This window comes from Homo sapiens, chromosome 7 (genome assembly GCF_000001405.40).
Source record: "Homo sapiens chromosome 7, GRCh38.p14 Primary Assembly".
Classification (NCBI taxonomy): Eukaryota; Metazoa; Chordata; class Mammalia; order Primates; family Hominidae; genus Homo; species Homo sapiens.
The window spans coordinates 21264590-21402705 of record NC_000007.14 but is presented as its reverse complement, the minus strand read 5'-3'; the positions used below and the strand labels follow the sequence as shown (position 1 = coordinate 21402705).

At 38.5% G+C, this 138116-nt stretch overlaps 1 pseudogene, besides 9 other annotated features; it reads right to left on the bottom strand.

The window, feature by feature from the left end:
* Positions 18670–18739: an enhancer, noted in NCBI's record as "active region_25699". NCBI's record gives its function as "activates an Ori minimal core promoter by ATAC-STARR-seq in GM12878 lymphoblastoid cells {active_cell/tissue: GM12878}" and the evidence as "EXISTENCE:reporter gene assay evidence [ECO:0000049][PMID:35858748]".
* RNU1-15P (RNA, U1 small nuclear 15, pseudogene) lies at positions 21212–21343 on the bottom strand (annotated as a pseudogene).
* Positions 34108–34308: a silencer, noted in NCBI's record as "peak6425 fragment used in MPRA reporter construct". NCBI's record gives its function as "represses an SCP1 promoter by STARR-seq MPRAs in K562 erythroleukemia cells {active_cell/tissue: K562}" and the evidence as "EXISTENCE:reporter gene assay evidence [ECO:0000049][PMID:32103011]".
* Positions 37367–37456: an enhancer, noted in NCBI's record as "active region_25698". NCBI's record gives its function as "activates an Ori minimal core promoter by ATAC-STARR-seq in GM12878 lymphoblastoid cells {active_cell/tissue: GM12878}" and the evidence as "EXISTENCE:reporter gene assay evidence [ECO:0000049][PMID:35858748]".
* Positions 47301–47350: an enhancer, noted in NCBI's record as "active region_25697". NCBI's record gives its function as "activates an Ori minimal core promoter by ATAC-STARR-seq in GM12878 lymphoblastoid cells {active_cell/tissue: GM12878}" and the evidence as "EXISTENCE:reporter gene assay evidence [ECO:0000049][PMID:35858748]".
* Positions 49415–49624: an enhancer, noted in NCBI's record as "active region_25696". NCBI's record gives its function as "activates an Ori minimal core promoter by ATAC-STARR-seq in GM12878 lymphoblastoid cells {active_cell/tissue: GM12878}" and the evidence as "EXISTENCE:reporter gene assay evidence [ECO:0000049][PMID:35858748]".
* Positions 57119–57288: an enhancer, noted in NCBI's record as "active region_25695". NCBI's record gives its function as "activates an Ori minimal core promoter by ATAC-STARR-seq in GM12878 lymphoblastoid cells {active_cell/tissue: GM12878}" and the evidence as "EXISTENCE:reporter gene assay evidence [ECO:0000049][PMID:35858748]".
* Positions 63528–63728: a silencer, noted in NCBI's record as "peak6424 fragment used in MPRA reporter construct". NCBI's record gives its function as "represses an SCP1 promoter by STARR-seq MPRAs in K562 erythroleukemia cells {active_cell/tissue: K562}" and the evidence as "EXISTENCE:reporter gene assay evidence [ECO:0000049][PMID:32103011]".
* Positions 63748–63948: a silencer, noted in NCBI's record as "peak6423 fragment used in MPRA reporter construct". NCBI's record gives its function as "represses an SCP1 promoter by STARR-seq MPRAs in K562 erythroleukemia cells {active_cell/tissue: K562}" and the evidence as "EXISTENCE:reporter gene assay evidence [ECO:0000049][PMID:32103011]".
* Positions 121092–121593: an enhancer, noted in NCBI's record as "NANOG hESC enhancer chr7:21320731-21321232 (GRCh37/hg19 assembly coordinates)". NCBI's record gives its function as "activates a minimal SCP1, AML or CMV promoter by ChIP-STARR-seq in naive H9 embryonic stem cells {active_cell/tissue: H9 hESC(naive)}" and the evidence as "EXISTENCE:reporter gene assay evidence [ECO:0000049][PMID:30033119]".

Here is a 138116-nt window from a genome sequence, read left to right as displayed (position 1 = left end):
TCACTTGGCACCACCCAGATTGATAAACTGGCTCATCTGATCTTGTGGCCCTCACCTAAGAATTGACTCAGTACCAGAGGACAACTTCAACTTCCCATGATTTCCTCTCTGACCCAACAAATCAGCGCTCTCAAATCACTGTCCTTCCCCCACCCACCAAATTATCTTTAAAAACTTTGATTCCCAAATGCTTCGGGAGACTGATTTGAGTAATAATAAAACTCTGGTCTCCTGCATAGCTGGCTTTGTGTGTATTACTCTTTCTCTATCTGTCTTGATAAATTGAGTCTGTCTAGGCAGTGGGCAAGGTGAACCCATTGGGTGGTTACAATATGAATAATGCTGCTATGAACATTTGTGCACTAGTGTTTTAGTGGACATATATTTTCTTTCTCTTGAGTTTATACCTAGGAGTGGGATTGCCAGGTTATATGGTATATTAGTCCATTTTCATGCTGCTGATAAAGACATACCCAAGACTGGGAAGAAAAAAGGGGTTTAATTGGACTTACAGTTTCACATAACTGGGGAGGCCTCAGAATCATGGCGGGAGGTGAAAGGCACTACTTACATGGAGGCGGCAAGAGAAAATGAGGAAGACGCAAAAGCGAAAACCCCTGATAAAACCATCAGATCTTGTGAGACATACTCACTACCATGAGAACAGTATGGGGGAAACTGCCCCCATGATTCCCTCCCCAAACACGTGGGAATTGTGGGAGTAAAATTCAAGATGAGATTTGGGTGGGGACACAGACCCAAACCATATCATATGGTGACTCTATGTTAAATTGTTTGAAGAACTAATTGCCACACTATTTTCCAAAGTGGCTGCCCCATTTTAAATTCCCATCAGCAGTATATGAGGGTTCCAATGCCTCCACATCCTTACCAATACTTGTTTTCTGTCTTTGATTTTAGCCGTTCTAGTAGGTGTGAAGTGATATCTCATTGCGGTTTTGATTTGCTTTTCTTTGATGACTAATGATATTGAGCATCTTTTCATGTGTTTGTTGGCCATTTGTATACTTTTTATGGATAAATGTCTCTTCAGAATCTTTGCCCTCTCCTTTCCAATGTGTGCCCAGCAGAATGGCTCCCACACAGAAAGGTGGCAACAAGAAAGGCCATTCTTCCATCAATGACATGGTAACCTGAGAATACACCATCAACATTCACAAGGGCATCCATGGAGTGGGCTTCAAGAAGCCTACCTCTCAGACACTCAAAGAGATATAGAAATTTGCCATACTGGGTGCTGTGGCTGATGCCTGGAATCCCAGCACTTTGGGAGGTTGAGGCACATGGATCACTTAAGGTCAAGAATTTGAGACCAGCCTGGCCAGCATGACGAAACCCTGTCTCTACTGAAAATACAAAAATTAGCTGGGTGTGGTGGTGTGTACCTGTAATCCCAGCTACTTGGGAGGCTGAGGAAGGAGGATCACTTGAACACAGGAGGTGGAGGTTGCAGTGAGCTAAGATTGTGCCACTGCAGTCCAGCCTGCTGGGTGACAGAGGGAGACTCTGTCTGAAAAAGAAAAAGAAAAAGAAAAAGAAAAAGAAATTTGCCATGAAGGAGATGGAGATTCCAGATGAGGGGATTGATACCAGGCTAAACAAAGCTTTCTGGGCCAAAGGAATAAGGAATGTTCCATACTGTATCCATAAGCAGTTGTCCAGAAAACGTAATGAGGATGAAGAATCACCAAGCAAGCTCTATACTTTGGTTACCTATGTACTAGTTACCACTTTCAAAAAAAGTGCCACTGCAAATGAGAACTAACCACTGGTTGTCAAATCAAGTTATAAAACGGCACACACACACTCTCTCTTTCTCTCTCTCTCTCTCACACACACACACACACACACACACACACAATCTCTTTTTTTAAGAGATGATATCTCACTATGTTTGCTCAGGCTGGCTTGCAGTGGCTATTCACAGGCATAATCATAGCATACTACAGTCCTGACCTCTTGGACTCAAGCAATCCTCCTGCCTCAGACTCTTGAGTAGCTGGGACTGCAGGCATACGCCACCGTACCCAGCTACTGCCCAGTTCTTAAGTGGGTTATTAATCTTTTCATTATTGAGTTGTAAGAGTTCTTTATATATTCTAAATACAAGACTCTTATCAGATAAATGTTTTCTCCCATTACATAGCTGTAATCCCAGCTACTCGGGAGGGATTACAAAATGGTGTCCTTTGTAGCACAGGAGTTTTAAATTTTGTCCAATTTAGCTATTATTTCTTTAATTGGCTGTGCTTCTGACATATTTAAGAAATCATTGCTTAGTCCAAGATCATGATTACCCACTACATTTTCTTCAAAGAGTTGTTCTAAGTCTGTTTCCTCTTCAAAGTGGAGCAAGTTAATAAAAATACTTACCTTATAGTAATGTTTTAATGCTCCACTGAGTTAATGTTTGTCTAAGCTCATAACACATCTGGCACATATAAGTGCTCTATAAATGTTAGTTCTTAGAGACCACCAAGAGTAGCTTCCCAATACTTCTTATTTTTATTTTTATTTTTTGAGATGGAGTCTCGCTCTGTCACCCAGACTGGAGTGCAGTGGCCCAATCTCGGCTCACTGCAAGCTCCGCCTCCCAGGTTCACGCCATTCTCCTGCCGAGTAGCTGGGACTACAGGCGCCCACCACCACGCCCGGCTAATTTTTTATATTTTTAGTAGAGACAGGGTTTCACCGTGTTAGCCAGGATGGTCTCGATCTCGTGACCTCTTGATCCGCCTGCCTCGGCCTCCCAGAATGCCTGGATTACAGGCGTGAGCCACCGCGCCTGGCTCCAACACTTCTTTACCAACTTCAACATCTCAATTTTAACTTTACTTCTCTATCAGAGCAAGGGTGTAATTGACTTTTTACATTTATTACAAATAATACATAATCACAATTACATTGTTTAATGTACATTCTGTTATCTAAAACTGCGATGGTTACTATCCAAGCTCTAACTTTTGGGTGCATTCCTATATTTGTGTTATGCAGGATATTACATGATATTGATCATTTTAGCATTACCATACAAGCTGTGTTTTTAATGAAATGGAATTATGGCAATTTTACTTTGCATTATATAAATCAGAATGTATTACAGCTGTTAAACTGGATCGTAAAAATAGTCTCTTTATACAAAATAGATGAAAAAGGGAAAAACCCACCAAAACACTTTGTTTCCATATAATTATATATTCCATTTATTTATGGAATAAATGACCAGCTAACAGTATAATCTACATTAAAGCCATTATCATTCTTCATGAAGTTGGTTGGGAGTTATCTAAAGCTCTAGTTAGTCCACTTTCTTCTAGTGGATAAATAATGTGAACTACTACCAAGGATGTTTTAAGAATCTGGCTGGTAAGCTTCATTTCCAATCTACTTCTAGGTCAGTGGTTCTCAAATTTTAGTTGCATTAGAATCACCTGGAGGGTTAGCTAAAACACAGATGCTAGGCCCCACCTGTACAGTTTTTTGTTTGTTTGTTTGTTTTTGAAACAGCGTCTCACTCTGTCACCCAGACTGGAATGCAGTGGTGTGATCATGTCTCACTGCAGCCTTTGCCTCCCAGGCACAGGTGATCCTCCTACCTCAGCCTCCTGAGTAGCTGGGACTACAGGCACATGCCACCACACCCTGCTAATTTTTGTATATTTGGTAGAGGTGAGGTCTCACCAGGTTGCCCAGGCTAGTCTCAAACTCCTGGGCTCAAATGATCTGCCGTCCTCGGCCTCCCAAAGTGCTAGAATTACAGGTGTGAGCCATCGTGCTGGCTGAGGGCCTAGAGTTTCAGTAGAATTGGAGTACAGGCCTGAGAATTTAGATTTCTAAAGACTTCCCAGGTGTTATTGACACTGGTGGTTGGGGCCCACATTTTAAGAACCACTGCTGTAGTGCAGTTAACAAACATTGAGGATATCTAGTCTACAGTTTTAAGTTGGCCAACATCCAGAAAATTCCATGGTTCTTCAAGATTCCATCAGATATACTGAATCTCCCTAGAGGATCTGTGGAACTCCAAACATCTCACAAATCTTATAGCCTTCTAGATAAAGATGGGAATATTTGAAAAATTAGGGGGATGGTACTCCTCAAATTTCTAGGAAAGCTTAAGACCCCTGGAGACTCCACTGACTCTTGAGTGCAGACAATAGAGTTAATCATGTAGCCTAACTATGTGCTTGGTCTAGTGATTTTGTTTTGATTTATGTTCCGCAGCAGAGCAGGCCCTGTGACAAACTGGCTTCTAGCACCCAACCCTTGCTCAATGAATCCTTTGTAAAAACAGGTCCATTTTATACACTCCTAAATTTGTAGCCATTTCAGTGAGTTTTATGATGATTATAATTTGCTTTCTAGTCTCTCTCAGAGCTGATACTTTTGTTTGACTAATAAGCTTTCCTTCCTTTTTCCTTCTTCTGGTTTTGTTTTCTCTGCCAACAGCAGTAGGCTTATGACTTGAGTAATGTCCTTGGTCTTGCTTTAGAATTGGAGTATAACCCATCCCAAGCAAAAAATTAATGGGGTAAGTTCGTCTTTAATGTGAACTCACAATGCTGGAAAGATATACTCTGGGGCCACCATTAACCATGATCTCTGCAACAAAGAGAAAGACTCTCTTTAGCATGATACCAAAGTTTGGGCTCAGGAAATGATACCCCGAAATATGGAGATTTGACACACCGAACCAAAGAAGCAGTCTCAGGTCTCTCTGACTTTCCCCACTTCTTAATCCTCTATCTCTCCGAAAGCACAGGGTGAGGCTGTTCTCTGGATTTCTTTTCTACCTAGAAACTGGACCCACCAAAGAGGAACATAATTGCCATTGATCCTTTCCTCCAAATTTCATTAACCAGAGAAGATTATTATATCACAGAGGAAGAGCCCACATTGGGCTATGTCACACCCAGAGCCCGCATAGTGTTCTCTGGTCCCATTCAATTCTTAGAGACCTATTTACTAAACATTTTCTGTGCAATGGACCCATTCATTCCCCCTAAAAATAATTATGCCTCAAAATGGCCACATTTTCCACATCTTCTTTTCTTCTATGAAGAAGGGTATATAAGCATCTGAACCTCATTGGGTTGTTGGATAATCATGTTCTTGCAATACCTCCGTGCATAAGCATGTTACATAAATTTGCATCTATTTTTCTATGAATCTACCTGTTGTCAGTTCATTTTCAGCAAATCTTTAGAGGGCAGAGGGGAAACTTTCCCTTGGCCCTTACACCAACATACAAAGAGAAATAGAGTCAAGAAAAGAGAACTTGATGACATTGTTTGAACCTGGATTAATAGCAATAGCTTTGTCATTCTGAATTATTTGAGCCAATACATTTCCATTTTAAGTTAGCTAGTTTAAGTTGGGTTTCTGAGCTGAGTGTGATGGGGCACACCTGTAGTCCCAGCTACTCAGGAGGCTGAGGTGGGATAATGGCTTGAGGCCAGAAATATGAAGCTGCAGTGTGTTATGACCATGCCTGTGAATAGCCACTAGAGCTACTGCACTCCAGCCTGGGCAACATAGCAGTACCTCATCTCTTAAAAAAAAAAAAAAAAAGGTAAATGACAACTCATCTGCATGTCTCTTTCTTCATTAGTAAAGTGGTTGAGCCTATTATCTCCGATCCATGGCCTATGCCTCAACAGATAATTACCCCTGATTTTAAAGCCAAGGAGAATTTGTGATTTTAAGAATTATACTTGCAGATTCCCCAGAAAGGAGCTAAATAAAATGATGCTTCAAGCTTGGAATATTGAGCATTTTTTCTCTCCTCCTACTCTCAAAAAATGTTTCATTTGTAAAGACATTGTACTGGCTGGAGTGGCAGTGAAGGGCTCTGCTTCAACTACTGTGGAGGAGAGTTTTCTTTTTTCCTCTTTATAGGGCAGGGGCAGAAAAGCCTCAGGAGGCTGGGCGTGGTGGCTCACACCTGCAATCCCAGCACTTTGGGAGGCTAACGTGGGAGGATTGCTTGAGCCCAGGAGTTTAAGACCAGCCTGGGCAACCCTGTCTCTACAAAGATACAAAAGTGAGCCAGGTGTGGTGGCATGCCCCTGTATACCAACTACTCAGGAGGCTGAGGCAGGAGGATCACTTGAACCCAGGAAGTGGAGGTTGCAGTGAACCATGATCTCGCCACTGCACTCCAGCCTGGGTGACAGAGTGGGACTCTGTCTCAAAAAGAAAAAAAAGTCTCACTAAACTCAATCAACAAGAATTTATACTAGGGAGGGCAAAATGACAAAACAGCGAATAAGTTTTGTTCATTCCCTAGTGCTAATATGGATAATTTTTCCTGGTTCCAGTTAATTGGGCATTGAATATTTTGAAATAAGGTGTCATTGAACTACCCAGGACAATGAGTGGACAGAGGATGTTTTACCATGAAATTCTGATTTTGAACATACCTTTCCAGAAATAGATGAGTAACACAAGGTACTTCATTTTTGTAGCAGAGACATAGTCCACTGCTACAATTCAAACATAGTTGGTTGAATTACAGAAGAAAGACTTAAAAAAGGTATGACTCATTTAAAATAAGATATGGGGAACTCTCCATTTCTCTCTCTCTCTCTTTTCTCTTTCTCTTTTTCTTTGTTTTTGACAGTGTCTCACTCTAAAGCCCAGCTGGAGTGGTATAGTGGCATGATCATGGCTCACTGCAGCCTTGACTTGCCAGGCTCAAATGATCCTTCCACCTCCGTCACCCAAGTAGCTGGGACTCCAGGTGTGCACCACCACACCTGGCTAATTTTTTATATTTTCTGTAGAGATGGAGTCTTATCTTATTCCCCAGGCTGGTCTTGAACTCCTGGGCTCAAGTGATCTGCCTTGCCTTGATCTCCCCAAGTGCTGGGATTACAGGCATATGAGCCTCCACACCCAGCCAACTCTCCTTCGAATATGTATCTTAAATTATTTTTTTGCAAGGGAAAATTTCATGGTGGATTTTTTTGTCAAGGTAAAAAGAGCAAAGAGAGTATTTAAACTGAAGAGCAACCTCTTTACAAGCATTGTGTGATTCTTGAAAAGGGACACTGCCGACAGTCCCTGGACCTGTCTAAAACAGCGTGTATACTGGACTGTGCATTACCTAGCATAGAGGAAAAATTGAATACTTCTATATGATAATTGAGATTTTTGAGCTACATTTTGCCATAAGGATGGTACACAAGGGTAGCAAAATGTGGTGTTTGGCTATTGTTTTTGTTATTGTGTGGTTTTAAAGAATTAGTAAGATGTTAGTGAAGTTCTCCAGTAAATGAAAAGTGGGGATTGTAATTTCTACAAGGAATCTTCATGGATATGCCACAGATATAGTCCCACAAGACTGAATTCCTTCTTTTATTAAATTTTTAAACAGAGTCCACTGAGTGGATTATTCTTTCTTACAAATATCTCTTTCTGTATGTATTTGTTTATTTATATTTTTGAAACATAGTCTCGGCTTACTCTGTTGCCCAGGCTGGAATACCTACAATGGCGTGTGTGATCATAGCTCACTGTAACCTTGAACTCCCGGACTCAAGTGCATCCTCCCACCTCAGCCTCCAGAGTAGCTGGAACTACAGGTATGCACCAACATACCCAGCTAATTTTTTAAATTTTTTTGTAGAGACAGCGTCTCAATATGCTGCCCAGTATGGTCTCCAATTCCTGGCCTCAAGTGATCCTTCACCTCAGCCTCCCAAAGTACTGGGATAACAGGGATAAGCCCGTGTCCAGCAACAAATAATGTATTTAAATAAATATTTTCAATAATGGGAAACAATTCATTATATGAACTACTACCAGAGGGCTTATCACAAATGCATTCATTTCCTAAACTGGATTTTGTAGTATTTTATAAATATAATATTGATGGTATTTAATTATTTTAAGTAGCCCTGCAAAATATTTTAGAACTTAATACTATTTGCTGTTTTATCATATGGTCACTTCCTACATGATTTCTTTCTTGTTCTATTTACTAAGACTGGGCTGCTAACTATAAATTTGGCCTCATAATTTTTTTATTAATTTTTTATTTATATTAGACACGTAATAATTGTATATGCGTATAAGGTACATGACATTGCAGTGCATGTATACATTGTATAATTATTACAATTATTTTAAATCCATAATATGTGTCCAGGTGGCTATTGTTTTCTTGAAAACAGCTGCGATTTTCCCATGTGTCCTATTCCTAATACCTAAGGTTTTGGTCACAAAACAGGAATAATTAGTAAGATTATCAATGAGAAGAGGAAAATGTAATAATTTTAATAATTTAAATTTCTGGCCATCTAATTAATACACTGCTAATCTGGTATTCTAAGCATTGTATCTAGCTGTCAATAATACCATCATCTAACCTATTTCTTTTTGCTTCACATTGATGATTTGTTTAATTCAACTGAATTTTCCAAACTAGTTTGTGTATTATTTGCTTATGGGTGAGTTAAAGGTCACACGAACCAAGCAATCTACTCACTCTCTCATAAGTACAATAAAACCATAAAATCATTAAGATAAGTAAAGTAGGTCTAATGCAAGTAACAACCTAGGTGGCCAAGGAATAATTATGTGCTAGGAAACCTAATCTAAGAGAAAGTAAACTGAGTGCTAAACTTAACTCTGAACTTTGAGGACATAGAAGATAAAATGGAATTGTGATATGTTACAGATCATACGTGTGTATCAATGAACAAACTTTTTCTTACCATATACTTTAAGAGGTATATATCCTCCAGGGATCTTGAGTGGTATAGTGAAATGCATTCAAAATAATTTTTAAAGGTCAGGGAGGGGGTAATTTGTGTTTTAGTTCTACGAAAGGAGAGTGTAATATGTTAGCTCATAGTCCGTGAAGTCATTTCTATGAGGGAGCTAGAGGGTTATCCAGGTTTACAGGTTACTGATGAATTAATTTGATAAAGGCAGAAAGCTTAGAGGATCTAGGGCATTGATCTTCAAACATTTTTATTTCTATACATCCTAAAATAATTTAAAAAATCTCCCCCTTAAATGTTTTAAAATTAATATCTAAAACATTTCATAAGAAGTTAAAAAAGCTAAAAACGATATAATTTTTAATATTTTAACTATGTTTTTTAAATGGTAACCTTTACAGTACATTTAAAGGCATAAAAGATCATTTAAATACCATGTAGACTTGATAACACCATTATCAGTTTAAAATACAATAACAACATTTAGTAGTCAGGAATTTTACATTGTTCCTTATTATCTTTGTACGCAGATTTTCATTCTGCTTCTACTATAGAACTGTCTTTGGAGATGAATTATTATTGGCATTCTATTGCTCAAAACAATCTAATTGTATAATTTTATAGAAATTATTTTAAGTATAATTGGTTAATATTGCTGTTTCTTTCCATTCAGATTTCTGCTCTTCATATTTCCCTTTGGATTAGATATTGTGGGAGTGGCTGTGGGGATTTTTGGGGAACCAGGTAAAAAGAAGTTGAGATGGGAACATGTTTAGTGTGTATTTAATGGGTTATGTATATATGAGGTTGACATTCTCTTCCATCTGTAGTTAGGTAGCAGCAATTAGAGAAGGAGTAAAACCTATACTATTTTGTCAACTCACTTGGAGTCTTAATACATAGGTTCAGGGCTAGAGATTGAACGATGATATGAATGCAGAGACTTGCACTACAAGCATATAGGTGGTGGAGAAGAAACAAACCTGAAATTAATGGAGACAGAAGCTAGTTTATGAAAAACTGTCAGCAAAAGACTTGGTTTCCATAAACACTTGGTCAAAATAGAAGTTTTCACTTATTAGGTATGTACTTGGTAATGCAACATGTGCAATTAGTAAATGTACCATACAGTTTCCTCCTTTTTGTTAAAAATCACAGAAAATAAGGCCGGGCGCAGTGGCTCATGCCTGTAATCCCAGAACTATGGGAGGCCGAGGCGGGCAGATCACGAGGTCAGGAGATCAAGACCATCCTGGCTAACACGGTGAAACCTTGTCTCTACTAAAAATACAAAAATTAACTGGGCGTGGTGGTGGGTGCCTGTAGTCCCAGCTACTCAGGAGGCTGAGGCAGGGGAATGGTGTGAACCCAGGAGGCAGAGCTTGCAGTGAGCCCAGATCGCGCCACTGCACTCCAGCCTGGGCGACAGAGCGAGACTCCATCTAAAAATAAATAAATAAATAAATAAATAAATAAATAAATAAATAAATAAATAAATATAAAAATCACAGAAAATAGAATTTCTTTGCCAGTCACAACTCTTTAGCAATATTACAAACAGCATTTATGTCTGTGAGTAAAGTCACATGTTTTTGCATCCAAATGATCAATAATTTTTTAAAATTGTTGAAGCCTGTTGTTAAAGAGAATACTGACTCACATTCCTATTCTTTCCATAAAAATAAAATATTAAAATCATTATTATATGAAGAGGCTATGGACATATGCAAACAAAGTAATGTAAAAAATAAGTTAGAGATGTATCGAGTACTTACTGAAAATGTTGTAATATTTCTAGATTTAGAAATATTTGTGTTGTCTCTTAGCATCACAAAATTTGTAGTGTTTTATTTCTTTTTTCATTCTAAATGTTAACATTTATACCTAAATTTATGTACTTTTTCTTAAAAAGCCCTCCTCTCACCCCAAATAATAAAAGCCTCAAGCCCCATAAAAGTTGCTTACACTTTCTTTGCTTTGATTTTGTGGGCCTTTGCCTCAGTGGTGATCTACAGTTATACAGCACACGGACTGCAGTACAAGAGGATCCTACCCTGTCCTATAGCACATGTCAATCCAGAACATCTCAAAGTTCCCCAAAACAGCCTGTTCTACTGTGTGTTTTGTTGTTGTTGTTGTTGTTTTTTGAGATGGAGTCTGGCTCTTGTCACCCAGGCTGGAGTGCAATGGCGCGATCTGGGCTCACTGCAACCTCTGCCTCCAGGGTTCAGGCGATTCTCCTGCCTCAGCCTCCCAAGTTGCTGGGATTACAGGCGTGCACCACCATGCCTGGCTAATTTTTTGTATTTTTGGTAGAGACGGGGTTTCGGCATGTTGGCCAGGCTGGTCTTGAACTCCTGACCTTAGGTGATCCACCCACCTTGGCCTCCCAAAGTGCTGGGATTACAGGCATGAGCCACCGCTTCCAGCTCTTCTGGTGTTATAATTTGCCCTTAATGGAAATATGATTAAGTCAAGGAATAAAACGTCATAGATATTGTATTGGGGATGTTTCACAGATACCAGTTGTTTGGGGCTCCTGAATTTTTTTCTCCCAACTTTTAATTTTGGAAAATGTCAAATGTATGGGAAAGTTGCAAGTGTAATATGATGAATGCCCATTTGTCTTTCACCTAGACTTAGCAATTGTTAATGTCTTATGTTTGCTTTCTCTTTCTAAATAAAATAATAATTCTAGTAATAATAGCAAGTACATATTATTATTGTTGAACCATTCGAGAGTAAGTTGCAGACATCCTGATCCTTTATCCCTAAATCAGTAACTACTCTCTAAGAGCAAAGTTATTCTCTCAGGTAAACAGATCCCTCTTCAAGGAAGAGTCTGCTGCCCAGATGCAGTAAGTGCCAAGCTCCTTTAGGTCAACCCATCTCAGCTGCAAGGAACTGCCTCTTCAGTATAATGTCACCCTGTTCCCAAAGCAGCTTTCATCAAGTAACTAAAGCAGGTGATGGCAAAAATAAACAGTTATTTCAATGGACTTGGGATGATTCAGGTAGGCAACAGTCACTCCAGAACTCCCTTGACCTACTCCTTAAATGCTGGTGATTTTCCAGGATCTCTGCCTCAATTTTCTTCTTTTCTGACTCCAGATTAGTGTTTTTCTAAAATTTTTTGCATCTAATGACTACATTGTTCAGGAGAAGAAGCCCAATTCAAGATACTTTAAAAAAATTAATCATAGATATCCACATACAAAAAAATTAATCTAGACACATACCTTTCACAAAAATTAACTCAAAATGAATCATATACCTAAATGTAAAGTGCAAAACTATAAATAAAAGATAACATACAAGAAAACCTAGATATCCTTGGGTATGGTGATGACATTTTAGGTATAGCACAAAGGGATGACCCATGAAAGAAATAATTGATAAGCTGGACTTTGTGGAAATTAAACACTTAGGGTGGGTGCAGTGGCTCGTGTCGGTAATCTCAGCACTTTGGGCGGCCAAAGCAGGTGAATTGCTTGAACTCAGGGGTTCGAGACCAGGGTGGGCAACATGGTAAAACCACGTCTCCAGAAAAAACACAAAAATTGGCTGTGCATAGTGGCATGCTCTTGCAGTCCCAGCTACTCAGGAGGCTGAGGTGGGAGAATCACCAGAGCCCAGGAGGTTGAGGCTACAGTGAGCCATGATCTGCCCACTGCATTCCAGCCTAGGCAACAGAATGAGAACTTGTCTCAAAAAAAAAAGAGAGAGAGAGAGAGAGAGAGAAATTAAATACTTCTACTCTGACAGACACTGTCAAGAGAATGAGAAGACAAGTCATAGACTGAAAAAAGTATTTGTAAAAGACATATCCATTACACTGTTACCAGTAGTGAATCCACACAGGTCTGCAGCAACCTCCATTTTTGCCTCCTCAGAAGACAGAATTTGACTGAGGAGCATAAGGCAGAAGAAGAGACAGAGGCAAGTTTTACAGCAGGAATGAAAATTTATTAAAAAGCTTTAGAGCAGGAACAAAAAGGAAGTAAAGTACACTTGGAAGACAACCAAGCAGGCATCTTGGAGGACAAATGCGCTGTTTGACCTTGGACTTAGGGTTTTACATGCTGGCATACGTCTAGTATTTTGTGTCCCTTTTCCCTTGATTCTTCCCTTGGGGTGAGCTGCTGGCATGTGTGGTGCCCAGCTAGCATTTAGAAGTTGAGCATGCTCAGTGTGTTTACTGGAGTTGTATGCATGCTCACCTGAGCTGTGTGCAATGCCCCCGTAGTTCATACACCAATTAAACTCTGCCATTTTGCCTCTTAACGCACACGCTTGAGCCCACTTGCTCAACTCCTGAGATCTTATTGGAAAGCTGATGACCACCAGTTTCAGGTGTTTTTTGTTTCGTTTTGTTTTGTTTTTTGTTTGTTTGTTTGTTTTTGAGATGGAGTCTCACTCTGTAGCCCAGGCTGGAGTGCAGTGGTGCGATCTCGGCTCATTGCAATCTCTGCCTCCCGGGTTCAAGCAATTCTCTGCCTCAGCCTCCGGAGTAGCTGGGATTACAGGCGCCCGCCACCATGCCCGGCCTCAGGCTGGTCTTGAATTCCTGACCTTGTGATCCACCCGCCTCGGCCTCCCAAAGTGCTGGGATTACAGGCGTGAGCCACTATGCCCGGCCTCAGGTGTTTTATATCTATTGGAAAACTGCCTTTCCTGGTGCCGGCTGTGACCAATTATTATTTTAGAGTAGCAGTGTGACAGCTCCCTGACCATCACTTGATGATCACCAGACATTCCTGATGGGGGTGGAGACCCTCTCCTGCCCTGTTTATGTCTGACTAGCTATCTACTCTAACAAAACAATTGCTAATCCAAAATATTCAAAGAACTCTTAAAACACAACAGCAAGAAAATAAACAACCTAATTAAAAAATGGGCCAAAGACTAAACTGACTTGTCACTGAAGAAGATATACAGATAACAAATAAGCATATGAAAAGATGTTAAGCATCACATATCATTAAGGAATTGCAAATTAAGACAACAATGGGTTACTGCTACACAACTACTGGAATGGCCACAATCCAAAACAATGACAACCCCAACTGCTGGAGAGGATGTGGAATAATACGAATTCTCATTCATTGCTGGTGGAAATGCAAAATGGTTACAGCCACTTTGGAAGACAGTTTGGCCGCTTCTTACACAATTAAACCTACCTTTATCATATGCTCCAGCAATCGAGCTCCTTGGCATTTACCTAAATGAACTGAAATGTGTCTGCACAAAAGCCTACACATTAATAGTTACAGCAGTGTTATTCATAATGGTTTAAACTTGGAAGCAACCAAAATTCCTACAGTAAGTGAATGGATAAACTGTGGTATATTTAGACAATGGAATATTATTCAGCACTAAAAGGAAACAAGCTATCAAGACATGAGTAGACGTGGAGGAATCTGAAATGCACATTACTATGTGAAATAAGCCAATCTGAAAAGGCTACCTAAAGTATGATTCCAACCATATCACGTTCCAGAAAAGGCAAAACCATGGAAACAATAAAAAGATCAGTGGTTGCCAGAGATTGTGGGGAGGAAGGAATGAATAGGTGGAGCATGGGAGATTTTGAGAGTGATGAAGATACTGTTCTGACATTCTTCGATCTGTATGACACTATAATGGTGAATACATGTCATTACACGTTTATCACTAATTCCCTTAGTGACAAATGAACCCTAATGTAAACTATGAACTTTGAGTGATAACGATTTGTGAACTTAGGCCTATCAGTTGTAACAAATGTATTAATACCACTCTGGTGGGATAATGATAGTGGGGAAAGCAGTGCATCCTTTGGGGGCAGGAGGTATGTGGGAACTCTCTATACTGTCTGCTCAATTTTGTTGTCAATTTGAAAGCACCCTAAAAAAATTATCATTATTAAAAAATTAATCATAATTTTATATAAAAGGTAATCATGGTTTTACTTAAGCATAACTTTTAAAATTAATCATAGTTTTGAATTAGTAAAAATAAAACTACAAACTTTTGTGACTATTATTATTTTTATTATTTATTAAGGTTGTTTCATATTTATGAGAAGAATAGTATGGTTTCCATTCTTCCATCAAGGTATCTCTATTTGAGTTTCAAATCAGACACCACATCCAGGCAGTTTCTTTTTTTTAATTGAAATTTAAAATTTTTAATTATTATGGATAGATAATTTATTATCTATACAATATTTCTTGGGTATATGTGATATTTTGATACAAGTATACGATGTGTAATGATCAAATCAGGGTGATTGTGGTATCCATCACCTTAAGCATTTATCATTTCTTTGTGGTAGCAACATTCTTTCAGTTATTTTGAAATGCAGAGTAAATTATTGTCAGTTATACTCACCCTATTGTGCTACCAAACGCTACATCTTACTCTTTCTAATTGTATTTTTGTACCCATTAACCTATCCTTCTTTATCTCCCCGCTCCAGGCAGTTTCTTTCATTACTTTTTATTTCTATTTTATAAAAACTTATAGGTTGTTGAGAATGGCATGTAAGAATTGTTAGCTCACTCAAGTAGTTCTGGATATTTGAATCAAACATGGATTCAGAAATTATGCAACTTTGTAATTACTTTCCGCATTTTTCAGTTACTCAAAAGTCAAATATTAGAATTTGGGAGATAATTGCAAAATAATTATTAATGTACCTCTTAGGTATGTTTTTGGCTCTGAAACTTATATCTTTATGTTTTAGTTGTAGCATGTGAATATGTTTTAAAATATATGCCTAAATATGTTGTTTATCCCCACCTTTTTTTGTTTTTTTGACAGAGTCTCGCTCTGTCACCCAGGCTGGAGTGCAGTGGTATGATCTCAGCTCACTGAAGTCTTGACTGACTGCCCAGGCTGAGGTGATCTTCCTACCTCAGCCTCCAAAGTAGCTGAGATCACAGGTGCATGCCACCATTCCTAGCTAATTTTTGTATTATTTGTAGAGGTGAGGTCTCACTATGTTGCCCAGTCTGTTCTTGAACTCCTGGACTCAAGCAATCCTCTTGCCTCAGCCTCCCAAAGTACTGGAATTGCAGACATAAGCCACCATGCCTGGCCCTGTTTATCCCCTTTACATAGGGAAAAAAATCCCCAAGTGTTAGAAAAGAATAAACTCTTGCCGAAACCAAAGAACTGTAGTTTGGTTTTTCCTGAGAAACTGAAATCTTAAATATTAACATTAAGGTGTTTCAGGCCTGAAGTTAAAATACTGAATGCATTTCAAAGATTTACCACTTCAACAAGATTTTAAAATCACACAAATGTGCTTTATTGGCTATGCCATGTCATAAAGAGATGTTATTATCTTATCTCATCTCTCATTTCCATTCAAGAGGTATTGTTTTTAAATGTAAAAAGCATGACCTGGAACCTACTGCCCATTTCTTTGCACAGCACGCTGAGAAGATGCTAAACTTTGACTTCATTCACAATTTTTCATAATCTACTTCTTCAGTTCTGAATTAAGATCTGGAGACATATTTTTACCTTCCTGCTATTCGTTATGGAGAAAGCAGCCTAGGGATGGACACTTGGACAAAACTCCTATTTATTTATGTATTTATGTATTTAAGTATGTATGTATGTGTGTATTTATTTATTTATTTATTTTTGAGACGGAGCCTTGCTCTGTCACTAGGCTGGAGTGCAGTGGTGGGATCTCAGCTCACTACAAACTCTGCCTCCCGGGTTCAAGTGATTCTCCTGCCTCAGCCTCCCGAGTAGCTGGGACGACAGGCGTGCACCAACACACCCAGCTAATTTTTGTATTTTGGTAGAGATTGGGTTTCACCATGTTGGCCAGGATGGTCTCAATCTCTTGACCTCATGGTCCGCCCACCTCAGCCTCCCAAAGTGCTAGGATTACAGGTGTAAGCCATCGCGCCCGGCCTCCCATTTATTAATGTATTAGTAACAACATCTTCTGGCTGCACATGTTGCAGGTGCCCTATCAATACTGATCCCATCAACCCTTTCCAGCCCAGAAATAAATTGTTAACTAAACAACAAAAACTCTTCTCCAATAGCATAGTGAGCCAGGAGATCTTTAGACAATTCTACTTTGCAATGACCACTTGCTTTCCTTTATTGCAAAAAGATGAACTTGACAAACATACCAGGAGATGGTAGCACCATAAGGCTTGAGTCATTTCCGTACTAAGATAGAATTTACGTAAATTACAAGAGGATGGAGCAAATGTATGTGTTATTCAGGCTTTATATCTTCTTCTATATCACAAGAAATTTTGCATATTAACTACTTTGTAATATTTCTTTTCAATAACTTACGGAGGCTGGGTGCTGTGGCATGCACCTATAGTCCCAGGTACTCAGGAGGCTGAGGAGGGAGGATTACTTGAGCTCAGGAGATTAAGGCTGCAGTGTGCTATAATCACACCTGTGAATAGCCATTGCACTCCAGCCTGGGCAACATAGCAAGACTGTGTCTCTTAAACAAACAAACAAAGAAACAAAAAAAACAGAAAAAAAGAACTTAGGAGTCCTGTCTCTCAGTGCCCCAAATGAGAAAGAAAACATTGTGATTGGTTGTCAAGCATTACAGGTATAACAGAGGGAGGCAGGTCACCAAACCCAGAGGAAAATACCTAACTGAGACGATGAGGCTTGGCTTAGGCAATTTTATTTCCTGCTTTCTCCTACTAAAACAGGACAACTCTACTGGTGGGAACACTAGCAGCTCAAACAAAGAGACTGTGAAATGATAAGAAATATATTTGGTTTTTGTCCCTGGATCCAGGCACTAAAACCCTTGGAATTTGCTTAGTGGTAGGAGTTTTTCATTATTCATAATAAACTCCCTTTGATCTCACCTGAGTTCATGCTAATGAAATGACTTAGGATGAAGACCCTCGATAGTCTCAGGACAGGTCTAGTCACTAGAAACCAAATGATTAGAGGCTTGGAACTTTCAGCTTCCACCCTCCCCCAACTCTGCAAAGTTGGGGATGGGGGCTAGAGATTAAGCCCCATAAAAACTCCTGAACAGTGAGATTTCTGGATTGGTGAATGCATCCACCTGCTGGAAGTTAGCATACCCTAACTCCACAGGAACAGAAGTTTCTGCACTAGGGACCCTTCCTGACATGGCCTTATATACCTCTTCATCTGGCTGTTCATTTGTATGCTTTATAATAAACCAGTAAACATAAATAAATAACATGGCTTCGTGAGTTCTGCGTGTGTGAGCCATTCTAACAAATTACTGAACCCGAGGAGGGGGTCCTGGGAGCCTCAATTTATACATTGTGTAAGTCAGAAGTATGCTATGAGAAACCTGATACTCGGAACTGGCCTCTGAAGTTAGGGCAATCTTGTGGGTCTGAGCCCTAAAACCAATGGAACATCACATCCTAAGTAGTTAGTGTCAGAACTGAACTGGATTGTTGGACACCTAGTTGGTATCTGAACAGAATCAGATAGCTTCTTGGTGTGCAAAATGCCCACACATTTGGTGTCAGAAGGGTTGTGTGAGTGTAGAAACAGAGTTTTCTACTGGGGACACCATAGCAGGCAGCTGAGAAACTAGGGTGGATAATAGCTGATTAATAATTTAAAATTGGTCAGCATGGTGACTCGCATCTGTAATCCCAGCACTTTAGGAGGCCAAGACAGGATGGCAGGAGGATCACTTGAGCTCAAGAGTTTGAGAACAGCCTAAGCAACATAGTGAGACCCTGTCTCTACTGAAAAAAAAAAAAAAAAAAAAAAAAAAAAATTAGACAGTCCTGGTGGAGTGCACTTGTAGTTACAGCTACTTGAGAGGCTGAGGTGGAAGGACAGCTTAAGTCCAGTAGCTTAAGGCTGCAGTAAGCTGTGATTATGCCACTGCACTCCAGTCTAGGTGACAGAGTGAGATCCTGTCTCTAAAACAAAACAAAAACAAAAGCAAAAGCAAAAACAAATTAACCTTACAATTATTGAAATAGAAACTAAAGAGTACTTTGAAAAACCGTTTGGCCAATGTCTGTCTCTTAAAGTTCTGAACCTTTCACCTAGCTATTGATTAATTACAGCTGTCAAAGAGAAGAGCATCTGGATTAACTTTGGGTCAAAAATTCCCCTAAATCGAACACTAAGACTTTTAATGATAAACAAAAAACATTGTCAAGCACTTCATATATGTATTAGGCAATTGCCAAGAAATTATTCATACTCTACACAGTTGTAAAGCAAAATATCTGCTGATAGGCAAGCTAACACATACCAGTAGTCCTATACCATTTGCTTGCAGTTGGCATCTGTTATGATTGGTTGCTCTCTATGCCTTATCAGTTGTTAAATATTTTGAATATCCCACCTGGTCATTTCCCCAAAGACAGTGATTGCTCTTTAACTTTGCAGGCTATTTATATTGGGCAACATTCACTAGAGTCATTTGCTAAAAGATTTTTGCCAAAACTTAATCTGTTTTGTTGCTAAGCAAAATAGATAGTATTCACTTTTGTGGCTGGTTTTATCAGCTGAGCAAAATACATAGTATTCACTTTTGTGGCTGATTTTATCAGCTTGTTAGCAACAGTGTGACTTTTGCCTGTTTTGGCTGTGAAATGTACAATGTTGAAGGATGCCTCTATAGTTTTGGTTTAAGTGATACAATTAATCAGCTTTATACTAGAAAATAGTATATTTGCTTGTTCTAGAAAAATTAAATTGGTTTACTTGATTGAAACTGGGCTTTCTTTGAAAATGGAGCAAAGGCATATATACTTCATGTTATCATTTGACAAAACTTCACTATTTGACAAGGATGGTGTAAACGGACACCACCACATAATGCAATACTCAGATATTCATAATGGCAGTTCCCATTTGCATTTTTCTTTCTCAGGTCCTTGTGTAAAACCACCCCACTCTACATTTCACTGGAGGGCTATACTATTTATCTTTTTAAAATTAAATTATTTGGCATTGTAGTGTTTGTTCCCATCTTTTATGCTTCAGTGGGTCACTGTTGGTCCATTTTTGTGACTTGGGGATAAAGTACAATAGTATTAATTAAAATGCAAAATCATAGATGTAAAAAATAACATAAAATATTTTCCAAGATAAACTTACCAATGCAGTTTTTACAGAGCATGCAAACCAACACTCATTAAACATGTAATTGGATTTCTGCGAGAATAATGACGAGCTTTTTAAAAAAGTTTTTAATAATGAATAATCTTATACTCAATTTTGTGAGATGTGTGTGAATAGAGTTTTATTCTATTTTTTCCTTTCATACAGACACTCTCTGCAAACCACTGTGGGTCAACTGGAGGTCTCAGGATCACATTTAAAGATGCACTGTTTGGCCAGGCCCAGTGGCTCACGTCTGTAATCCCAGCACTTTGGGAGGTTGAGGTGGGTGGATCACTTGAGTCCAGAAGACTAGCCTGGCTAACTCAGTGAAACACTGTCTCTACTAAAAATACACACACACACACACACAAAATTAGCTGGGCAAGGTGGCGCGTGCTACTGCCACCTACTCGGGAGACTGAGACATGAGAATTGCTTGAACCCAGGAGGCAGAGTTTGCAGTGAGCCAAGATCCCACCACTGCACTCCAGCCTGGGTGACAGAGTGAGACTGTCTAAAAAAAATAATAATAATAAAATAAAAAATAAAAACTCACTCTTCTAGAGAAAATCTCATCCATAATTTTCAATTCTACCCATGGGCCACAATTCCCAAATATCTATCTCAATCTTGCCTTTGATGACAGACAATGTATCTTTTTGTATGTCTCCTTTTGAACATTAATATGTCCATTAATCTCAATATGTCAAAGATCTCAATATGTCCCAAAGATGCTCACCCAATTTATTTTTGGCAACTATTTAGAAAATTTTGAATCATTAGAAATTCTTCCATTTACTTCATGTCTCACTTACAATTAGCCACCAAACCTACTCAATTGTATCTTCTAAACGTATTGAACCTTACCTTTTATTTCAATTCTGCTCATACTGCTTTTCTTCAGAATTGTGTAATTTCCTGCCTGTTTTGCTGCCATTTCTTCCATATTGGTCAAGCTCTCCTGTTCTTCTCTAATTTATATTCCATGATTCCAAGGTGATCCTTTAAAAAAATGCAAATTTTAAGTATTAGCCCAAAAGTTATCCATACTTTTTTCAGGATAAAAATAGAAACCTTTAGTATCACATGTAAGTTTCTTCATAATCTGATCTTGGCTCACTTATCTGTCACTTCCTCAATATTACCATACATAACTTTTTACATTTATGTAAATATATCTTGGTATTCATTGCTGTGTTTTGCACATACTATTCCTGACAGCACCTTCCCATGTTTCTCCCAAGTCAGCTTTGCCTTGGTTGATCACATTCTACAAGATATAGTTCAAAACTAATACAACATCTGAATAGCCTTCCCTTATTAGCCTACTATTTTTCTTTTTAACCAAGGAAGAACACAAATTATGCAGCCAAGTTTCCCACTTTCGGGGAAATTGCAGGGGTCTGCACACCCAGAGTGCAATAAATAAATCTCACCCTGGGAAAGCCACCTTCATGATCATTTTATCTTCCCTGCCAGACGAGTATGCTCCAACATTTTTGAAGTAAATGCTCTCCTCTACATTCAGTAATTCTCTACATAACTCTTTTATAACACTTGAAGTGGTTGTTTTAGTATCTAAACATTTATCAATCTTATCTTTTTGCACTTCTTGATTTTGTTACTCTAGTTATGTTTTAAGATTATGGAAAGATAAATCAATTGGTTTATATTTATATTTTTATTTAACATATTTTAGCATGTAATCTTTTTTTTTAAGTAATTAAATAAGAGAACTAAATAAACTTGTAATATTTTTCCCTAAACCTAAGACTCTCACACCGGGGCCTTTGTTAAAATATTTATAAGAATTTTATGTCCTATAATGTAAAGTTTTTAACATTTTTTTTAGAAAAGGTTTTGCTCTGCTGTCCAGACTGGAGTACAGTGACAAGGTCATGGCTCACTGCAGCCTTGACCTCCTGGGCTCAAGTGATCCCCCCACCTCAGCCTCCCAAGTAGCTGGGATTACAGGCGTGCGCCACCTAACCCGGCTCAAGTGATCTGTCCACCTTGGCCTCCCAAAGTGTTGGGATTACAGGTGTAAGCCACCTTACCTGGTGTAAAGTTGTTAAACAGAAATTGTACCTGCCAAATTATTCTTTGTTACATTAAATTACTTATCCTAAAACGTAGCCAGGTTTCAAATCTAAATTTTAAACATCTTGATATATAGTTTGAGGGCAGAAGATAATAAAAAATAAATTGCTGTTTCTTGTGGGTTGAGATTTCCTAAGAAGAGAGGTGACTTAGTTTTTATATGTTAGAAAGGATTATCACACAAACCTATATTATATGCACTACCTTGATACTAGAGAATCAAAGTATTTTGAAAATTATTTTTGTGGCCGGGCATGGTGGCTCACGCCTGTAATCCCAGCACTTTGGGAGGCCAAGGAAGGCAGATCACCTGAGGTCAGGAGTTCAAGACCAGCCTGACAACATGGTGAAACCCTGTCTCTACTAAAAATACAAAAAAATTAGCCAGGCATAGTGGCACATGCCTGTAATCCCAGCTACGTGGGAGGCTAAAGCTGGAAAATTGCTTGAACCCGGGAAGTGAAGGTTGCGGTGAGCTGAGATCGCACCACTGCACTCCAGCTTGGGCAACAAGAGCAAAAACTCCATCTCAAAAAAAAATTATTTTTATGTTATTGATTACTGAATCAGTATATTTTATATATATATATGTACAGAAGAAAGCTTGTGGACTGACAAGTAGACCATTCATTAGGAAGTTTCTGTTCCACAAGAAGGATTAAGAGGGGGAAAGATTATAAGAACTTACAAAAGTATAATCTGGAAACAATAAAATTGTAAAAGTAGAAAGAAGAACATAGAAATTTAACAATAAATAGTGAACACACTCTGTTTTGTGGAGTCTTGTTTAATAAATGCATACATTTACATTAGTACAGGAAAGTCACAAAGTCATTTATTTCTATTTTGATGAAAGTACTTATGACACCTCAAACAATCCAGTCCAGAGATAAATGTGGATCCAATTGTCACTAGAAGACTGCTGAGGTATTAGCTTTGATTCTCTTTTGAAGTATTAGCTGTGTCATGAACACAAAGGTTAAGAGAATGCTTTGGAAATAGCCTTGGAAAAAAGCCACAGGTTTAGGGAGAATGTTTATTTCTTGATTTAAATATAGATAAATCACATTTCGTTGTTATTTATATGTTATATATCATATACGTTATATACGATATCAAATACTGTTTACAACTAGGGTGTCAACATTTATTTAAATACGCAAAATATTTTGATTAGTGTTTGAATGTTATATTTTTAAACTAGAAGTCTTTATATTTAAAATTAGTTTCTTATAGACAGCATATACTTGAGTCTTGCTTTTTTATCCAATCTGACAATCAGTACTTAGAGTGTTTAGACCCTTTACATTAAAATAATTTTGGTGTGATTAAATTAAAACCTACCACTTTGGTAATTGCTTTTTATTTGTCCCACCCACTCTTGGATTTTTTTTCTTCTTTTTTCTTGTTTGTATTTACATTAATATAATACATTTTATGATTCTATATTATTTCCACTATTGGCATTTTATTTTTTAAGTTTTTTAGAGACAAGGTCACACTCTGTCACCCAGATTGAAGCGTAATGGCATGATCATAGCTCACTGTAGCCTGGGACTACTGGACTCAAGCAGTCCTCCTGCTTCAGCCTCCTGAGTAGCTAGGACTACCAGTGCATGTCACTATGTCTGGCTAATTTTATTTTATTTTCAAATTTTTTTGTAGTGACCAGATCTCACTATGTTGCCCAGTCTGGTCTGAAACTCCTGGCCTTAAGTAATCCTCCTCCCTTGGCATCCCAGAGTCCTGGGATTATAGATGTGAGCAACTTCACCTGGCCTGGCTTATTATTTATACCTCTTTAATACATGTTTTAATGTTTGCCCTAGAGTTTATAATGTACATCTTTAATTAAGTATAGTCTACCTTCAAATATTAATAATATAATACTGCTTCATGTGTAGTATACAAACTTTGCAACAGTAAACTCCAAATTTCTCCATCATCTGTGATATTGTGAGACATTTTACTTTTATATAAGCTATAAAATCCCAATACATTGGTGCTACTATATTTGCTTTAAGCCATTACCTTTTAGATTGATTAAAAATAAGCAAAATATTACTTTTACGTTTAGTTTCATTTAAAGTGTTTCAGGAGGTCTTTATTTCTTTATGTAGATACAAGTTTCTGTCTGGTGTCATATTTTTTCTGCCTTAAGTACTTTTTAAATACATTTATTACAGTGTATGTCTGTGGGTAATGAATGCTCTAAAAATATATCTACATTCTTCTGTGGTAGAATAAGAAATGTGTTTGGTCTTTATCCCTAGTTTCTGTCACAGAGCACCTAAAAAGCTTGGAATTTCCTGAGATAGTGGTATCTTTTGTTACTCATAATGAGCTCCTTTCTATACAACTGAGTTTATGCTAATAAACTTAGTGGGGATATCAGGGGATGGCTGAAAGGGGTTGGAGATTAAGTTCAATGGAAACTCTTGAACTAGGAAATGCAATGAGCTTCTGGGTTGCTGAGCTTGTGGAGTGCTAGGAGAAAGGCTCACCCAGAAAGAGAATGGAAGATCTGTATGATTCTTTCTCCCATACATTGCCCTATGTGTCTCTTCCACATGGCTGTTCCTTAGTTATATCCTTTATAATAAACTGATAAACATAAATAAAGTATAATCCTGAGTTTTGTGAACCATTCTAGCAAATTATCAGACTCCAGAAGGGGCTTGTGGGAACCCTGGTTTTTAGTGTCAGAATGGAATTGAATTATAAGATAACTCGGTGTCTGCTGCAGAATTGCTTGGTATGTGGGGAGAAACCACACACATTTGGTGTCAGAAGTATGTTGTGAGAGTATAGCGTAGAGAAAAAGTGTTGTGTTTTCCCGCCTTCATTTTTGAAAGATTTTCTGAGTATAGCATATAGGTGCACAGATTTTTTTTTTCATTGCCTTAAAGATGTCATTCCACTGTCTTTTAGCTTGCATAGTTTTGATGAGAAGTCTGTCATAGTTCTTATCTTCTTTTCCCCTCTGTAATGTATCCTTTTTCTTAGGCTGCTTGTAAGATACAGATTGTCCCCAACTTATGATGGTTCAACTTACAATTCTTTCTTTCTTCTTTCTTTCTTTCTCTTTTCTTTCTTTCTTTCTCCTTTCTCTTTCTTTCTTTCTTCTTTCTTTCTCCTTTCTCTCTTTTCTTTCTTTCTTTTTTCTTTCTTTCTTTCTTTCTTTCCTTCCTTCCTCCTTCCTTCCTTTCTTTCTTTCTTTATTTCTTTCCTTCCTTCCTTCCTTCCTTCCTTCCTTCCTTCCTTTCTTTCTTTTCTTTCTTTCTTTCTTTCTTTCTTTCTCTTTCTTTCTTTCCCTCCCTCCCTCCCTTCCTTCCTTTCTTCCTTCCTTTTGTTTCTTTTCTGACAGGGTCTCACTCTGTCCCTAGGCTGGAGTGTAGTGCCATGATTACAGCTCACTGCAGCTTTGACTTCCTGGGCTCAGGTGATCCTCCCACCTCAGCCTTCTGAGTAGCTGGGACCACAGGCCCATGCCACTATGCCTGGCTAATTTTTGTATTTTTTGTAGAGATGGGGTTTTGCCACATTGCCCAGGCTAGTCTTGAACTCCTGGGCTCAAGCAATCAACCCACCTCAACCTCCCAAAATGCTGAGATTACAGGTGTAAGCTACTGCCCCTGGCCCTCAACTTTAACTTTTTTTACTTTATGATGGTGTGAAAGCAACACATATTCAGTAGAAATCTTCCTTCTCTCCTGATCCTGGGCACCTACAGTGAGCCACAGCTCCTAGTTACCCTGCATTTCCATTTAGGATGAGTTTATTGGGATATAACCCCATTATAAGTCAAGAGGCATCTGTACTCTCTTTACCTTTGGCTTTCGGTTGTTTGAATATTTCAAGACTAGGTGCATGCTGTTTTATTTATTTATGTATTTTGTATTTATCTAGCATAGGGTTTTCTGACCTCTTTGGATTTAGGCTTTTGTTGCCCAGGGTAATATGGTCATAGTAAAGTTTCCTGTCCTTTCTACAGTGGTGACAACTCCATTACTCTACCTCTGCATCATAAGTGAGGCTTTCATTGGTTTTCTACTGTATCTGTAATCTTTTCTCATGACCATAAAATGAAGGTCCACGAAGAGCCCGTGAATGGGTATAGATACCCCTGTGTCTGTTGCTACTATGGGTTTTATACTCTCATCATAGTCGAGGCTCAGATTTAACAATTTGTTGCTAATAGCATATGAATTATTTCTGCCCACTTATATAGCAGCCACATATTCTTTTTGTGCTCTGCCCCAGGTGATTCAGTGCTTGCATCCAGTCTCTTCTTGGAGTTTCCAGTCTTTCCTTATGATTCAGGCTAATTGGTTGCCATGAGATCTCAGGTTACTGATGGGTTCAAGAAAAGTTATAATTTAAAATTTTTTTTCAGCTTATATTTGATTTATGGATAAAAATGATATTCTGTCCATTTTTCTACATTCAAAACAGAATCCTAAAGTCCAATTAGCAAGATATTTTGGACAGAGAAATTGTGCATTTCACACAGAAAGGAATTTAATGACTTAGCTAAAATTTTATTCATTGAAGAGAACAAATAAATATGTTCTACTTTAAAAGTGTTGGTTTTAGAAAATTTCTGTACATTTAATTTTAATGTATTTATTTAAAACTCTATGCTTTTAAATTATAATTATTTTTATTTTAAGAGCTGTGCAAAAAAATTACTACTTAATATTGTTTAAAGCAAATATCCAATTTCTAATGTCCATAATTTAACAGATCTGATCACAGAATACACACACACACACACACACACACACACACACACACACTACTGTGAAGTTTTTAAAGAAATATCTGTGAATGATACACTAATAGTGTCCCTCCATATATATTACAGAGAAAATATTTTTAAAATATAACAATAAGAAAAGAATTTTTTTTGCATTGCTTATAGTTACTTTACTTTTTGTTGTGTTTTTTCTTTTTTAGGCCAAGCAATGCTTATGGAGCTCATAGCTACTTTATTAGATGTTTTTCTTTTTCAGTAGAAGCCATTGTAATACTTTCTATGTGAACACTGATCTTAAGTATATTTTCATTGATAAATACACTAGGCAAATGAATGTGCAATGACATTAGTACATAATTCCTGAAGCCTATTCCACTGGACATTTGATCTGCATATAACAGAAGTTAATGAAGGTTCTATGGTCAAATAAATTTGTATACTTTTGGGTTAAATAAACTTAAATAGGTTTTTATTTGTTTTGTTTTTGTTTTTTAATAACCAGACTACTCAGACTTTAATATGCTAATATACATTGTAAATCTCATTGAATAGACTAATTTTCTTAAAAATCTTTTCTAATTAGAATTATTATTCCATAAGACTATACTTTTCAGTGTTATCAAAATTTATTTCATTGCCAAACACTTTGAGAAATTCTGTATATTTTCAAATACAAAAAAATTAATGGATGCCCCCTAAGTGCTAGGCTACATATTATATCCTGCAGATTCTTTTGAGTAAAATAGGCATGGTGTTTGCCCTCATGGAACAAACACATATTTTAAAATAGATTTTTTTTCAAGAAAGCTAAATAATAATTACGCAAAAGATTTCTAGATTCATTGCCATAGAAGTGAATACAAAACATTTAAGTATATGTATAAAATGAAATATGATAAAACTTAATCGAAGAACAGCTTGCATAAAATATAAGTATGAAAAGCTTAACATAATACATAAAGAATTAATTTGAATTCACAAGACAAACATCAAGTCCCAGTAGTAAATGAGCAAAGGGTATAAACAAAAAAACCCACATAAGTAAAAATTTAAATAGCAAAAGAAGTTATTAAAAAAAATCTATTGTTCCTAGTAATCAAAGCAACATTTTAGTAGCATCTATTTAACCTCTATAAATTTGCTTATACTATAAAACATTCAAACAAAACAAGTAAGTACAAAATTGACACAGTTGTGATCAAACAAGCTTTTTGGAAAGCATTCAAAGCAATACCTATGAACAGCCAAACTAAATGCATCTGCTCACTGAGTAATATTACTACTAGGAATTTTTGTAAAAAAAAAATTCAACAGAACAATAAAACTATGTTTATGGACAAATACATGTTCACTGTAATTTTATCTATAGTATTAAAAATTGGAAACAATGTCAATTATAATAGGCAATGGCAAATTAAATATTGTTATGCTAATTTCATTGATTATTATTTTTATTGTGCATCTAACCTAGACAGCTTAGATTTTCTGAAAAAATAAAAAAATTAGCTTAATTAGGTGCACTGCAGTGGGTTTACAAAAATCCTATACTTATTAAGAGTAATACTTTATGTTTATGTGTAAAAGATTGTTAATTAGATGATTAATTTGAGTGAGCTACGGCAGGCCTTGGAGGTTGATAGCCAGATGAACTAGCTGTCTTCAAACCGTGACCTATATATAGGTGTGATAAATGAACATGAAAACAATGTTTTCCTGTGCTGGTGGAAAAGAATTTATAAACATTTTGCATATATTTGCATAATCTACATGTAATCAATTACATTGCTAATATACAGTTGTTCCCTCTTATCCATGGGGGATATACTCCAAGACTCCCAGTGGGCCCCTGAAACTGAGGATAGTACTAAACTGTATATATAGTGTGTTTTTTCTTATATATACATGCCTATAATGAAGTTTAGTTTATAAATTAGGCACAGTAAGAGATTAACAATAACTAATAATAAAATAGAACTATTATAAGAATATACTGTAAAAAAAGTTCTGCAAATGTGGTCTTATTTTTTTCTTTCTCTCTCAAAATATCTTATTATATGTAATATTTTCAGACGGTGGTTGACCAAAGGAACTGTGGAAAGTGAAACTATGAATAAGGAGGAGACTATTGTAAGGATTAGCAAGTAGTGGTCAAGAAGATAGATAATGAATAAAATATAAAAATGTTCTATCACCATGAAACGGGTACATAATTCAATTAACTGTAATTGAAGGTAATTAGCTGGATTCCATGTGGTGGGTGCAGAATTCCATGTATCTAAATCAGACAATAAAAAGTTGAAAATAAAATTTGCATAAAGGTGAAATTTACCCAAGGAAATTTACCGAAGGAATATATTTTAAGGACTGTAAAGCTGCATGGCAGCTAAAAGCATGCCTTTGAGTTTCCCTGTTGATATGGTAAGTGTTACCGGCTTGGAAAAGGATCACAGTTCTGATCCCACATTCCAGTTCCCCAAATCAGACAGTTTACCTAGATCTGTAGCAGGGTATTCATTTTGAATCTTTATCTGGAGAAACCGGCACTGCTGGAAATAGTAATATTCACTCTTTAGTCAGATGAATAAGGGAGGAGACCACCCCTCATACTGTCTTATGCCCAATTTCTGCCACCAAAGAAAGAAGTAAAAACTAAAACGCAGAAATGAAATCCATAGGCAGACAGCCCGGTGCCACGCCCTGGGCCTGGTAGTTAAAGATCGACCCCTGACCTAACTGGTTATGTTATCTGTAGATTCCAGACATTGTGTGGAAAAGCATTGTAAAAATCCCTGTCCTGTTCTATTTCGTTCTGATTACTGGTGCATGCAGCCACCAGTCACATACCCACTGCTTGCTCAATTGATCACAACCCTCTCACACGGACCCCCTTAGCGTTGTGAGCCCTTAAAAGGGACAGGAATTGCTCACTTGGAGAGCTTGGCTCTTGAGACAGGAGTCTTGCCAATGCTCCTGGCTGAATAAACCCCTTCCTTCTTTAACTTGGTGTCTGAGGAGTTTTGTCTGAGGCTTGTCCTACTACAAAATGACTTTGCAAACCCATTAAGTTGTAGAAGTTATATAGAGATAGTAACATAATATATAGAAAGTATTAATACTGTGATAGTTTATGTGAAATATATTTTAAGTCATAATGATAATTTATGTTTCTTATATGTAGCATACGAAATGTTCAAGAGATGACATGTTAGAGAATCTCTGACATGTTAGGGAATTTAATTGTATTGTATTTTTAATTAGAAATGCCTGATTATACTTGTGATTTAAATTTGACATGCATTAGGGAATGTAATCAATTAAGTTTACAAACAGTGCTTGAATGCTTACTAAAGTTGTACATTCAGTTTGTTTTATTTTAAAAAGCTGCTTAAGAATTTATAAAGACTGTTTTAGTCTGTAAGTTGGCCTTATCAGAAATGAGGTGTTTGAAAAAATAAAAAATATTAAAGTTATATATGTAGGTTAAAAATCTAATACATTAAACTTACTAAACTATTAGTTAAAAAATAAAGAGTAATTAAAAGCGATTTGCTTATTCTTAATAAAAATTATTTAATTTCTAAATCTGCTAGTAAGAGTTATATGTTGAATTTAGGGGTTTAAGAAAAATTTAGTCCTTTAATTAACCACAATAACAAATTTCACATTTAGACAGCTCTAAGTGGTTCATTTTGCATTTAAAAGCCCTCCCTTGGACATTAAAAATTCACCGACATGTTAAGCCCAATGTTAATTATCAATTGAACATGACAACATGACAAATTCATGTCACTCTGAAAATCCATTTCATTATTCCATTTGCATTTGACTACTTAGTGACATTCCTTGCATTTTAAATAAATATTTAATAAAAGTATCATATTTAATATAGAAAATTTGTAAGTAAAAAATGTGTAAGAAAGAAACATTGCCAGTAATCCGCCAAAAGATGGCCACTACTAATATTTTAGTATATTAGTTTTTTATATATACGTTAAGCACAAATTAAATTAGTAACCTACTGTATATTCTTTATACATGGTTTTTTATATGTTGGCTTTTACATTTTAACTTTTTTACCATGGCAATGTGTACAGATTTTACATTGCAAGGAGAGAGAACCGGGGGGCTTGAGTGACTTTTGCCACAGTGTAATGAAGGAAGTGTTGGATTTGGTATTAGACAGAAAAGAGGTTAAATTTGGTTTCAATGTTTACTAGCAGGGAGGACCTCGGACAAGCTTCTTAACATACTCTAGCCTCAATTTCCATACCTGTGAAGTGATAATGATAATTACTACTTAATTTGTTTGTTGGGGGAAATGAGGTATCTCTATCTAAAGCAGATAGGGCAGTATCTGATATTAATAGTTACTTTTATGCTAAGAATTGTAGAGGTTGGTTTCAGTAGAAACTTTCGGTTCAGTCTGTGATCTGAAGTGCTTTTGAGGTGAAGGAATCTCAGACCCATGGAAGGATTCTTTGTTCTCTGAATTCCACACATGACTAGTTAGAGCTGTTCAATGTGATTGGCAAGCAGAGTTAAGAGTTTGCTGTAATAGCTGCACTGGAAGTGTGCAGACAAATCATGGTAAGAAATTCAAAATCGAGAAACCAGCCAAAGAAAAAAATGCTCAGCACATACATTTAAATAAAAGTATTTGTTCTAATTGCTTTTATGTATAGTCAGAGACAAATCATTTAAAATGACAAAAATGTTTTTTTTGGAAAGCTCAGCAGGCATTCAGGGCCCCGGAGAGTCATCGTTATGAAGGGAAAATACTAACAGGGTGGACTTCAATTTTCAATAAGAAAATTGGAGGCTTTATTTGTGTGAGTCCAATTAGTGCAGCTAGTTAAATTTTTCAAATTGCAGAATTATAAGACAGTTTTAGAAAAGAAATGTTTTATGTAATTCTAACAACTATGCATATCCCCTTGTGGTTGGAAATAATCCTTTTTGTGAATGATTCTTCTCAGAAGAGAGGCATTCACTTTATGTACACGACATCTTGTCTTTGGTCTTTTTTTTTTTTTTAATGAGCCTCACAAAAAGACCCCCTAGAAATGATCAGGAGATGCCAACTTATTCTCCACATAAACATTCTGATTTCTAAGAGTTAACAGCCACCGCCTTTGTGTTTACCTGAGGCTATACTCATTGCCAAACTTCCCTGACAAGCTTTTTGCCCTTACTTATTGTTGTGCTGATATCCGGTGTCAGAGCGTTGTAGATTGTGCTGGAAACACTATGTAATTACATGGGCTTTCTGATCTCAAAGTTACCTCACCTATTTCATCACTATACTTTTCTAACAAGGGAACGGAAACCCAAGATATAAGACATCAGTGGGAAATTGGCACCATGGATATTGGAGAGCCAGTGGCACTATATTAAACTTCAAAATGAAAGAAGGAGCCTGATGGCAAATTCACTTGCTTCCACTTTTGAAGGTCAACGAGTCACATCCCGAAAACTAGAGTGATTCTTCAAGTGATCTGTAAATACTTCACGTGTTTAGAAATGAGTGTTGTAACCTAATCATTTTGGTGATTATAAATTCTCAGACACCTGCTGTCTGTCTTCCCCCTCACACCTGAGGACCTGCACAATGTAGAGAGACTACAATAGATATATGGCTAAAGTAGACAACGTGCTACTTCTGCATTTTCGTATTAGTAAACATTTTAACACATTTTTTCATATATGCAAATTAAAATTATTTAAATAAAATGCGGTTTCAAATACAAATCTATCTTTTTATTTGAAAACAATATTTGCCCTTACAAAGTCCAATAAGTTGTTTTCAACCAATTCGTGTTTTATTGATAGAAGAGTCAAGTGTTAAAAGAAAAAAAGTGAGAATGGCATTAAAAATTTAAAACAATCTATTTTTGTTATATCAAATAAAATTGTTGAGGCTCTTTGATGTCTGCATTTTTGAAATTTCTAAAATCAATGTCTTTTGCACTTTGCCATGCAAAGACTCATTAGAAAAATTAGAGAAAAAATAAAAACACGAAGAATTATTGAAGTGTGCAAGTCATATGATTTTAGTCTTTTAAGCAGGTATTGAAGGTGCTTTAAAAATGTTGGATGATTAGTAAATAATACTAATAATAGATTTTTTTTTCCCTTTAGGTAAAAATCCTTTTGGAAGCCCAGGCGTGGTGACTCACGCCTGTAATCCTAGCACTTTGTGAGGCCGAGGCGGGTGGATCACCTGAGGTTAGGAGTTCGAGATGGTGAAACCTCATCTCTATTAAAAATATAAAAATTAGCCGGGCATGGTGGCGGGTGTTTGTAATCCCAGTTACTCGGGAGGCTAAGGCAGGAGAATTGCTTGAATCCAGAAGGCAGAGGTTGCAGTGAGCTGAGATTGCGCTGTTGCACTCCAGCCTGTGTGACAAGAGCAAAACTCCATCTCAAAAAAAAAAAAAAAATCCTTTAGAAATTAATAGCTTTGTTAGAGCTTTGTTTTCTCAGATTAATAAAAATAATTTTCATTTCATTAAAGATACAGAATTTATTACCACTGTGGTTTCAGCTCCATCAAAGGTAGCTTACGTTGGCCAACTCTTTGGTCATCAATTTTGGTGCACTAGATTCAAGTTAATAGTAAAGAAGGAATTCTATTTTTTTTTTAATTTAAAAGACAGGGTTTCACTCTCACCCAGGCAACACAGTGGTGCAATAATAGCTCACTGTAACCTTTAACTCATAAGGTTGAGCTTAAAGGAACCTCTGGCCTCAGCCTCGCAAGTAGCTAGGACTATAGGCATGCACCACTGCAGCCAGCTAATTTTTTTTTTCTTTTTTTTTTTTTTGAGACAAGGTCTGGCTCTGTCACCCAGGCTGGAGTGCAGTGGTACAATCCTGGCTCACTGCAGCCTCGACCTCCTGGGCTCAAGCCTCCCACCTTAGCCCCCCGAGGAGCTGGGACTAAAAGTGTGTGCCACCACACCTGGCTAATATTTTTTTTGGTAGAGATGAGGTTTCGCCATGTTGCCTAGTCTGGTTTTGTACTCCTGGGCTCCAGTGATCCTCCCACCTTGGCCTCCCAAACTGTTGGGATTACAGGAACAAGCCACTGCACCTGGTCAAAAATTTTTGATGTTTTGTAGAGATGAGGTCTTGCTATGTTGCCCAGGCTGCTCTCAAACTCCGAGCTTCAAGTGATGCTCCTGCCCAAAGTGCTGAGGTTACAGGAGTAAGCCACCACGCCCAGTCTGATTCTAATTGTTAAGAGGTTTTAATAGACTGATTTGACCCCCTTAAAGTTATCTTCCAATAATAATGTTAATAATTTGTATTTTCAAAATATTCATTTTAAAATAGGTTTCCTTTTAAAATGTGAACATTTCTGTTTGCCTGAGTTTCTATTTTGAGGAATCAGGTTTGACCTGAAAGCTTGAGCACTGGCCAGTCTTTGGAAGATGATTTATGATCAATTGACCTAATCAGTCAAAGCAGAGAGATGAGTCAAGGCTGAGGGTTCAACTTGTACAAGAGCCAAAACCTTCACATAGAGAAAAGCTCTTGACATCCATGGTTGACAGGTGCACTCTTAACACCAGCACTCTAATCTGTGCTACTGGCCATTGACAAACAAAAGTGAAGCCTTTTTAGACCCCCACCAGAAAACGTGGAAACCAGCCCATCTGTCCTGAAATGTTTTTGTATCACTATGGCCATTTTGAAAGCACAGAACGGCATACTCTTATATTTATAATTCTAGATCTGCATCTGCTGAAGCTATGAGCTCCAGAATGAACAACCTTTAGACAGAACTGTAACCCTCAATGAGTGCAGATGGTTTTCTTTTCCGCTGCACACAAAACAACATTTTGGCTGCACAGGTTAATCAAGAAATGAAATGAGGAGCAGCAATAGCAACAACAACAGCAACTACAAAGATGTATGAGGCAAAGGAAGAAGTATAGTGAGAAGGACAAGAAAGTTTACATCAGGGGTCTGCAAGCTATTGCACTTAGGCCGACTGCCTGTTTTTATAAATACGTTTTCTTTAAAAACTGTAGTTAAATATACATAACTTAAAATTTATCATTTTAACCATTTTTAAGTGTGTAGTTCAGTGGCATTAAGTACATTCATAGGGGTATGCAACCATTACCACTACTCACCTCCAGAACTTTTTGTTGTTGTTGAGATGGTGTCTCACTCTGTCGCCCAGGCTGCAGTGCAGTGGTGCAATCTCGGCTCGCCGCAACCTCTGCCTCCTGGGTTCAAACGATTCTCCAGCTTCAACTTCCTGAGCAGCTGGGATTATGGGCGTCTGCCACCATGCCTGAATAATTTTTGTATTTTTAGTAGAGACGAGGTTTCACCATGTTGGCCAGGCTGGTCTCGTAACTCCTTACCTCAGGTGATCCACCCGCCTTGGTATCCCAAAGTATTGAGATTACAGGCGTGAGCCTCCATGCCTGGCCTCAGAACTTTTTCATTATCCCAGTCAGAAACTCTGGGCCCATTAAACACTCACTCCCCATTTCCCTCTCTTTCCAGCCTCTGGCAACCACCATTCTACTTTCCATCTCTGTGAATTTGCCAAATCTAGATACCTCATATAAATGGAATGATACGATATTTGTCCTTTTGTGTCTAGCTTATTCCACTTAGCATAATGTTTTAAGATTCATCCATGTTGTAGCCTGTGTAAATAAAGTTTTATTGGAACACAGCCAGGCCCATTTGTTTACATAATGTCCATGGCGACTTTCACATTACGGTGGCAGGGTTGAGTAGTTATGATAGAGTTGTGATGACTGACAAGACCAGAGATATTTACTCACTGACCCTTTACAGAAAAAAAACTAAGTCCTTGGTTTAGATTAAAGAACCATAAAGTACCTCCTTGTTTTTTAAAAACTCCTTTATAGTGTTACTTGCCTATGGCAATTTTGGCTTATTTCTCAGCCTGATAAATAGGATTAATGAACTGTTTATCACACTGTTGTCATTAGTAAAGAGCCTCAAATGTCAAGATTTAAAATTCTTTCCGCAGGTCTGGTTACAGTGAAAGAGGGCTCATTTTCACATTTCACTGATACACATTTTACATAATGAGGACTGATCAGTGAGAGCTGATTAGTGAATCTTGGTGCAGAAAGTTCTAAAGCATGATGGACAGTTGCAGAATCTAAAAATGTCTCTTTTTCTTTGCCTTTGTCCTCTGTAATTGTGAATTTGTATGAAACAGCATAATGTGTATGCAATATTTGTAATGATAAAAAGTGTGCATTTTTGCTTGAAAGTCTAAAATATCATCTTCTACCTGAACTATTAGGTATAGTTTCTTATTTTATTGCATTGTATTAAAATTTTTTTAGGACTCTCCTAATTAGCACTACTAAATTATTTGTGGACAAGTACAAAGAAGTCTGAGAAGAACATTTTTTTTCTCTGTATTCAAAGCAACTGGGAAGGAAATGTATGTTGTAGTTGCAAAATACAGATGAAATGGCAGATAATGCTATTTCCCATGAGGTCAGGTTTCAATGATTCATCCTCTGTTAACAAAACGTAATGTGCTTGGGCAAACATTCCAGATAAGACAGCACCTGGTTTTATCATACATGATAAAAATGAAAAGGTCTGAGGGACACTTTATGGAAACCATCGAGGTAATAATAACAAAACTGTAATAGCAAACATTTCTGTGGTGTTGACTTTGTGCCAGGCACTGTTCCAAGAATTTTGCGTATATTAACTCATTTGATCCTTATGGCAAGTTTATGAAATAGGAACTTTTATTATCTCTCTTTACAAAAGAGGTATTTGAGGTATAGAAATGAATAGCTCTATTTTCACTGTTAGGTTGGGAGTGGGGGATGGATGTTGACCAACTGCGGCAATTATTGTGTTTCAGTGGTCACTTTCTCTATTCAGACACCCAGAAGACACAGTTCATCTAGCGAGGAGCACTCTGACTTCAGTGAGGGGTTGGTGCCCTTCTCTCATCCTCAGGCTCCCTATTCCTGTGTCAGTGCCTCAACGGTTGTCTCCATTCACTTTAAAATGTGTCTTCATGACAAAGACTCTGATTCCTACCTTTGCCTCAACTTTTGCCATTTTTTCTTCTCTTCCACCCACTTGCATGTACTTCAATGTAGTCCTATCAAACAACTTGGAATTCTTGAAATGTCTTTCCTGCATGAGTTCAAATCCACCTTTTCCTAGTTATGCTGTGCAACCTTGAACAAATTACTCAACTTTTTTTTTACTTTTAAAAACTGTGATAAAATACACATAACAAAAAACAAGATTGTACATCCATCACCACTATCTAGTTCCAGAATATTTTCACCACTGCAAAAGGAAACCCTGTACCTATTAAGCAACCACTTTCTATTCCTTGTCCCTCCAGTTCCTGGCAACCAATAATCTGGATTTTTGTTGTTGTTGTTGTTGTTTTTCTGGATACAGGGTCTTGCTCTGTTGCCCAGGCTGGAGTGCAGTGGTGCAATCACGGCTGACTGCAGACTTGAACTCCTAGACCCAAGGAATCCTCCTACCTCAGCTGGGATTACAGGTGCATGTCACCACACCTGGCTAATTTTCTTTAAAAAATTTCATTTGTGGGGATGGGGTCTTGCTATGTTGACCAGGCTGGTTTTGAACTCCTGGCCTTAAGCCTCCCAAAGTGCTGGAATTATAAGCATAAGCCATTGTGTCTGGCCCAGTATGTTTTCTGTCTTTATAGATTTCACAGCTTTGAATATTTCATATATATGGCATCATACCATATGTGGTCTTTTGTGTCTGGTTTCTTTCACTTAGTATAATTTCTTTTTCACTACAAAACGGCAACCACAGAGCATAATGTTTTTAAGATTCATCCATGTCATAGCATGTATCAGTACTTAGTTCTTTTTCACAACTGAATAAAATTCCACTGTATGGACATACCACATTTTGATCATCCATTCATCAGCTGATAGGCATTTGAGTTGTTTCCAGCTTTTGGCTGTTATGGATAGTGTTGCTATTAATATTCCATGCAAGTTTTTGTTTGAACACTTGTTTTCAGTTCTTTTGGGTATATACTCAAGATGAGAATTACTGAGTCATATGGTAATTCTATGTTTAACTTATTGAGTAACCGCCAAACTATTTCTCACAGTGGCTGCAGCATTTAACACTCCCAGCAAAAATGTACAAGTGTTCCAATTTCTCCACATCTTTGCCAACACTTGCTATATTCTATTTTTTAAAATTATAACCATCTGAGTGGATGTAAAGTGGTAGCTCATTATGGTTCCTCAATATTTTTAAGCCTTTGAATCTACATTTGCAATGATGATGCAAATAGCACTTAATTCATACAATTGTATGAGGAATAAATGCAATCATATATGTTGGGGGCTTGGGCTAGTGCTCTGTAAATGTAAGGTCTCTTATTATTCTTTTTTACCATTGCTGCTGGGCCTATGTTATCTCTCCTGGAAAAGACAGTACTCTGGGGTCAGATGTTTGGGCTCGAAATCTGATTCTACATTTGCCAGCTGCATGGCCTCAAGCAAGTTATTTAATTTCTGTGTGCGGCAGTATCCTTGTCTATAATGTGTTCTAGCAGTACCTATATTGCCTGGTTGTTTTGAAGACTATGAGTTACTGTATGTAAAGAACAGTACCTGGCTCATAGGAGACACTTTAAGTGTTAACTATTATTACTTCCTCCTTCTATTTCCCAGGATAATTCCTGCTCAATCTCCAGATTGCAGCTTTGATCTCTTTCCTGAGGAAGCTTCCTTTGTCAAACCCCCTAACCTCTATACCCAGCCCCCTGCAAGGTTAAGTTGGCTGTCCCTCCTATTTACTTACTGAGTCACTTAGATTGCTGTCTGTCTCTTGTCTTTTTGCACCTTTGTTTGCTCACTATCTAGCAAACTACCTGGCCTATAGTACTCTCAATTATTATTAGTTAAATAAATAAATGGGGCCAGGTGCTGTGGCTCACGCCTGTAATCCCAGCACTTTGGGAGGCCGAGGCGTGCGGATCACGAGGTCAGGAGATCGAGACCATCCTGGCTAACACGGTGAAACCCGTTTCTACTAACGATGCAAAAAAATTAGCTGGGTGTGGTGGCGGGCACCTGTAGTCCGAGCTACCCGGGAGGCTGAAGCAGGAGAATGCCATGAACCCAGTAGGTGGAGCTTGCAGTGAGCCAAGATCACGGCACTGCACTCCAGCCTGGGCAACAGAGTGAGACTCCATCTCAAAATAAATAAATAAATAAATAAATACATGTTAATCAATGATATATATGGTGGTGGATTCATTCATTCATTACCATACTGTACTCAAGGTATAATGTTGGGATAAAATGTGCATTGAGTGTGGCTAGATATAATATGCTTTAAATATTGACTGCAGGGTCTCTTTGTGTAGAAAAAGTCAGAAAATAATTGTTAACAAACAGAACTCTTGATGAAGATTATCTACATCCAGGAAATAAACCCATAAGATACTTATTTTAAAAGGGCCCTTGAGATACTACATATCTAAAACTTCTGAGGTTAGAAAAACTGCAAAGATAATTTCTATATTATAATCATTATCCATGGTTAAGTAACAAAGAATGACAGAAGAGGAGAGAAAAGGGTTTTTTTGGTTGTTGAAATAATGATTTTTGAGCTGTATACATATTATTTTGATTAGGTGGGTAGGGGTATATATTACATGGCATAAAGTATGGAAACTTTTACACTGACTTTTATTAGAGAATGGGACAGATAGTGCAAATAACAGTTATTAAGGATAGCACATTAAAAACAATTTTAAAGTAAATATAAAACAAAATTCAGCTATTGGCCGGGCGCAGTGCCTCACATCTATAATCCCAACACTTTCAGAGGCCAAGGTGGACTAACAGCTTGAGCCCAGGAGTTCAAGACCAGCCTGGGCAACATGGCAAAATACCATCTCTACTGAAAATACGAAAAATTGGCCGGACGTGCGGCTGTAGTTCCAGCTACTCAAGAGGTTGAAGTAGGATAATCACCTGAGCCCAATAAGTTGAGGCTGCAGTGAGCCGTGATTGCACCAGTGCACTCCAGCCTAAATGACAGAACAAGAACTCATCTCAAAGAAAAAAAAAAGTCTAGCTATTTAAGTTTATAGATTTAGCTAGCTTGAATTTATGTAGTATAGTTGCCTGAATCATTTAGTGACTATATTAAAATCTAATTGTTAGAGAAAAGTGACTGTATTTTTACTTAATGTTTATTAAATTTATTGCAGGTACATAAAATGTACATTTTATGATTTCTTTAGTATTTATATAGTTTTGATTAGATATGATCTTTGTTTTCTAAGATTTCACAACGAAAATTTTTAACTGTGGTGACTACTGCTTGGAATTAGGAAGTTCATGAGTAAATTTTAAGTGTCTGTTCTGCGTGATCCTATAGGGAATTCACATTTTTGATGAGAGAGCAAGAGTAATGGAATTCAAGTGAAATGAGAGTTCCAGAAACTAAATATTAACTTGGTGCCGATACTGGGGTTAGTGGAAAAAATTTAAATGCCACTTCTTCTCAGTCAAAGTCCCCAGACATACCTTTGTTTTTCTTTTCCTTAAATTCCATATGATGAAGAAAAGCTTTGGATTTTGCAGAATCTGCTCCTCTTCAGAACACCAACAGTAACTAATGAAGCTATAAAAAGTTAAAATCCACCTGCAGAGAAAATTAAAGTACAATTAAAGAACAGTTTTTGAGTATCTGTTTTTTCTCATGCTAGAGAGTATTGGGAGCATAAAGATTATAGGACAATGTTGCTTCTCTAAAGAAGTCATTAGTCTAGTTGGGATATAAAACTTATACATAAAAAGAGACACATAACACAACAGCAAAGTAAATGTTAGGTGTTTTGCGGAGTGTACTGATTACATACAAAAGTAAGAAAAGGAAGGAGGAGGAAAGAGAGAAGAAGACCATTTAAATTTTTATTCTTACGAGGGCCTTTGGTTGGAACAAGCCAATCTGATTAGGGTGGTTGGAAGAGGATGTCTCAGCTGACATGTACATGCAGAATACTGCTCAGGAAGCCAAAGCGGTGGCCAGTGATCAGATTCAACGTCAGAAATTCTTCTAGCCAAGGCTCTAGGCAACACCAAAGTCTGTGGATTTAAAAAAAAAAAAAAGATAGTTTGTGGATTTTCTATTGGGTTGCTTGGGAACTTCTTCATGGTGATATTAATGGCAAATATTTCTCTTTTGAAATTAGACACAGCTGTAAGAAGATTTCTGTTTGGTGGAGGTAGGAATACATATGGTCAAGCAGATAACAGTGTGGTTTGATAGACAGTCTAGATAAGAGAGAAAGCCAAGATAGTGGAGAGAGGTATGTAGAAGAAGCATTTAGATCATAGGCACCAGAAAGCATTGTGATATGAATGAAGGTTAAAGGAGACAGGATGTGGCCAAATATGCTTTCATCTGTCAACACAGGTCAACTCAGCTAGAAAAGGTGTAAAATTATCAGACGACCTCAAGAAAATGATTAATCCAGGTGGACAGAAAGACTTCAAATGCAGAGCCACTATATTTTAGAAGAAAACCATTTTTGTTTGGATGATGTAATGGGTCCAGAGCCAAGTGACAAATTCCCAAGGGTTCTCAATTTTCAGAGCTGGTAGAGACACCAGTAGACAAAAAGGAGTGCACTGTAAAAGAGGGAGAAGTGAGGGAAAGCTGTAACAAGAAGATCAGGAAAATGAAATTTCCAAAGAACAGAGAAATAAGATAGCCCTTTTTTTTTTAATTTTTTTAATTTTTTATTTTTTTAGACAGTCTTCCTCTGTTGCCAGGCTGGAGTGCAGTGGCGCAATCTTGGCTCACTGCAACCTCCGCCTCCTGGGTTCAAGCGATTCTCCTGCCTCAGCTTCCCAAGCAGCTGGGACTACAGGTGAGCGCCACCACGTCCAGCTAATTTTTGTATTTTTAGTTGAGACGGGGTTTCACCATGTTGGGCAGGATGGCCTCGATCTCTTGACCTTGTGATCCACCTGCTTTGGCCTCCCAAGGTGCTAGGATTGCAGGCGTGAGCCACTGTGCACAGCCAAGATAGCACTTTTATACATGATTTGTGTTCCTATAGTTTATGCCCCTCTGCAGCAGGACACCAGCAATGAGAGAATACGAGCCATGTTGAGAACTCACACATAAAGGCTAACGTCAAAATAATAGGCAGCCTAAAAAGGGAAAGGATTGTACTACCTGGTAGTAGTGTAATGACAGGAGGTATTTTGTGTGGGGACACCTGACTATTTATTAGTTTAATTTGTATGTAAGTCAGTTACCCAAATATGGGTTTTCACTTTGCTCATATCAGGATGGTTCTGAAACTCTGAACCCCATACAAAGGGGAAGATTGTGTCTAGAAATTTCCCTCTATCCATCTAGCTCTGTGTAGTATAGCTAAGATTCACCCTAGATTGTTTCTATGATGCTGGGGCCAGTGTTTTGGGAATTACTGTAATATGATGGAGAGAGCACAGCTTTTAGTATCACAAAATGCTAGCACCACAAATTACTAGCTGTGATGTTCTGGACACATTTCTGATCTTCACTGAGCAACAGTTTCCTCTTCTGTAAGCTGGGAATAGTAACATAGCCACTCTTATTATTAGTTGATGGTGCATATTAGTGATAATTGGCAGAAAGTGCCTGGAGCAGAGCCTGATACATACATGCTACTCAAATGTGGTGCTATCTTTAGATATCTCTAAAAAATTCTATTACTACAAAACTTGTTATTGTCTTGATGTTTGAATATGCTATTTTTCTTTCTCCTAGGAAACAAGAAAAAGAATCTATCATTTGTCATATTTCTTTCTTGAGTACAGGTGATATCACCAGGATAATTTATCATGAGTACATTTTATTGTTTTTAGAGTAATTGTTTTTTTTTTTTTCTTTTTCCTTCCTATAGTGACACTGAAAGCAGGCTAAATTTTCTCATTTTTAATTGCAGGAATGGTTGGGCTATTTCTACTGGGCAGGTAAGAGCAAATTTCCCTCCCTTTACATGGCATAGAAAAAGAGACCACCAGTATTGTTCCACCAAGGACCATTTAAAATTATCCTTTAGATTCACCTTGGTTATAGATTTTAAAGTATAGAGGTAGTGACAAAAAGTATCTAAGACTGACAACCTAAATTTTCTCTTTCCTGTTCAAGGAGACTTCCTGACCAGAAGATATCTCAGCCATCTAATCCTTTTAAAATTTGTCAGTCCTACTGGTGAAAATAAAACATGTCAGATACCCCCATTTAACTCTGTCGCTTCTTTGACTAAATTTTTCACTTCCAATGTAATGACTTGTGGCAGAATTGAACAATTATATGAACTTCTTCTCTTGGCTTCAAGAAAAGGACTCCCATTTTATACTGGTCATATTTCTTTGCCCTCTTCTTCAGCAATTGAATGGTGGTTAGTGTTTAGTGAGAGTTGTCATTTTGAGTGCCCCATGCAGATTGCAATAATTCACTTGCAAAGTGTTTAAAAAAGACAGCAGATAAATCTCAAAAATTCTTCCCTTTCCCCCAGGGATTAGCTCTTGACACTCATAAGGGAACAGAGAAGATTACTTTCTGATATCTCTAGGAATTATGTGGCATCATACGGTGCTGCTCTTGAGGGGAAGAAAACAAACAAAGCTCAACCTCTTCTGTGGGGAAAAGAGCAGATCTATAAGCAAATCCCAATTTAGCTAAGAAAGAATATATCTTGATTTACAACAGTATAAACATCTGTATATAAATCTATATACATTTAATTTCATAACACACATACCCAGTTCCCTGACATTGAAGGAGCTTGTCTAGGAGTCCATTTATTGTACTTCACAGGCCCCAATAACTTCACTTTGCTTCCAGCAATCCCACAGAAGTGCACAAAATTGGATATGACATTGAGTAACCCAGATATTTTAGCCTTTTGCCAAAGAGCTGCTGAAATGTTTTTGTGTTAAGGCCGAGTCTCTTGTAATGATGGTTAACGACTGTAGGCTCTAACTAGACGTGGCCGTGGGTTACTGCTGCTCTGAGTGTGAGAAGAAAACCATAATTCATCCAATGTGGCTGTTTGCTGAGGACATGTTAGTATTGACAAATGGCAAACTGTTGTGCAAAAACCTGAGTAAGTTGCATGTAAATAGAGAGTGATCACTTCCTCTGACACACAGTTCTCCTGCACTGTTGAATACAGAGCATGGCAAACGAAGAAAATTAGAATCTGGTGACTGATTTCTTTACAAATGGAGAAGTGTCACTGTACAAGCCCCATAAAATAATGTTTTAAGTACAGTTGAGTATGGTCACTTAGATCACCTACATTAAAATTATAGTACCATAACTTTTTACTCTTAATGCTTCCTAATTCATACATTCATATAGGCATGCATACACTAATATGTGTGAAATCCTGCCATCTGTAAACCATTGGGTGAGACATTTTGTCAGGTATAAAGATGAATCAGGTACAGTCTCTGATCCCAGGAATTGGGAAGAGGTTGAGGCAAGAGGTTAAAAAATTCAAACCCAAAACTGTAACATAAGAGAGCTATTAAGAGCTAAATTCTTTCTGAGGTTCTTTTTTTTTTATTTTTTGAGACAGAGCTCACTCTGTCACTCAGGCTGGAATGCAGTGGCGCAATCTCAGCGCACTGCAACCCCTGCCTCCTGGGTTCAAGCGATTCTCCTGCCTCAGCCTCCTGAGTAGCTGGGACTACAGGTACACACCACCATGCCCAGCTAATTTTTGTATTTTTAGTAGAGACAGGGTTTCACCATGTTGGACAGGCTGGTCTCGGACTCCTGACCTCAAGTGATCTGCATGCCTCAGCCTCCCAAAGTGCTGGGGTTACAGGTGTGAGGCCACCACAGCTGATCTTCTCTCTAAAGTTCTAAAACAAAATTCCAAAAAAAGAGAATATGATTAATCAAGCTCATTGTTTGATGCCAAGCATGAAGTTACTCCTCAGGCTGACCACATCAACTGAGGTTGGGAGGGCAGTGTAGTAGAGATGGCAAATTGCCCAGCAAAATGTGTGTTCCCCTTCCACAATATAGAATTATCACTCAAAAGCACCTGTATTTACTCTTTTATCTAGTGGGGCCATTTAACCAGTTCTTGACAATGGAATGTGAGCAGAAATTTTTGTCACGTCTAAGTCAAGACAACTTAAACAGCTAATATGTGTTCTAAACTCTCTTTTCCCGTTTCCATAGACAAAGGGGCCCTAGAAAGTGGTGGAAACACAAGATTTAAAAAGCCTGGATCACTGAATCACCATGTGGAGAACAGCCACCAATATACCTGGAACACCTACTGTAGGTTATAACTGCTGAGTCTCAAATTCTATCACTAAGCTACTAACAATTGGAGGTTTATTTGCTATAGCACCTAGGATTATTTTGATCCTAAGTAGGGTTGCTTTAGCAAAGTACCAGAAACTGAGTGGCTTAAAGCAACAGAAAGTTATTTTCTCATGGTTCCAGAGGCTAGAACTCCAAAATCCAATTGTAGGCAGCACCATTCTCTGTCCAAAGGCTCTGGAGAAGTCCTTTGTTGCCTCTTTGTAGCTTCTGGTGGTTGCTGACAAGTCTTGTTCCTTAGCTTGCGTCACTCCTGTCTTTGCCTCTGTCATCACATGGCCTTCTTCCCTCCTTCTTTCCCTTCCTTCCCTCCTGTCTTCCTTCCCCAATGTTGTTGTACCTGGATCTCTGTCTCCTCTTCTATTAAGACACCAATCATGGGATTTAGGGCAACCTAATCCATGGTGACCTTGTCTTAACTAATTATACATGCAAAAACCCTATTTCCAAATAAGGTCCCATTTCTGAGGTTCCAAGCAGACTTGAATTTTGGGGGGACACTATTCAATTCAGTAAAGTTACCTAGTATAAAATGTGGCTCTGTAGAATGCCCCCTTAGCAGATAATATAGGCATGTTAAACACCATGATGGACACCTTATCAAAATTGCAAAAAAACCCAAAAAACAAAAAACAAACTTAATCTAACATGTTACAGAAAGAAGGAACAATAGCAAGAGTTAAGTTTGAAAGAGTTAGTACATTATTCTCTGGGTTCCATATCTTTTTCTGCATCAGTCACAGGCACCAGTAAGTGACAGTTGGAAGATCCTTGCTTTGAACTCACACAAACCCAGCTCTATCTTATTTCTTTGTTCAAAAAGAGTTAAGCAGATGTGATTTCTCCCTTTGTTGAACTTGCAGTTTAGCAGGGAAGTCATATATAAAATATTAATTATGCAAATAACTATTTAAGTGGGCTTGTACTAGATACTTTAAAGAAGAATACAGATGCATATGAGAGAAGACCTAACCCGGCCCACCTATAGAAGTACACCTAAGCCAAAACTTTGAGAGAGGTTTGCCATGTATAGGCAGGGCAGAGTGGCTCATGCCTGTAATCCCAGCACTTTGGGAGGCCGAGGCTGGCAGATCATTTGAGGTCAGGAGTTTGAGACAAACTTGGTCAACATAGTGAAATCCCATCTCTACTAAAAATACAAAAGTTAGCTGGGCATGACGGCAGGCACCTGTAATCCCAGCTACTCAGGAGGCCAAGGCAGAAGAATCACTTGAACCTAGGAGGCGGAGGTTGCAGTGAGCCGAAATTGCATCACTGCCTCACTGCACTCCAGCCTGGGTGACAGAGCGAGACTCCATCTCCAAAAAAAAAAAAAAAAAAGAGAGAGAGACTGAGGTTTGCCATGTATGTTTGTGCAGGTTGGGCACTGCACAACTCCAAGGGCATTTTTACATTGTGGTCTACGTGAATGGTGCTCCTGGGACTCTTGCAGCACACAATCTATAAAGCTGAATATGGTAGCCTTGCTTACTAATGGGTAGGAATTAGATACAGAATGTTAAGCAGATGTGTGTGTGTGTAGATGATGGTGGTGGTGGTGACAGGTTGAGAAAGTAGATAGGCATTCCAAGTAGAGGGAACAGCATATTACAAGACCCTCAGGTGGGAAGGTACTTTCTTTTCTTTGTTACCTGACATGCGGGCAATTATTCAGACTTTCACAACCCCAAATGTTTTATTGGTAAAACTGGGGAAAACAAGTTTCATGGCTACTTAACTTGCATTGTCATTGTGAAGCATTGAAGCTATGTAAGGAAGCACAGTGCTCAGCATAGTGCTCAGTCTCTGTGTTTCCTTCTTTCTATTTCCTAGAAGCAAGGTGAATTTGGGGTCACCAACGTGACACTTAATAAATAGCAGGTACTTGATTCACACCTCTATCATTAACACTCAAAAGTTCTAGGACTATTAGTGATTGCTAAATAAGGTTTGCTTTCCAGGCAGCTAGTGCAAGAAAGGAAGGCAGGTTTGGACAAAATTATCAAGTTACCTTAGCTGTGTGGTGACCAAAAAGGGAACTGAAATTATGACATTGTCCCTCCCACCGCACAGTCCACACCCTTCTCACCCACACCCATCTGATCTTATCTCCTGCCCAATCTGACATTTTGCTCTTTCAGGAAGCAAGTTATGCTGTTCTTTTCTTATGCCTCCAGTCTATTTTTTCAACACTTTAATTTTATGTTATTGTGGTAAAATATACAGAACATGAAGTTCACCATGTAAATCATTTTTAAGTATACGATTCAGTACTTTTAAGTATGTTCACAATGCTGTGTGACTGTCACCACTATCCATTTCCAGAACACGTTCATTATCCCAAACAGAACTCTATAACTATCAAACAACAACTTCATTCTTCTTCCCGCCAATGCCTGGAAACCTCTATTCTGTTTTCTGTCTCTGTGAATTTGCCTATTCTAGATACTGCAAATAAGTGGGATCATAGGTTTATTTCACTTAGCATAATGTCCTCAAGGTTCATCCATGTTGTAGCATGTCAGAATTTTCTTCCTTTTTATGGCTGAATAGTATTCCATTGTATGTATGTGTGACATTTTGTTTACCGCACTTTCTTTTGTACAATTATCTTATTGCAGTGCTATTGTTTTTGTATGTATTGTGTGAGCACCTGATGGCAGATGTGTAGGCAGAAGTTCTAAAGCGGCCCCCAGTGAAGTCCCTCCCGAGTCCCTGGGACTTCAGAATGTGCTATCATGCTTGAGATTATGTTTTGTTACAGAGGGAGACCAGCCTGGATTAGCCTGGTGGGCCCAATGTAATAACATACATCTTTAAAAATGGAGTTTTCTCTGGCTGATGACAATAGAGGCAGTCAGGTTTGAAGCACGATAGTCATTTGGCACTATTACTGCTTAAAGATTGAGGAGCCATGGGAAAAGGAATGTGAGTGGCTTCAAAGAGCTGAGGCAGGTCCCAGATCTCAGATGGAAAGCACTTCAGTCCTGTAACTGTAGGGTACTCTGTCATAACCTGAATGGGTTTGGAAGTGGATTTCTCCTCAGAGCCTACACTTAAGTTCCCAGCCCGGCTGACACCTGAATACTGGCCATGGGTGACCCTGAGCAGAAATTCCTGCCACACCAGGTTGTTCTCTGGTATACTGAGTGGGGAGGTAATAAATGCGTGTTGGTTTAAGTTGCGAGATTTGTGGGTGATTTGTTACTCAACAACAGAAAAGGACGACAGCGAGGACCCCATCTTTTCATGTTTGTGTTTAGCCCACTGCCTGGAACTGACTAACTTCCCAACAAACACTAACCAAGTAATCGATTGAAGGAGGCAGGAAGAAGGGATGATGGGTGGAAGAGAAAAGGAAGAACAAATGAAGAAAGAATGGATGAGGCGGCAGGATGGCTTGAGACTAGCCTAGCCCTAGAGATAGGGAGACCCTGTCTCTACAAAAAATGAAAAAAAAAAAAAAAATTAGCCAGGTGTGGTGTCATATGCCTGTAGTTGCAGCTACTAGAGAGGCTGAGGTGGGAGGATCGCTTGAGCCCAGAAGCTCCAGGTTGCAGTGAGCTATGATTGCACCACAGCACACCAGCCTGGGTAACAGAGCAAGACCCGGTCTCTAAAAAACAAAACAAAACAAAACCAAACCAAACCAAAGAATGGAATATGGAGGAAGCAAAAGGGAAAAAGGTAGAGACCAGATGTAGGGGAGGGCATTCAAAAGGGCTGAAAGTGAATGAGGGAAATTTTTCCAAAGAAATCTAGAATATTCTTCACCTTCTTCAGAAATTCAGATGGTTAATGCTTTTAAAATTTTTAGTATTCCAATTATTCAATTGTGTAAAGTAAGTATTTGTTTAGTGTCCTGTCAGCACAGATTGTAACTTGAATGAACAGAAATCTTGAATGTGGTTTTATTTTGATTAAGAACAACACTTATCTTCGATGTCTTAGGCACCCGTATAGTCAAGAATAGCCTGCTGGTAAAAGTCCCTGAGGGCAGTTAGTCAAGGAGGATTGGACATTAATATCTTTGGATTTTGAAGGAACTTATTGGAAGTAATTTCAATAAGTTCAATAATTGAACTCGTATGCCTCATTCTACTCTAAGAAAAGAAAAATGAGTCGATCCTTTGCATGATCACTTATCTGGATTTTAAATAGATGCACAAGCTTCTGATACCTAAAGTGTCACTTGTATCCTCATGTAAATAGCAGGATAATTTCCTTGACAGAAAATAGCTTCCTCATCCATGCATTACTGTCCTCATGATTTCAGCATTAGAGATTCATTTCTTTAGATTAAACATTGATCTTGACCCTTGTGAAATGCAGCTATGTTACCAGAAGGAGTAAGCTGTAAGTTCATTAACCTTTAAACATTAATGAAACATATCAGATGATTTTTCTCTCCCTTGCACAAGAGCAGTGAGAATCTGGTCATATGGGGGAACACTAAAGAGGAACTAACATCAAAGTCAAATTTACTTTCTTAGAAATTCTGTGTAGCTCAAGCCCTGTCTGGAAAGCTTATAACTGAGTTCCAGTTTCGATTTCACTGGACTGATCTGCTGCATGCTCAAAGGTATATTCAAATGTCAAGGCAAGGACAGTTGCTATAGAGCTTAGTTCCTTCTTTCATTTGATTAGACACATAAAGGGGTCATGTTCATCAACATGTTTATTTTTTTTAAATGACAGAATGACAACCTCAACAAGCTGAAGAAAAATTGGGATATCCTCGGGCATGTAACTGAAGGGTACAGAAGAGCTGCTGACTTCCAACAGAGATGGGGGTTCTTGTGCCACATGTCATTATCGAAAGCCTCAGCCTCTCTGTTCTGCTTTCTTGTTTCCTCTCTTTTTCTCTGTCTTGTCTTTTTCTCTGTCTTGTTTCCTCTCTGTCTTTTGCTCTGACTCCTTTCTCCTCCCCAGCCATCCAATCTTCTCTCTCTACATGTCTCCGCTCTGCTTTTCCCTATGTTGCCTTTATTCTCTGAAAATGTCTTTCCTCTGGTAAAATACATGGTACCCTACACTGCTCCAGGGATACATTGTTAGTGCCATAGCCTACAGTTGGTTAGAGAAAGGGTACAGCACAAGTCCAGAGGATGAGCCTGATTGGCCGAAGTTGGCTGACTTTCCCATCCCTGCAATCCTTCTAAATAGGAAGATATGTTCCCTGTTTCCCATAGAGGCGAGGGCTTCTTTTACCAGAAGAGGTGAAAGGAAAAGGCTTTATGCAGATGAATCCATGACTTCCACAGTCTATTTCAGGGTTCTAGTTGGATTGGTGGGTTTAATGAACACTGTACTTCATTGCTTCACAGTGGATGGCAACATTTCTATTTCACATTGATGTTACATTTTTTGAAAATTTGTATAGCAGAGGTGGAAGAGGAGAAAGAGGTGGAGGGGAAGAAAGCAACGCTATAATTCTATTTATTGTCTATTCGAAGAATACAACAGCTGAATCATTGTCCTTCAAATTATTATTTTTTTAAAGAAAAAGCCCTTTTCAAAACTAGAAATGTGTTATTTTTGATAAAGTTGGAGATCCAAATTCCAATTTTACTGCTGCATTATCAGAGTTAAAAGGTAGTCACATCTGGTTAAGGATTGAGTGCCGAAATAAAATTTGTAAAACAAAATGAAAAGTTCTAGGCTTGGTTTGACTCCAACTCTTTAAGAGATCTTTGTTGCTTAATCATTATCTATTTATTTAATTAATTAATTAATTTATTTATTTATTTTTGAGACGGAGTCTCACTTTTTCGCTCAGGCTGGAGTGCCGTGGTGCAATCTCAGCTCACAACAACCTCTGCCCGGGGGTTCAAGCAATTCTCCTGCCTCAGGCTCCCAAGTAGCTGGGATTACAGTTGCGCACCATCACGCCTGGCTAATTTTTAGCCACCATACCCAGCTAATTTTTGTATTTTTTGTAGAGACGGGGTTTTGCCATGTTTCCCAGGCTGGTGTCAAACTCCCGGCCTCAAGTGATCTGCCAGCCTTGACCTCCCAAAGTGCTGGGATTACAGGCGTGAGCCACTGTGCCTGGCCTCATTTTTTAAAATGAAAAAAAAAAAAAAATATATATATATATATATACATACATATATATATAAGTATTAGCGACCATTTATGACACTAATGATGGTCAAAGACCTCTACACATACAAGCTTCGCATTATAAAGTTTCTAATGCAGAAAAATGTGGATTCTAGTCATCTTTTCTCACTTGGATGCATTTCTTGAGGACTTGCTGAGTAATGTATTTGGTACACTCTTGGTGTTGGCTACAAACAGGTAAGGAGAGAGACGGCATGACCATTCCCACAAAGTCAGTGAAATAAAAGACAGTCTTCCCAGGGACGACACAGTAGAGCCCCTCCCACTACTTTCTTACTTGTTATTATTGTTTATTTTTTTCAGGAAGCCCCAGTTGTCAGGCGTGGTGGCTCATGCCTGTAATTCCGGCACTTTGGGAGGCTGAGGCAAGCAGATAGCTTGAGCTCAGGAGTTCAAGACCAGCCTAGGAAACATGGCAAAACTCCATCTGTACAAAAAATACAAAAATTAGCTGGGTATGGTGGTGCAAGCCTGTAGCTACTTAGGAGGAGGCTGAGGTGGGAGGATCACCTGACCCTGGGGAGGTCGAGGCTACAGTGAGCAGTGTTCATGCCACTGCACTCCAGCCTGGGCATGAATGAGGTCCTGTTTCAGAAAACAAAAAACAAAAGAAAAACCCAGAAGCCTCAGCCCCAGTCAAAAAACTTTTAAAGTCCAATAGACATAAAATTACTGCTAAAACAATTTCTAAACGTTTGGTCTCACGTACTTTGGGTAGTACTGACAAAGATCATTGCTGTCTGTCATGCCAGACCCTTACACTGACTACAATAGGGATGATACTGTGTCTGAGAGGCTGAAGAAGAGACCCAGAGATAGTGAATGAGACATAGGGTTTATTGGGGGTACTTACGTACAGGGGTGGCCCAGTGGATGTGGGCTGAACAGGAGAACCTCTACTGTTTGTAAAAAGCATGCAGTTGACATGGCATTTTTTACTTAGCACCGTCTACCTAGAAACCTCCATTTAACCCAAAACAAAGGACCTCAATATCCGGTATGACCTGTGTTCTAAGGGCTGGGAATTTAATCATCCTTCATAGATAAGGAGTAAATCTCTGGGTTGGCCACTCCCGTATTCCTTAGCACAGAACTCCGAACACACATTCTTCTTAGACCATAGGGTCACCCTTCAGGGTATGTGTAAGTTAAGTTATTGCTGTCAGGTGCATCTGCCATACACTGTCTCGCTTTTAAATATATGATAATTTTGAAAGAATTTCAAGCTTTTCAAAGTTACAAAAATAGTACAGATTTCCCATACACCTTTCACCCAGCTTGCCCTAATATTAACTTCTTATATAACCAGAGTACAATGATCAAACTAGGAAATTAACATTGGTATAGTACAATACTATTAAGTAAATTACAGATTTCATTTAGATTTCCCCAGTTTTTTATCTAATATCCTTTTTTTCTGTCCCAGGATCCAATCCAGGATCCCACGTTTTGTAGTCATGTCTCCTTGATTTTTTCCAGTGGGTGACAGTTTCTCAGTCTTCCCTTGTCTTTTGTAACCTGGACACTTTTGAAGAGTATTGGTCAGTGATTTTGTAGAATGTCTCTTGATTTGGCATTGATTAAGACATGATGTCTTGGCCAGGCATCGTGGTTCATGCCTGTAATCCCAGCACTTTGGGAGGCAGAGGAGGGTGGATCACCTGAAGTCAGGAGTTCAAGACCAGCCTGGCCAACATGGTGAACCCTGTCTCTACTAAACAGTACAAAAATTAGCCGGGCATGGTGAAAAGCGCCTGTAATCCCAGCTACTCAGGGGGAGACAGGAGAATCGTTTGAACCCGGGAGGTGGAGGTTGCAGTGAGCTGAGATTGTGCCACTGCACTCCAGCCTGGGCAAGGAGAGTGAAACTCCGTCTCAAAAAAAAAAAAAAAAAAAAAAAAAGGACATGATGTCTTAATTCTGATGATTTTATCCTTGATTGTTTGGTTAAGTTGGTGTCTGCTGGGTTTCTTCACTGCGTTAGTCCATTCTCACACTGCTATGAAGAAATACCAGAGACTGGGTAATTTATAAAGAAAAGAGGTTTAATTGACTCACAGTTCCACATTGGTGGGGAGGCCTCAGGAAACTTACAATCATGGCGGAAAGCAAAGGGGAAGCAAGTACCTTCTTCACAAGGCTGCAGGACAGAGTGAGTTTCAGCAGGGGAACTGCCAGATGCTTCTAAAACCATCAGATCTCGTGCTCCCATGATTCAGTGACCTACTGGGTCACTCCCATGACACGTGGGGGTGATGGGGATTACAATTCAAGATGAGATTCGCATGGGGACACAGCCAAACCATATCATCCACTATAAAGTAACTATTTTTTCCCTTTATAATTAATAAATGTCTTGGAGGAGTTATGTTAAGACTATGCAGATATCCTGTTTCTCCTCAAATTTTGCTGATTTTGGCATCTCTTCAAATTTTGCTAAAATTGATAGATCATGTCCATGTTAGTGATTACATATTATTTTGTTGTTTAAAGAGACTCAGGGAGAGAGATCACGAATTATTAACTGGAGTGCTCTGTAAAGAACAACCCCTTCTTAATTTGTTTATATGTTAAATTATTTATTTTTATTGGTAGAGAGTTACAGGTATTTATTCCATTCTGTGAGTTATGATCCAATTTTTTTTATTTTTAAATTAAGTGTAAAGACAGGGGCTTGCTCTGCTGTGCAGGCTGGAGTGCAGTGGTTCGATGGTAGCTCATTGCAGCCTCAAAATCCTGGACTCAAGCGACCCTCCCAACTTAGCCTCCCAAGTCACTAGGACTACAGGCATCCAGCTAAGTTTTCTTTGTTTTTTGTTTTTTTTTGAGATGGAGTCTCACTCTGTCACCCAGGCTGGAGTACAGTGGCATAATCTCGGCTCACTGCAACCTCCGCCTCCCGGGTTCAAGCTATTCTCCTGCCTCAGTCTCCCGCCAGCTAAGTTTTTTAAAAAAAAATTTGTAGAGACTGTGTCTCACTATGTTGCCCAGGCTGCTATTGAATTTCTGGCCTCAAGTGATCCTCCTGTCTCGAACTCCCAAAGTGTTGGCATTACAGGCGTGAGCTACCATGCCTAGCCCAAAATTCTTATCATTTATTTTGTTGCTGAAACTGTTCCAGCTTTGGTTACTGGCCGCTACAAAAAGAAAACACCTTGTTTTTTCTATATTCACAACACTTCTGACACCAAATGTGTAGTCTTTTCCCTCACATTAACTAATTCTCTAACTCTCTAGACAACAACTTGGTATCCTACAATTCAATTATGATACTACCTTGAGCTACCACAGACCTCATGGGTTAAAAGCTCAGTCCTGTTACGGTAGGTAGGTGGTCAGACATCAGCAGGATAGGAAAGGCCCCTCCCACCACCAGGAATGTCAGGTACCCATCAGGTGATGGTCAGGTGGTTGTTAACTGTCACTCTAAAATAATAATTGGTCACAGCTGGTGCCAGGGAATGATCGTCTCCCAATAGATAGTAAAAACCTGAAACTGGGTGATCAGCAGGTTCCTGATAAGATCTCAGGAGCTGGATGAGTGGGCTCAAGCATGTGCACTAAGAGTCAAAATGGTGGAGTTTAACTGGTATATGTCCTTCTAGGGACATTTGACTGGTAAGGGATGAATGCCTCAAGTGAGCATGCATACACCTCCAGTAAACACACTGTGCATGCTCCCCTCCCAAGTGCTAGCAGGCCACTGCGTGTGATGACAGCCCATCCCAAGGGAAGAATCAGGGAAGAAGGAACACAAGACCCTGGAAGTACACCCACATATAAAACCATTAATCAAAGGTCAAAACTGTGCAGTGGTCTTTCAAGTTGCCCACTTGGCCCTACTTTCCTTTTGTTCTGGCTCTAAAGCTTTCTAATAAACTTTCATTCCTGTTCTAAAACTTGTCTCAGTATCTCCTTCTGTCTTATGCCTCCTTGGTTGAATTCTTTCTTCCGAGGAGGCAAGAATTGAGGTTGCTGCAGATCTATACAGATTCACCATGGCTAATGTATTTTGATGCTGTGTGATTCAGATACCTTTGGCTGCTAATGTTTGGCTGCCACAAGGCTGTCCCCCACTTTAGATGTCATTCACAAGTAGTGATTCCTAAGTTATGTGCACTTCTCTCCAACTTGGCTACAAATCAGGGCTTCTCACAACCCTCTCCTCAATTTGCTATAATATCTCACAGAATTCAGGGAAATGCATACTCTTTACTGGTTTATTATAAAAGGTACAACTTAGGAACAACCAAATGGAACAGATGCATAAAGCAAGCTATAGGGGTACATGGGGTTTTGAACCCCTATGCCCTATGTACACCAGCACCTGGATATGTTCAGGAATCTGGAAGCTCTCTGACCTCTTCAGTTAGGGTTTTTATGGAGGCTTCCTTATATAGGCACGACTGATTAAATTACTGGCCATTGGTGATTAACTCAATCTGCAGTCCCTCTTCCTCCCAAAAGGTCAGGGCTTGGGGATGAAAGTTCCAACCCTTTAATTACTTGGCTGGTCTTCCTGGGAACCAGCTCCCCATCCTAAGGGGTTACCCCAAAGCCACCTTAGTAAAGCATAAACTCTATGTGGTTGAAAGGGGCCTGTTAAAAATAACAAAATATGTGGCTTTCACCTTTATTGGTCTGAGCTATTTTAGGAACTGGGAGCAAGGATCAAATATTACGACAAAAGATGCTCCTCTGGCTCCTATCACTTAGGAAATTACAGGAGTTCTAGGGTCTCTGGCCAGGAGCCAAGGGTTAAGACAAAAAAAAAATCTTATTATATCACAATATCACAGATGCTCTCTCACATTGCACTGTTTCCCCTCTTATGACTAGGAGTGAAGGAATGGAAGGGAATTATATGTTTTTCATGCAGTAGTGGGCCATCTGAGAAGCACTGTGTAGAAGTTTCTCATGCAGTTCTCACCACAGCCCTATGAAGTATGCATCAGTATCTCTAGTCAACATGGATTATGGATCTCAGGCAGCCTGACCAAGACCACAAAGCAAATTTGGGTATAAATAGGATTTAGACCTGGGCCTGTCTGACTTTGGAGCCTCTTTCTCATACACCAGACTGCTTTGCTTTAAGGACTCAGGCCTTTCTTTGGGGAATTGGTCTAGTAAGTGAATGCTTAGTATGTGTACTCTATCACTTCCCTCCCCCTCTCTCTTTTCCCAAGCCTCTTTTCTCTCTTCCCCAGAGGGACTGGAGTCTTAGAATCACAAACTATGAGGGCTGTAGGGGATCTTAGAAAAATTCTCTTCCAAATCTCTTACAACATAAGTGAGGAAAATGTGGCTCAACCTGGGGATATAGCTAGATATTAAGCTTTGATTGGATCCCAGGACCCCTGACTTATAATCCAATATTCTCTCCCTCAAATTACCAGAGCCAAGCTCTGTGCAGATAGAGTCTGTCTTCTTTCTCTGAGCTTGGAGAAAGGCATTTCGGAATCTGAAGATTTTCCGAGCACATCAGAACTATAGAGAGGGATTCCCGGGCAAGATGGCCGAATAGGAACCGCTCCGGTGTGCAGCTCCCAGTGAGACCAAAGCAGAAGGCGAGTGATTTCTGCATTTCCAACTGAGGTACCCAGTTCATCTCATAGGGACTGGTTAGACAGTGGGTGCAGCCCATGGACAGTCAGCAGAAGCAGGGTGGGGCATCGCCTCACCTGGGAAGCTAAAGGGGTTGAGGAACTCCCTTCCCTAGCCAAGGGAAGCCATGAGGGACCCTGCCGTGAGGGATGGTGCACTCTTTATTTACACTGTGGGGGGAAAACCGCCTACTCAAGCCTCAGTAAAGGTGGTCGCCCCTCCCCCGACCAAGCTCCAGTGTCCCAGGTTGATTTCAGACTGCTGTGCTGGTAGCGAGAATTTCAGGCCAGTGCTGATACTACACTTTTCCCAGGTGTTACTACACTTTTCCCACGGTCTTCGCAACCAGATACTACACTTTTCTCACGGTCTTCGCAACCCTCAGACCAGGAGATTCCCTCAGGTGCCTATGCCACCAGGGCCCTGGGTTTCAAGAACAAAACTGGGCAGATTTTGGGCAGACACTGAACTAGCTGCAGGAGTTTTTTGTTTTTTGTTTTTTTTTCATACCCCAGTGATGCCTGGGACACCAGCAAGACAGAATCATCCACTCGCCTGGAAAGGGGGCTGAAGCCCGGGAACCAAGTGGTCTAGCTCAGCAGATCCCACCCCCACAGAGTCCAGCAAGCTAAGATCCATTAGCCTGAAATTCTCACTGCCGCAGAGCAGTCTGAAGTCGACCTGGGACACTGGAGCTTGGTGCGGGGAGGGGCATCTATCATTACTGAGGCTTGAGTAGGCGGTTTTCCCCTCACAGTGTAAATAAAGCAGCTGGGAAGTTCGAACAGGGCAGAGGGAAGTTTGAACTGGGTGGAGCCCACTGCAGCTCCCCAAAGCTGCCGGAGCCAGACTGCCTCTCTAGATTCCTCCTCTCTGGGCAGGGCATCTCTGAAAGAAAGGCAGCAGCCCCAGTCAGGGGCTTATAGATAAAACTCCCATTTCCCTGGGACAGAGCACCTGGGGGAAGGGGCAGCTGGGGGCACAGCTTCAGCGGAATTAAACATCCCTCCTTGCTGGTTCTGAAGAGAGCAGCATATCTCCCAGCACAGCGTTCAAGCTCTGCTAAGGGACAGACTGCCTCCTCAAGTGGGTCCCTGACCCCTGTGCCTCCTGATGGGGACACACCTCCCAGCAGGGGTCAACAGACACCTCATACAGGAGAGCTCTGGCTCACATCTGGCCGGTGCCCCTCTGGGAGGAAGCTTCCAGAGGAAGGAGCAGGCAGAAATCTTTGCTGTTCTGCAGTCTCTGCTGGTGATACCCAGGCAAAGAGGGTCTGGGGTGGACCTCCAGCAAACTCCAGCAGACCTGCAGAAGAGGGGCCTGACTGTTAGAAGGAAGACTAACAAATAGAAAGCAATAGCATCAACATCAACAAAAAGGACAACCACACAGAAACCCCATCCGAAGGTCACCAACATCAAAGACCAAAGGTAGATAAATCCAAAAAGATGAGGAAATACCAGAGCAAAAGGTTGAAAATTCCAAAAACCAGAACGCCTCTTCTCCTCCAAAGGATCACAACTCCTTGCCAGCAAGGGAATAAAACTGGATGGAGAATGAGTTTGATGAATTGACAGAAGTACGCTTCAGAAGGTGGGTAATAACAAACTCCTTCAAGCTAAAGCAGCATATTCTAACCCAATGCAGGGAAACTGAGAACCTTCATATAACATTACAGGAACTGCTAACTAGAATAACCAGTTTAGAGAAAAACATAAATGACGGATGGAGCTGAAAAACACAGCATGAGAACTTCGTAAGGCATACACAAGCATCAATAGCAGAATCAAACAAGTGGAAGAAAGGATATCAGAGATTGAAGATGAACTTAATGAAATAAATCACGGAGACAAGATTAGAGAAAAAAGAATGAAAAGGAACAAACAAAGCCTCCAAGAAATATGGGACTATGTGAAAAGACCAAACCTACTTTGATTGGTGTACCTGAAAGTGACGAGGAGAATGGAACCAAGTTGGAAAACACTCTTCAGGATATTATCCAGGAGAACTTCCCCAACCTAGCAAGACAGGCCAACATTCAAATTCAGGAAAATACAGAGAACGCCACAAAGATACTCCTTGAGAAGAGCAACCCCAAGACACATAATAGTCCGATTCACCAAGCTTGAAATGAAGGAAAAAATGTTAAGAGCAGCCAGAGAGAAAGGTTGAGTTACTCACAAAGGGAAGCCAATCAGACTAACAGTGGATCTCTCTGTAGAAACCCTCTAAGCCAGAAGACAGTGGCGGCCAATATTTAACATTCTTAAAGAAAAGAATTTTCAACCCATGACTTCATATCCAGTCACCACCAGCACTGCCTTACAAGAGCTCCTGAAGGAAGCACTAAATATGGAAAGGAAAAACTGGCACCAGCCACTGCAAAAACATGCCAAAATGTAAAGACCATCAACACTATGAAGAAACTGCATAAACTAATGGGAAAAATAACCAGCTAGCATCATAATGACGGGATCAAATTCACACATAACAATATTAACCTTAAATGTAAATGGGCTAAATGCCCCAATTAAAAGACACAGACTGGCAAATTAAATAAAGAGTCAAGGCCCATCAGTGTGCTGTATTCAGGAGACCCATCTCACGTGCAAAGACACACATAGGCTCAAAATAAAGGGATGGAGGAAGATTTACAGAGCAAATGGAAAGCCAAAAAAAGCAGGGGTTGCAATCCTAGTCTCTGATAAAACAGACTTTAAACCAACAAAGATCAAAAAAGACAAAGAAGGGCATTACATAATGGTAAAGGGATCAATGCAACCAGAAGAACTAACTACCCTAAATATATATGCACCCAATACAGGAGCACCCAGATTCATAAAGCAAGTTCTTAGAGACCTACAAAGAGACTTAGACTCCCACACAATAAAAGTGGGAGACTTTAACACCCCACTGTCAATATTAGATCAATGAAACAGAAAATTAACAAGGATATTTAGGACTTGAACTCAGCTCTGGACCAAGCAGACCTAGTAGACATCTACAGTACTCTCCACCCCAAATCAACAGAATATACATTCTTCTCAGCACCACATTGCACTTATTCTAAAATTGACCACATAATTGGAAGTAGAGCACTCCTCAGCAAATGCAAAAGGACAGAAATCACAACAAACAGTTTCTCAGACCACAGTGCAATCAAATTAGAACTCAGGATTAATAAACTCACTCAAAACCGCACAACTACATGGAAACTGAACAACCTGCTCCTGAATGACTACTGGGTAAATAACAAAATGAAGGCATAAATACAGAAGTTCTTTGAAACCAATGAGAACAAAGACACAGCATACCAGAATCTCTGGGACACAGCTAAAGCAGTGTTTAGAGGGAATTTACAGCACTAAATGCCCACAGCAGAAAGCGGGAAAGATCTAAAATCGACACCCTAACATCAAAATTGAAAGAACTAGAGAAGCAAGAGCAAACAAATTCAAAAGCTAGCATAAGACAAGAAATAATTAAGACCAGGGCAGAACTGAAGGAGATAGAGACATGAAAAGCCCTTCAAAAAATCAATGAATCCAGGAGCTGGTTTTTTGAAAAGATTAACAAAATAGATAGATCACTAGCCAGACTAATAAAGAAGAAAAGAGAGAATAATCAAATAGACATAATAAAAAATGATAAAGAGGAGGATATCACCACTGATCCCACAGAAATACAAACTATCATCACATCAGAGAATACTATAAACACATCTATGCAAATAAACTAGAAAATCTAGAAGAAATGGATAAATTCCTGGACACATACACCCTCACAAGTCTAAGCCAGGAAGAAGTCAAATCCCTGAATAGACCAATAACAAGTTCTAAAATTGAGGCAATAATTAATGGCCTACCAACTAAAAAAAGCCCAGGACCAGATGGATTCACAGCCGAATTCTACCAGAGGTACAAAGCGGAGCTCATACCATTCCTTCTAAAACTATTCCAAACAACACAAAAAGAGAGACTCCTCCCTAACTCATTTTATGAGGCCAGCATCATTCTGATACCAAAGCCTGGCAGAGACACAACAAAAAAAGATAATTTCAGGCCAATACCCCTGATGAACACCGATGCAAAAATCCTCAATAAAATACTGGCAAACCGAATCCAGCAGCAGCACATTAAAAAGCTTATCTACCACGATCAAGTCGGCTTCATCCCTGGAATGCAAATCTGGTTCAACATACGCAAATCAATAAACATAATTCATCACATAAACAGAACCAATGACAAAAACTACATGATTATCTCAATAGATGGAGAAAAGGCCTTTGATAAAATTCAACACCCCTTCATGCTAAAACCTCTTAATAAACTAGACATTAATGAAATATATCTCAAAAATAAGAGCTATTTATGACAAACTCACAGCCAATATCATACTGAATGGGCAAAAAGCTGGAAGCATTCCCTTTGAAAACTAACACAAGACAAGGATGCCCTCTCTCACCACTCCTATTCAACATAGTATTGGAAGTTCTGGCCAGGGCAATCAGGCAAGAGAAAGAAATGAAGGGTATTCAAATAGAAAGAGAGGAATTCAAATGATCTCTGTTTGCAGATGACAAAATTGTATATTTAGAAAACCCCATTGTCTCAGCCCAAAAACTTCTTAAGCTGATAAGCAACTTCAGCAAAGTCTCAGCATACAAAATCAATGTGCAAAAATCACAAGAATTCCTATACACCAATAATAGAGAGCCAAATCATGAGTGAACTCCCATTCACAATTGCTACAAAGAGAATAAAATACCTAGGAATATAACTTACAAGGGATGTGAAGGACCTCTTCAAGGAGAACTACAAACCACTGCTCAAGGAAAGAAGAGAGGGAACAAACAAATGGAAAAACATTCCATGCCCATGGATAGGAAGAATCAATATTGTGAAAATGGCCATACTGCCCAAAGTAATGTATAGATTCAATGCTATTCCCATCAAGCTACCATTGACTTTCTTCACAGAATTAGAAAAAACTACTTTAAATTTCATATGGAACCAAAAAAGAGCCTGCACAGCCAAGACAATCCTAAGTAAAAAGAACAAAGCTGGAGGCATTACAATACCTGCCTTCAAACTATACTACAAGGCTGCAGTAACCAAAACAGCATGGTACTGGTACCAAAACAGCTATATAGACCAGTGGAACAGAACAGAGGCCGAAGAAATAACACCACACATCTACAACCATCTGATTTTTGACAAACCTGACACAAACAAGCAATGGGGATAGGATGCTCTGTTTAATAAATGGTGCTGGGAAAAATGGCTAGCCATATGCAGAAAACTGAAATTGGACCCCTTCCTTGCAACTTATACAAAAATTAACTCAAGATGGATTAAAGATTTAAATGTAAGACCTAAAACTACAAAAACTCTAGACAAAAACCTAGGCAATACCATTTAGGACATAGGCATGGGCAAAGACTTCAAGACTAAAACACCAAAAGCAATGTCAATAAAAGCCAAAATAGACAAAAGGGATCTAATTAAATTAAAGAGCTTCTGCACAGCAAAAGAAACTATCAGCAGAGTGAACAGGCAACCTACAGAATGGGAGAAAATTTTTGCAATCTATCTATCTGACAAAGTGCTAATATCCAGAATCTACAAGGAACATAAACAAATTTACAAGAATAAAACAAACAACCCCATCGAAAAGTGGGCGATGGATATGAACAGACACTTCTCAAAAGAAGACATTTATGCAGCCAACAAACATGAAAAAAAAGGTCATCATCACTGGTCATTAGAGAAATGCAAAACAAAACCACAATGACATACCATCTCATTCCAGTTAGAATGGTGATTATTAAAAAGTCAGGAAACTACAGATGCTGGCAAGGATGTGGAGAAATAGGAAGGCTTTCACACTGTTGGTGGGAGTGTAAATTAGTTCAACCATTATGGAAGACAGTGTGGTGATTCCTTAAGGATCTAGAACCAGAAATACCATTTGACCCAGCAATCCCACTACTGGGTATGTACCCAAAGGATTATAAATCATTCTACAATAAAGATACATGCACATGTATGTTTATTGCAGCACTATTCACAATGACAAAGACTTGGAATCAACCCAAATGCCCATCAATGATAGACTGGTTAAAGAAAATGCGGCACATATACACCATGGACTACTATGCAGCCATAAAAAAGAATGAGTTCATGTGTTTTGCAGGAACATGGATGAAGCTGGGAACCATCATGCTCAGCAAACTAACATAGGAACAGAAAACCAAACACTGCATGTTCTCACTCATAAGTGGGAGATGAACAATGAGAACACAAGCACACAGGGAGGGGAACATCACACATCAGGGCAATGGGAGGGATGGGGGGGCAATGGGAGGGATAACATTAGGAGAAATACCTAATGTAGATGATGGGTTGATGGGTGCAGAAAACCACCATGGCACACGTATGCCTATGTAACGTTTGGCATGTTTGGCAAATGTACCCCAGAACTTAAAGTATAATAATTTTAAAAATTAAAAAAAAAAACTATAGAGAAACTGGTAGCTGCACTGGCAAAAACAAGGATGGTACCATTCATTGATTGAGCACCTAGGTCCCTAGGGTACTAGAGCAGGGGCTTTACATCTATGCTATCTGTGATCCACATGACAAAAGTACATGACTATTATTATTATACTCATTTTGCTGAAGAGGAAGCTGAGATAAGAGAGGCCAAGCTACTCGGTTAAGATCATATCATAAGTGTTAACACCACTTCGTGTGATTCAAGCGGCACTCAACATGGGAAGTGGGTGGTTCCTGAAAGAGGTTATAAGGTCTTATCAGGCAGAAAGAGCGTGACACTGGGTGCAAAGGAGAGGCAGAGTTCTGTAGTTTTTGGAACTTCTGGTGTTACTGGGAAAGTCTGTTTTTACACCAAGCTGGGGTTCTGGGTAAGGTTTTTAGCTTTAAGGAGAGTGACAAAGACAGGAAATTACAGAATGGTGGATGAAAGCTAGGGCTGTTGAGTGAGTCACATCTGGGCTAGAGATGAGAATGACAATGATCTGCTTCCTTGTGCAAAGTACCTGACCTCTTTGAATGGCAACATTCTCATCTGTCAAATGGGAGTAACAGACATATCTCCCTCATAAGGTTCTGTCAGAATTAACTGATGTAATATATGTAAAAATATTCCAAAATGCCCCAGTGATGTAAATTTCAGATATCGTGTAATTGGCAATTGTCTCCCTGGCTCTGGAGCTCCCATCTGCCTGGCTACAATTTGGCCGGCTCAGATCATTTTACCAACCTGGCAATAACCTAGCATTTTACATGGTTGAATTTCGGGTGGAGATTTACTCAACGATGCTTGATACATTGCAAATCTTTATAAAATGTATAATAGTAATAATAATAACAATAAAAGAAGAAAGAAAGAGAAAAAAAGAAAATTAATCAGAGGACCAAGCCTGAGTTCCTAAATATGGTTCCCAATTTAGAAAGAAGCCCTCACCTATTTCCGCAAAGCCATGAGGATTTTAATTCAGGAGAGCCACAGGAGCCCAGCAATCAGTTCTGGGATTCTCAGGCTGTTTATATCCTCTTTGTCTGATGTGGAGAATAGCACAGGAAATACAGGCTGACCCTTCATGAAGGGAAGCCAGCGCACCTGGGGGCCGTTGAAAAATAGACCTAAAAGAAATGAGATAAAGATTGATAAGTCCCTCAGTGCTAAAGACATTTTAAACCAGGGAGATGTTAAAAGGGTTAAAACGATTCCATATATCACAGTACAAACTCTCCTGACAATATTTTTGAAGCTTCTTGACAATTGCCCGAATAGAATTAATACTCGATTGTACATAATCTGCCTAATACAAATCTGTTTCAATTGTGGCATTTTAAAAGTTATTTCTAGTACTTCAAATAGCTTAAAAGGAGAGTTTTCTTTTGTACAGCTAAATCACAATAATTGGTTTAAAACTGAATGGAAATGCACTGATTATCAATTAAGCAATGGGATTGATAAAAGCATGGCACTTGGTTGTTTTCAAGCTTTTTCTTTCTTCCTGATACTCCGTATTTACTTCTATCAATCTAGTGATTAGAAAAACAAAGTTCTGGTAAATGATGAAAATGTCATACAAACAAGAGCTATGGAATAAAAACTGTATTGTGCCAAGTAATGATGCTCTGTTCATTTCAATGTGTTTGTCAGCAAGTATACATAGCAATTTTCATTATGTGCTTTTACTAGAAATAAATATGGACCCACATTAAGCGAAAAACCATTGCTTATTTCCTCTTCCCAGGAACCCCATTTGGCTGCATCTTCAATCTATGACTTCCACATTCTGTTGATACTGTTAGAGCCAGAAACCTACAGAGTAATTAGTTTAGGTTTTGTCTACATAGCACCAACAGAAGCAATTGGAAAGTGAAAAATCCAGCCAAATAATTGGGCTTTGTGTGTGGAGGTTTCTACATGACTTTAAATAGCCAGTTAGCTCTTTTTTTGTTCTGTGAAAGGAAAATGCATTTGGACTAATTGGTTCTTTTATCACCATGTGGACCACATTATCAATAATTGGCCTAGGAGAGTTAAGTATGTTGGAGTGTTTCTTTGTGATGGAATGGGGAAGAAAGAAGGAAGGGAATTGCTGAGAAACAAGAAAAAAGGCTAGAAGAAGGTTAGCCGAGGAAGAACAGAGTGAGGGTAGGAATGAAGGGTAGAGGTGACAGACAGTCTATTTAAGATCCACCATGTGTTAGCAGTACTATCCTTGGTTCTGTACGTTTTTATCTCTTCTCCACATTGCACCAATTCTACAGCTCGGTGGTTTTCAAACTGTAGTTTGTATCACAGCACCCTATGGGGCTTGGTAAACACAGTTTCTGATTTTGTACATCTGGGGTACGGTTCAAGAATTTGCATTTCTAATAGGTTTCCAGGTGCCACTGGAGCCGCTGTTCTCAAGACTGCACGCTGAGAGTGTGACCTACAGAAAGCATTTTAGGTTGAATTGGTGGATGAGAAGCTAACTCCAAGGCCACGTGTGTACTGAGTAGGGAGTGGAGCTAAGACTGAAACTCGTATCTCTCTGTTTCCATATTCCACACTTCCTTTCCAGAGAGAAAGGTTAATGTGAACCTGAGAGGCAATGCCAATGGGCATTTTAAAATCTATGTCTTTTACTTTATTCCTTTATGGCACGGACACTACTGACCTTGTTCCTGGAAATACTACCTCTTTGGTGTCCTGTGAGTTCATTCTCTTCATTGTTTACTCATTCTCCAGCAGTTTTTTGTTTTGTTTTGTTTTTGTTTTTTTTTGTTTTTGAGACAGAGTCTTGCTATATCGCCCAGGAGTGTGGTGGCACAATCTTGGCTCACTGCAACCTCCGCCTCCCAGGTTCAAGCCATTTTCCTGCCTCAGCCTCCCAGGTAGCTGGAATTACAGGCATGCACCATCATGCCTGGCTAATTTTTTGTATTTTTAGTAGAGATGGGGTTTCACCATGTTGGCCAGCCTGGTCGTGAACTCCTGACCTCAAGTGATCTGCCCGTGTCAGCCTCCCAAAGTTCTGGGATTACAGGCATAAGTTACCGTGCCCAGCCTCCAGCAGACCTTTAAACGTTTATGTTTCCCGAGGATCCGTCCTTGGCCTTGTTCTCTTACTTTGGTAAGATACTATTTTAGTAAATGAACAGATTTGGTTTTTCTGGTATTTGATGAGTGACTAACGCTGTTGAGAATTATACCTGAGATACCCGTTGCTTCATATGTGCTAGCACAGAGGAATCAGAGAAAAAGTAATCAAATTATTGGTTATTGAATTGCAAAAGCCAGAGTTAAGGTCTGAAACAATAATTTAAAAATTGGTTTGAACATCTGCATAACAGGCAGAGTGCTTACTTTCTGGTCCTTCCTACATGAAGACATGTATGTTTGTAGATGGTAGGGATGCAGAGGAGAGAATGACAGAGTCAACATACCTTGGGGAGGAATCAGGATTTGAAAAGATCACCTGATGGGGTGCAGTCAACACCCAGGGACCATTCATTCCCTGCTCCTGCAGCCCCAGTGGGAGTCAGTGCCGGGAAGATAAAGGGAGTGAATTGGTGATCCAGGCCATCTGGCATCCAATCAAATGGCAGGCCTGGAGAGCTTTCTTTGGTGAACTCCCTGGTGGCTAGCAGAAAGAATGCCTCCATTGACAGGAACAGCACATCTCCTATTAACTTCTCATTGGGAGAGATGCCATGTGGGCCTCACCTGGTTTAGTCCCTGTTCGGTCATTCTATGGGATCACTCCTTTCAATGACCTAAGATGCTCTTAAACATGGTGTAGGGTATGGTTTTGGGTACTGGGGGTGTGGATGCTGCTGGACAAGAAAGCATCGTGCTTCTTGCATCCTGAGCTCATGCTTGCAGAGAGAGAAAGAGAGAGAGTGAGACTGAACTGGCTTCTGCTCTTCTCAGTAGAAACCTAAGCAGTGTTAACTCCTGCTACCAACCGATTATCTTCACACTCTCCCTTAAGGAGTGGCTTTAGGGACTATAGATATATTGTATCTCTGGCCTTACCTTCTTTCATGACCTGTAAACATGTATTTCCCACTGGCCATCTTGGAATTCTCTCAATTACCTTAATTATTTTCCTCTCCCCTTAGATTTCTCTCTAAATTTACCATTTCCCTGTTATCTCTAACTTCACTTGCCCTTTTATCTGAAGCCTCCTCCTTGACCCCTTTCACTTGCTTAACCCCTTTCAATGAGCTCTGTGACTTTATCTCTGAAATACAGTGATGCATCCCTTAACAGTGGGGATACCTTCTTAGAAATGTGGCATTAGGCTGGGCACAGTAGCTCACACTTGTAATCCCAGCACTTTAGGAGGCCGAGGCAGGTGGATCACTTGAGGTCAGGAGTTTGAGACCAGCCTGGCCATCTCCATTCCTACCATCTTCAAACGTATATGTTTTCATGTAGGAAGGACCAGTAAGTAAGCACTCTGCCTGTTATGCAGATGTTCAAACCAATTTTTAAATTATTATTTCAGACATTAACTCTGGCTTTTGCCATTCAATAACTAAGAATTTGATTACCTTTTCTCTGATTCCTCTGTGCTAGCACATATGAAGCAATAGGTATGAAACCCCACCTCTACTAAAAATACAAAAATTAGCTGAGGGTGGTGGCAGGTGCCTGTAATCCCAGCTACTCAGGAGGCTGGGGAAGGAGATTCACTTGAACCTGGAGGCAGAGGTTGTAGTGAACTGAGATCATGCCACTGCACTCCAGCCTGAGTGACAGAGGGAGACTGTCTCAAAAAAAAAAAAAAAAAAAAAAAAAAAGAAAAAGAAAAGAAAAAAGAAATGTGGCATTAGGCAATTTTGTCCTTATGCAAACATGACAGAGTGTACTTATACAAACCTAGATGGTATAGTTTACCACATACTCAGGCTATATGCAGAAAAATGTAGAGACTAAGGTTGATTTAGATTTGAATGCCAACCATGTTATCAATAGCTATAGACAAGTGCTATCAATATCACATAGAAGGCAGTCAATAAAAGCTATCATCATCATCATCATCATCACAAAATCATGAGAAGCTTTCCTTGCCAAGTTTATAAGATGAGGCCATTGTTATCAAGTTTATAAAATAGAAGAAGCACTTAAATAAGAATCAAGAGACTGGCTTTTATTTTTTTTGGTCTATTACTCGTTCTCCCATAATTAGCACTAGGACTTTAAGTATATTAAAAAAGTAGGATGCAAAAGGTCATCAGTTTTCCACTTTTCTAGGTTATATATTAGCTTACATAGGTATACATTAAGGCTGAAATTCAATGATCCAAGCACCCATCTCAAAAGTCAGGAAAAGAACAGCAGAGTAAACCCCCAAATGCAGAAATGATAATAAAGAGCAGAAATTAATGAAGTAAAACAAACATATTTTAGCCATTCTAATGTGTGTAGAGTTATCTCACCGTGGTTTTAATTTGTAATTCCCTCACAACTAATGATGGTTAGCATCTTTTTATGTGTTTATTTGCCATCTATGTATCTTCTTTGGTGAAGTGTCTGTTTAGTCTTTTGTCTGTTTTGTCTTGTTTTTTATTCTTTTTCTTTTTTTTTTAATTTTTATTCATTTTTTTTTTTTGAGACCAAGTCTCGCTATTGTCCCCCAGGCTGGAGTGCAATGGTGCGATCTCGGCTCACTGCAACCTCCGCCTCCCGTCTTCAAGTGATTCTCCTGCCTCAGCCTCCTGAGTAGCTGGGATTACAGGGGCCTGCCACCATGCACAGCTAATTTTTGTATTTTTAGTAGAGACAGGGTTTCACCATGTTGGCCAGGTTGGTCTCGAACTCCTGACCTCAGGTGATCCACCTGCCTCAGCCTCCCAAAGTACTGGGATTACAGGCATGAGCCACTGTGCCCGGCTCCTTTTTTTTTTTTTTTTTTTTTTTAAAGATGGAGGTCTCAGACTGGTCTTGAATTCCTGGGCTCAAGAGATCCTTCCACCTCAGTCTCTGGAGTAACTGGAATTATAGGCACATGCCATCATACCCGGATGCCTTTTATTCTTGATATTGAAAATTTATGCTCTTTTTCTTGATCAGTCTAACTTGTAACTACAGGTTTATCAATTTTATTAATCTTTTCATAGAATCAGCTTTTGATTATGTTACTTTTCCCCATTGTTCATCTGTTGTTTTTATTTTATTGATTTCTTCCCTAATCTTATTCTTTTCTTCCTTCTATTTACTTTGGGTTTAATTGCTTAACCCCTCCGTTTAGCCTACCTTCCTAAAGTGGGAGCTTAGATCATTGATTTGAGATCTTTCTCCTTTTCTAATATAAGCATTTAGCGCTATGCATTTTCCTCTAAGCATTGCTTTAGCGGCATCTGACAAATGTTCATGACCATTCAGTTGAAAAATATTTTCTAATTTTCAGTGTAATTATTTCTTTGATCTGTGGTTTGTATCAAAGTGAGTTATTTAATTTTCATATATTTGAGGTTTGTTGATGTTTTTTGTTAATTTCTAGTTTAATTATGTCATGATTAGAGAACACAGTGTAAAATTTCAGTGTTTTCAAATAAATTGGAACTTCTTTATTAGCTCTGTATATGGTCTATTTCGGTGGACATTCCATGTTCATTTGTAAAGAAGAGACTTTCTGCAGTTGTTACATACAATGTTCTCTAAACGTCAATTAGATTAAGATAGTTGATAATGTCATTCAGATCTTCTATATTTTCCTTGATTTTTTGGTTTGCTTGTTCTGTCAGTTACTGGGAATTGTGTGTTAAAATCAGCTATGACTGTGGATTTGTCTATTTCTACCTTTAGTTATGTAAGCTTTGCTTCTTATACTTTGAAGCTCTATTATTACATATGTACATGTTTTTCATTGATATATCTTTCTTATATATGTGTATGTAAGTATAGAAATGATATATAATGCCATTATAAAGTGTACTTTCTTGCCTCTAATAACACTTGTTATTGAAGTCTTTTGGGTCTGATAATAATAGGGCTATTCTACTTTTCTTATGCTTATTCTTACATGATATATCTTTTTTAATCATTTTAACCTATTTGTTTCTTATAATTTAGAGTACATCTCTTTTTTGTGTTTTTACTGATATATAATAGTTGTACATATTTTGGGGGTACATGTAATATTTTGCTACATTTATGCAATGTATAATGATCAAATCAGGATAATTGGAATATTCATTACCTCAAACATTTATCTTTCTTTGTTTTGGGAACATAATTCTTTTCTTCTAGTCATTTTGAAATATACAATAAATTATTGTTAACTATAATCTCCCTACTAGAGTGCATCTCTTTTAGACAGTATAGAGTTGATTTTTCTTTTTTAAATTCAGCCTGCTAATCTTTACCTTTTGGTAAGAGTGTTTATTCACTCACAGTCAATGTAATCAGTAATATGGTTGTATTTAGGGCTATTAATCAATCATTGTCTTTCTAACTGGATGGGTTGTTTTACTCTGATTCCAAGATTTTCTCTTTATTTTTGGCTTTCAGCAGTTTGATTATGATGATTTTAGGAAGGTTTTGTATTTATTCGCTTTGGATTTGTTAGGCTTCTTTGTCCTATTAGCATTTTCTATTAAATTAATTCCTCATTTTTTTCCTTCTCTTTCTATGGAATTCTAGTTATTCATATGTTGCATCATTTGCTATTGTTTCATAGATCCTAAGGCTCTGTTTATTTTTTCTTTAATCTCTTTTCTCTGTCTTCTCCAAATTTTGTAATTTCGATTAGCTTTTATATGCATCCTTCCTTCATTTTTAATCTACCACTGAGCCCATCAATACATTTCAAAAATTTGTTATAATTTTCAGCTATAAAATTTCAGTCTTGTTTGTTGAGATTTCTATTTATTCATTGGTATCATATTTATCTTTAATTCTTGGAAGAATAATGTATATATATAGCTTAGAAGTCTCCAACCGCTCAATTCAACATCTAGGTCAACTTGAAGTCACTTTTTATTGATTTTGCCTTTTTTTCCCTCTCTTTCTTTTTGATTATAGGTCTCACAGGGCTGTTTGTTTACATGGTTGAAAACTGGATATTGTAAATTATGAAATGTAGCAACTCTAAATTCTTTTTTATTCTTCTGAAAATTGCTGATTTTTTGTTCTAGTAAAAAGTTAACTTGCCCAGACACAAATTGCAAACTATCTTCCCTGTGAATACGGCAAGTGATTGCTGTGCCCTGTTCTTTTGGTTTCCTATCACTTCTTTTTTAATGCATGGCTTCATGTAAGTTACCCCGGTGTCTGTGTAATTTGGTAGTGATGGCAGCAGGAGGCCATCCGGAGTGGCCGCTGCTATCACTACGCTGACGGCAGCGAGGAGTCTCAAGTAGTGGCGGCAGGAGCAACTGTGGGAGCAGCAGAGGTGGCGGTGGGTCCCCTCTACCCCGCATCTCCGAGGGAGCTACTGCGCTACCTCCACACTTGCACGGCCAGGCAGGACCCCCTCTCAGGCCTGGAGCCTCCACCACAGCCTCAGCCTCACTCCCGGCTGTGTCCCGGGGTCCCATGAGCACCTGGCCAAAGGCGTAGCCAGAACTCGCAGGGCTGGCCATGGGAACATTGGGTTCGTTTGTGCGGGGTTGGCTAGGGCTGCCGGGCCACCTGCACCTTGCCTGCCGCCCTGGGGGCCTCCGCCATGGGCCGGGCGAGTTGTCCGCCGGTGGGGGAGCAGTGCAGTTGGGCACAGAGGGGCAGGCAGAGGGGTCCTCCGAGGTGGCGCTGGGCCTGGGGCAGTGCTCTGCTTCGTAGAGCCAGTGGGAGCCAGGAGCAGGCAGGAGCCCCGCGGCTGCAGCTGCCCAAGGTGTGGCTGCAGACCCAGGCATATCTGCACTCTTGGGGGCCTGGAAAGGCCCCCCTTCCCCCTGCAGGCTCAGAGGTGTCTACTCCTGCCGCCTGGCCTCTCTCGCCTGTCAGCTCCTGCTCCGATCAGGGAGCAAATTTGAAGCTGAACCCCTGCGCTTTCCCACCCTGACTGGGTGTGTGCACACTCAGGGCAGCACTGACTCATCAGCCTCCTGCTACTTTGGTACCCTCCAGACTTTGGGCACCAATGAACATGGGAGCGAGGCTGAGGGATGTGCTGAGGGCAGCTCGGTGCTGGCCTGCAGGAGCCCCTTGGCGCAAACAGCCTGGGCACCAGGAAGGGTGGCAGGAGGCAGACTCAGGCTCCTGGACGGAAGGGGTTGGGGTTCCTGGTGAAGCTCCACTTTCAAGCCAAGGAGAGCCTGAAGCCTGGGGGGCTGGGCTGCCAGTCCTGTAGAACAGAGAGGGAACTTGTGGTGTCTTTTTCAGCCCATCCATGGCCACCCATGGACCAATCTGCATGCACTTTCTCCCCTCTGAGGCCCATAAAAGCCCAATCTCAGCCAGACTTGAGAAGAGGAGGGAGAGATGATGGGATGACCAGCTGCAGAGAGGAGCTACCCTCTCTGTAAGAGCTGAACACTCATTAGGAGGACCTGCCTAACAGAGAGAAGCTACCCTCTCTGCTAAGAGTTGAACACTCCTTGGGACACCCTGGCTGCAGAGAGGAGCTACCCACTGAGGGTCTATTTTGAGCCATTCTATTGCTCAGTAAAGCTCCTCTTTGTCTTGCTCACCCTCCACTTGTCTACGTACCTCATTCTTCCTGGATGGAGGACAAGAATTTGGGACCTGCTAAATGGCAGGGCAAAAACAGCTGTAATGAAAACAGGCCTGAAATATGCCTCTTGCTTGCCATGTTGTGAGTGAAGAGGAGAAAAGAGCTGTGGCCCTCTGGGGAGCCCAGACCTGGGAGCTCCCAGAGCCAGGGCTGTGACTCCCTCTTTGGGGCCCTGTGGTTCCTGGAAGTCTCCAAGCTTCTAGGCACCACTGCGTTCTCCGGTGCCAGCTATGGTCCAGCTGCAGCCTCTCAAGGAGCCAGTGCCCATGCTGGCACCTGGAGCTGCCTGCCCCACTGCAGCAGCCGGTGTGCCTAGCTATGCACAGTGGCTGGACCCCATGCTCATTCACACACCCTTCCCTGCTCTGTGCCTGGCTTGTCCTTGGCAAGTCTGGGATCCAGGTCAGTAGTGCCAGTCTGCCAGGCTGAGTGGGTGGAGCAAAACTCAGGCAAAGGCATCACTGGCCACAGAGGTTTCTGGCTGGCAAAGTGACACCCCAAGAACCCTTAACAGTAGTTGGCCAGGGATTGGGTAGAGATGGATGCACTTTTGCTTGGGCTTTCTTGATTTTAGGCAAGGAATTTTAAGTTCTTCCACTAGTCTTATGCTTTGTCCTCTGATATTTCAAGTCTGTACATACTTCAAATATGTAAGCTGTTGGCTTTCTGTACATGAGATATACCATCAGTTAAAAACCAAACAAAAACAAATAGCAAACCCACAGAGCAAGCCCTGTGTGTGTCCATTTTGCAGGAGCCAATTCCTCTCTGGTCTCTGCTTTCTCCCCTCCTCTGGGCCACTTGGGGGCATATTTAATCTATCAGCCAGGGATTTTGGCAGAGTTTATGTAGTCATCTAGTCCCTTACGGGGAGTTGGTTCCAGGACTCCCCTTGGAACAACATTATCTATAGATGCTCATGTCTCTCATATAAAATGACATAGAATTTGCATAATCCTCCACAGAACTTTCTGTGTTTTTATTTTATTTATTTATTTTTTGAGACAGGCTCTCACTCTGTCTCCCAGGCTGGAGTGCACTGGTGCACTCAGGGCTCACTGCTGCCATGACCTGGGCTCAAGTGATCCTTGTGCTTTGGCCTCCCAGGTAGCAGGGCCTATAGGTGAGCACCACTGAGGAGGAGAATAGGGTATGGAGGTAGGGAACCTAAGGCTGATTCATGCTGACTTCCTAGAACTAAATCAAAAGGAAAACCCCAACCTTCCATACCCAAGTAACTAAAGGACCAGAGGCTACTCCCTTTGCAACTCCCTCCTTTTTCTGTGTGGCAGATGAGAAATTGAAAGTACATCTGATTGGTTCATCCCACAACCAATCAGGCTGGTCATGGGCCAAGTCTTCATTTGCATAGGAGAATAACCTTGTAACTTCACTTCAGCCTCCAGTTGATTGTTTTCTGCAACCAATTAGATGTTTGCATAGGGTGTAACTTTATAACTTCAGTTCAGCCTCTGATTGGTCACTTTCTGCCGCCAATCAGATTGATTGCAGACCACTACTTCATTTACATAGAGTTTACACCAAGTAACCAATGGGAAAACTCTAGAGGGTGTTTAAACCCCAGAAAATTCTGTAACCAGTGCTCTTGAGCTGCCTGCTTGTGCCTGCTCCCACCCTGTGGAGTGTACTTTCGTTTTCAATAAATCTCTGCTTTTGTCGCTTCATTCTTTCCTTGCTGTGTGTGTGTGTTTTGTCCAATTCTTTGTTCAAAACACCAAGAACCTGGACATCCTCCACTAGTAACACCACCATGCCCAGCTAATTTTTGTACATTTTATAGACTAGGTTTTGCCATATTGCCCAGGCTGATCTGGGCTGAAGCAGTTGGCCACTTTAGCCGTCCAAAGTGCTGTGATTACAGGTGTGAGCCACTGTGCCTGGCTCTACTTTTTCAATATTTAAATTATTTAAATTAATTTATAGATTACTTATATTTAATCTAGTATTTAAATAAAGTACTATTTACACAATACTTTATTATTTAAATTATTCTAGAATTATCTAAATAATTATTTTAATTATTCTAGATTATTTATATTTAAGTTAGTATAAATTTATATTTATTATTTATAAATAAATATCTAAATTATTTTTAGATTACTTATAATACTTAATATAATGTAAATGCAATGTAAATAGTTGCACTGTTTAGGAAAGAATGACAAGAAAAATATCTGTACATGTTCAGATTACAGATGCAGTTTGTTTGAATATTTTTGATTTGCTATTTGTTACTCCACAGATGCACAGACCACAGATACAGAGGGCCTACTGTACTCGGAATTTGAGTCTTCGTTCATTTGTAGTTCTCTTGCTGCTAGAATCTCTCCTTTAAAATTCCGCTTGTTTTTCCAGCCGTGAACTTTGATCTCTGACACCTTGAGCTTGTAAGACCATAATTTCCACTACTACTGTGTTCCACAACCATGGCTTTGGGGGTTGGCAAGTGCCCACAGGACAGAAAGCCACAAACTGAAAATTATTATCCTTCCCAATTGCAGATTTTTAAGAATTAACTATTCAGTGGCTTCCATCTGCTTTTGGATATTTCCAGCATCTTACATTTTTTTTTAAATCCTGTTAAAAATTTTTAAATGGTGGGTAGATTCTACAATCACCATTACTGGAAGTCTATTAAGTGGTTAATTTTTAAAAATCTGTCTATCCGAGTGCTCTAAATTCTTTCTGTGATGGGAAAAAACCTTTTGCTTTTTATTAACAAACCAAATTCTGACATTGCATAAAGGAATGCACAGGATGGAACATTTTAAAAATGTTATTTAGAGATATCTCAGAATTACCACGAACACTCGTATATACATTAGAGCCTGACATTATAGGTCTTATAAGAGTGCCTATTTTAATATAATAATTTTAATGTAGATTTTATCAGGAAAATTTACTGCTTGCTATGTTCTATATGATTCCTACTAAAATTATTAGTTTTTAGATCAATAGGCTTTAGATATAAAATTATGTATTACTTCATAGGGAGTATTTTTTCTTTTAGGAGTTGGGTTCTTTTTTACTATTACAGTAAGAGTATAAGGTATACTCTTCTTTTTTGAAATTCCCTTGATTTCTTGATATTGTATTTTCTATTTGTACAGAAATTGCCTGAGCCTTATCAGCAAACAGCCTTGAATGGACTAATAGGACTAGTTATTCATGGCTGAATGCTCTGGCCAGGAAGGCAGGTTATAACAGTCAAGGGTTAGTGCTTCTATAATAGAAAAATTCTTCTGCATCATTCAACTATTATTTCCCAACATACCAATCTATAACCATATTAAACCACAAAATTCCAATATTGCTGTTGCTTTGGAGTTTTAATTTTCAGATTGTAAAGCTAGCATTGTATGGAACTATTTCATTTTTAATTTACTGTTCTAAACATCTGGGTATCATCTATCTGAAGTACTTTTGAAACTGCTGAAAAAATATTAACTCTGTGCTTCATTCCATCCTGAGATAACAAAGTCAGTTTTGGAAGTCACTGTTACTGAATACAGTGCAAGACCCATCTAAAGTCAGGTTAATTCGGTTGATGTTAATATTGAACAAGCAGCTGTTGTTCATTATAGTGTATATCTCCTGAATTGTTTTAGAAATTGAAATCCCATGTATGTCTTCTTTTGAAAAGTATCTGTTCATGTCCTTTGCTCACTTTGGGTTTGTTTTTTTCTTGTAAATTTTTTTAAGTCCCTTATAGGTGCTGGATAGTAGACCTTTGTCAGATGCAGAGTTTCCATATATTTTCTCCCATTCTTTAGTTTGTCTGTTTACTCTGTTAATAGTTTCTTTTGCTGTGCAGAAGCTCTTAAGTTTAATTAGATCCCATTTGTCGATTTTCACTTTTGTTTCAATTGCTTTTGGTGTCTTCATCATGACATCTTTGCCCATTCCTATGTCTAGAATTGTATTGCCTAGGTTGTCTTCCAGGGTTTTTATAGTTTTGGGTTTTACATTTAAATCTTTAATCCATCTTTAGTTTATTTTTGTATATGGTGTAAGGAAGAGGTCCAGTTTCAATTTTCTGCATATGGCTAGCCAGTTATCCCAGCACAATTTATTAAATAGAGAATCTTTTCCCTATTGCTTGTTTTTGTCAGCTTTGTTGAAGATCAGATGGTTGTAGGTGTGTGGCCTTATTTCAGGGTTCTCTATGTGGTAAAAAACATATGAAAAAAGACTCAATATAACGATCATTAGAGAAATGCAAATCAAAATCACAAGGAGATACCATCTCACACCAGTCAGAATGGCTATTTTTAAATAGTCAAAAAATAACATATTGGCAAAGTTTTGGAAAAAAGGGAACACTTATACAATGTTGGTGGGAGTGTAAATTAGTTCAACCATTGTGGAAAGCAGTGTGGCAATTCCTTATAGAGCTAAAAACAGAACTACCATTTGACCCAGCAATCCCATTACTGAGTATATGCCCAGAGGAATATATTCTACCATAAAAACACATGCATGTGAATGTTTGTTGCAGCACTATTAACAACAGCGAAGACATGGAATCAACTTAAATGCCTGTCATTGACATATTCGATAAAGGAAATGTGGTACATATACACCGTGGAATACTAAGCAGCCATAAAAAAGAATAAGATCATGTCATTTGTGGGAACATGTATGGAACTGGAGGCTATTATCTTTAGCAAACTAATGCAGGAACAGAAAACCAAATACCGCGTGTTCTCACTTTTTAAGTGGGAGCTAAATGCTGAGAAAACATGGACACAAAGAGGGGAACAACAGATAATGGGGCCTACTTGAGGGTGGAGGGTGGGAGGAGAGAGCGGATCAGAAAAAATAACTATTGGGTACTAGGCTTAGTACTTGGGTGATAAAGTCATCTGTACAACAAATCCCCATGACATGAATTTACCTATATGACAAATCTACACAAGTACCCCTGAACCTAAAAGTTAAAAAATGAAACCCCAAGTATCCCCAAGTTCTCCAGACTTCAGAGGTCACCCCTTCCTTTTAAGACTTAAATAACAATAATTAGAGTTCCAATTTTGTAGGCTATCAAGAAGTATAAACGTCTCCCCAAATGTTTAGGAGGACCCTGGGAGGGGCACAGAGACACAACTCATTGTACCAGTCTTGGAATATGGCTGTACCAGAGATGCTTTAACAGAAATTCAAACAGCCATAGGATAGTCTGCACAAAGCTCTGACTATCTTAGGAAGAAAACCAACACCACAGTTTTGCTCCCAAGTTGTCTCACCTGAGATACTTAGGTTCTTTTCTCATTCACAAAAATATAGAGAAATGGTAGTAAATAAAAGATACCTACTTAATGGGATGATCGCTAAGAAAAAGGATAATATTATGGTAAGCAGAGAAATAGCTCTTCATCTAGATACAACCTATCTTAACAAATGCTCAAGGAGCCCAAGAACTCTGCTTCACACTTCTGGGGAGAGAAGAGACTTAAAAATAGTAAGGTAGGCCAGGAGTGGTGGCTCATGCCTGTAATCCCAGCACTTTGGGAGGCTGAGGCAGGCGGACCACGAGGTCAGGGGTTCGAGACCAGCCTGACCAACATGGTGAAACCTCGTCTCTACTAAAAATACAAAAACTAGCTAGGCATGGTGGTGCATGCCTGTAATCCTAGCTACTCAGGAGGCTGAGGCAGGAGAATCGCTTGAACGCAGGAGAATCGCTTGAACCCAGGAGGCAGAGGTTGCAGTGAGCCGATTGCACCACTGCACTCCAGCCTGGGCGACAGAGCAAAACTCCATCTCAAAAAAAAAAAAAAAGTAATAATAATAATAATTCTGATTCAGCAGTTTCGTGCGTGCAGTAGGCACAGCAGTGCCTTAGGTGGGCTTGCTGTGGGATGTGGCCCTGTGTACCATTCCCAAGTTTACAGTCTTTTTCTGTAGCTCTTCCAGTGATCTTACAGGACAACTATATGGCATAATAAATCCCTTTATTTAAACTAAAGGGAAAGGATTCTGTTGTTTACAATAGAGAATCCAGCTCTTTACACTTGTCATTTCTTAGTATGTCAGCCGGATCTAATCTGTTTTTTGTTTATAACCTTGACAAATATTATTGGAAATCATATGACCAAACTTGCAAGGCAATAAACTTAACACACATCTCAGTTTAGAGAAGTTTCATGAAGTGGCAGTGTTTCTCTATTTAAGAATAAAGTGCGTAGTTTTTGATGGTATTTTGGCACTTAACTTTGGAATGGATTATTGGAGGCGTAGTTCAGAAAACTGTTGGTTAAATATGTCTAGAATAGCAGAAATCACTAAAATACAAATTCAATATAGAATAATAAAATATGTACACTGAAACCTTCCAACTCTAAAAGGGAGCACTTTTATGAAAAGAAAAATTCAAAACATCCAAACATTCTCCAGGTTCCAAAATTTTCTACATGATTAAAAAAACTTTTCTTACAAAATACATTGTCTTTCGAATAGCGTTTTTTTATATTGTGTGTGTGCGTGGGGTTGGAGGAGTACAGTAGCGTGATCATGGCTCACTGTAACTTCTACCTCCTGGGCTCAAGCGATCCTCCCGCCTCAGCCTCCCAAGTAGCTGTTACTACAGGCATGTGCCACCATGCCCAGCTAATTTTTGTATTTTTTTGTATAGACCGAGTGTTGCCATGTTGCCCAGGCTGGTCTTGAACTCCTGGGCTCAAGCAATCCACTGGCCCTGGCCTCCCAAAGTGCTAGGATTACAGGTATGAATCACTGCACCCAGCCTTTATATTGTTTGTTACAAACTTCTATGGCATTACCCACAAGGCAAGTTATACATAAGTTGGGATGTACATTATGGGGTCAATATTGGTGTAAAATAATTGCAATTTTTGCCATTACTTTTAAGGCAAAAATAGTCTGAACATACAAAATCCCAAATATACTAGCATCAGTAGCTCATTATAAGATTAAAGCTGTCTAGATTTCTAATTTCTGAATGAATTCGAAAAGCAAACATAAAAACAGGATGTGGGATGAACATTTAATAACTCATTGATAAAGCTGGTAAAGATTGTGTATAAATATTAGTATTAAAAAGGAACAGATAAATAAAAATCTACATAGGATAAATCAAATCAAATTTTATCCTTTATATCCTTTCTAAATCAAATATTTATCCTGTATGTCCTTTCTATATAGGATAAATCCTTTCTATATAGGATAAATAAAAAGTAAACCTTATTTTAGTTTTTTTTAAAAAGTGTGATTAATTATGATACTACAAAAAGTACAGGTAGCTACAATTAACTCTGTGATGTGTTTAATTATAATATTTATCCTATAGATGGTTTTTATTGTTTATTTTATATAGATATAACTAAGAATTCTATGAGCATTTTTTCCACTTAGTTTTATAAGTATTTTTAAAATTTTTACACAATTCATATAATTTTATGAGTGTAAACTATTTCCAGTTAACATCCAATGGTTTAAGTTATTCCCCTATTAGCTATTACCAAAACTTTGAGTTGTTTTCAGTTTCATGATAATATAAATAATTGCATGACAAACATCTGTGTGCATGCACTTAATTTTTATATATAGGATTATTTTCTTAGGAGAGATTCCAGTTTAATTATTAGTAGAATTTCCTGATGAAAATTAGCTAAAAACTTTCTAAAATTAATATTCTAAATTATACTTCACTTGAAGTGAATAAACCAAATCCCTGGAAGTGAAATATGGTTGGTGGATGGGCAATGGTATCTTTAATTTGAATTTCGTAATTACTAGCGACACTGAACAGTTTTCCATATATTTGTTAATTAGTTGAAGCTTCTCTTTAGAAAGTTATGCTGTTTGTACATTTATCTATTGAGGTCTTGGTGGTCTTTTACTTTTTTTTCTTATGAACAAATTTTATAAAGATGACATTTCAACATGTGGCTTTAGACAAGCTCACAGATAGTTGAGGGAGAGGCAGGTCCCAGAGTCCATGTCACAGCCAGTGCTACATGTGCTGATTAAAATAGAAGTCAGAGCAGCCGCAGAGACCAAAGAAGTAAAGATGCGAGGGTCAAAAGCCTATGTCAAAAGCCAGCTTATTGGTATTCTTCTTGTGGTTTCATAAAAGAGTTAGTTGAACTAATTCATATTTTGGGGTGCTTCATCTTGAAGCAGCAACATACTGTAGTGGAAAGAGTGTGAAATTTGAAACACAAAGTGCCAACTATATCTTTTATTCAAGTGCGGAGTTAGCACCAAATGGACGCTGCCACGGTTTACTATCTGTGGCTTCAGAGTGGTGGCCTGAGCTATACCTGGTTCCATTTGAGCCGCAGCTGGTGCACCTGAGGTATGCTGGGCTGGAATGTGTGGAGCAGAGACTTGAAGTGGGCTGGAATGTGTGGAGCAGAGACTTGAAGTGACCCTGGACAGCGAGTCTTGAGGTTCTTCAGGCACCCTGGGCCCCTCCTTTGAAACCATTCTTCCCTCCAGGCCCCGGCACTCTGGGCCAGTGATGGAAATGGCAGCCTTGAAGTTCTTCCAAAATCATTTGGGGTTACCCTTCCATTGTCTTGATGAATAACATCTGGCTTCCTTACATCCATACTAATCTCCTTTATCAAACAGTCACTTGGCCACACCCTTGGTGTTCTTTCCTGAACAAGCTTTTTTATTCTATCCATGACAGAAAACTTTCTAAATCTAAGTTCTGCTTCCCTTTTGATTATAAATTTCATCTTTAATTTGTTTCTCTCTCCTTGCATTTTACTATAAGCAGCCAACAGAAGCCATGCAGCACCCTGAACACTTTGCTTAGAGATTTCTTCTGTCAAATGTCTTAGATCATTGCTCTTAAGCTCTCTGTCTTCCACAAAGCAGTAGGATGTGGACACAATTCAGCCAAGTTCTTTGCCACTTCGTAACAAGGATGGCCTTTCCTCCAGTTTCCAATACTCTGTTCCTCATTTCTAAGACTTCATCAGAATGGCCTTCATTTTTTTTGTTAACTTTTTTGAGACAGGGTCTCACTCCCATTGTCCAGGCTGGAATGCAGTGGTGTGATCGCAGCTCACCGCAGCCTCAACTTCCCGGCTCAGGTGATTCTTCCACCTCAGTCTCCTGAGTAGCTGGGGCTACAGGGGCATGCCACCACACCTGGCTAATTTTTTTATTTTTAGTAGAGATGAGGTTTCGCCATGTTGCCCTAGGTGGTCTTTAACTCCTGAGCTCAAGCGATTCTGCCTGCCTTGGCCTCCCAAAGTGTTAGGATTATAGGTGTGAGCCACCATGCCTGACCCCAGAATGGCCTTCAATGTCAATCTTTCTATCCGTGTTCTGATCACAGGCATTTAAGTAATCTCAAAGAAGATCCAGACTTTCCCTAAAGCCGTCCTCTTCTTCTTAGTCCTCACTGGAATAGTTCTTCAGGACCCAGCCTCTACTCATTAACCAGTTCCAAAGCTGTGTTCACATTCTTAGGTATTTGTTACGGCAACACCCCACTCCTCAGTACCAATTTCTGTCTTAGTTAATTGTTATAACAAAAGACATTAAACTGGGTTTAGAAATAATAGAAATTTATTTCTCACAGTTCTGGAGGCTGGGAAGTTCAAGATCAAGGTGCCAGCAGATTTGGTGTCTGGTGAAGCCTTGCTCTGCTTCATAGACGGCACCTTCTTGCTAAATCCTCACGTGGTGGAAGGGCAAAAGGGATTAATGCTGTATCCTCACATGGCAGGAGAGATGAAAGGGACAGAAATGCAAAAAAGCCTAGCTGGTTCCTTCCGGCCATTTCATGAGGTACAAATCTCATCCTAATCACCTCCTAGAGGCCCACTTCTTAATACTGTCACATTTTGAATTAAGTTTTAACATGCATTTTGGAGGGGACACAAACTTTCATACCACAGTAGTTAGCATGGCCATGTACAGTTGTGCAGGAGTATACTTCACATGGACTATGATGCTGGCATGTATGGTGCTCTCTAGAGCAGGGCAGTACACATCCTGTGCAGTTATATGTGGTGGCCCTAGTGATGCTAAACATAAGAAGAGGAGAGAAACAAAATGAAGGATTAGAACCACAAGCAATATCTCAGCAGGGGCTGGAGCTACACATTTGGTAGCACACCTATCCCCCAGGTGCTCTGGTCATAGGATTCTAATTCTCAGCATGTCTGATTCACCGTATTTTATCCACACCCCAAAGTCTCGTCAGTGTCTAGTACTGCTAGGTGTTTGCTGATTGTGTTGTCTTGAGACAGTTTCCATCTCATAGTTGCAACTGAAAGTTGCTATCTGGCACAGATTTCACACAGTTCTGCCCCTGAACACTTATTGCATCCTATGAGGATTGATAAGCACACAAAGGGAGCAGTCCATCTGATTCTCTGAAAGCCAATTTAGCTAATTTACTTGTTTCCATTAATTATTTAGTTTCAGCTGACTGCTTTTCATTGTCATATCAACTGTAGTGGTTTCTGTACAAAGCTCATAATAGAATTTTGAGTGATGTTCAATTTGTCCTGCCCTAGCTTCTTGTTGCAGCTGAAATCTGAGGGAAAACAGGAAGCGATACAGGCAGAGAGAGGGGAAATGGGGTGGAGGGTTGTGGGGGAAGGCTTACTTTAAAATCAAGCATCCTTATAAACTATTTTTCAGTAATATATTTATTTGTAGAGATTAAACCTCATATTGGCAAATCAGTCATTTGTTAATGGCTTTGGGGAAATTAATTAGAACCAAACAAATATTCATAAAGATTATTGGGGGTTGGTGTTTTCTTTTGTTGGAAAGTCATGGAGCCTTCATTTTGGTTTTGTTGCAGCTTGAATAAAGTCTAAGAGGTCACCAGGAAGCTTCTCAGCCCTGAGACAGAGTGAGTTATAGCAATTTATGTGTATGTACATTCTTAACCTTTTACGTCATTAACCAACATAAAATCAGATAAATGACAGGAAAACACTGATTCCCAAATACATTTCTAAAAAGAAACATGAGGCTTTCAGGCTTCTTTAGATTGTTAAGGTTTATAACTGCTTATTTCTTCAAATTTCTCATGTGGTGACAGCCGTGCCTTCCCATAATTTAGTTTTGACTCCCAGATTTTTTGAATCTCTGGCTCTATTGTCTGTGAAATGGTTCCTAATGGTGATAGTCAGAGGAGCTTTCTTTCCCTGAATGCTATTAGTGACCTAACAGAGAAGGGCGTGATTTAACTTGCCAGCTAAATGCATAACTGTAGCTGTGTAGAACAAATGAAGAGAGCAGATGCTACAAGCTGGTATTCATGCGACCTTTAACATTTCAGTGATATATGGCTGCTGTGAATGTAACTGAACTATAACCAAGAGAAAAGAATTTATCTTCTCTCTTCAAAGTATCGTAATCCTAAAGACATTATCTCACTCAATTTGTTAACAGTAAGAGCTCATAACAGTAAGAACTTGCAAAAGGACGGCAGAATGAGAGTTTTAATGTATTTTGCCAAAGGGAAATTTACCATCTGCCTGTCTTCATGAATCACATATGCTGAGAATAATATTTTAGAAGATACTGACAATAAGACACAGTAATTTGTAAATGAAAATTACTGATGCTGCCCTTTTCAAAGCACTCTGTGGAATAAATCAGTACAGAAAACTATAGGATTACAAGTCAAAGACTTGAAATAGGAGAATAATAAACTATATTATTGGTTTTTTATCATTGTAATAAAGATCCCCAATCTTTAAAGTGTTAATTACTTTGATTCAAACTTCACTATTTCCAAATGTACACTTTCAATGTGCCCCTGAGATAGGTAGGCTAGGAAAATACATTATCAAGCCAAGACTGCAATAAAGTCTTATTTGCAAACATTGTCAGACATGCAATTAAAGATCATAGAAATATGTCACTAACTAATCTGATTTCTCAGAAAGCATTCACTATAGCACAAATCATGAAATTGTCATTAATGGAAAACTCCAAATTTCTGTGACTTGAATTTGAAAAATATTAAAAAAAAAAACCCTCCAAATTTCAATGTGTACAGTTAATTGAAAAATCACGATAAAATCAAAAGTCACGATTTTAACTCTTGGAAAAAACAAAACATATCTGAAAATTGTACAAACAGTCATAAATTTGGGAATAACCAATAATTTTTTAGCAGTGGTCTTGTAATGTTCTTGATTAGTCATATGTATATCATAAATTTAGAATGAAAATTTTTCAGTTAATAAAACTTAGAAAATTAATATTCTCTCAAAGATTGGTTTTGGAAAGGGTATTAAAAGGAACAAAATAAGAGGTTTGTATAAAAAGTGAGCTCTCTTCTCTCATAAATCAGGTGACTTTAGCCTGAATTAATGTGGCTAAATTAAGAGAAACCAAATTAAGATAATTTTCTATTCTTTCACTATGTCTGTGGCGATACTGATACTGTGACACTTTCTTGTTGGCTTGAACGATCTTAAAGATGATTTTCTAATGATAGATGTATTACATGAAAGAAAAGTCTGTGATCAGTAAGGAGAACAAGGACCATGACAATCTCCATTTCCAAAACAAGAAGTACGTATTTTTCTTCTCTGAAAACAGAGTAAAAGGGAAGCTTTTGCAAAAGAAAATATATATCTTGGCAGTATTTATGCATGTTTTTTTCATAATCTATAAAGCTGAGTTAAAAAATATAGCAGTGTATTAATTAGATATATTTATCTCTTAAATCTGGCAAGACAAGACTTGCAGTTTCATAATGATCACAACAGTATATGGTTGAATATAGGGTATATATAGTCATATACTGTATGTAATATAGTTTCTTTCTAAAGGAAGTCATTTGCATGACAATGAAGTGGCGTGGGGGGCTACTTTAGAGATAATCTCAAGTGACAAAGTACATTCTTATTTAAATTCAATTTTTTACAATCTTTGATTTAAGGAGGAAAGATATTTAAGAACACCTGATGTAGAATCAAATCAATATGAATTCCAAGCTGTTAGAAATTCCAGAAGATATCAAAGTTTCTTGGAAGAGTTTTTGGAAGCTTCCAGAAAAAACAAAATATTGGGACAGCCCTGTTTGCAGAGAAGAATATAACTCTCAAATTATTGTCTGAAGTGATAATTTCTTTAAAAATTGTAGGAATAGAGCTGTAGGTAGAAGAAATTTGAACATTTTACTAACCATTTTCATTTTGCTTGTTTTTAGTGAGTGTGGAAATACGGCCACAAAATTAATTTAGGAATAAGCTTTTCAAGCATAAGTTGTAGATTAAATCCTCAGTTTGGTGGATTATTTGTATTTATCTAAATCTGCAATGAAAAAGAGTAGATTAAATACCGAAGGAACACTATCCTGGGGTTAATTTGGTATATGACAAATCCTTAAAGAAAGATGAGGAAAGAACAAAGTGAAAATATTGTAACCCAATATGTTGTGGCAAATACAAGCTATTTATGATTTCAACATTAGAAAGCATCACAAATTGTTCTATTTTAAGCTTGTAAAATAGGTATTAACTATTTCAGAGTAATAAGATAGATTCTTATTTGAGTCTAAATAATAATAAACTGTATTTTACTCAATAGTAATGCATAACACAATATTTAAACTTTAGGTGAAACATAAAGTAATATTTTGATGAACCCATAGGAAACTTGAAGGGAAATAAAGTATTTGAGTATTTTTATAACTTTGAGGGTGGAGAAGGCTGTGTATTTACACACAAAGGAAGAAATGCTAAAAGAAAACACGAATAGAATTGGCAACATAGAATCTTTGGTCTTTTACATGTCAAAACTTAAAGACAAACAACTAATTGAGGGAGATAAAGAACATAGAATCATGCTACCAAATCAATAAAATAAACACCCTCAACTAGAGTGGGCAATAGATAGTTTACAAAAAAAGAAACGTAAATGACTAATAAACATAGAAATCTATTTAATGCCATAATAATTAATAAAATACAAATTAATGCACCTCTAAGTCATATTTTTCTCCTACTACATCAGCAAACCGTGTTTTTTTAAATGAAATGATTTTTAGTGTTGGTGAAGATGAAGAGAAAGAGGCTGTTTTTTATTTTGTGGTAGTAATGTTGAGTAATAAAAATGTCTCGAGAACAATTTGGCTATGTATATTAAATATATATTATATCAAGTTATTGGGCAAGAAAATTCCACTTCTATTAATTCAGATGAAGGAAATGATTATAGATGCATATTGAGATATACATTGAGATTTGTGTGCAATGATGTTCTTTGTATTTCTGCTTTGTCCTACATGAACAGCCACATTATCACGTAGGATTCTGTGATAGGAAATGAGGCATTTGGGAAGTATATAGCATTTGGCTGAAACATTATGAATAGAGAAGGTAAATTCAAATCCTGAAGGAAAATTTATTTCTGTTAAGATAAGTTGCTGTTTTTTTAAATAATAAAAGGGAGCTCATGTAATCAAACCTGCCCCTGGTGACTAATTTGTTCTCCGACATGCAATACATTACCAGAGCCTCAGAGTTGATTATTCAGGATAAAGTTTACATGCCTAAGAGTGACAGTAGCCAGCTTGATCTTGGTGAGGCAAAATGAATGATTTTAAGCCCATGCATGACCTCTATTGTGGCAATCTGGTCACTTTGTTCATGAATTTCATTTTATAAGAAGACGTTGGCTGGGAAAAGAACTTGACATCTACAAGGTGAGTCATCTTATCTACCTGATTAATCAATTAATGGGTACCCTCCTTGCTGCTGTAATCATACGTGACATGAATATTCTTACATTGTGTCCATCATGCCTTCTATCAATTCTCCAGTTGTGTTTTCTCCAGGTTTCTGACTATTCATCTCAACCATTAGCCATGGCCAATGCTGCATCTCATAAATTTTGATGTTTCAAGTTTTTTTTTTTTTTTTTTGTAGAGACAGGTTTCTGCCATATCACCCAGGTTGGTCTTGAACTCCTGGACTCAAGCAATCTGCCTGCCTCAGTCTCCCAAAATACTGGGATTACAGGCATGAGCCACCGTACCCAGTTATGTTTTTATTTTCATCCAGTTGAAGATGTTTTCTCATTTTCCTTGTGATTTCTTCTTTGACCTATGAGTTATTTAGAAATGTAATGTTTATTTTTCAATTATCTGGTGATTTCTCAGAATTCCATTGTGTTTAGAGAATGTACTTGGCATGATATCAAGTGTTTAAAATGAATTGAGATGTGTTTTACAGCTTAGCATATGTTCCATGTATGCTTGGAAAGTGTGCATTGTATTGTCAAATGGCACGTTCTATACTTACCAGTAAGGTCAACTTGTTTGGTAGTGTTAAGTAAGTCTTTTTACCCTTACTGATTTTCTTTCTAGTTGTTCTTTCAATTACTGGAGATGAATATTGAAATCTCCAACTAAAATTATTTAATTTTCTATTTCTCCTTTCAATTCTGTAAGTTTTTGCTTTATGTATCTTAGGGCTGTGTTGTTAGGCACACATTTATAATTTTTTATATCTTTCTGAGGAAATAACTTTTTATAATTGTGAAATGTCTCCCTTTGTGTTTAGACATATTCCTTGTCTTAAAGTCTGTCTTTATATGACATTATAGCCACTTCTTCTATACCATTACTGTTTGCATGGTCTTTTAATTTCAATCTATTTGTGTCTTTCCATCTGAAGTGTGCCTTAATCCATTCCAATTTTTCTGTAAAATTATTTTTAAAAAATTAAAAGAAAAAATATTGTAAAAAATAAAGTGTAAACAACATATAGTTGAAGCTCCTTTTAAATCCAGTTTGACAGTCTCTGATTTTTGATTGAAACATTTAGCTCAAATATAATGTAATTATTCAACGTGGTTGGATTTATACCTGTAATTTTGCCAGTGTTTTTTGTATGTCTCATGTCTTTTCGTTCCTGTGTTCCCCCTTACTTATTTTTTTAAAATAAAAAAAAATGTATCAGGCCATTTTACTTTCTTCATGAAATTTTTAGCTATATTTTTTGTTATTTGTGGGTCTGTGTGTGTATATTTATGTGTATATATGGTTGTTCTCGGTATTGACATATGTGACTTAAACTTATCATGATTTATTTTAGGTTAATATTGACTTATTTCCAGTAAATATAGTAAATTTATTCCAATATACATTTGATCTTTGAACAACATGGGTTTGAACTGCATGGGTCCACTTATATATAATGTGGGACTTGAGTATGTGTGGATTTTGGTATATGCAGGAGATCCTGGAATCAATCCCCCAAGTAGGCTCAGGGATAACTGTAGTTCCATTAACTTTTCTCACCTTTGTGCTATTATTATCATATATATTACATGTATACATGTCATAAATTGGACAATATAGTCTTAGAGTTATTGCTTTATGCAAGCTGATGGTTTTAAAAAATATTAAGAGAAAAGAGGATATGCATATATACAGTTTAAAAAATCCATCTACCTATTCACCATTTCTGATGCTCTTCCAGGTTACCATTTGGTATCATTTTGTTTTAGCCTGAAGGCTTCATTTGGTATTTCTTATAGGGAAGATCAATGATTTCTCTCAAATTTTGTTTATCTGGGGGTGTCTTTATTTAATCTTCATTTCTGAAAGATAGTTTTCCTTGATATAGAATTCTTGATTGACACTGTGTTGTTCAGTATTTTGAATATCCTATTCAACTATCTCCTGATTTCCATCATTTCAGATGTCAACTGTTAATTTTATATTGTTTCCTATATTTGATGCATTGTTTTTCTATTGTTGCCTTCAAGATTTTCCCTTTGTCTTTCAGCAGTCTGACTATGACATGTCTGTGTTCAGATCACTTTGTGTTTATCCTTCTTGGGGCTCTTAGAATTTGTAGAATTTGTTTGTTAATATGTTTCAAAAAGTTGGGGAGTTCTCAGACACTGTTTCTTCAAATATATTTTTAGACATTTTTTCTGTCTTCTGTTTCTTAAACTTTCATTATATATGTATTGTAATGCTTGATATTGTCCTAAAGATTTCTGACACTTTATTTTTCTTACTTCTTCAAATTGGATAATTCCTATTGATCTACCTTCAAATTCACTTATTCTTTCTTCTGCCATCTTAAATCTGCTGTTGAACTCATTCTAGTAAATTTTCCATTTTTATTGTTGTATTTTTCAACTCTCAAATTTCCATTTTTAAAAGTTTCTACTTAATGAGATTTCTCATTCATTGGTTTATTGCCGACATATTTTTCTTTAATTTTGTGAACATATTTATAATAGCTTCATTGAAGTATTTGTCTGATAATTTTGGAGTCTGGGCTCATTCACAGTTAATTTCTATTGATCGTTTTTTCCCCCTTGTGTATAGGTCACACCCTCCTGTTTCTTTTTATGACTAGCAATTTTTGGTTGAAAAGTTGATATTTTAGATAATATATTATCAAAGCTATTCTGAGTTTGTTTGTTTGTTTTATTTGTTTTGAGTCAGGGTCTCACTCTGTCACCCAGACTGAAGTGCAGTGGTGCAATCACAAGCTTACTACAGCCTCTGCCTCCAGAGTTCAAACAATCCCCCTACCTCAGCTTCCCCAGTAGCTGGGACTATAGGCATGCATTACTACACCTGACTAATACAAATTTTTTTTTTTTTTTTTTTTTTTTTTTTTTTTTTAGAGACAGGATCTCACCATGTTGCCCAGGTTGATCTCAAACTCCTGGGCTCAGGCAATCCTCCTGCCTCCACCCCACTAAGTGTTGGGATTATAAACGTGAGCCAACACACCTAGCCTGAGTTTTTGAGGGAAGGTTGTTGTTGTTGCTATTTGTACAGACAGAGTCTTGCTATGTTGACCAGACTGGTTTCAAATTTCTGGCCTCAAGCGATCTTTCTGCTTCAGTCTCCCACAGTATTGGGATTACAGTCATGAGTCTGGCCATATTAGTTATTTTTAATAAAGTTCCTAGACTTAAAAGCAGAATGTGCCTCTCCCATATTATTCATTTGCTCATGTCTTTTAAGTGTTTCTATTCCTGTTTTTGTTTTTTTTTTTTGCCTGGCTTTCTAGAAGTTAGCACTGTGTCTACATCATGCTTGTCCAACATGTGGCCCATGGGCCACATGCGGCCCAGGATGGCTTTGAATGCAGCCAAAGGCAAATTTGTAAACTTTCTTAAAAAGTTATGGGAATGTTGTGATTTTTTTTTTTAAAGTTCATCAGCTATCGTTAATATTAGCGTATTTTATGTGTGGCCGAAGACAATTCTTCTTCCAATGTGGCCCAGGGAAGCCAAAAGATTGGACATCCCTGGTCTACATAATTTAGTTTAGTGGTCAGCCACTGATTTGGTAGAGTTGTGCTTAAACACCTCAAGGCCCATAAGGCTTTCCATCTTATATTGAAGTGACAACTACCCCCTTACTTGTGCTTTTTGCCATCCCTTCACAAGTCTCTCTATGCATGAATAGTATCCTACTGGTCTAGGGATCTGTGAGGAGTTTTTCTCCGTTCATCAATGGTTCTCTTATTTCCAGGATCTCCCTGTTAAGTTCTGGTTAGTCAGTCACTCACCCCAATTAGGATTGCAACCTCGGTCTAGTAACACTGTGGGTTTTCCCCTGTCCATCCCTATCCCAAATCACTATTTATAGCTAGAAAAACTATGCTCTTTTTGTCCCCTAATCTAAATCACACTCAATTCTCTCTGGCATCAAACCTCCTGGTTTTCATGGCCTGCCCCAGCTGGTCATGTTTCATTCATATTAACCAAGCCAGTCTCAAAAGACCACATAGTATATGACTCCAAACATGTAAAAGTCTAGAATAGAGAAATCTGTAGACACAGAAAGTAGGCTAGAGGTTGTTTAAGGTTGAGGGAAGGTTGGGATATGACAGGTGGGTGTGGCGGTGATAGTTAAAGGGTACAGCATTTCTCTTTGAAATGAGAAAAATATTTCAAAATTGACTGTGGTGATGATTGCACATATCCATGAACATTAAAAACTATTTAGTTGTCCATGTGAAATGTGTCAGTTATATGGCATGTAAATTAATTATATGTCAATGATTTTTTTTAAAAAAAAAAAAGGAACACAGAGTTGTGGCCAAGAGCTATTCAAGGCAAAAAAAAAAAAAAAAAAAAAAAAATCAGAATATAGTCTAATCAAGCAGTGAAGAAATTTGCAGAATCCAAATAAAGGCAGAAGGAAATTGTTTACTAACAAACATCAGGTGCTGAATTAGAAGATATTATGAATGAATGAAAGATGAATTAATTATTTAAGGTATAAAAATCCAGGAGGCATAGGTTACCAAACTATACTCCAGCTATATGGTATGGACTTGGAGTTTCTTGTTGACACAAGGGCCTTTAAAAACAGTTCATTAGGCCAGGTGCGGTGCCTCATGCCTGTAATCCTAGCACTTGCTGAGGCTGAGGTGGGCAGATCACTTGAGGTCAGGAGTCTGAGAGCAGCCTGGCCAACATGGTGAAACCCTGTTTCTACTAAAAATACAAAAATTAGCTGAGTGTGGTGGTGCACTTGTAGTCCCAGCTACTCAGGAGGCTGAGGCAGAAGAATTGCTTGAACCTGGGAGGTGGAGATTGCAGTGAGCTGAGATTGCACCACTGCTCTCCAGCTTGGGTGACAGAGTGAGACTCCGTCTCAAAAACAAACAAACAAACAAATAAAAAACCAAAACCAAAAACAAAAAATAGTTCATTATATTCATGTAACTCGGATAAGCATATCCTAGACTAACATAACTCTTGGTCTCATGTCTCAGTCTTAAAACTCTCAATAATGAGTAACCATATCTTGATCCCTCATCTCCAGTTCCAGAAATGTTCTCCACATTTCATGACAAATCTGTTTCATTAATGAAATGATTTTCCAAGCAGAGAAGATTAAGAAATTAATATGGAGATAATAGAATAGAGTGTGACACTTAGGTATTAAAGTCAAAAGGATCGACGTTGTTATAATTTGAAAATGTTTTAAAAGTCTTATGCATTTTCAGCAGAAAGGTGTAAGAAAATGTTATTAAGCATACAAATAGTACCCAAATGTTTGAGACAACTTAAAATTTTTATTTGTAAATTTAGCTTATTTATAAGAGGAAGATTTGCTTAAGTTTGTAACTTTGCCTTATCAGATATTTGCAGTACTTAAAAAGAAAGTGTTCTGGTGAAACCTCACCTCTACCAAAAATGCAAAAATTAGCTGGGCACAGTGGCGTGCACCTGTAGTCCCAGCTACTCTAGAGGCTAAAGCAGGAGAAGTGCTTGAGCCTGGGAAGCGGAGGTTGCAGTGAGCTGAGCTTGAGCCATTGTACTCCAGCCTGGGTAACAGAGCCAGACCCTGTCTCAAAAATAATGAAATAAAATAAATAAAAAATAAGAAAAAAGAAAATGTTCAGACTAAATATAGTTAAAAATCTTTAGCTAATTTAATTAACAAAGCTTATAAATGGATCGATTATGTAATGGGATTTTGCTCTATTCAACTTGAGTTAATCAAACATTGACCAACGATCAAGTGAAAGTAAGTTTACACAATTTTTTACATATAATTTTTATATTTGATCACATATATAACTAGTGAGACTAAGACTTTTAGAAGAATAGGATTTAGCCAAGGTGGTTATGTGACCAAATTAGAGTTTCTTTTTTTCAATGGCAGTGACCAGACAGTGCAACCTTGGAACATTGTCACCATGTTTTTAACTTTCGGAAGAGAGAGGCAAGGATCAGGAGAGTTAACAGCCTGTGCTCTGGAGATAGATTGCATAGAGCCAGTTTAATGACATTGAGCAAGTCCACTGATTTCTCTACACTTCAGTGTCTATATCTATAAAATGAAAGCAATAATGATCCCTGCTTCATGAGATTATTGTGATGATCTAATGGACCAAGGCTCTCAAAGTATTTAGTAAAATGTCTGCGTATAGTAAGCACTAGCTGAAGTTTACTTGTTATTAGTAAAGAAAATAGGCCAGGCATGATGCTCACACCTATAATCCTAGCTAATGCCAGCCCCAGCAGCACTTTGGGAGGCTGAGGCAGGAGGATGGCTTAAGGCTAGGAGTTCGAGACTGGCTTGGACAACATAGCAAAACCCATCTCTACCAAAAAAAAAAAAAAGTGCTCTTTCATGTGTCTTATGGAAATTTCATATTAACCATAGCTCTGAATTCCGAAAGGTATAAAAAGGAATACATCAGAATCTTAAGGGAGTAAACTAAAGTACTAACCCAACAATAGAATGTTTGTTTTCCAGAGGAGGTTAAGGCAGGGGTCAGATGTTCAAGATGTCTTTCAATTTAGATATTGCATGTACTGTGATGTAACATCCTGTCTGCTATCTTCTTCATATCCTTAAATTTGAGACAGCAGATTACATGAATCCTAATCCTTACTGTCCTACTTTCTAGCTATGTGACATTTATGGGTTAAATTGCGTCCCCTCAAAAAGATATATTCAAGTCCTAACCCCCATTTTTTTAGAATGTGACCTTATTTGGGGATATGGTAGTTGTAGATATAATTAGGTAAGATGAAGCCATACTGGAGTAGGTTGGGGTTTTAATCCAATATGATTGGTATCCTTACAAGAAGATGATCATGAAAAGACACAGAGACACATAAGCAGAAAACCATGAGAAGACATTAGGTTGGAACAAGGAGGAGTGGAGTGATGCATATACAGCCAGGGAACATCTGGGGTTACCAGGAACTAGGAAGAGGCAAAGAAGGATTCCCCTACAGCAGAGGTCCCCAACCCCCAGGCCACAGACCAGAGCATGAACCCCATTGTGAACAATGCATGTGAGGAATCTAGGTTGCACACTCCTTATGAAAATCTAATGCCTGATGATCTGTTACTGTTTCCCATCAACTGCAGATGGGACCATCTAGTTGCAGGAAAGCAAGCTAAGGAATCCCATTGATTCTACATTATGGTGAGTTGTATAATTATTATATATTACACTGTAATAATAATAGAAATAAAGTGTACAATAAATGTAATGAACTTGAATCATCCTGAAACCATCCCTCCACCATCTGGTCCATGGAAAAATTGGATCCACAAAATGACTTGCTGGTGCCAAGAAGGTTGGAAACCACTCCCCTACAAGTTTCAGAGAAGTATGGCACTACTGACACCTTGATTTTGGATTTCCAGCACCCAGAACTTTGAGACAATAAGTTTCTGTTGTCTTAAGCACCCAGTTTGTGGAACTGGGTGCTTAAAAGGAAAACTAATACTAGGAAATGAATACAGTGACCTTGATCAATTAGTTCACTGTGCCTCAGTTTTCTCATGTTTAAAATGGGAATAATAAGTCTGCCTATGTCATAAGGTTGAATGATTATATGAAGTAACCAATGTAAGCAGTGAATATATTCGTTATTTTTCCAGAACTGGATGTTTAATGATTGTCGGCTTACAAAAACACTGACATGAAGGTCAGACTATATTTCTGAGTATCAGCCTAGTACCAACAGCTCTTAGAAGCATTTGTTATCACCTGAGGGATTCGTCTTGCTTGCTGCACAGACAAAACCAATTCACTGAGACTGGTGTTGGAGTAAAGAAAGAGTTTAAATAATGCAGTGCTGGCCAAATGGAATGATTGGAGTTATTACTCAAATCAGTTGCTCTTTGAACTCAGGTGTTAGGAGTTTTATGGGTAATTTTGGTGGATGGGGGCTAGGGAACAGGTGCTACTGATTGGCTGGGAGTGAAATTATGGGGGTGTGGAAAGTGGTCCTTGAGTGTTGAGTCAGCATCTGGGTGAGGGGCCACAGGGCCATTTGAGTCATAAGTCACAGGTCTAGGTAGGGTCAGTTTCCAGAATGCAACAGTCTGAAAAAAAATCTGAAAAGCTCAATCTTAGTTTCTGCAATAGTGATGCTGCTAACTATGGGAGCAATTGGGGAAGTCAGAAAAGTTGTGATCTCTAGACACGACTCCTGAGCAGTAAGGGATTATAGAAACAATGCCTATATCTTTGAAGAATTCAGGCTCCTCCTGTAATCCTAATCTCTGTCCTTTCATTAGTTGTACAGAGGTGGTCTCTAAACAAGGAGGGGAGCAGTTTTAGTGAGGGACTATTATCCTTGCTTTAAAAATTAAACTAAATTCCTCCCATGGTTAGTTCAGCCTATGCTCAGGAATGAGTGAAGACAGCCAGCTTGTGAGGCTAGAGAAACATGGAGTCAGCCATGCTAGACTTCTCTTGCTGTCACAATGTTTGCAAAGGTGGTGTCACTGTCAAAACAACATTGAAAATAATAGAGTAGAATCCTGTGATTATGTGAATCAGGATATTTTGTAATTGGTTATTGACTTTCATTTTCTGTCCAGCTTGCATTCTCAAATCAGGGTGGATAAAGCAGGAAACTCAATTTTGGGAAATGGCAGAAAAAAGGAAAGACTTGTAGATACAGTATTTTTCTTCCTCAGTCTCCCCAATCACACATGTGAATTGAGAACCAGCCAATGAGGAGATTCTTGGAACTGCTGCTTGAGTCCTGGAAGTCCCAGGGAGCCATGGAAGCCAGAATTTTCCTGTTGATATTTAGGTCAGATCAGACCACTAGGTTAGTGGCACCAGTATAAGTGGCACCAAATGACAGCTGGGGCCAGTACGGTGTTGATTCATACAGCTGGACCCCAACAACTAAGGATTTGCTATGTGGGCAGTTCTGCCTGGTTATTCTCTTGGAATAAGGTACCTCTGGATTTTATACAATTTGAACTTTTGGACTCCTCTTGTCATTTAATGTTTAGCAAAAATCCACCAGTTTATTAAAAACCTTGAATATTTTCAGTGTGTTAATCATTTTATCAAATGAGTGTTTGGAAATACCTTGTGTGAGTCATTTAGTTGATACCTTTGTATTTCAAAACAGAAACCAATTATGCAGCTTAGTGATATGAATACCAGTATGTGTGCAGTTCTTTTCTTTAAATATCAATAGATATGCATATTGCACTCAAAATTAGAAAGATTGACATGGGACTTTTTTTTTCCCCAAGGAAAATGAAATGCAAATAAATGGTCCATTAGCACACAGATTAGTGCTTCTGATTCATGCAGCGTTTCCACCTGCTTAGATATTGTGCTCTCTGAGATGAATCATCCAGTTATTTGATAGATTTCCTTTCCCTCCCCAAACTTTCCTGGCTGTTTGGACATAACAAGATCTAGGCTTAAAGGGAAACGTTTGACTTGGAACTTAATTCTTAAGGAGCAAATTAGCTAGATTATATGTTGCTAAAATAAGACAAATTAAGAGTGACTTGGATCTCCACCCAAGTGGCAGAATTAGAGGAAGGATAAATAAGTGATCAGCTACTCTAATTTCTGGAAGCAGGAACCATAAATGATTAGATGGAGACAATCTAATCAGTGAGGAGGTCTCTGTACCTCTCCCTAATGCTCTCAGATCCCTTTTATTTTCCAGAGTCATACAGATTAAAGGCACTTAGCACAAACTCAGGAGTTCTAATTTTAGCCATGTGATTGGTATTAGAATCCTGAAGACTGAGAATCTATTCTCACATGGTTGACAAATTGAAAGGATCAGCAAAATAAATCACTAGCAACTGAAAACATGTGTGCGTAAGTGAGGGCCTGGAATCTCATTGATCGCATTCCTCATAGAAGGCTCCATTTGTTGAACTTCACATTCTTGCATTCTACTAACACATAAAGTGGTGTGCAAATGACATTTCACAGTAATACCGAGGGCTTGATCCTTTCCTTTGATATCCTTTGAGCAAAAGGACATTCTCTAAGATTCACTGAGACACAAGTGGGCGAGGGCAAGACTAACCCCTGGCAGGGCTGCTGCTTCTAGCCTGCCAAACGATAAGTCAGAATGTTTAGAAAGGCATTTGAAAAGAAACATTGAGGATCATTTTGTAGTTTGATGCAGTACTTGACTTTTTACTTATCCCTACATTGTGGTGATTAGTTGTTGTACTAGCAGAGCAAGACAATGGTACATTCTTTAAACTAGAAGTTCACATACACATGCATATTTCCAATAGCACATGTGATTCTTCTTAAAACCCAGAGTCTAAATATGTTCCAATTGACATTATGGTCTTTACACAAAGGGAACATCTGGTTATCTATATACAGTGTGGGAGGCACCTTCACTCAGATATGTATTAAAATTTTTAATTTTTTAATTCAATAGCTTTAGGAATACGGGTGATTTTTGGTTGCATGGATAAACTATATAGTGGTGAAGTCTGGGATTTTAGTGCACCCATCACCTGAATAGTACACATTGTACCCAATGAGTAGTTTTTCTTCCCTCATCCTCCTCCCACCCCTCCCCATTTTGGGTCTCTGATGTCCATTATATCATACTATAGGTGTTTGCATAGCCATATTAGCTCAGATATTTAAAAATTTCATGATTTGGAAAAGCAATGTGAAGCTTGAACATTATGAAATTGCTAATATCAATTGTATTTGACCTAAAAAATGGTAATACACATGGTTCAAACAAATATGGTTCCAAAGTTGGGAGTGGAGAGAGAGATTCATTTGCTGTTTTTTCTTTTTCATTCTGAGAACATATAAGCAAAGTGAATGAAATGTTCAGTTTGGTTCAGGAACACATTTTTGATTCTAAACATGAAGTTGTTCAATCTCCCTACCTTAATTAAAACTATTTAATAAACTTTATTCTGTTTTAGATGTATTTCTAATTCCTACCTAAATAAACCAGAAACCTAATTTATGCTACTTGCTGTGGCATGATCACTGCTCACTGCAACCTCTGCCTCCCAAGCTCAAGCCACCCTCCCATTTCAGCCTCCTGAGTAGCTGGGACTACAGGCATGCACCTCCATGCCTGGCTAACATTTAAAAGTTTTTGTAGAGATGGGGTTTCGTCATGGTGCCCAGGTTGGTCTCCAGCTGCTGAGGTCAAGCGATCTGCCTGCCTTGGCCTCTGGAAGTGCTGGGATTACAGGCATGAGCCACCATATGTGGCCTGCCTTTTTAATCTTAGGTCATCTTTCTCTTTGGTTTTAGAGGCTCTGAATACACTCAAGGAAGGTGAACCAATATGTTTGAAAAGAAATATTCTGCTTACATCTACATACTGAAGTAACCTATTTAAATTGATCACAGATTAAAGGGGAAGAAAAGCCAGATTATTTGTGCTTTTCTCTCTGTGGTCCTTCTGCCATTACAGAATGTAGGAATGTGTACCTTTCTCATCTCTTTGAACACAGCAAATGCCCAGTGGGTTAGCCACAAAAAAAGAGGCAGGCTTTCCTTAGTGTCATTTTGCTAAAGGAATTGCAGAAATCTTCTGGGAGGTGACATGCTTTGGGGTTAACACCCACATTAATAATAAAAGATGGCATCTGCTATTTAAAGGACTCCTGTTAAGGATACATTTCTGGATTAAAAATTAAATTCCATCTAATCTTTCAGTTAGCTCCATTCCCCCCAGAGACTGTCTCCAGTAAAAAAGCATTTGATTTACTAAAGCTGTATAGCATTTTCTTGCTGACAGCTAAAATTAGGACTTTCTGGGCAGAGTGAGGGGAAGCCAGCAGGAGAGAAAAAAAAGGAGATGAAATTTCAGTTGCCCTTTGGGAACTTGTTCAAGTTTGTTGTAGTCTAACAGACTTTTTTATTTTTACTTTGTCTTTCTTCTTAAGTCAACTGGAATCAGAATTTGTGGTTTTTTTAGTATTATTGTTTTGAAGCAAACTAATTTCCACGTGTCTCTTTGTGACAAATAGAGAATATATTTATGGGAATATTCGCTTTGGAATTTTCAATTGGAGCACTGGGAAAAAACCTGAAAGTTTAACTGGGTTGATGGTTTTGCTTTCCGTATAATTTCAAAAAAAAAGTATTCATTTTTTATTTTGGCCTTCTTTATGGGCTTTTCTTTTCAGTTTGTACCTGTTGAGGGTATTTTACAGCATGGAATGGTTGTAAGTATGATTTAGCCATATGAAGGACAGTAGATATTCGCTATAGTAGTAATTGGATTTTTCTACTTACACAATAATATTAATTCAATGATTTTAAAGCACACTCTAGCTAGTTTTGTTTACAAGTACTAGTGTCTATTTTAATGATGACAGAAAACAATGGAGAAGTTAGACATCTTCCCTAGGGTTTCAAGTACAATCATTGATTGTTACAGAAATGCAATTTGAAAGGCAAATGATTCTAAAAGGCTGTATGCTCTCAAATATACTCAGAAAATAATAGGATTCAAAGGCTTTTAAATGTTGTATGGTAAAAGTCCAGATGGAGTCAGCATTTCAATTTCTTCTACAATATCCTGGTCTAGTGTTTGTCTTACTGTTACTGATACATTTGCTTTCGGGGCAGCCTACTCCATATAGTGAACCAAAACACAAAAGACAAAAGCATTGCAATCACGTACACAAATAACTGCACAAGTGATGGGAAGCCAGTTTTCCGATACATAATCTGCATAGACAGCTGGAGGAGGAGTTTCACACTGGAGGTAGGTTCACTGGATGATGATGATTATTTTTTGTAAAGTACACAGAACATAAAATTGACATTTTAACCATTTTTAAGTGTATAGTTCAGTGGTGTTAAGTACATTCACGTTGTTGTGCAACCCTCACCACCATCCAACTCCAGAACTTTTCATTATTCCAAACTGAAACTCAGTACCCATTGAAGAGTAACTCTCCATTCTCTCACCCCTAGCCCCTGGCAAGTACCATTCCACTTTCTGTCTCTGAATTTGACTACTGTAGGTACCTCATATAAGTGGGATCATACAGTATTTGTCTTTTTGTGATTGGCTTATTTTGTGTAGCATAATGTCTTCAAGATTCATTTATATTGCAGTATATGTCAGAATTGTATTCGTTTTTCAGACTAAATAATATTCCATTGTATGTATATACCACATTTTGTTTACCCATTCATCTGTTGATGAACAGTTAGGTTGCTTCCATGTTTTAGCTCTTGTGAATAAAGCTGACTGGGTGCGGTGGCTCATGCCTATAAAACAACACTTTGGGATGCCAAGGCAGGCAGATTACTTTATAGCCTAGGAGTTGGAAACCAGCCTGGGCAACACAGCGAAACCCCTTTGCTATAACAACTATAACAACAACAACAACAGCAAATTAGCCAGGCATGCTGGTGTGTGCCTGTTGTCCTAGCTACTCAGGAGGCTGAGATGGGAGGATCGCTTAAGCCTGGAGAGGTCGAGGCTGCAGTGAGCTGTGCTTGTGCCACTGTACTCCAGCCTGGGTGACAGAATGAGACCCTGTCTCAATAAATAAATAAATATGCTGCAATGAACACAGGTGTACAAATATCTCTTAGAGACTTTCAACTCTCTTGGGTGTATACCAAGTAGTGAAATTGCTGGATCATATGGTAATTCTGTGTGTAATTTTTTGAGGAACTGTTATCCAATTTTCCACAGGCTGTGTCATTTTACATTTCCACCAGCTAAACACAAGGGTTCCAGTTCCTTTACATCCTCACTAATACCTGTTATTTTCTGGAGGTTTTTTTTTTGTTTTTTAATAATAGCCATCCTGATGGATGTAAAATGGTATCTCATTGTACCCTAGGATTTATTTTGTTAGGCCGGGTGTGTAAATTTGCACAAAGTTTTATAAAAATTAGATTTAGTTGGCAATACTGAAGATCAGAAGCACACAGGTAAAATTTCACATTTCTGTCTTCTCATGAAAAATCAAATGACCTGGTGGGCACTGCACTCTAATTCTTGCATAGATATTATTGTCTAGAGATGAATGGCTGCTGCCCCTTCTGGATATGGTGGGAGGTACACTCTAAGTTTTCTGCAGATCCCACCACTCCTTATTGCAACCCTCTTTCACACCCCAGATGATCACTTATTTAACTGGCTAAGCTTAGAAGCATTCGAATTTGCAACCAGTTTCTGACTTAAAAAGTATTAAAGATAAGATGGTCTTGTGAAATGTTAAATGTAGAACATTGAGTAGGAATATTTTTTTTCCAGGATTACTCTTCTCAAGAGTGAAGAATAAAATTTATTTGAAAGAAAAGTTGGAAAACTATAGCAATAGAAAAAGATATATAAAAAGATATATATGTATGTGTATATATATATACATTTATATCTTTTTATATACACACATATATCCTTTTATGCATAATATGCTCAACATTTACTATATACATACATATATAATATGCTCAACATTTAATCCACAAAAAATATTTGCTGGGCACCTAAATGTACCAGGTATTGTTGTAAGCACTTGAAAGATATCACGGAACAAAATAAGCATGAACCTTTGTCCTATCTTTGTAACACTTATATTCTAGTTGAAGGAGGGGTGCACAAAATAAACCATAAGCATAATTAAATAAGCAAATTATATTATATATTAAGTTTAAAAAGCAGGACACAAATTAGTAATTATAGTTAATATGCCAGGTAAAAACATACGTCTTTTAAAATGTAAAATAGTCAAAAATCTTAATAATTATATAGTTTTAAGATTTTATATCTTTTTGTATTCCAAAATTGTATTTGCATTGTTTTAATTCGGCGATTTAAAAATAAATTTAAATTTTTGTGGAAAATTAAAAAAAAAGTAGTTCATTCAGTTGTTGGGCACTAATTTTTTCACAAGAGGCTAAAAATAAATAAATGGTGTTCGGCCATCTGGTGCCCCAAATTCAGAGGTAGAGATTTTGCTTCTGCGTCCAAATTCGTGAATTTTTTTTCTATACTTAAAACAATACAAAGATTGATATCAAACTTGAACTTTAGGAAAACCTTATCTCCCAGAAACAGGAATCCTCAGGGCTTAGAGCAGGCATTCTATTTTTCCAGGGGTAAAACACATAATCTTAAATCCACATTTATTTGGGTTGAATATCTTTAATATTGATAAAAATGCTGATTTAGGAGCCACTCTTGGCATATATGTGTTTCCTTATTTTTCAACTAAACTTTATAATGCCTCCACCTTTAAATCTTTCTGAAAAACATTTCTATTGATGTATAAGTATATATATGTACATATACAGCTATGTATATATACACACATGCTATACATTAAATATATACACATAAACATATGTAATTTGATGAAGTTCTGCAAACAGAACATACCTGTTAAACCAATGCTAGATAAACAAAGGGAACATTTACAGTTCCCGAAAAAGCCCCCTACTGTCTCTTTCCAATCACCAAGCCCCCAAGGCTAATCACTTTCTGAATTTTTAACAGCACACTTTAGCTTTGGTTGTTTTGTGCTTTATGTAAATGGAAGCATAGAATGCCTCCGTCTGATGATGTGATTTATTGGAACCATATGTGGAAAGCTCAGAATTACAAAATTGTTTATATTCAGCTTCACTGACTTTGTTTACTATTTGATTCAAGTATAATTTGTTTCAGGGTTTCTAGCACTTGCCTGGTGGTAGGAATGACAAAGGTGTCACTAAAAGGTAGAGTCCAGGTTTCTTTCCTGAAAATCCTAATCCAGCTGGTAGGATTGGACCCGGGAGTCTGTATTTAATTAAATAGGTGATTCTTATCAAGAATTCTGGGAAATCCTGCCGCAGTGGTATCCCTGGTGGCTGGCCAGTTTTATGATAGCAGGTAGGGATTGCTGGCAAACAGTTCAAAAGAACTAAGTCGGTGTAATCAAACTTGCTTGATAAGAATGAAGTAGAACAGTTACTTAAAAGAGGGATTCCCAGGGCTCTTCCCTGGAGATTCCAACTCTGTAGAGCAGAGGCTGGTTCCAGGAATCTATACTTAACAAGAACCCTGGAAACATGTTGCTAATTAGTTAAAATACATGTATGCAAAAACTGTAAGACTGGTCCCTTGGCTTCTTTGGTCATAAGAGCAATGGCTGGAATTTGGGGTGCTTTTTAACATTCCATGGCTCCAGGGGTGTCTGTGTTTTTGGTCCATATCTCCCTAGTAGACCTCAAGCACTAAAGCAGACTAGTGCTTAATTTTGGTGTCCCATTTATATCCTAATATTTAGTTTTCTACTGAGAATCTTACATTAGATCCTAAACTGAAATGCTGGCAGGTCATTGGGCTAATGGCATTCTATTTGTTTTAATTTCTGGAGTGATGCTGAGACTCATATAGGTAAGTCTGGCTTCATGAATGGAAGGGTGCAGCAGCAGCCTGGTTTGTCCACACCTTGTTCTGCCTCATAAAAGAGAAACTTGATGGAGATCTAAGTTTTACTAAGACAAAAAAGGGGGAATTTTCCTGCCAACTGTTCTTGACTTAAAAGCTAACAAAGGCAACTACGTGAAATGAATGCTAAATGTTGCTATAAACCTTGGTGTTGGGTACTGAGTTCTTAAATGTGGGCAAATTCAACTTCACATTCATCACCATGAGCCCTTGCTTACCCACTGGGACAAAAGTGATTCCATTGCTTTCCTTTCTCTAATTAGCGAATAAGAGGTACATCGTTCGGAAGGTGTGGGGTCTAAGTTCAGTCTAAAACTGCATATAGTAAAATTTCTCTTAAAAATCTTATAGAAAGGCACGTTATTAAGATTAACACACTGGTCTTACTTGTGTTTCTCCAACGAACTCTGCCCATTCCCTCCTTTGGGCTTTCACCCATGCTATACCTTTTCACCAGAATGTTCTTCCCTTTGACATTCACACATTCACACCACAGCTCTTTTTTTTTTTTTTTTTTTTTTTTTGCGATGGAGTTTCACACTTATTGCCCAGACTGGCTCACTGCAACCTTCCCCTCCCGGGTTCAAGCGGTTCTCCTGCCTCAGCATCCCGAGTAGCTGGGATTACAGGCATGTGCCACCATGCCCAGTTAATTTCGTATTTTTAGTAGAGACAGGGTTTCTCCATGTTGGTCAGACTGGTCTCGAACTCCTGACCTCAGGTGATCCACCTGCCTTGGCCTCCCAAAATGTTAGGATTACAGGCATGAGCCACCACGCCCAACCCACACTGCAGTTCTTTATCATGGTTTGAATCCTGGTTTAAATGTCATATTCTCAGAGAGACCTCCTCTAGACACCCAGTCCAAAGTAGCAAGTCATTCTCTACCACAGTGGTTCACAAAATATGGTCTGGGGATGCCAGGGATTCCCCAAAATCTTTGCAGGGGGTCTGTTACATCAAAACTGTTTTTATAATAATACCAAGTCATTCTTTGCCTTTTCATTCTCACTCTCTTCCAAGTATAGAGTAGAGTTTTCCAGGGACTATATGATGGGTGATCACATCTCTCTGATGGACAATGGAATGTGTGCTTGAGTGTTCTTCTGTTTTACACATTTCTCAGTTTTCATTTCTAATACTGTAAATATTGCTATGTATACATAACCCACAGTGGGTTCTCCATAATTTTTAAGAATGTGAAGTGTTCTTGAGAATGAAAACTTTAAGAACTCTGCTTTATGCTTCATCCTATTACCCACCGCCACCCCCCCCACCCTTTTCTTTTGAGATGGAGTTTCACTCTTGTCCCCCAGGCTTGAGTGCAATGGTGCAATCTCGGCTCACTGCAACCTCTGCCTCCTGGGTTCAAGCGATTCTCCTGCCTCAGCCTCCCGAGTAGCTGGGATTACAGGCGCCCACCACCATGCCCAGCTAATTTTTGTGTTTTTTAGTAGAGACAGGGTTTCACCATGTCGGCCAGGCTGGTCTTGAACTCCTGATCTCAGGTGATCCGTCCACCTCAGCCTCCCAAAGTTCTGGGATTACAGGCATGAGCCACCGCGTCTGGCCCATATTACCCTTTTTAAGTAAATAGCCTGCAAAACTCTTCTACTGTCAGATTATTTCTTAACTTTTTAATTCATTTATTATATGCCTTCTCCTATCAGCACCACAAGAGCAGAGATTGTGCCTATCTCCTTTACTACTCTATTTTCAGAGTTTTAGATAAAGCCTAGCACATAATAGTTGCTCAATAGATATTTGTTGAATGAAAGGAGAATGGATAAGGAACAGGAAAAGAAAAAAATTCAAGAAAAGATAAAAACAACCTCAAATGCATATAATAATGTTAAATGTTGTCTGTACTCAAGGAAATAGGACTTTAAATGAAATTTTTAATGAAGATATCAAAGTGATAGTACTTGGTGCTGGTAAGGCTATAGTGAGATGGGAATTTTTATTCCCGGCTGAGTGTACTGTTTCACTGTTTTTGGAAAGCAATAAGAGCCTTCAAAATGTGCCTACCCTTGCTTTTTTTTGTGCCTACCCTTTTTGAAGCAATAATTATACTTCTAGTGATTATTTTTTAAGGAAATAATTTGAAATATCAAATGTATTATTTATAGTAGTAAAACAGGAAAAAAATCTAAATGTTCAAAAATGCTTCAATGGTTACATCAATTATAATATATCCATGTAATGAAATATTTTACAGCCATTGAAAATAACATTTGTAAATCATGCTTAATAGCACAGAGAAATGATTATGTTTATAATTTAAATGAAAAAGCATGATTATAATTTATAAACACTGATCTCAACTATAAAAAAGTACCAAAAATACTGGCATGAAATACATCAAAATTGTAATAATAGTTATCTTCAGGTGATAAGATTATGGATGATTTTTATTTTCCTTATATTTTTCAAGTTTCTCACAATAAGTCTCTATTAATATAATAAGAAAGCTATTTTAAATCACAATACATATGCTGCAGTTTAATGGACAAAATGTTTAAAATTCTCAGTTGTTAAGCTATCATAAAAACAAAATTGGAGACACAAAATGGCATAAAAATTATGATTTGAGCATTATGAGTCAGTCTGCCTGGATTTGACTTCTCAGCTGTGAGATTCACTTGCAAATCATTTAAATCCAAAATCTCAATGTTTTCATCTGTAAGATGTGATAATATGGCTTAGAGAGTGGCTATCAGGATTAAATTATGTGTGTGTATATATATATATATATATATATATATATATATACACACACACACGCACACCCACACACATACACGCCTAGTACTTGATATCTGCTAACACTGAATAAACATTACTTCTTATTATTATATTTAACTACTTTTTAATCTGGACATATTTCGGAAAATAAATTTCAGATCTCCTGGCTTCCCGATTGCTCAGCTAATCAATATCCACTGACAAGATCACAGAGGTCTGTTTCTCATAGCCTGGATCTCCATGTACTTAGAGGAATATACCAAAGAAGATAATACAAATACTCAGAACATGAGCCTATGGGGAAATTGGTGAAAGCTGATAAATGGACACCAGTGAGGCATCGTTAGTTTTTAAACTTTAAGGCTTAAAGGTGGCTATAAAAGGCAAGCTAAATGACAGAAAGCTCTGGCCGTTAGAGACTCCAGCTATGCTTGGGGCTCTTAGCAAGTAGGGAGAGTTTTCTCACTGCGCTGCCTGGGACACAGACAATTCTCTTTTTGTGTTCTCTATCTAATGCCTGTTTCCTCTCTCCTGGAGCACCAAGTGCTGGGGAGGACCCAGCCAGCAGCCTGGACACCATCTTTGACACCTCTCCCTTCCCCTCTTTCACAGAGTTGAATTCATCTCAAAATCCTGCTGTTTTGACCCCCTAAACATCTCTCCTTAATCTTCCCACTCCTTTCTGTCCTCAGTGCCTCTCGCCTGAAACTACAATCTCCTCAACTGTCTGCCTTCCAGCTTGCCCCTGTCCTATCCTCCTTACTATTATAAGGCTCCTCAAGAATTATATGACATTGTGTCCCTTCTGTGGTAAAGCATTTCTATGATTTCTCATCATTGTTGCTGTTTGGATAAAGCCTAAACTTTTGCTGAACTCATTAACCTTCTAGTATCCAAACACCTTAATTATGGAATTATGTTCAGATCCTTGAAATCAACAGGGTCTCAATTCTATATTTTTTTCCTGAAATCTCTCCATGCTCAAACTCTTTCACTCTTCCCTCCCCCTACTCATATGCTATGGACTGAATATTTGTGTCTCTCAAAATTCATATGTTGAAGTCTCAACACCCAATGTGACCATATTTGGAGATAAGGCCTTTATGGAGGTAATTAAGGTTATATGAGGTTATAAAAGTAGCACCCTGATTTTATAGTATTAGTGTCCATATAAGAAGAGAAACTAGAGAATTCACTGTTTCTTCCTCTTTCTCCCTGGCAGGTGAGAACACAAGTGAGAAGGCAGCTGTCTACATGCCAGGAAGAGAGCCCTCACCAGAAACTAACCATGCTGGCACCTTCATCTTGAACTTCACAGCCTGTAGAACTTCAAGAAATAAATTTATATTGTTAAGCCACTTTGTTATGACATCCTGAGCTGACTAAAACGCAATACTCTGAAAGCCTTCACTTCGTCTCTCATGACATCTTTCAAAAGACCTCAACCAAAGCAACCTTTTCAGTGGGAAGCCTGAGGGAATGAGTGCTATCCTAAATTACTCATCTGGATACAGTACCCATCCCCTGGCTCTCAGAGAACCCTGAGTTATTACCATTCTCTCTCTCATAACATTATCACTTGCCAGGATTTGAATATGTCCCCTCCAACATTCAGATGTTCAGAATTAAAGGACAATGTAATAGGATAAACAGGTGGGAACTTTAACAGGAGATTAGGCCACAAGGACTCCTCCCTCCTGAATGGGATTAAGGCCCTTATAAAAGAAGCTTTGCAAAGCATTTGGTTAGCTTGTCCTTCTGCCAACTGCCATGTGATGATATAGCTTTGCTCCCCTCTGGAGGTTGCATCACCGAAGTACCATCCTGGAAGCAGAGAGACTGGGCCCTCCGTCACCAGCCAGTACTTTGATCTTGGACTTACCAGCCTCCAGAACTGCGAGAAAATACATTTCTTTTCTTTATAAATTACCCAGGCTGTGGTATTTTGTTATAGCAGCACTAATGAATGAAGACATCACTTCATGTTTAATATTTGGACTCCCCATTGGACATAGGCACCATGAAGCCAAAGAAGCCTACTCTGCATAGCCCCAGGATCTGTCATTTGGTCTGCTATGGTGATGTCTCTGTGAATATTTTGTTGAATTGATTTGACTGTTTGAAAGAGCAGGCTATTTTCACTCATTCTTTCTCCTTCCTAGCCATGTAAAATCTGTATTGAAATTTTTGAGAAATATATTGAAGAAAGGATAAATAACAACTTTCTTATTTTTATTTATTATGTTTAAAGAAAAAGAACAACTTTAAGGGCAGAAAATTAACTTATAATAGAGTGTAAGAGAATGGTTTTTTAGATGATTTATCAATATCTATGAGGCTAAAACCAAATCAAGGAAGAATTATAAAGTGTTGCTAAGACCACCTGGGTGCAGCAGCTCAGGCTTGTAATCCCAGCAATTTGGGAGGCTGAGGTGGGCAGATCACTTGAGGCCAGGAGTTTGAGATCACCCTGAGCAACATGACAAAACTCCATCCCTACTAAAAATACAAAAATTAGCGGAGCATGGTAGCATGTGCCTGTAATCCCAGCTACTCAGGAGGCTGAGGCAGGACACTCGCTTGAACCCAGGAGGCGGAGGTTTTAGTGAGCCAAGATCATGCCACTGCAATCCAACCTGGCCGACAGAGCAAGACCGTGTCTCATAAAATATATATATATATATTCTAAGACCTTTATGAGGACTTTTTAATTCCCCTATGAATTGCATTACATAGTGGCTAAGAGAGAAACAGGTTTGGAGTCAGGCTGCCTTCAGAGGGACCCTAGCTCACCACTTAGCAGGTGCCTGACCTTGAGAAACGGACTTAATTTGTTTGTCACTCAATTTCCTTGGTTGTACATTGGGGATAATAATTATTACCTGCTTCCTAGAATTATTGGGAAAATTAAATGAATAATCAGAGGTCTTAGACTAACAGTGAGCACAGAGCACGTATTAAGTACTTAATAGATGGGAGCAACTATAATTTTTACAATTAAAGAAGTTTAGGAAAAGGCAAAAGTTGGTTTTGTTGCCCAACAGGCCACAGATTATGGGCTGGAAGTATGTGTTAGGCACTGTTAAGAATTATGATTTCTTGGGCTCTCCTTCTGAAGTTACCATGTCTGGCACACACTACTTTATTTTATTTATACCCCTCTGTGTTTCAAAAAAGGTTTGAGGGCGCTTACAGATTAACATAAAATACAGCAAAGTAACATGAGTTAAAGGCAGAATGAAAGAAGAGAAAAAAGCAAGAGCAGTGACAGTTGGGCTAGAAATAAATACTATACTACTGAAAATTATGAGTATGTTAAGGCTTATGATGAAATACTGAATCAAAGGAAGCTGGGGTAGGAATGTTATTTTAATTTCTCCTCTATCAGCCCCCTTTTCATCTTATCTTTCTTTTTCAAGATGATTTAAATAATACTCTAATTTTTTAAATCCCAAAGTGTTTTAGTTACTTTAAGCATCAAATCATTCTACACCTATGGATGAAGACAGATTTTTAAATGTATATATATAGACAGAGTGGGTCTCCCTATGTTGCCCTGGCTGGTCTCAAACTCCTCAGCCTCCCAAAGTGCTGGGATTACAGGCATAAGCCACCACAATCAGCCCAGATTTTTTTTTCACATTTTGGAACATATAGCTATATTTAAGCTTTGTGAATAGGTGGACATATTAATTAATGACGATGAAGGAGCTTAACACATTATGCCCCTGTGACCTGCTGGATACCAGTCCAAACTTTCACTTAAGTTGTTTTTTGATATCACAACTTTGTAAAGTAATTAAATATTCCATTTTACAGATGAAGCATAGAAGGGCAAACTACTGTAGTTATAGGTAGCTAGAACTCAAATCCATGTCTGCCTCTGATGCCTAAACTGCCACCATCATATCAGGCACAGCTATTTCAAGAGGTAATATACATATTTGCCCAAAGACATCAGAACAGTTCTAAAAAGTCCTTGAAAAGCTCAGCTACTTGAATTTATTTTCCTATTGAGAGATTTTCTTGGTAAGTGATGCACATCATTACTTGACTGGGTTTACATAATTTGCCGTACTGGTAGCGGGAGAGAAATTTAGGGGTTTGCTGGGAATAAACTGTTGGCATAGATATGCAGGGCTACAGGAATCACTCAGAAGTTTCCAGATCATCTCGCTCGAGTGTGGAAAAAAACAGCAATAAAATAGATTTCAGATAAGCTAATGAGTGTTAAGATTTGGGAACAGATATAGCAGAGCTAAAAACCCATGTCAGGATCAAAGATCTTTAGAAATATAGTTGAAGCCAAGGGGCAAATTAGGATATTAAAGCTATAACGCTTGTTTTGTTCACATCTGAACACTAGGAAATGACTAATTGGAAGTATGAACACTTCTTTCACTCACAGGTAACTTAGACTCAAAAGGCACAATGGAGGAAAAAGTTGAAATTGAAATGTCCCTAGTCATTTCTTCCTCATTCCCCCAGTAAGATACAAGAAGACTGTCATTAATTTATTACTACACAGGAACAGTGGGATTTAGCTTATAAAACATCAGGTCTGGTCGGGCATGGTGGCTCACGCCTGTAATCCCAGCACTTTGGGAGGCCGAGGCAGGTGGATCACCTGAGGTCAGGAGTTCAAGACCAGCCTGGCCAACATGGTGAAACCCCATCTCCACTAAAAATACAAAAATTACCCAGGTGTGGTGGCACGTGCCTATAATCCCAGCTACTAGGGAGGCTGAGCAGGAGAATCGCTGGAACCCAGGAGGCAGAGGCAGAGGCTATATTGAGCCGAGATCACGCCACTGCACTTTAGCCTGGGTGACAGAATGAGACCCTTTTTTTTCTTTTTGTGGAGAACAGGGTCTCGCTATATTGCCCAGGCAGGTCTCAGACTCCTGGGCTCAAGCTATCCTCCTGCCTCTGCATCAAAAAAAAAAAAAAAAAAAAAAAAAAAACCATTCAGGTCTAACCATATTAACTATGTACAATTCTCTGAATATTCCATGAATTTTTTAATTTTTAATTTTTTCCTGAGTGTAAGTACATGTGTCTTTTGATCTGTCTTGATTATACGGTTCCTCCTGTGACCCACTATCTTCTTTCACTCATCCTTTAGGTTTTAGTTAAAATAGGACAAATGAGTTATACACTGCCCTCCTTATACCCAGTTTCTGGGTATGGCAGGGATTGACAAACTGTGTTCAAATGCAGCTGCATGCCTCTTTCTTTTTTCTTTTTTTTTTTTTTTGAGATGGAGTCTTGCTCTGTCGCCCAGGCTGGAGTGTAGTGGCCTAGTCTTGGCTCACTGCAACCTCCGCCTCCTGGGTTCAAGCAATTCCCCTGCCTCAGCCTCCCAAGTAGCTGGGACTACAGGCGTGCACCACCACGCCTGGCTAATTTTTTGTATTTTGGTAGAGACGGGGTTTCACCATGTTGGCCAGGATAATCTCGATCTCCTGACCTCATGATCTGCCCACCTCAGTCTCCCAAAGTGCTGGGATTACAGGCATGAGCCACCGCACCCAGCCCTGCCTTGTTTTTGTCATTATACATCTGCTGGACCATAATGATGCTCAGTTGTTTATGTATTCTCTCTGGCACTTTTGCACTTTATTGGCAGAGTTGAATAGCTGTGACAGACGCTGTCTGGTCTGCAAAGCCTAAAACATTTGCTATCTCACCCTTTACTGAAAAAATTTGCCAACTCTGGTGGTAATGAGAGAGAGACTTTTATTTCTCATTTTATATTGCAAAAAACAAAACAAAAAATATGCAATGGAGGTGATTTGTGTGTGTGTGTGCACTTTTCTGTATATACATTTTCTCTAAAAATATTTTTAATTAAAAATATTTTTAAGTCTGCAGCTCAAATTATATTTCTGTGAGGCCTTCTATTATGGTCTGCCTCCTATATGTTTCTAGAGAGGTATTAGAGTTTTCTATATTAGTAGCTATTATATTGCATGGCAATTAATGTTTCCATGTCTGTCTCTTAGACAAGCCCATGAAACTTCATAATGACTGAGACTGAGCCAATTATTTTTTTTCTAGGGGCTAATCAAGAATATGATGGTTTTACAGCATAATGAGAGAAAATGCTTCTTTACTTTTTTACAAAGTTTTACAAAGTATTTTAGTAATGATTGTTTAATCATCTTCCAGTTTTTGCTCAAATATTACCTAATCAGAGAACACTTCTCTGAATACCCTACATAAAAGAATAGCCAATTACACTCTAATCCCTTTATTTCACTTTTTATTTTTAAAAATCAATTTTATTACATTTATTTAGGGTATAAAACATGAGGTTATTAGATACATAAATAGTAAAAGGATTACTCTACTGAAGCAAATTAACATATCCATCATCTCACATAGTTACCCTTTCATTGGGATAAGAGCAGCTAAAATCTACTCATTTAGCAGAACTCCCTAATACAGTACAATTTTTTAAACTATAATCCTCATGTTGTACATTTAGGTTTCTGGACTTGTTCATCCTATATATCTGCTACTTTTTTTTTTTTTTTTTTCCTGAGATGGAGTCTGGCTCTGTAGCCCAGGCTGGAGTGCAGTGGCACGATCTTGGCTCACTGCAACTCCTGTCTTCCAGGTTCAAGCGATTCTCCTGCCTCAGCCTCCTGAGTAGCTGGGGTTATAGGCGCGTGCCACCATGCCTGGCTAATGTTTGTATTTTTAGTAGAGATGGGGTTTCACCATGTTGGCTAGGCTGATCTCAAACTCCTGACCTCAAGTGATCCGCCAGGCTTGGCCTCCCAAAGTGCTGGAATTACAGGCGTGAGCCACCATGCACCATGTCAGCTACTTTTTATCCTCTAACCTAGATATCCTCATTTCTATCCCACTCTCCCCTGCCCCTAGCAGCCACTGTTTTATTCTCTATCTCTGTATATCTGTATATTTGAATTTTTTTTTTTTTAGATTCCACATAAAAATGAGAGCCTTCAATATTTTTCTTTCTGTGGTCTGGATTATTTCACCTAGCATAACATTCTCCGGGTTTATTAATGTCTGGCAAATGGCAGGATCTCTTTTTTTAAGGCTGAATAATATTTCACTATGTATGTATACATATACATAACAATTTAGACATTCATTGATGGAGTCAGATCGTGTCCAGTTCTTGGCTATTAGGAATAATACCGCCGTGAATATAGGAATGCAGATGTCTTTAGGAGGTGGTGATTTCACTTCCTTTGGTTATATACTCAGAAGAGGAATTGCTGGGTCATATGGTAGTTAGTTACAGTTTTAATTTCTTTAGGAACCTCCATACTGTTTTCTATAAAGGCCACACTAATCTATATTTCTAGCAACCATGTACAAGGGTTCCCTTTCCTTCACACCTTCTCCAACATTTGTTATCTCTTGACTGGCAATAGTCATGTCAACAAATGTGAGGTGATTACTCACAGTAGTTTTAGTTTGCATTTTCCTGATGATTGATGATGTTGACCACCTTTTCATATACCTGTTGACCATTTTTATGTTTTCTGAAGAGAAATGTCTATTTATGTCCTTTGCCCATTTTTAAATCAAGTTATTTGTTTTACTACTATTAAGCGGCATGAGTTTTGGATACTATCACTTTATCAAATGTATGGTTTGCAAACACTATTTTTCAGTCCATAGATTGCTGTTTCGTTTTGTTGATTGTTTCCTTTGCTGTGCAGAAAATTTAGTTCGATGAAGTCTCATTTATTTACTTTTGCTTTTGTACCTGAGCTTTTGGTGTAATAGCCAAAAAACTATTGCCAAGGCCAATATTAAGGAACTTTTCTTCTATGTTCTCTTTTGGGAGTATTAGGATTTCAGGTCTTACGTTTAGTTATTTAATCCATTCTGAGTTCTTTTTTTCTTTGTAGACACAAAGTCTTGTTATATTGTGCAGGCTGGAGTGCAGTGCCTATTCACTGGTGCAATCATAGTGCACTATAGCCCCAAACTCCTTGGTTTAAGCAATCCTCCTGCCTCAGCCCCTTGAGTAGCTGGAACTATAGGTGTGTCCCACCACGTCCAGCTTTTGAGTTTATTTTTGTGTATGGTGTAAGACAAGGGTCTAATTTCATGCAGATATTCTACTTTATAATTTTTATAACACATATAGCTACTTGACACAGTAAATATTTATTAATTTATGTCCCCTCTCTTCTCACTCCACTAAAGTGTCAACTCTCCATGGGCAAGAACTTAGTCTTTACAGTTTGCTGCTATATTCTCAGTGCCTAAACCACTGCTTGGAACATAAGAATGAAACAACTATTCTTATCTTCATTTAATATAAGATGCTCCTTTATTTTATGTACCATAAGAAAGCAAAATTTCTACCACTATGCAATGTATGCATGTAAGAAATCTGCACTTGTGTCCTCTAAATCTACATTTTTTTAAAAAAGCAAGAATATTTTAATAAAACTACAAAATGCCACTGATTAGTAGATGCACCTTAGCTTCAGAATTGTTAAAATGAAAAAAAACATGTGTCTTGGAATCAACGTAATAAAGTTAAGAACTACCTTCACCTCCCACCCCCAACAACAATGACCATTTGTTGATGAGCTACTGGCTTTCATAACTGCCCTAAGAGTTTTCAATCCTTATAACAATTTCTGCTTTCTGGAAGAGAACACTGAGTTTTGCAGTATCAAAGAAATTTTCTCAAGATCAAAGCATGAATCTGGGATTTAGAGTCCATGGCCACCATGTCCATGTGATGGGAGTCCAGCAATAGAGTACCCCCTTGGCAATATAAACTTGCCATTAATTAAAAATTTATAATAATTTAGTGATTATCTCCATAAGACATGTTTAAAAAACATAACCACGATATTATTATCATACCAAGAATTAACAATAATCCCTTTATGTCATGTGATATTCAATCGAATTTTAAATATTTGATTTAAAAATTTTAAAATAACAACTTTGAGATGTAACTTACATTCCATAAAATTCATACTTTTACAGTATACAATCTGATGATTTTTAAAGTATATTTGTGCAACCATCATCACTATCTAATGCCAGAACATTTTTATCACCTCTAAAATGAACATCTCATACCAATTAGCAGTCACTCCCTATTTACCCACAAACTTCCCAGTCCTAGGCAACCATTAATCAATTTTTTTCTATGGATTTACCTATTCTAGACATTTCGTATAAATGGAGTCATGAAATATCTGACCTTTTGTGTCTAGTTTCTTTTACCAGCATGTTTTCATGTTTCATCTATGTTGAATAATATATAATTACTTCATTCTTTTCGGTGGCTGAATATTATTCCATTGTATGGATATACTACATTTTATTTACACGTTCATTAGTTGATAGACATTTGGGTTGTTTCTACTTTTTGGCTATTATGAATAATTCTGCCATGAACATTTATGTACAAGTTTTGTGTGGACATATGTTCTCAGTTCTCTTGGGTATATATGTAGGAGTGGAATTGCTGGGTCATATGGTAACTCTGTGTTTAACTTTTTGAGAAACTGCCATATTGTTTTCACAGTGGCTGCATCATTTTACATTCTCAACAGCAATGTATGAAGATTCCAATTTCTTCACATCCTCACAGGCACTTGTTATTGTTTGTCTTTTTTATTATTGCCATCCAAGGGAGTGTGAAGTCGTCCTATTGTGGTTCCATTAATTTTTAAAGTATTGGTGTCTAAGTCTGCAAACTGTTTATAATTGATCCTTGTGATTGTGATCTCTGAAAATTTGGCAAATTGTCATTACAGCCATATGTGTACACAACCACTTCTATTAAATCCCCAGGGCTCAATCTGATGGATTTTAACAATACTCCTGTGGAATAAGTTGAGAGGAAAATCATCATCTTCAAGAGGTATAAGCTGAGAGAGACTGCCAGCCAAAAGTATTCACAGTTTGGTATTTTATTACCAGGTCGCTCTGCCCATAGATAAGGAATGGGAGAAATAAGAGACACAGAAAAGACTCACTGAATTATATACTCCATTAGAATATCTAAATCTAAAGCAGAACTTGCATCTACAATATGTCTTTTTATGATTTGTCCATTCACTTTTAAAGCCAGGAAGGTGACAATAAAAAGACTCTGTATCATGTAAAGTGACACATTTTATTTTTCGTATTTGTTCCCCAAAGAAGTAGCATTGCAAAGAAATGGCACCTCTCTAAAAGCCAAAGCACTTCCATCATTCATGAGCTCTCTGTGGTGCTGGCAGAAAAGCAGATATTTCAGTTCTCAAAAATCAAGACACAATTTAACTTTTATCAGGGCCTTGATATAAATTGTCCATGTGCATGTGTATACAGATCCGTTTTATATTAGATACCTCAGCCATAAGAAATCGTTGCCTACTGCTGTTTGTCAATCAGAATAAGACCGTAATGTTTATATGAGGTTTCTTTTATGATAAAATAGTGGACAGAAGCAAAAGGACAACGAAATACCATGCCTCCCCAACAAAAGCCCAAATTGTAGTCTTGCAAATATCTATTGCAAAATTTATCTATCCAATGATCACTCTCAGAAAAAAAGGAAACAAAAGGAGACCTTTTACATTGTTAAGTAACAACACGTAAATGTATATTTTATCAAGAAGGTATTCCTAAATACTTTTAATTTTTCCAGGTCAACCTACTGTTATGCCTACATATTGATTGTGCTTCTCAAACTAATCAATTATTTGTATACTTACTTCCATGAATACTCACTGCATTAGTTAACTCATTGAATATATATTGAACATTTACTATGTGCAAGGCACCAGGCAAGGCTAAACTTCTCTTGTTGGTCTAGCTATTGAAAGCACTGAGAACTTCCTTGCCATCTGGATTGACCCCAGATAACCACATCATTCACTTCAACTACTTCACATTTGTTTAAATGGTACTTCGCAGTTGAGAGAGCACCCTGTCTAAAATTCAGCTTTCTCCCATACCCCCACCTCAGACCATCTCCTTCTTTGTCTTGTCTTCAAAATAGTTATTATCTTCTGATCTCTTACATAACGTACTTATAATAAATAAGTTAATTATGTAAGATCTATGAGGGTAGGGATGTCTGTTTGTTTTCTCCCTCCTACCCGCCCCTCATCCTCCAACACACTATGTTATTTCTAGGGCCTGAACAGCCCCTGGTACATAGTTGGTGCCCAATAAATATCTGTTGAATAAATGAATGCATGGAAATGGCCACTACTTATTGGTTTTCCCAGTTTTTGACTTCCCTGATGCCTTTGACATTTTTAAAAGCATACACTTATTAGTCTCTTTTCATTCTAGATAATTTCCCCATATTTGTTTTTGTTTCTAGTTGCTTATTTGAGTTTGTTCTGCAGCTGCTTCTTTTCTCATTCTACTTGTTCTCCCTTGTTATCTAAGCGACCCTCCCACGTTCATCAGGTTGGTGAGTCCCAGTGCTAAACCCTCCCCTATACGCTACTGCCTATAGGCCATCTCTGCGATAGGCATCTTAAATGGAACATGTCCCAAACAGAAATGATCACCTCCCTGTAAAACCTATTGTGAACTTATAAGCTTCACCTTGGTTAATAACATCACTAATACCTGGCCTCCTAAGATAGCAATATCAGACTCCTCAGTTTCTCTCCCTGATAATCTTATGAATTCTACCTCTCAAATATCTCTTGACTCCAGCTTCTCCATGTCCACAGTGTCTAGTCCCTTACCATCTTGCCCCAGACCACTGCAGTCTTCTCTCTACTAGTGTCAGGACCTCTGTACTAGATGTCCAGGAAGCCTCAGGAACCTACCACACTTATAGCCATACTGGGAGGAAGGAGGCTGAGATACTTCTGGCATAAGATATGGTGGTTTTTGCAGCATTCATGGAATGGAAGCTTGCTGCATGCATGAAGCCTTGCTACATGCTGGATCTATGATCAGACAGAAGTTAAACATAACCACATGTGGGCTGGAAAGGGGGTAGGGGTGACAATCATCTCTGAGGCAGCTGGAGAGAAAAAGAAAAGCAGTCCCTAACATGGGGAACCGGCCTGACTCTCACAGCTGTGTCTCTGTGACCTGGCATTCACAGCTAGACGTGTTGTTCTCAGGTCTCTCGGAATTCTAACATCAGATAGGATCACTCTTTGAGTGTGAAGAAGTGACACCAAACAAGCAACAAAACAAAAAAAAACTTTATACTCTTATCTAAGCACAGATGAAAACACTGTATTCATCATTACTGGTTCACTGTGTAAACCATAAAATACCAAACCTCCCCTCTCCCAGCTAATATGAGTGAGGGGTGCTTGTCAATTACAGACTTGGCCTCATTTTTAGTCTTCCCTTATTCTAGATATGATTTAAGATACCCAATCATAGAGTTACCCTGCACTTCCTGAGAGCATCCAATCCAGAGCAAAGCCCTGCTTCCTTGGTCCCTCCCTCAAATTACCTAACACCCATTCAAATGCCATAAATGTCCTTTCTAACACTCTCTGAGATGCCCCACAGTTCCTTATGGGCATGCATTATCCATTTGCAAGAACAAGTAATTCAGCTTGCCCAGCTCTAGGTTTGTTCCTGGTAGACTTTGGCTGGAGAGCATGGACCTTAGTATGGGAACTCTGCTTCATAGTTGACTGAGCCAATCAAGCCATTCCTTTTTGGGAACATGAAATGCTAGGTGGGCAAAGATAAAAAGTGAGGGACTCAAATTCAGGTGATGATCCAGATGCTTGAAGAGAGTTGAATTTTGCAATGTTGAGAATTCTAGTACCAGAGTGAATGTAGGGTCAAAGAAAAGACATCATATGCTACCTCAGATTTTCATGGATTATCGAAAAAAACCCTCAGGGTTTCAGATATCTTATGCCTATAGAGAATCTAAAACTGAAAAGAAGAAGCAATTGCTGACTACCTTGGATATTTGGACTGAAACTCTGGCTTTTTTTTTCATATATTTGAAAAAGATTTCCAGAGTATGCATGGTGTTCCGAGCATTTTTCCAGGAAGTGCAGATATAGCAGCAAACTAAACATACAAGCTTCCCCTTTGTTCTCTTGGATTTGCAGTCATGTCCTGCTTAACAACAGGGATATAGTCTGAGAAATGTGTCAGTTGTTAGGTGATTTCATCAGTGTGTGAACATCATAGAGCGTAGTTACACAAGCTTACAGCATATGGTCTAATACACACCTACGCAAAATGGCACAGCCTATTGCTCCTAGGTTACCAACCTGTACGGCATGTTACTGAACTGAATACTGTAGGCAACTGTAACACAATGGTAAACATTTATGTATCTAAACATAGAAAAGATACGGTCAAAACATGACATAAAAGATAAAAATGGTACACCTGTACAAGAGGCCACTTAGCATGAATGAAGCTTGCAGGACCATAAGTTGCTCTGGGTAAGTCAGTGAGTGAGTAGTGAGTAAATGTGAAGGACTGTAAACTTTATTAACGCTATACATTTAGGCTACCCTAAATGTATAAAATATTTTTCTTCCTTTAACAGTAAATTAACTTTAGCTTACTATAACATTTTAACTTTATAAGCTTTTTAATTTTTTAAATTTTTTTATTCTTTTGTAATAACACTTAGATGAGAACACAAGCACATTGTACAGCTGTACAAAAATATTTTCTTTCTTTATATCCTTATTCTATATGCTTTCTCCTATTTTTAAAATGCATTTATTTTACTTTCTAAACGTTTTTTGCTAAAAACAAGATGGAACACATTAGTCTAGGCTTACACAAGGTCAGGATCATCAATATCACTGTCTTCCCCCTTCACAACTTGTCCAACTTGAAGGTCTTCACAGGCAATAACAGGCATGGAGCTGTCATGTCTTAAGATAACAATGCCTTCTTCTAGACTACCTCATGAGGGACCCGTGTGAGGCTCTTCTTGAGGAAGTTTCACTCTTTTCAGAAATATGGCCATGATGATTTGCTTGGTTTGTTTCATTTTTTCATTACAGATTTGCTTGCAAGCAGATAATGCACCATGAGCAACCCTCTATTAATGAAAACACTTTGGAGTTGGGATCCATGTTTTTAAACTTTTTAAGAAGCTGTTAAGAAGCTTGGTGAGGCCTGCAAAAGCTTCTGCTAAACCCTTCACTGTGAATCTTCTTGGGGGTTCTTCTTTTTTCTTCTCTTGCAGTTTCCTTGTCTCTTGCCTCTTCTTCAGCTGTGGGTTTCTGTTCCAGTTCCAACAACTCCTCATTAGCTAATTCCTCAGAAGCCACCTGCAGCAAAGCCCCAATATCATCCTCATCCACACCCATCTCCAACCACAGCCTCACTGATTTTGCAATATCCTCATCTTTGGCAAATCCTTTGAAGCAACTGATGAATGTTGAGTGTCTCCTCCCAGATGCCATTCAAACACTAATTGGTGACATTACCCCTATTCCAAGCAAGGCTCTTAACATAGCTATAGATGATGTAATCCTTCCAGAATTGCATCAGTGTCTTCTCAGTGTCTTCCTCAGTTTCACCATAGGCTGGGCAAGGACCCAACTCAGGGAGTAGGCCTTAAAAGCAGCTATAAGTTCTTGATGCATTCATTGGATCAAAGAGGTGGTGTTTGTAGGAAGAAACACCACTTTAATATTGGAATGAAGATTGCCAATGAAAGAAGGATGTGCAGGAGGATTATCAATAATAAGCAATATCTTGAACGGTATGTTATTCTCCAAAGAGTTCTCCATTTCGCTGGCATAGCCATTCAGGGGGACATCTTGGAAGAGGAGCTGGGTCATCTATGACTTCTTATTCTCCTGTAGTACACTGGAAGTGTGCATTTATTGATATGTTTGAAGGCCATGGGGTTCTCACTGTGCCATATCACAAAGGATTTCAATTTGAAACCTGCAACATTGCCTCGAAGCAAAACTGTTATCCTGTCCTTCAAAGAATTGACAGTCGGCGTTAACTTGGCTTCCTTATGGATGAAAGTCCTCTCAGGCATCCATTTGCAGAATAGGAAGGTTTCATCCCTATCGATTTGCTCTGGCAAGTAATTTTCCTCCACAATCAGCACATCCAGAGTTTCCAAAAATTCTTCAGCTGCCTTCACATCAGCACTCGCAGACTCACTGCTCATTTTTACATGATGCAATGAATAATGATTCTTGAATTGTTTAAACCACCCAGAGCTGGCAGCAAATTCAACATTGTGATCAGGTCCAGCCTTTTCTTTCAACATCACAAACTTTTTGCTTTGGCCATAATTTTCATGGTGCTGAGAAGGATATGCTTCTGTGTCTGGTCTCCAATCCAGGTCATTACAAGTTTCTTCATATCTGATATAGCCTTGCTTAAATTTTTGTTGGTCTCATTGCCTTCAATTTGAAGCCTGAAACATTGCCTCCAAAGCAAGACAGTTCCTTCAACAGATGCCTCTAAGCAAGCAGATCCTTCAACAGCTTTTGTCTTTGTTTTTGTTCTTTAAGATTGCAGTGATACTATTTACAATAGCAAAAACATGGAATCAACCTAGACCCCCATCAACAGTAGACTAAAGAAAATACAGTACATATATGCCATGGAATATTATGCAGCCAGAAAAAAAAGAATAAAATTGTGTCTTTTGCAGCAACATGGATGCAATATCCTTATCCTAAACGAATAAACTCAAGAACAGAAAACGAAATACTGCATGTTCTCACTTATAAGTGGGAGCTAAACGTTGAGTACATAAGTACAAAAAGATGAGAAAATTAGACATTAAGAACTACAAGGAGGCAGAGTGGGAGAGGGTCAACGGTTGAAAAACTTACTATTGGGTACTATGCTCACTACTGGGTGACAGGATCATTTGTATACCATAACCCACCAACATGCAATTTACCCATTAAAATCACTTTTAATTTTGTGTCCAGGCCAGCCACTCAATGTGGTTTCTTACCAGCAATGTTAGCAGTGGATTTTGTACCCTTAGAAGCTAGGATAAGCAAAACTACATGAGACTAAATAAAGTACAGAGGGAAAATTATAACATCAAGAGACTTGGTAAACATGAGATGTATGAGGCTGCTGGCCTTGTAACATGGCATGCTGTTTTACAGTAAACTTTTTGTTTATAAGTAGAAGAAGTACCCTCTAAAATAATGATTAAAACTATAGTATAGTAAATATATAAACCAGTAATATAGTCATTTATTATCATTATCAGGTATTATGTACTGTACATAACTGTATGTGCTAGATTTTTATGTGATTGGCAACATAATAGGTTTGTTTACACCAGCATTACCACAAACAAGTGAGTAATGCATTGTGCTGTGACATTAGGACAGCTATGATGTCACTAGGCTACAGAAATTTTTCAGCTCCATCGTAATCATGTTGGACCACCATCAGACATGTGGTCCATCGTTGACTAAAACATCATTATGAAGCACATGACTATATATTATAACTGGGTATGAAAGGCAAAGCACATATATGAATAAGTCTAATAAAAGAAAAATATCAGAAGGTATTAAGTAATATGAAGATTGTTAAATCAGGGAATGTTAGCGCGTGTCTTTAGAGTTGCTGTGATTGGGTGATATCAGTGAAGGTCTATTTCAGGAGGTGAATTTAAGCAGCAATCTGAATATGGAGAAACAGTCAGGCAACCATGGATCAGAGAGCATTCTGAGCACAGTGATCATCTTGAGCAAAGGCTCTAAAAACTATGAGGATTTTCTCAGTTTACTTTGTAGAGAAATGTTAGTCCTAGTTCAGGAGAGAGACAAGGCATTAGGCTATTGGAAATAGGTAGACTTCCTGCCTGTCATTGGATAAACAAAACGAGCATTATGTGGACTAAATGATTTTTTTCTTTTTTTTTTTTTTTTTTTGAGGTGGAGTCTTGCTCTGTCGCCCAGGCTTGGGTGCAGTCGTGTGATCTCGGCTCACTGCAACCTCCACCTCCCAGTTTCAAGCAATTCTCCTGCCGGACTACAGGCGCCCACCACCAGGCCCAGCTAATTTTTGTATTTTTAGTAGAGATGGGGTTTCACCATGTTGGCCAGGACGGTCTTGTTCTCCTGACCTCATGATCTGCCCGCATCGGCCTCCCAAAGTGCTAGGATTACAGGCATGAATGATTTCATATTGTACTGTGGTGTTTCACTTCCAAGTTGTTTACTTCTGGATCATGAATTTTTGAGTTTAGGAAGACTCTTCTTCATGGGCCTCCCAAAGTGCTAGGATTACAGGCATGAATGATTTCATATTGTACTGTGGTGTTTCACTTCCAAGTTGTTTACTTCTGGATCATGAATTTTTGAGTTTAGGAAGACTCCTCTCCTGGTTCCTGAGACCATACTAAAGGCTTTGACAAATATTTCATTCCTCTTCCTAATGGTAACATTTTGAGTTCTCAAATGTAGTGGATTGTACCTTCTTCTCACTTCTTAAGGCTGCCAGCCACCTATTTCTTCAGGAAATCTCCCTTGACACAAATGGATATGAGGTATAATTTCTCCCAAGAATAAATGTTAACATTAAACAACATGTCATGTCTATATACAAAAAAACTAGCTGCATGTAAATATTTTCAACAGGTGTGCTCTGGCGCCCCCAATTAGGATGAAAACTTTTGAAAGTCAGGGATCAGAAATTGTCATGCTTTAGAACCACACGTGAGAGACTTAGTACCATAACTCTCATGCCGGGTGTTGGTAAATTGTTTTAAAAAGAGCAATCAAATAGTAATCCTAGTTACTAACAAACATTTATTGAGATCATACTATATATGTTTCTAAGCACTTTATCATTTAATCCTCCTCATTATCCTTTAAGGTAGGTACTATTTTTATGATTTTTATTTATTGATAAAGAAACGGAGGCACAAAGTGATAAAGCAATTTGTCCAAAGTCATACTGCTGGCAAATGGTGAGTGCAACATTCAAACCTGGGCTTTCTGCCTCCAGTTCTATATACCTAGCCACTAATCTAAAGGCATTGTGTTTCCCAGTGCTACCTAGTAGAACCTTCTGTGAGATGAAAATGTTCTATATTTATGCTGTCCAATATGGTAGCCACTAGCCACATGTAGTTAATAAGTCCCAAAATATACCTAGTGAAGTCTGGAAAGTAAATCTGTAATGTAATTCAATTGTAATTAATTAAATTTCACATTTTATATAGCCACATGTGACGAGTAGATACATTATTGGCAGCACAGGAGACCTTTACCTCTAACCCTCACAACAGCCCTCACAACAGCAAGGTAAATATTATATCCACTTTCCAGATGAGAGAACTGAGACTTGGAGATGGGCAATTACTGCTTAATCGATAGGTGTTAATTGCTGGACTAATACTTAAGTGTGCCTAACTGTACAAAAAAGCTCTTGCCTGTAAAGCAAGCTGCCTTACAAACGTGGACTTTGTTGAATAAATGAGTGGGCTCTGAAGTCAGACACACCTGTGTTCAAGACTTGACTCAGGCACTTACTAGCTGTATCAGTCTGTTCAGGCTGCCATAACAAAATACCTAGAATTAAGTAATTTATAAACAATAGGAATTTATTTATTGCTCACAATTCTGAAGGCTGGGAAGTCTAAGATCAAGGTGCCAGAAGATTCCATGTCTGAAGAGGGCTTGCTTTCGGCTTCAGAATGGTCTCTTGTGTCCTCACATGGCAGTAGGGAAGAAGAGCCGAAAGGGACTGACAGACTTCCTCAAGCCCTTTTACAAAGGCACTAACGCCATTCATGAGACTGCAGCCCTCATGATCTAATCGCTTCCCAAAGTCCTCACCTTTTAAAGCAATTGCACTGGGGATTAAGTTTCAACTCGAATATTGGAGGGACTCAAACATTCAAACCACAGCACTAGCCTTGGGATCTCGGGCAAGTCTCTAATTTCTTTCATCAGTCGGGATGTGTTTGGCTGCAAAGGACAGACTAACCAACCCAAAGCAGCTGAAATAACAGACTAACCAACCCAAAGCAACAAAGAGAGTTTATCTTCCTCATGCAACAGGAAGCCCCCAGGTTAAGTGGGCTCAGTGGTGGCAAGGGGCTCAGGCAGCCTCCCTACATTCTTGAGGCCTTTTTCTCAGGGCTGCAAGTGCACTGCTGTGATCCTAATGTCTCAGATTCACACTGCAAGGCCCCAAAACAGGAAAGGGAGTAGTGGCATCTCCTGAGGATTGTTCTTTTAAGAAGGAAAATCTTCCTGAAATCTTCCACTTTTAAGTCACATACCAACCTGTGACATTGTGATATAATAAGAAATATGTACTTGGTCTTTGTCCCCAGTTCCAGGCATAGAGCTCCTAAAACTCTTGGCATTTCCCTAGTGATCAGGGTGAGGGGACTGTTTCTGTTATTCATAGTAAGCCTCTTTCAACCATACCCGAGTTTATGTTCATGAGGCGACTGGTGGCTGGAAGCCCCTAGGTCACTTTGGGATGGGGACTGGTTGCTAGAGGAAACAACCATGTGATTAACCTCTGGGGAGGGGAGGAGGCTGGGGATTAAGCCAATCACTAATGGCCAATGATTTAATCAATCATGCCTATTTAATGGAACCTCCATAAAAATCCTAAACAAAGGGGTTTGGAGAGTTTCCGAGTTGGCGAATGCACCCACGTGCTGGGAGGGTGGCTCACTCCAACTTCACAGGGCAAAAAAAAGCTCCTGCGCTTGGGACCTTTCCAGACTTTCCACTAAAACCTCCTCATCTGGCTGTTCATTTGTGTCTTTTATAATGAACTGGTAATAGTAAGTGAAGTGTTTCCCTGATCTCTGTGAGCCGTTATAGTAAATTATAAACCTGAGGAGGCAGTCCTGAGAATGCCCCATTTGTATCTAAGTCAGACTGAAGTGGGGAACATGGAGACACATTACCAGTGATTGGCATCTGAAGTGGGGCAGTCTGGGGGCACTGACTTCTTAAGCAGTTTGGTTTGCACTAACTCCAGGTATTTAGTGTCAAAACTGAAATAAATTGTTGAACGCCCAGCTGATATCTGGAGAGTTGGAGAACTGGTTGTTGGGATGAGGAAAAACCTCACACCTTTTTTGTCAGAAAAGTTCTTGGGTAGAAACAAATCATTGGAGTAATAGTACTACCTTTTTGACAATGACTGGAAATGGGAATGGCATAGTTAGGATTCACTTGGGCCCATAATTCCCCCCTCAGTCTGGGTGCGCTGCTGTCCCATTTCTGAGATAAATTAGGTTTCTGTTAGCAGCGATGAATGTGGCTGTGAGAGGCAAACAATGTTGTTTGCCCCAACTCTTCAAGTTTCAGTGTCCTCATCTGTAAAATGGGAAAGTAATAATAATATCTCTCTATAAGCTGTAGGTGTTCAATGAAATTGTACCTGTAAATTTCTGAGCATAATGAGAGGCACGTAACACAATACTTAATGCATTTTAAAATGATGTAATCATTAAAAAGACAAAAATTGAAGAACATTTCCAGATTTCTTTCCATGTTTTCCTAAAGCACTGATGTCTAGAAAAAGATTAATGAAGTCTCTGGGGAATTTAAAAATAGCTGAGAGTTTCTATCTAGGATTCAGATGTCCCTTGCTTAAAATATAAATAAAATATTCTTTTTAAAGACAAGTTACAAGTTTTACATTCTGCAGACAATCCAAGTTCACTTCTGGCTTCCTGTTCTCCCTCTCGTTACTCCTCTTGCTGAGGGCCGATCACTCTTCACAATGTCTTTCCAAATATTTCTCATTTCAAGTCCCCAGATATCATCCCATCTTTTTAATTAATCTTCCTACAACCAATCTGGCTCATTGGAATTCTTCTCCACTTTAGTGCTATTTAAAATATTTAAGATATAGTGACAAAGGAAGCTAAAAATACAGCACTTGAAACAAGACAGAATTTTTTTTGTCTCTGTAAAGTTTAGAGGTGGGCACTCCAAGCCTCATAAGGAGGTTTTACCATCCTCAACACATGGCTTCTATCTCTGGGTCCAAATTGGCTGCTCTAACACTCACCATCACCCAGCGGTGGGAAGAGGAACAAGGACAGGAGGAGTATACACCCAGACTTTAAGGGTATTATGTGGATAGAACACACATCACTTCTGGTCACATTGCATTGGTCATTCACATCAAATTGATCACATGGCCACACCTAGATGCAAGGGAGGGTAGGAAGTATAGGCTTTAGCTGGGTGACTACTTGTCCAGCAAAAACTTTGGAAGGAGAGAATAGATATCAGGGAATAGTAAACAGATACCTAAGAGTGTGCCACATCTAGGCTGAGAGCTGGTCATATGGGATTAATTTTTGATCTCGTTATAGTGTTCCAATTAAGGTTGAAAACGGCTCATTGTTCACTTGGGTATATAGAAGGGAGAACAGTGAAATGGACAATTCAGCTCCATTCCCAATATACACACATGACTTTCTAACGTATATGTGCATGGCTAACTTGTGACCTAGTGATGCTGTAGGCTTTGTGAGCACAGGGACCACGGCATAGACTTTTGTATACCCGTTAAAACACCTAGTATATATTAGCATGCAGACCTCAGTCAATAACGTTGAGGAGGGAGCATCTCCCTTTATTGTTCATCCCTCCTTATTAACAACTCCTTGAGGGAGAAAGAGCTGATCTTCTCTGGGCCTGTTTTCCTTAGTGGACAGGCTCATTTTATAAACAGTGTTGAATATCCATGTGTAATTTCTCTGTTGCTCTTCTCTGCATCTGGTCAGGCTGAATTATTCTTCAATTTGGTCATCTTTCTTTCAGGGGAAGACATAAGGCAACACTTACAACTTCCAGTTCATATCCCATGATCTCTTACAGTTTTTTTCCAGAGCTCTGCACTGAATGTAAGCAAGCATTTGTTGAATACTAATTTTAAAACAGCATTTTTCCCCATCTATGTATTGTTTCTTATGTGCTTGGGGCCCTTGGATGTAGAATCTGGAGAGAAAGAGAGGTAAGTGGTAGAATGCCAAAGCCCACCCTGATCCTCAAACAAGCAGATGTTGAATTGAAAACGGCTTCATCTTGAAGTGCCTTTTTGTAACTGTATTTGGTGAAACACAGATTTCGTTTTACTTCTCTCAATTTGTATACCTAGGCTGGGCCACATAGTGAGACCCCATCTCTACCAAAAAATAATAAATAAATAAATAAATAAATAAATAAATAAATAAAGAGCCACTAGTGGTGGTATGTACCTGTAGTTTTAGCTACTTGTAAGACTGAGCGGGGAGGAGTGCTTGAGCCCAGGAATTTGAGGCTGCAGTGAGCTGTGATTGTGCATCTGTACTCCAGCCTGGGTGATACAGATCCTGGAAAAAAAAAAAAGTATACCTGCTCGTTTTTCGTGAGAAATTCTCTGTTAACATGCAACAGCCTAGTTTTACAAATATGTTTTAGTTTTTACTCATATAACGATCACTCTTAACAATTCAGCTAAGTTCAACCTAACCCAGTGACTATCAGTTTAATTAAACTAAACCTCTTACTTGCTTATCCTGCTTCAGTCTCTGGGCTGGTATCTGGGGACACCCAGACAAATTAGCCAAAACCCTGCGTTCACATTCCAGCAGGGAAGAGGAACAAACAGGTAAGTGTTACAATGGTGATGTGCCACAGAATAGACAGGAGGAAGCATGAAAATGCCTACAAGCTCAAAAGTTGTTCCGTTCTCAGTCCTTTCTCTTTTGTTGCCATCTCTGCACTCCAGTTCTGATGTGTTTCATTCTGGGGGCAGGGAGTCAGGCTGGACTGCTTATAGGTAAGTAACTCCAATCTTTTCGTATCATATTTCCAAAAGCCAATATACTGTTGAGATTCAAATAGGCCAATTGTGCTTTTAAATATAAATCAAGTTATAGAACTATTAAAAGCATGTACTATATGGCTTATAATATATCACTTACTGGCTTCTGCCAACATGGAGAACCAATGTGGAGACTAGAGAGAAAAAGTCTAGTTACAAAATCATATTTACTTGGGAACCCAGTCCCAAAAAAGGAATTTCCCCAGAGCTTTTAACAGTATGATGCGTTATTGATTTTAGTATCCTAGGGGCCTTTCTAGGGCCTGCCTCACAGGGCTCAACTAATGTTTATTAGTCAATAGATGGACTGACTAACTTTTTCTCCATTTTCATAAATGCTTAATGAAAAGAGAAACACAGTGTATAAAGAACATGGGCCTAAGTAACACAGGTATAGCCTTTTGTAAATTTTAATATTTACCTATCAAAATCAACGTCAGCATTTACTTTTTGTTATTTCTAGAAATAGAAAAAAAATTATCCATAACGCTTTGATTTTTGTGATGAAAGCAAAAAATATTAAAAGTTTAGTTTGCTTGGGTATTTTCCCCCTCCAAAGGCCACACTAACTTACCATCTTGACAGCTCTTTGAAGACAGACGTGTCACTTTGCCAAACAAAATGGGTACATCATTCACATCTTAACCTTGTTTTTGACAGCACAGCTTTCTATCAACAAAGAGGTCTATCTGTTTCTCCAAGAACACAGAGACTAGTCGTATATTTGGTTTCCTGTAATGTCAGTATATTCACTTTGTATATGCTATGCAAACTCTATTCTTTAATATATTAATTATTTAATATATACTCTTTATTAATTTCATGTAAAATATAGGGAAGCCTATAACAGATGTGAAGAAATGCTAAGAAATAGAACAGTAAAGATACAATTGAAAGACACTTTGTACCCTTCTCTGTTGTTCTACCTCTCCCTGCATCCCCAAATATAACAAAACACTAAGCTCAAGTGGGTACCTGTCCTTCTTGATCATGTTTTAATGATGTTAGTACAATTGTATGGATTCAGAGAATTATGTTTTAAAATAAAAATTTAGGCTGAGCGCAGTGGCTCATGCCTGTAATCCCAGCATTTTGGGAGGCCGAGGCAGGTGGATCACCTTAGGTCAGGAGTTCAAGACCTGCCTGGCCAACATGGTGAAACCCTGTTTCTACTAAAAATACAAAAATTACATGGGTGTGGTGGTGCAGGCCTGTAATCCCAGCTACTCAGGAGGCTGAGGCAGGAGAATTGCTTGAACCCAGGAGGTGGAGGCTGTAGTGAGTTGAGATCATGCCACTGCATCCCAGCCTGGGCAACAGAGCGAGACTCTGTCTCAAAAAAATTAAAAATTAAAAAATTACAATAAAAAATAAAAAATAAATAAATTTAACACAATAATATCCTCCTTTAGCAGTCTGAAATTTGCTTTTATTTTCCTACTGTAGTATGTTCTCAAGATATATTCACCTTCTTTTTTTCTTTTTCTTTCTTTAGAGATGAGATCTCACTATATTTCTCAGGCTGGAGTGCAGTTGCTATTCACATGTGTGATCATAGTGTCCTACTGCCTTGAACTCCTGAGTTCAAGAGATACTTTTGCCTCAGCATCCCCAGTAGCTGTGGCTACAGGGTCACCCCACTGTGTCAAGCTAAGATTTTAAAAGGGCAGATCTACTTCTTCATTTCAACTACTCTGTAGTATTGCATGGTATTAAAATATAAATTTATTGATTTTTCAAGTTTATGGATATTTAGATTATCTATAAAATTTCTTTTCACAATCACTGGCTATATTGCAATGAATAACTTCGTATACAGTTTCTCATGCACATGCATGAGGTTTTCCCTAGTGCATACAATGGGAAGTGGCCTTGTAGATCCTACTATGTCTTCTGCTTCACTACATGCTGCAAAATTGGTCTCCAATGGGTTGTACATTTATAGTCCTCCTGTTCATCTAAAATAATTCCAGTTTCCCCACATCTTTGCCATAACTTGATATTGTCTTATTTAAAATTTTTTGCTAATGTGTCTGACTGTTTTAATTTGTATGTTCATTAATTATTAGTTAACTTGTCAACAGTAAAAACCTAAGAAATACAATAAAGAAATATTTCTGGCTGGGCGTGGTGGCTCACACTTGTAATCCCAGCATTTTGGGAGGCCGAGAAGGGTGGATCACCTGAGGTCAGGAGTTCAAGACCAGCCTGGCTGACATGGTAAAACCCTGTCTCCTTTAAAAAAAACAAAAATTAGCTGGGCATGGTGGCGTCCGCCTGTAATCCCAGCTACTCGGGAGGCTGAGACAGGAAAATTGCTTGAACCCAGGGGGTGGAGGTTGCAGTGAGCCAAGATCACACCACTGCACTCCAGCCTGGGCAACAGAGTGAGACTCTGTCTCAAATAAAGGAAAAAAAAAAGAAATATTTCCTAGAGGTATGAATATGAAGTTAGGTTTAAAGTCACTGGACATATATGCTCATAATAAGTTGATTTCATAACAGTCGATGACATGTATTCTTAATTTGTAGAGATTTACATTGTTTTTTAGTTCAAATGTTTTGAATTACAAACCAAGGAAACTTCACCTTCTCAATTTTGAATGTTGTACTTTCCAAAAAATAGACATTTATATTCTTGGCTGACACCTGGGAGGCTAGCACTCTTACAGTTGTTTATGAATCTGTAGCCCTGCTAAGGATAATCAAAAAAACAAGAGAATGGAATTCTAACACAATTGATTTAATTCTGGAATCAATATTTCTTGTATTTGTTCTCCTTAAAACCTTAAGTCCACTTTACCAGAATATATTACCTTCAGATTTCTCCACGCAAAGCAGTCACGCACTTAGTTAAGTAGACAAGAGTGCTACTGCCTGTTTGTGGGAACATTTCTCTGGTGTATTACTAATCAGTCAGAAGGAGAACCAAAGTAGTTCTTATGTAGTAATAGTGCACCAAATGTGAAGTTTATTTCTTTTTAACAGCTCCTGTCTGTCTGGAGATGGGCCATCCACGGATATAGTCTGGTTTCTGTAAGGTCTCCCTCATGAGGTCAAGCCTAATAATAGGCCCAGTCACTCTAGAGAAACAGCAAGATGAGCCCCTTAATGGAGAAACCAAAACTCCGTAAGTATCAACTGAAACTTTATTTTGTCTGTGCCATAAGAGGTTCTGTGACAGTTAGGCCTGATGATAAAGGGTCATGACAAGATTTTCTAAGGGGACATGTCTTAATGCGATGGACACCTCTGATAAGATAATTAGAGTCATGTAGGAACAGGGAAGACATGAACTCTTCCAGAAACAAACAATGACAATGGCTATGTCTATGTGACATCATTAATAAGAATACAAAGGAATGGTATAATCCTAGGCTTACCTTAATGGATCCACTAGAAAAATTGCTGCCATCTGTCAATTTCTGAGCAGGGAAAACTATAGCTACAGTCAGAGAAATACCTTAGGACAGGGGCTCCTAAGCCTTTTCGAATATCAGGTTTCCTGAGGAGCTTCAAAATAAATAAGGTATTTTAAAAAATACACTATGGTGGGCCGAATTATAGACCCTCAAGTTAGTACATGCTAATCCCTGTGAGTATTGTACCTTAGAGTCTTTGCAGATGTGATTAAGTTAAGGATTTTGAGAAGAGAGATTATCCCGTATTATCTGACAGATCCAGTGTAATCTAATCACAAGGGTCCTTCTAAGAGCACGGCAGGAGTGTGAGAGTCAGAGCAGAGGACTAGAAGATGGAAGCAGAGGTCCCAGTGATGTGGGATCTGGAGCTGAAGAATGGACAGCTTCTAGAAGCTGGAAATGGCAAGGAAACAGATTCTCCCCAGAGCCTCGAGAAGGAACACAATCCTGACTATTCATTTTTTTAAAAAAAACTGCTGGGTGCAGTGGCTCCCTACTGTAATCCCAGCACTTTGGGAGGCCAAGAAGGGTGTATTACTTGAGGTCAGAAGTTCAAGACCATCCTGGCCAACATGGTGAAACCCCGTCTCTATTAAAAATCCAAAAATCAGCCGGTCATGGTGGTGTACACCTGTAATCCCAGCTACTTGGGAGTCTGAGGCAGGAGAATTGCTTGAACCCGGGAGGTGGAGGTTGCAGTGAGCCGAGATTGCGCCTTTGCACTCTAGCCTGGGCGACATGGGTGAAACTCCGTCTCAAAAAAAAAAAAAAAATTTATTGTGTATATTTGAGTCTTACATGATGTTACAGGAAACATATAGATAGTAAAATGGTTACTATAGTGAAGCAAATTAACATATCTATCATTTTACATAGTGACATTTTTATACAGGAGTAGCTAAAATCTACTTATTTAACCTGCTTACTCATTTTATTGTAAAATATTAAATTTGTGTTGCTTTAAGCCACTAAGTTTATGGTGATTTATTACAGAAGCACTAGGAAACTAATACAACATTTTTATTTTTATTTTTGAGACTGTATCTGGCTCTGTCACCCAGGCTGGAGTGCAGTGGTACAATCATAGCTTACTGCAGCCTCAACCTCCCAGGCTCAAGCGATTCTCCCACTTCAGCCTCCCAAGTAGCTGGGATTACAGGCACGTGCCACCATGCCCAGCTAATTTTTCTATTTTTCTGTAGAGACAGGGGTCTCACTATGTTGCCCAGGCTGGTCTCAAACTCCTGGGCTTAAGTAATCCTCCCACCTTGACCTCTCAAAGTGCTAGGGTTACAGGCATGAGCCACCACATCCAGCCTAACATTTTTATTATATTTCATTTCACAAATCATGAAAGTAACAAGTGTTTATTGCTACAATGAGATAAAGCAAAGATACATTTTTAAAAATCCCTCACATTAAAAAAAAAAATTCCTCACCTTCTCCATTTGGTAACTCCCCAAACTCCATCTCCAAAAAAAAAGAAACGATATTAACAATCTGGTGTTTATCCTTTCACATCATTTTCTTATGTCTGAACGGCTATATACATACCAATATACAAAGACTTATAGAAGGGTTTTGCAGAATCTTTTTGTTTTGTTTTTTTACAAAATAGTCTAACGGCTACACATTTTTTTCTTACGTAATACGTCATAGGCATTCCAGACCAATTTATATAGACCCAATTTATTCCTTTTAGTAGCTGCTTAATACTCAATAGAATGTCTATTTTGCAGTTTTCTCCAACCATTTCACTATTAACGAGTTTCCAGCTTTTCATTACTGTAAACAGTGCTTCTGTCAACATCCTAGTATATATAAATGAACCACTGGTGATTAATTTCTATAGGATCCATGTTAAAAAAAAAAAAAGGGATTTCTGTGTCCAGAGGAAAGTGTGTGTTTTAGCAGATGCCGCCATATTTCTTTCTATAGCAATGACAGTAGTGACGAAACTTTCCCCTGAGAATCTCTGAAAGCACAGCTTTCCAGAGTCCTGGCCATATATGGGTGTTTTACTTTTTAAAATCTTTGCTGAGTCTCATGGATATAAAATGTTCTTTTGTTCTAGTTAATTAATCTTAGTTAATTTGAATGTTCCTGACTGCTCAAGAGATGATCTTTTCCTATGTTGGTTGACCATTCCTCTTTTGTTAAATCTTTATTCATATCTTGTGATCTTTTTCATATGGCATTGTTTATTGTTATTCATTTCTAGGTGCTAAAAAATACATTGTGGCTGAGTGCAGTGGCTCACGCCTGTAATCCCAACACTTTGGGAGGCCGAGGAGGATGGATCACGAGGTCAGGAGTTCAAGACCAGCCTGACCAATATGGTGAATCCCCGTCCCTACTAAAAATACAAAAAAAATAGCCAGGCGTGGTGGCGCACACCTGTAATTCCAGCTACTCAGGAAGCTGAGACAGGAGAATTGCTTGAATGTGGGAGGCGGAGGTTGCAGTGATCTGAGATCCCACCACTGCACTCCGGCCTGGGTGACAGAGTGAGACTCCATCTCAAACAAACAAACAAACCAACCATTGCTATAGTTTGAATGTGTCCCCCCAAATTCATTTCTAAGAAACTTAATAATCCTCAGTGCAACAGTACTTTTAGGTAAGAACTTCAAGGGGTGATTAGGTTATAGGAGCACCACCCTTATGAATGGATTAAGGGTGTTATATGGAGAGTGGGTAAGTTGCAACCCATTTTTCCTCTTTTCCTCTCTCTCTCTTTCTAGGCTTCCTCACCAAGTAATGCCTTCTGTTTTGACACAAGAACACCTTCACCAGATGCATCTTCTCGATCTTGGACATCCCAGTTTCCAGAATTGTGAGCCAAATACATTTATTTTCTTTATAAATTACTTGGTCTATGGTATTCTCTTTTGGCAGCAGAAAATGGACTAAGACATACATATTTCTGGAGCTCTTTCCTAGAAATCTGATTCAATAGGTCTGGCTTAAGGTTTCAGGAATTGATGTTGAGGCTTTCTCAATGATTCTGATACATGCTTTGCACTAGTGGAAGGGCACTTGGAAATTTAAGGTCCAGGTTTGGCAGGGAGGGAGGAAATGAGGGTCTGGAATTAGCTACATACATGGACAAGTTCTTCCAAATAACTTGCCTAAAAATCTGAAGGAGGTTGCAATACTGGCATCTACCTTCTAACTACTACATTCTCGGTATATTCTACAACTGATACCTTTACAGCAAGTTTATATTTGATAACACATCTGTGTACATGTAAGGGTGGGTACCTGTCTTTAGCAAGCTGGATCTTTGGAAACAAAAAACAAATAAACATGGAGGAATTTCCTAAGCATTCAAAGATGACCCAAAATAATTTCCACTGTTGCTATTTTCAATTATTGCTACTCATTGTAGGATGATCAACCACACTGGTTTTCCTGAGACTGTCCCAGTTTTAGCACACAAAAAATGCCATGACCCAGGATGTCCCACTATTTGTAGGCAAGCCACTCAAGTTTTTCTGTGCAGACCCAGTACTGGTAGTTCTAGCTCCCCAGTTAACTGCTTTTTAGTTTATAGCAGTTCACTTTAGGTATTGAGGCCTGTAAATTAGATAAACTACACTACTAACGTGTTCTCTCCCTGAGAATAGGAGATTGCACCAATGGCCACAAATCATTCCCCGCTGTCTATCCACACCCTTTTGAAATGTGATTTGCAGCAATTTCTATCAATAAATAGACTCTACTTCCCATACTAATTCTGGGCTTTGCCAGAGAATTTGCTTTGGCCAATGGGACAATAGCAAAGGTAACTCAAGAAGAGGCTTTTGGGCATCTTTCTGCTATTATGTGAATTATGGGCAGCCATGCCAACCCACAGAATCATGACAAATAATAACTGTTTGAAGTTTTTGTTTGTTTGAGACAGAGTCTCACTCTGTCACCCAGGCTGAAGTGCAGTGATATAATCATGGCTCACTGCAGCCTTGAACTCCTGGGCTCAAGTGATCCTCCTGCCTCGGCCTCCCAAAGCACTAGGATTGCAGGCATGAGCCACTGCACCTGGCCCTGTTCGTAGTTTTAAGCCACTAAGTTTTGAGATGACTTGTTATAAAATGAAAAGTAACTGATTGATTCATTGAAGTCTTTGACAACTACTCAGGTGCCAAAGGAACTGGATTTTTCTGTCTGGGTCTGAATTTCTTAATTCATAGAATGGTATGATTTGTATATTATAGAATGATATATAAATAAAATCCATATAAAGCTGAAGCACCCTCTAATGCAATTTAAATAAGGAGTCACATTCAAAGATATAATGGTAAAGCAAACAAATAAGCAAACAAATAAATAGATAAAATTAAAATCAACTAAAATATTTTATGAAATTTATGGAGAAAATGTCAAAGGGGAATTACATTAGTGTGCACTATAAAACTTTTTCAAATCCTCTAGCCTGTTTTTGTCTCTTAATGTCTCCCATATATGCCACCTGCCCTGACATCTCTCTTCTTTATTCTAAGATCTCCATAATTTTTTTCACCCTATGCCCATGCCCATAACTGTTTGAATTTATTTATTTCCCCGCTTCTTTCTAGAGTAACTCCCTGCCTTTTCTAATATAAATTATCAAGCAGGCAAGTACACCCCTATACTTTTCAACTTGCCCATTTCCCTGAAACGAGTATCAGTTGGCATCAGAAACACAGTTGGAAAGATAGAATAATACTTTTAGAAGTGTGTGTGGGGAAGTGAGGGGTGGAACTATGAGCTATGAGAAGTCTGTGAATAGTCACATAAATATATAAAGACACCAGTAAAAATATGCTTCAGTTTAAACAAAGTGGCTGAGATGTTATGGCAAATTGGTTTTAAAACTTTCCGAAAAAAATAGTAATATAGAACTAAGGCCAGGTGTGGTGGCTCATACTTGTAATCCCAGCACTTTGGGA